Here is a 144,179-nt window from a genome sequence, read left to right as displayed (position 1 = left end):
GAAAATGTATTAATCTTTAAAAATTTTATTGCTTCTTAGTAAGGAATACTTAATGGCCTAATGACTTTACAGTATCTGCATTGGTAAGATAAATTAGCCATGCATGAATGATGTTCACTCTAGGATTTAGGTTGCAGATGATTGTCAGGGGGTTGTTTCTCTCTTTTAATCTTACATCAAGATTTGTATCAACAGTGAGTGGTTTAATGTAGAAGCAAACAAGGAAGAAGAAGTTCATATCTGTGGAAGTCTTAAGAAAGATTAAAAAGAAGAAAAAAGACAATGCATTTTATAAAACAGAATAAGTATTTCTAGGTAAGAATCTGAGAAAATGTAATCCAAGGTAGAAAACTTACCAAAAGTAGCTCAAAAGTCTTGGGAAGACTTTGGATAAAAAATATTAGCACCCCAAAGCACAAAGTCCTATGGTTGGACAATATCTTATAAAATCAAGCCTAAGCATATACCCAATACAGGAATCAGTGTAGAAGGAGCGGTGGGCCGCTTCCCGCTGCCCGCCTCCCAGCTAGCTTTACCCCTGAAATAATTACACGGAAACTGTATTTATTTAAGCACTGCCTGGCCCATTATCTGTAGCCTCTTTTTGGCTAACTCTTGCATGTTGATCTAACCCATTTTTAATAATGTATGTAGTACCACGAGGTGGTAGTTTATCAGGAGGATTCTAATCTGTGTCTGTCTCAGAGAAGAGAGTCATGGCGACTGCCTCATTGTCTTCTTCCCAGCATTCTGTTCTGTCTACTCCACCTATCTAAACTGCTGTCCTATCAAAAGCCAAGACAGTTTCTTTATTAACCAATGAAAGTAACACATAGACAGTTAACCCTCCTCCATCAAATCAGGTCCGAAGTTCGACCACTTTCCTGTGGTGTTCACACCTTTTTAAACAAATGCCAGCTATGACCAAAGATAGAATGGATAAAGAATACTTCCCTCTGTCCATTATAACTCTGGATGTCTCGAGCTTTATGCTGTATTTTGAGTTAAATAATTTTTTGAGTAATTTACATCTATTAATTTATTACTAACTTTGATATAAAGTTTGTGAAATTTTATGACTAAAAGGGACATAAGATGACTTTCTATTCCACCATAGTTCCTAGAAAGAGAAATATTTCCCTCAATACTAGTGACAAAGAAATTGTTCCAGTATCTATTTTATGTTGGACAATCTGGCAGATACTCCATAATTTTCTTTTTCCAGATTAATAAGCCAATCTTTGCAGTCATCTCGAAAATATGTTTGTAGTGGAACCATTCTTTTAGAGCTGACTGACATTAAGGTTAGGTGATTGTTTCTAGACACGTCTTTTCCCATTAAAGAAGGCAATGGGAGTTGTGCTAGTCTATGATGTGTTATGTTTACTCTTAAGTCTAGACAGCATTTCTCCAAAGATAAGGACCATGTATGTAAAAACACCCTGTATATGTTCTATTCTTATCTCTGTCTTAATGGAGATGGAGGTAGATTTTTATTTTATTTTAGAGGAAATGCTAATTTAATGGCTGAACATTTGTAATGATAAAGATAGAAAGCATTATATCTTTTTATTATTGAGAAACGTAGATATTGTTTAGTCCATTCAAATTTTTCAAATGTTTTTGCTTCATCCAGCCAAACACATGCCACTGGCACGCATACTCTTGTCATCCTGAAGCCCCTCTCACTGATGGATCTCATCCTTATGATTTTTTTTATCCTTACTTCTGTTTCTCTTCATCCTTTGAGTATTTCTGGTCCTTCTTTGGATCGTTTGGTCCTTGTCATTCAATAAATTTTTGTTTGTTCATGCTGGGGTTTGAAGTCAGTGCCTGCAACATGATAAATCCATGCTCTAGCATAGAGTTACTCTCCTAGGCTCTTTTATTTGCTTTTAGAAACTTGTCTGCATTACCATTCTGTCTCTGAGATCACTTTGAAACGTCTGAGTCTCTGGACAGAAGTCTGGTATAAAGCACCTGACTACTTGCTGCATCTTTCTGAATGAAGAATTTCACAGACTGACTAGTTGTTCTTCATCTTGGAATTTTTTGAGAGGACTAGTATATTCGTATAACACGTCAAGGTTTTGCCTTTATCTACTATATGATATACAAGTTTCTTTGGTTTTCCTGAGTTCCTTACAGATCTATCCACTTGAAGTATACACTTGCTTGTGCACTTTTCTTCTCATAGGGATAATTTGAGTGAGTTGTGATATAACGTTGTGTCCCCAGCTTTGATTGAAGGTTCACAATAAGAAACAACTTCTATGAGGTCTCTTTTGTAAGAATGGTATTGAGAAAAATATTCATTATACCACTCATTATCTCATGTACAAGGCTTTAGAAACATATATACCTTTGAGAGTTTAACTGAGAAAAAAATCTATCTCTTTTCATAAATGTTGTCTTCATTCCATAATGAGAAATTCACATTTTCAATAACGTAACTCATTATATTTCCATTTGTTTTGCTCTGGTTGCCAGGAAGCTCAGGGCAAAACATAGCAGTTAAATATAGCAGCAAACATTTTAGTTAGTATAAATCTATTTCCCATTTTGCTTGAGTTTCCCATTATGTATTTTATTAGGTTGTTTTATATTTGTTTGTATACCAATGATCTCAAATCTACTCCTGAAAGAATAGAGGTCTGATCCACACTTATAATACCCATATTGAGCAGTCTTCTTTCTGCTTGGGTAATATGTTTTAAGACCTGATGGATTATTCAGACCACCCTTGAGATAGTCCCTAAAATCATCCCCATTCTCCCGTTTTGGAGATTGTCAGTGCACATCATATCTAATCAGATGCCATGTTATGTCCCAACTCATTCAATGTAATGTAAAAAAAAATATAAGAATAAAACAAAAAGTTTGGTCACATCGATGATTCTCATGCTGCACGTTAAAGACCCTTTTACAGAATTAGTGAGTCATTAAGGACAAACATGAAGTCTGTACTGACTAACAGACTTTAGGGGAATACAAATTTGCTTTCCAGGCTTTATGAAGCTGAAACTTAGTTTGAGATTAAAAACTAGGGGGCAGATAAGAGTGTGTGTTACAGAGAGGATGGCCTGTTTATATGTGACAGTTCCCTGCTCCCACTCAGTTTTTTCAACCTACTTCCACCCCTTATTTTGTCCATTCCTGATTTTTAGTTTTTTTTTCTTTTTCCCTGATGTAAATATTTTGCCCTGGCAATGTCAAGATACCAGTGATCGACCTGGAAGCTTACAGAATTCCAAATATTAAAAAAAAATGCTGATCTGATCTGTTTGAATCAAGTCTAGCATGCCATGAAATTAAAAAAAATCTTTATAAGGATGGATGCCCTATTATGAACAAAAATTCAGATTTGTGGCATGAAAAGTTGTAGAAGGACATCATGGTCAGAGATGTTGACAATATGTCAGTTAATTTGGGATACGGTTTCGAGGTCTTTGCTATTCAGCTGTACTTTTTTCATTAGTCTGTATAAAGTTCTTCAGAACTTTTAATAGTAGAATGACAGAATAAATGCAATAACTTAGAACCCAACTTGTTGGACACAACTTCTTTGGGTGTCACATAGCAGATATCCTACACATCAGATATTTGCATCATAATTCATAAAAGTAGCAAAAATTGAAGTTATGAAGTGGGACTGAAATAATTTTATGGCCAGGGTCAACACAAAATGAGGAGTTCTCTTAAAGGGGTGCAGCGTTAGGAAGGTTGAGAACCACTGGCTTGGAAAAACTGACCTGTTATTGATTATAGTTTGAATGAAGGAAACAATAGTTTGAATAAAGGAAAAAAATGTGGCTCATAGAAGTGAGACTTTTTTTTTTTGGTGGGCCATACTGTTAAGTAATTGACCCAAATTCAGATCTTGGTCTGTGCTTTATTCCCTTGCTGTGAGATCTGTTATTTGTTCATGATGCAGAGAAAGAATTGGACTAGAAACAGCTTTAATTTTGACTGTATAGAAAAGTGTCTAGGGGTGGGATTGTTGGTTTGACATGACGCATAGAATGTGGGAGTGTGTAGGAATTCAGGACATAATGAAATTGTGCAAGTACCCTAGAAACATTGTAGATCTTTGGATGAAAAATGTAGGTTTCAAGTTAGAAAATGGTGTACGGTAAGGCCAGACAGTCTTGAAATCATATTTTTAGAAGAGTACAACTGCTTTAGCACTGCCTGTATTAGGTCTTAAAAAATGCTCATCTGTCTGCTTCTCCCAGGAGGCTCTTAGCTCTTACAGAAAGTGGAGCACGTAGTAGATAAGTCAATACACGTCTGTAAAACTAAATAAGAAGATACTGCGTCTTATATGTCTATGATTTTTGTTTATTTCCATTTAGTTTTCAAGTACAAAATTTCCTCAAAGTTTTAGTGATTCTAAGTTGAACAAAAATATCAACTCTCACTCTGTTTTAGTCTTAGTTTGGTGAGTGAAGAGCAGTGTGATGTTTGACATTGATTGCTACTTTGATGATGTCTAGGATCACCAAGGAGACAAGCCTCTGACGTGTCTGTGTGAGATTGTCTAGACTGTGTTCCTTGAGATGGTGTAGGCAACTCCTTTCCATGGGCTAGGGTTCTCGACTGTCTAAAGAGGAAAAAGTGAGCTGAGCCCCAACACTCATCTCTCTGCTTCTGACTATGGATGCACTGTGACCAGCTGCCTTATGCTCCTGCTGCCATTCCCCTCTGCCATAATTATCTATATCCTAAAACTGTGAGCCAAAAGAAAGTTACCTTCATGAAGCTGATTTTGTCAATCATGCTGTTATAAACACAAGATAAGTAACTAAGCCAAAGGTGAAATAACCCTCAAATACCCATCTCTTGGTTGTCAGAGTCCTGATAGAAAGGCTAGAGGAGGAAGGCAAAGGGCAGGCCATGGTATCTTCTCACAGCCCTCAGAGAGGTCTAGTGTCTGTCGACAGATAGGCTACATAGGGACATTGTGATTTCATGTTCTTTAAGGTACCCACTTTATTATATTGTTGCAACATTTTACATGTTCTTGCATGATAGCTTTTGTGTGGTTAGCATTTTAATGATGGTTGAGATTAAGCAAAGACTGAAATGGCCAGGCAAAATGTTCCTGGAGTCTAGTTCCCCCATTTCAATCGTATAAAAGTTAGTCTTTTCTTAGCTCAATATTTGACCCCAAGCACTTCCCTAAGTTCTAATTTGTGATGAGAATTAAAATATCAGTCCCACCCCCATTTATCACTTCTGACAAAGGACATCTCTTCCCCAGGCTACTTCAGAATTCCTTTTTTTAGAGAAAGCAGCAGGGAAAGGTGTCTGTTTCTCAGCTAATGGTCTTCCAAGAAAAGAATTATATTCAGGAAAATATTTGAGATTAAGCACATTAGAAAAGAGGCACCACAGCAAATGATAATACTATTCAAATGAACTACTCCCTGTCCAATTTAAAAATGTTAAATCCTGGCATTTCATGTTTCAAGATTGGAGTGATAATACCTCATGCTCCTTGTAAAGGACTTAAGCCTTCACTCAAGCAGAGTTCTTTGAGAAAAGCAAAAGCATTGGAATTTTAATCATCATTTATCAAACTGAGTGTTTGGTGGACTGTTTGTGCTGCTTTTTAAAACATTACACATCTTTGATATAAACATTATCAAATATGTTTTATAGAGAAGAAAACTGGCTCTAAGGTTCAATACTTTGTTTAAGGTTATATAATATATAAAGAGAATAGTATCCTAACCCACTGCTTCCAAATATTTTCTTTATTCTTAAATCCAAGAGAGTCCAGTTACCTCAGATCTACATCTCTTTACTTGATTATTTATGAAAAAGTTGTTTTTTATTTCTACCATACTATAACACATACCCATAACATCATTTTTAATGTCTTTCATCTATTCTTTTAAATTTCAAATTTATATTATCATTTGCTCATAGTCTATCACATTTATAACACCACTGGCCAGGAGGTATGCCAATGGATTATGTTATAGTGGGAAAAATAAGTGCTATTAAATTGTGATGCAATGCCTTAATGATAGAGCTATATTACACATGGATCAGTCAGATAAATATTCATATAGTCTCTAGCATTTCTGGGAACTTGGCAGTTTCTGTTCTCAGGTTGTTTGAATGTGATAGGTGAGTCTTTTGTATACTTTGTTTTGTTCTCAAAATAATTTTTCCAAATATAAATTTATTATATAAATCAAATAAATCAAAACATCACACGCAAAATTAACCATTTTATTAACCAAAATTAACTCAGTGAACGTCTACACAGTTAGGAGAGGCATTTGGAATGGAAGTGTGGGGTGTCACATTGAGCTTGCAGCCTCAAATAACGGATTCTAGCATGGCTTGTTCTGTTTCTGAATTTTATCTTTCCTTAGATTCTGTAAAACAAATGGATGTTTTGTAAGAAATTATGTGGATGTCATCATTCTTGAAATGATAAACATTTGCCTCACTGAAATCTAATTTCTTCCTCATCAGTCCACTTATGTATATTTCCATATGTATAATGACTTCTGCCTCAATGTTGAATCCTTTAAAGGGCAATCCTTTAAAAGACAACACAAATGGCAATTAAACTCAATAGTTGTATATGAAAAATATTTAAAATTCAGCAGAAGTGATGATAATGTCAGTATTTATTGAGACAGTGATAATCATAGCAAAACGATCAAATGGCCGGCAGCAATTGCAGCAAAGCAATGAATCTGAGATTCGTTCCAACTTCAGAGGTATCAAAATGTGATGCACCATACATCTTCCAATCAAGGAAATAAAAGAACATTAAATACACATTTTTATAGCTTCTGTCTTCTGCTTCTTAGATTATGATCAAGTCCAGACTCTTGTTCTAGAGCCCTCCCTTAGCACCTCCCACATCCCCACAGAGGAATACTGTTGGACACTGCCTCCAACCCCTAACGTACCTTTCTTCCTCTATTCTAGGCTCCAGTTCAGCATCTACCTCAGGGACAAGGTACAAATGAACAGTAAATTGAATATTTCTTTTCCTGTTAGGGAGATAAAATTGAACAATATTGACAACTCGTGATAGTGTGTGCTCTTCATTTCCACTGTACTGTGTCTAAATGCATAGCCCTTTTCTAATAGGCAGGGCAAGAACAGAGGTTTTGATTCATGTTGATTTAATTTAGCACATTAAAAAAACTTCAAAGAACTTGAAAACTCATGTAAGAAAGAATTATTTTCCATCGATAGAAAAGTTTTAGGAGCATTTTCATATGTAACTGATGAATACTATTTTTACATCCTGAGAAAATTATACATAAAGTAGTTGCTTTTAGAGTTTCATATCAGTTTCATTTGTTACTTCCCCCATCATTTTCTATATTTGTAAAATTGGAATGTAATAATAATAGCAGCATGCTGGACCTTTGGACCAAGACATAAGAAGATGTGAAATACACTTTGGTTGCACTTCCTAATGCAGTGGCTACTATCTGCTATTTATTTTCCTAAAAATCAAATTCAAGAGAACTACAATTTTAAAAGCTTAATAAATATGCTCAAGACCACACAGACAACAAGTGGTAGAGACGACATTCAAACTAAGACCATTGGAACAAAATTTAACTGGTTGGGGAAACTTGGATGAGGGAATGATGGACACCGAGATACCAGTGTTCTGGGCATGGTGGTTTGTGGCAGGCATTGTTTTTTTTCAGGGTTTATTGGAAGGTAAGCATTTGAAGCATTCATAAGGGTTTGAAGTCTGACAGAAATGATTGTGATTTACAACAACAATCAAAATAATAACAACAAAGAACACTGTTTCAAAGTCTATTTTTGAAGATGAAGGTTGCTGAAAGTAAACTGTGGAGGACACAGAACGTTGATGAGGTAAAAAGTGAACACTGCAATCTGAGAGCACATGGAATTTCCCTTCATCCCACAAGGTGTCGGGATTCCAAAGGTGTTTTAATGGAGAGAGCCTAAATTCGGGTCATAGTCAACCTATTTGGACTTTTGTGTTTGTAATTTTTAAAATAAGCTAGTATTAATAACTTAATAATTTTCATATATTTACCAGATAAATAAGACTGATGTACTATCACCACTGTATTTATTAAAGATTACTGTAGAAAAATAGATTCATGACTTTCAAATTTAGATTTGCACAAATACAATTTGTTTTGTTAAAATCTTCATTTAGTTTCCTTTGAGAGACCCCAGATTTTCCAGTTGAAAGACTAATTTTTTAACAGTTCAAGGTAAACTCAGCTATTTGTTTTAAGCTTATTTAGCTTAGGATTTTCCTCTACACACCATTCATTCCCTTTTCTATTTAAGTTGTAGGGGCTTTTTCATCATGAGGAGTAATCTAGCTGAGACATTTTTCTTTCCAATAGATATTCATTAGACAATATAGTCTTATCTGGTTCCTGGGCTTAGCCAAACAGCCTTATGGAGTTATGGGGCATCTGTTAAGCTTTATTCCTTTGAACCACATTTGAAACCTATCATTATACACTGAAGAAATACAGTGAAAGTCCCCATGATAACTCAGGATATAGTCTTATTTGGAAATGAAGTCATGTAACTAGTTAAGTAAAATATGTCTCATATTCCATTATGACCAGTGTCATATTGGGAGAAGATGACAGGAATCTCATACTTGGGAGTAGAGTGATGCAGTTGCAAATCAAGGACTACTAAGGATCACTGGTGATGCCAGAAGCTGAGTGAAAGCCTTAGAACAGGGTCCCCTCTGATGTTGAGAGAGTGTAGCTCTATTGAAATGAGCACTGTGGGCTTCCAGCATTCTTAAGTATGAAAGAACAAATCTGTCTTGTATTCGGTCAAATATTGTGGTGCTTTTCATAGCTGCACTTAGGAAATGAGTCTGACATTTAGAGTTATCCATTTCTGGGGTATCCTCCGAGCCGACAGATTCACTTATAGAGTCACAACAGTGATAGGCCTCAAAATGTATCAGAAAGAAAAATGTTCGACTTCTCCCAAAGTCCCATCAAATTGTTTATCTGCAGGGCTCTTCAAAGAACGGGTTTACTCAAGGACTGGGAGAATCAGGTCAGTGGTGCGGGAGAATTGTCTGTATTCTGTCAATCATGTTTTAAATAAATGCTGATTGGCCAGGCAGGAAGTAGAAATGATGCAAGGAGAGCAGGAGAATTCTGGGGAGGAGGAAATTGATTCCCCTGACTCCTGCCCAGACCACCGAAGCAGCAGGATGTGAGCTGCCCCACTGAAAAAGGTACTGAGCCACATGGATAAATAGATCAGAATAATGGGTTAATATAAGCTACAAGAATTAACAAAAAGCCAGAGCTAATGGGCCAATCAGCTTCTAACATACAGAGATCTCTGTGTGATTTTATTTGGGGCTAAACAGCTGTGGGAACTGGACAGGACAGAAAACACAAACAAGCCAGCCCCTCATACTACAGGTTAGTCCCAGTGCTTTCCAGTTCTCCAGCAGCAGGCTTGCAAACCAGGCTTGTATATTGTTTCTTCTTGGACTCTTCTTCTGGGTCCTAGAATTGCCTCATGTCTTATAATTCACCTAAGGGTGAGGATCCAGAACCAAGTCTCCTGCAGGAGTCCTCTACTTTGTGATGTTTTAATCCAACTCTTCTCACCCTTTCCTTCCCCATTTCTACAACTGCCACATCCTGTACCCCCAGCTCATTGGATTTTCATCTGGTCGGAGTAAAAAGAAAACAGTTATCCCCTCTGGCCAGCTTATGTTAATTATTTTCTGAATTTTATATCTGGCACCTGATAGGTATAGTCATCTTTGTCTTGCCATCTTTGTTCTCTATGTCTCTCATAATAATACACTTGTGGGGCTGTAGAGCACTTGTTGGTCCTTGTTTTGAATTTTACAGAGTCACTATTAAGAGACTAATAAAGAGAAATAAAAATGTAACTGTAACTCAAGCAAAAATTGATGTTAAATCCTATCAGTCTGAGTGGCGTAGGTACCCAATTCACATCCCTGAGAGGCTGCTACCATGTAAGAATTAGACATGTCTACTTAAGGTGCCATTTGGTGAAGATGAGGATAAGGAACAACCAGATGCTGGAACTAGAATTTGGTGCCCAAATACATCATCACATGATAATGTTTGTGTAAATTTTATTTATTTGTTGGAAAATATACAACCCTTTTTCTTGGATTTTTGTACATTTACTAATTCTGATATTTAACCATTGTGTTTTGCCTAATCTCATCCCAACCCCAGGAAGAGCTGTTCCTAATTGACTTGTCTCAATATGACGTGGAAATCAACAAGGTTCAGATATTAACAGAGTGATTTTAAGGGAAGAATTCATACTGAATATAACTGTTCATAAAGCCTCCGTAAAAAGCTGGCTATTTCAACAACAGATAAAAGGTTATGCACTGCCATATTCATGGCATAGAGGTTTGTGGTATGGATAGGGGGCATTCGGGCTAAATATGCCTTGCCACAGCATTTACCATCTAGCCAAGAAAGACATATATTTCTTAGAGATAATAGCTCCAAACACTAAGCCCAAACTTCAGTATTCAGAGGACTGTCTAATAAAATGGCATATAAAATACGGTTAATCAGGAAGCATTTAAAGGTGAGGGACTAACTTAAGCAGATTGAAATATGTCTGCCTTATAGTAATTTCTAAGTAAAAGTGACCAGTTGAATCTTGAGTTGTCTAGACTTTATCTAGAGAAAGAATAATTCCAGACAAAGCTATAAACTACTCCTTAATATGAGAAATTTAACAATTAGAAAAAAAATTCTAATTCAGGTACACAGTATGAAGTTCTTTCATACAAATACCTTACTAAATGCATTTCCAAGATTTGTGCTAGCTTGGGTCTGAATCTCATTCATGTCAATGCACCAACTCAAGGGTCCTAGCCCAGGATGGGCCTGTAGATCTTAATGAATGTACACTAAGCAGCCAAACAGTGTTTCTCCTCATGAAATTTCTGCCTCTCTACTGCTCTCTTTGTGTGTGCAGCCCAATCAGCTAATGAGTAAAAAGTCTTCCCAAATACTAGGAAGCCTTTCAAATCCATCTTCTGTAGGAAGTTAGCACTGCAAGCAAATGTCACAGAAAGACCTCAGGAAGCCAACATGTAAGCTCTCTCAAGCACAAACCAGCACACAGCACAGTTCCAGCCTCCACTGTTCAAGTTCCTCCAAGTACAAACCACAGCACAGCAGCCCCTTGCCACAGTCCCCCTTTGTCATGCTGAAAGCTGAACTTCCGACCTACAAAGCCTTCCAGAAGGTTTTTATACCAAAGCACCTGTTCTGTGTAGAACAAAATTTGGTTACCTTAAAACCTCATATTATTATTTTTTTTCTTTGGCTCTTATTGGGTTTTCGAAAAGTCAATTTACATTAAATCAAAAAGGACTCAAATTCATTAAGATGCATAAATGTGTAATTTCACCTTGCTTTTTGAAGTGTTCAATTTAGAATAATTCAATCTAGAAGGAATCTAATTGGAAATATAAATGTTTACATTAAAGAGATACTTTGAAACTCTATTGTCTCAAGAAGCATAAACACAGCACTTTAAATATTCAGTCTGGTATTTAGCTCATTTATCCATTTTCTTCAAAATACAAATGGTTTAACACAAGTTGCAAATGTAGAGAAACAAATTAACTTTACATCAAAAGGCAAACATCTCCCAAACAGCAACCAGAGACTAGCAGTGTTTAAGAAGTGTGATATTGCTTTATGTTTATGTTAATAATGGAATATTTTTCGGCAGCATTTTCCTGGTGGAAAACTCTGCTTTCTATCTTCACATACAAATCGAGCTGGAGAGGGATCTAGATACCTCTGTGCCTCCCCAAAGCTTCTTCTGCATCTGATTTGATGAGAACATTTATACTTTCTAGAAAGCCATTTTAAAAAATATAGATAGATAGATATGAGCATCACTAGTACTATCCCTAGAGCCCTGGGTATTTTGGTGGTTTTGATAGAATAGATCAGACACACATGTTGGCTGCAGAGCATTTAAACATGCATTATCGATTTCATCGTTTGAAGGTAAAAATGCTTTCAGGAGAAACTTGGAAAACAAATCTGAATCAATTGAATGTGAAGACCAATAGAAATCCAGAGATATGGTTTCCACAGCAACGATTTGAATGTTGAATATTTCTTTGCACTCCACAGGTAATTAATTGCTTCATTGACTCAATAAAAAAAAATTTGGAAGCTCCTATGTGTTAAGCAACGGAGCAGCAAAAAGCGTAAGCCTAACTGGACGCCATTCCTTGTCGCCTTTTCTTATCCTACCTTTGTGCCTCCTGAGAGCTCACAGTATACTCAGGGCACTAGAAAAGTAAGTTAAAAAATGATTTGATATGTGGCACAATAAAGGTGGGAAAATGTACTTTGAGCATAAAAAGAAGCAGCTAAAATTGTCACTTGGGACTAGAGACAGACAGGAGAGATTTGCTGTTAAAACAGCAGCAAAAAGACATTTGTGTTGTACCTTTAAAGATGAAAATGGTTTTCAGGAGGGAATGGAAAGGAAGATGCAGCATGAGGCTGAGTGGTTGAGAGAAAGGGAACTTACCTTGCAGGAGGAAGCAGTGTGGGAAAGCACAGATCCAGGGAAGAGCTTTGTGGGTTAGGAGAAGTGCTGGATGTACTGTGGAAACAGAATGTTACCACGCTGACAGGGTATGTGGAGACCCCACTAAAGATGCTTATGACATCATGAGGGATTTATACTTTACACTACAGTCAAAGGGGAGCGCTGAATGGCTGCTGGCTCACATATGACACAACAGGAACTCAGCAACCCATCACAGTGCTTGTCATTGTTCCTTTCGCTGTGCCTTCCAGGAAAGCCATGGTCAAATGAGATATTGTAGACCACCTTCCTGAGCATCTAGGGTATGTTCCCAAGATGCTGGGTATGTCCTGGGTGTTTAATAATCTTAACCATTGTGACTTTTACGCATTTGAGAAACATCACAATTTGTTGCTTTGCCTGCCTCTCCAGTTTTATGCCTAGATCTGACTCACCCAAGATAGTTTCAAAATTATCTTATTTGACTTCCACCTTTACACTAAATCATTCTGTTTCATTTATTCTTTCCCCCATTAGTTATATATTATAACAATTTAAGATAATTTCAATTGCTGTTTTCTGGATTATTTTGTAGGTTTTTCTTTCTTTGTGTCTCTTTTATATATGGTAAAATAAAAAAAAAAAACAACATAGCACTTTAAAAAAGATTCTTAGTAATGTTAGACCCTATATAAAGGATCATTCCCACCAATTCATATCATACCACAAGTAGGATATGTCTGGCATCCTGTTGGGAAGTTTTAAAGGCAAATCTTTGATAAATGATATAATTTCTTTTGTGTTTTGATCACCCGGTTTTCATTCCTATGAATTAAGCTTAAGGCATTTTAAAAGCAGGTATATTTAGTTCTTTCTTAATGTTCATACACTATTTCTCAGACAGTCTTCAAGTTCTATTCTTATCCCAATCAGCAAGATAAAATAGAAGGGGGATCGGTTGGGGGAAATATGGGTTCAAACCATTTCTCTGCCTACTAGTAAGAAAGTCAGTAAATTAAGATGTAAAAATTGTCCTGGGATAATTGTAGAATATTCTCAAAGTGTGGATGGTAACCTGAACAATCATTCCGGGCTTGTCAATTATTAGTCTGTGCATTTTTGACTAAGCTCTTCACTAAAAGGAACAATGACATCCAGACAATACAATTGTTGAGAGACTTAAATATTCAAGTTTCTGGAATAAAATTTGATACACAGAAGGAGTTTCATCAACTAGTTCCTTTCTTTTTTTGTTCCTTTTAAAAATAAAAATGACAGCCTTTCAAATCAGGCAGAATTAGTATATATAAATTTTCTAAATATTTGGTATAGAAATATATTCAGTTGAATTATGTGCTTATGAAATTCAGCCTGAACTATTAGCAGGATATGATAAGAATCATTGCGCTGTCCACAGCCTAAGTCATCACTAGATATATTGCAAATGCAGTTCTACTTGTACAAAGTGCACTGCCCTTTATACGAGCAGTACTAATATACACAGTATGCCTCCAGTTTTTAAAGCAAGTCCTCTTAGAATAGAATTACACCAACTGCATTATGAGGATGATATTTCCTGTTTGTGGAGATTATGAATGAGGAAATGGTGTTGTGGAGGGTAAATTATGGAAATGGCAAATGCTGGAATAAACAACGATGAAGATATTTTTTTACCTTGTAATATTTTCTTTATGTCCTCATCTCTGCTGTGAATCAAAGGCTCCTGTACTACCCTGTGGTATACAGGTTTGCAAATTAGCTAATTGAACTTATCCTCCTTTTTTCCATGAAGCTTCCCAAGTTCTAGTACTCAGTAGAAAGCACTTGGGAAATGATAATTTACACAAAGCTCATTTAACCTGAAAGTTTTCCATTGATTTTCCCATCAGTCATTCAACAAGTATATATTTGCTTAAATCATTGTATGTTTTGTGTCTAAGTTATATTCCAAGTCAGATTGATAAAAACTATAGTTTAATATTTTAGAAAATAATTGGCATTTATAAACAAAGAATATATTACAGGACAAAAATTAAACCAATAATTCTGTTATTGTGACTTGGTAGGAAGAATTAACTATCTTAGGTATTTAATATCATGGTCTCATGATCATACTCATGTGTTGATAGGCCAGTTTGTCATAAAAACATGAAAATATTACAATATTTAAAAAGGATGGAAAATAATGAGAAATAGAAGCTTCACTATTTCCTTGCTGGATTTCAAGAGAGCACACCACCAAGCCCAGCAGTGACCTTTCTCTCCTTGGAATCACTTCTCTGTGGTAAAAGGACAAAGAAGAAAGTAGAGACTACTATGCTGCAGGTTTGGAGGATGCAGTCTTCCCCTCTATATCATACTGTCATCTTTTATAAGAATTAAATTTAAATGTGCTAAGATATTTATAAAAATATTTATTTCCACAGTATCATTCAAAAAGAACAATTGAGAATGGTAAGATAGGAGTATCTAATTCATGTCCCCACATCAAAGATCAACTTGAACAATATCAATGTGAAAAAACTCCTTTATAGGAGTTGAGGAAACTAGGTTAGAGTTATGCCTGGGTAAAGCACAGGATAAGAAAATATGCATTCTAATAATCCCGGTGCCCTGCCTGACCCCACAGCTCATAGCTTTGGATTTACCTCAGTGCCAGGCTGGTTCACATAGTTCCAGGCTCCAGACCTTGCCTATGGACTCCCATGCTCTAGAGTAGTTAGTACCCATGCCCTGACACGGCAGGAGGGACAATGTGGTCCAGTGTACCAGGACTGCTGACTCACTGATCCAGGCAGCAGTCCAGTCTGCCAGAAAACTCCAGGAGGAAGCCTGGATGTGAAATGATGTCTTCTAGACTCCATAGAAGAATCATTTGTTGTTGCAATTATTAACCCACAAGAATTGCAGGTACTGCACTTGGTCAGCATAAGACTGGTCCTATCTGCAATGAGTCATGGCAGACGGAGGAATTTAAGGGGACCTAAAATTTATAGATCAACTTTTGTTTATTGATAGACTCAGAGAGACAAAGAATCAATGTCTTCAGTATGTAGATGTGATCCCTGCACGTACTAACCAATAACTCCAAACCTGTGTTTGTAGAGATGGCTCTGGGCAACTCAGTGGCCAGAAAATGAAATGAATAGATTATAAAAATAAGAAAAAAAATTGTTGTAAGGGTGGGGTGGGACCAATGTTCGTGGTAGTAGAGAGGTGGAAGGGTAAGGGGTGAGCACTGTTAGTATGTATGATGTATATGTATAAAATTATAAATGAACAAATTTAATTAATAGAAAGTGATCATAAATAACTAGAGACAAATGGTAAGGGAACAAAATAAGGTATCAGTACCTAGACATGAAGACAAAGCACTGAACTTTAAAAATTAAAATTTCAAAATCATCCTTTTGCAAAAGCTCAGTGAACTGCAAGAAAGCACACAAAAATAATTAAACTAAATAAGGTTAAAAACACATGATAAAATGGGGAGTTTACTAGAGAAATAGCTACCATGTAAAGGAGCCAAACAGAAACACTTGAACCAAAGAACATATTACTAAACTAAAACTTTCCATAGAAAGTTCCAACAGACGATCCAATGAAAAGAAGATAAAAAACGTGAGTTCAAAGATAAACTATTTAATTTACCCTCTGATCAGAGGAACAGTAAGAAGTGGAGAGACATCAGGGCTTACCATACACTATTAAATGAACCTATATTGTTATGGAATTTTGAGAAAGAACTGAGAAAATGAAAAGAAAAGCTACAGTGCGTGGTGTGGCAATGAACATGGAGGCACAGACATCTTGTTGGCACACTTACTCTAAACTGTTTGGACACACATCCTACAGTGAAGCTTCTAGGTCACATGGCTTAGTTTTTGGAGAAACCTCCATCCACAGGGATCCAAGAGAGCTCCTTTTTGGAGCCTTCCTCTGCCTTGTTACTGGGAATTGTGAAACTTTGAGGGTGAAACCACTGTGCTTGTCTCCCATCGTGCGCCCTCTGCACTCGGTGGCTCAGCCTTCACACTGTCCTGCCGTCTGCTGTCGGTGGTGCTCCCTCTCCAGTCTTCTAGTTCTTTCTGTTTCGTCATCCCACTCATGCAGCTAAACATGCTTTATCTCACCCCAGCCCTAAGTTCCAGCAAATGTCCACTGCCTTTTCAATCACAAAAAATCGTCTTCTTTAGAATTTTTCTTTAGGATTTTTCGAAGGGTGTGTGACACCTTAGCTTTGTCATGTGTGCGCGTTGTATACGTATAAAAGCCTGCCTACTGAAGAGCAGGGAATAAGCCAGGGCAGGATCTCTCTGGTTTCTAGTGCACTTTTTTCCCTTCTGAAACATTTCACTTCAAATAGAGTTTTAATTGTATTGGCTCTAAGTGAACGTAAACCAAGTTAATATTGAACCAGCAGATGGAAAAATCCTTATCATTGAAGAATGAAACAACTTGAATTCTTTCCCCCTCTTTTGCCATCTGGTATCTGAGCTCATATCTGAAGCATTAGCCATTCAGAAACGAGTTGTTTTCTTTTCTTTTCTTTCTTTCTTTCTTTCTTCCTCTATTTTTTTTTTGTATTCAGTAGGCAGAAGGTTTTTTTTTTTTTTCCTGAAGACCTGGTGCTTATCTATTTTCAGAAAAACATTCTATAAATGCAAACGGAGCCCTGAACTAATATTTAAAGTCACATAAAAGCTTAAGAAAATGCAGAGTACAAAGTCAGTCTAAGGAGATGCCATTTCCAATTTATTTTCATAATCTAATTCTGCCTTGCCTGTAAAGGTTAATCTAAATCCAGCAGAACCAAGCCTGTCCACTGCTTGCTTGTTACAGCCCTGTTACATCATTTGAAACACAGTAAAATGAACATAGCCCTTGTTCACAATCTAGTTGTTATTTTTTCCAGTTGTAGCAGATAATATTTTTTTCATGTAACCCTCAAATTATCAGCAGTCATAGTGTTTGCAGTGGTAAAAAGATTCTCAGAAAACATCTAGAGAAGAATTTGTAGTAGTATTTGTTTGGAAAATAACAACACAGAACATTTTACCTCCACTCATCTAAGTAACTGGGTGCATCACCATTTTTTGGATATCCATGTACGTGAGGAATGAGAAGTTTATAACTTAAAATAGTTTATATATTAATTTAAAAATTACTCTAAGGGAAAAAATTCTATTCAACATTCAAAACGTGAGCTCTTCAAGCCAAACACCACAACAATATCCAATGGCAGTGACTAATGTTCCTGCATCACGTGAAATAATTGCTGTTGCTTAGCAACTGACTTGCCTTTGAGTAGACTTCATAGACTTCTGTAGCTTTCATTTGGGGCATTTATAGCCTTTCTCGGTTTGTGGTTGGGTGAGTTCCAGCCAGATTTCTCCTCTATGTGGGTACAGAGGAGAATCTTACCGACGATATTTTGATTTGGAAGTAATGTGTTCACTAAACAGTCTTCAAGTGACAAGCGTAAGGAGATTACGGATCACACTCATTAGGTAAGAGATAAGTGCCCTTTTGCACAAGCTTGCAACTTTATCCATCAGCTTAATCTGACTCTGATCTACTTACTCGCTTCACGATAGGACAGAGCTTTTGTCTTTCTGACCTAATTGGCATTTCAAGTGTTAAGGCATTCTGGGTCTTTTTAGGTTTTGTGATGTGCTCAGTTTAATCAGGCAAGGAGCTGAGAACTGAGAGCTTTCTTAGAAGCTACATGGGACCTCCCAACCCCATGCTGGGCCTGCTTTCATGCCTGTCCCTTAGCATCCTGCCTTTTCCACCTGGGCTTGGACTAGTGCGAGAATATTAACTTCTGCCATGGTGTCTGTTGCATGCTGCTTTGTGATCTGCTACCCTAGTCATCTTTGTTTCTTGTTGTTTCTTGCTCAATGCAGTCAACAAAGCTTTCTGTTTTCTTCTCTCCTTCAAGGATTTTGTCTGTGGGCTCCTATTGCTTTAGGGACTCCTTATCCTTTTGGGAGACCTTAAACCTCTGTTCTCACTGACTTTCACGTCTTTACCCTCACCCGTGCATACCCTGTGGTGGGATAGAGTTATTTCACGGGTGCTAAACAAAACAAAACAGAAACAACAAGCAAATGACATCAAGAGTATTACTTGTCATTCAGTTCAATGTCAAGAGCTAGATCACTGTTCATCTCAGCTTTGGGAGGCAGTTAAACTTCAATTTCTGTGTTACAGATGTAAAATGAAGACCTGCATCAGTTAAACGCTGATAATGATAGGCTCGAACTCACCTGTGTCTAACTCCAAACCTGTATGTTCACTGCTCTAGAGGCCAGGGTTTAACATCGTGGTGTTCTCAGTCTCAAGACCTCTGGAGATGGGCGTCCTTAGGAGGGGCTTTCAGAAATGGGAGAGGCCACAGCCTGTTTAGGAGCATGCTGTCGCCAATGATCCCTTCCTAGCCCATATGTCTTTTGGTAACAGAAGGAGATTGACATTTCTCTTCCAGTATATAATTTTTTGGTGAACTGAAAATATGAACCAAATAATTTATTTATTTATTTATTTATTTATTTATTATCCCAAACTGTGTTTATTGGGAAGGTCCCCACTCACTTTGAACCAGGGTGCTATTAGTGCTGCTTTCTACTGAAGGAACCTCCTCCTCCTGTCAGCTTTGCTTTTCAGCCTGTAGGCTGGCAAGGGGATAGCCAGGCAGCCAGCACACAAAACTTTGTGCATGGCTAAAGAGCACGGTGATTTTTATAGCATTGTTAGTGTTTCACATCCATGAAGTCGGAAAGGGAGCTCAGCACCAGCCACTTTGTTTCGTCTTCTCTTCTAGAGAGGGAAGAAGGAGATCCGTTGTAAGAGGCATGTTCTTGTGGGAGGGAATCACCACTGGAGAGACCAAATAATAATAATTATTATTTTTAAATGCAAATCACTTATATAACAACAGGAATAGTAGTAGGCTTCCTAGAGTAGTTCCTGGACCCTGCAAGTCAGCCCCACAACTGACGTTTCCATTCAGGGCAGATCATTTAGTCTCTTACTTTACTCGTCTGTAATGTGTTTGGTCTTAATTCTAAAGAACAAGCTTGCAAACTTAATAACAACACAATCACCATGCCATTTATTTTAGTTAATTTTGATAAAAGACTTAGGATTTAATCAGAATTGAATATATTAATGGTATATTTTTTAGTTTTGTTATTTATTTATTTATTTATTAAAAATTTCTACCTCTTCCCCACCTCCCTTTTCCCTCCCCGTCTCCACCTCCCCCTCCCTCTCTAGTTCTAAGAGCAGTCAGGGCTCCCTGCCCTGTGGGAAGTAAAAGGTCCTCAACCCTCCATCCAGTTCCATAAAGGTGAGCATCCAAACAAACCAGGCTCCCACAAAGTCAGTCCATGCAGTAGAATCAAAACCCAGTGCCGTTGTCCTTGGCTTCTCAGTCAGCCTTCATTGACAGCCACGTTCAGAGTGTCAAGTCTGATCACATGCTCCATCACTCCCAGTCCAGCTGGCCTTGGTGAGCTCCCATTAGATCAGCCCCACCATCTCAGTGGGTGAATGGACCACTCGTGGTCATATTTTTAATGTTACTATTTTGCTTTATTTTTCTTTTATTGGATAAAATGCTGTGTCTTGCCCCACAGAAAGGAAAAGAATAAATGATATATGGCCATGCAGAAAATATACAGGCAGAGAAGTGCAATTAGTTAAATCTCAAATGAAACTGTTGTAAAGCCACCGCTACCCAAGCAGTAAGACCTCAGCTCACGGCGGTATCTCTCCACCTCTGCCCCCTGCCATTCACCTGCAGCAGGGCATGCGTTGGTTTCTTTTTCTGACGGTATTTTGCACACCCGTCAACGTTTTCATAAAAGTCATGTAGAATGCATTTTCTTAGTCAAACTTTCTCATGTTGTGTTCATGATATTCATTTTCATTATCCAGATGGGTATGACATGTTCATTTTGATATCTATAGTTGGTTCCTCCCTAAAAGCAAACCAAATTGATTTCTTTAATGATTTTTTTGGGGGGAATGAAGGGGTATGTACTTAGTTTCTATCAAATTCAAGTAATGTCTCTGTGAATGCTGTTGAGGATCTCTTTTGACTAATGGATGTTTTAGTGTTTATCTAGCTGTGACTTGGGTTTATAACCTTCCTTTGGATTATGTGTTGCAACTATTTTCTCTTAGTCTGTGAATTTTTCTGCTATTCTTTTTTTCATGAAAATAAGCTTTCAAATTTTGTGTCGTCCAATTTATAACTTTTATTTGGCTTGTGTCTTTTGACCTTGGGTTGATATTTTAAAAAGTTAATTTGTTTGTAGTTAGCATATGTATACATACATTACTTTGTTCTTATTTGCATCCTTCATAGCACCTAATCTCAACACTGATGCTTCTTTTCCTCCCTGGAAATAAAGTTTTAAATTTTGAAATCAATTCAAAGAAAAGCACATTCTCCATTTACGCCCCTCCTCCCAACGCCCTCCCACTCCCCCCCTCCCTCTCCTCCTCCCTCTTTGTCCCCAAGGGCAGTCAGGGTCTCCTGCCCTGTGGGAAGTCCAAGTTCCTCCCCCCTCCCTCCAGGTCCAGGAAGGTGAGCATCCAAACAGACTGGATCCCAAAAATCCAGTATATGCAGAAGAAACCAGTCCCAGTGTCATTGTCAATGGCTTCTCAGAAAGACTGCAGGCCAGCCACATTCAGAAAATCCGGCCACATTCAGAGAATCTGGTTGGATCACATGCTCCTTCAGTCACGGTCCATCTGGCCTTGGTAAACTCTCATTAGATCCGACCCCTTGTATCAGTGGGTGATAGCATCCCTCGCAGTCCTTCGTCATTTTCTTCCTCCTTCTGCTCCTCATTTGGATCTTGGGGGGCTCAGTTCGGTGCTCCAACGCGGGCCTCCATCTGTATCGCCATCCAACGCCAGATGAAGGATCTATTTAATAAAATTACTTTCAAAAAAAAAAAAGAAGAAAAAAAATCAGAGGACAAAAATATCCACTGGAAGAATAAAATGAGATCATGAAGAAAAGACTGAGTGAGCATGTAACAAAGGAATTCAATAAAGATAAAGATAAATACCAAAAATAATTCAAACTAAAATATGTAAAGAAACAGTAAATCCAAATGAATACAAATATCAGTGAAAAGTCTCACCTGAAAGATTCTTTCAGGTTGAACACAGGATGACAAAACGTAGTAACAGGAATAAGAATTAGGAAATACAAATTATGACAAAGGTAAAATGTTGGGACCAATTGGACTCCTGGCCTTCAGCTGCTCTTCCCTGTTAGAGCCTTCTGATTGGAGTTACTAAAAGCGGTGCCTTGCCTAGAGGATCAGAGGAAGGGGTTTTCACCTGTTGGCCCACTTGACTCCTGGGTTTTTAAGCCTCCATGGTGTTACGAAATAAAGGACTTCTTACCAGTGATAAGGAAAAAAAAAAAAGCACATTCTCTTTAAGAAGCTTTATTGTTTTACTTACACATTTAAAATTACACTCTTTATGGAATGGATTTTTGCATGTGGTGTGAATTGATATTCCATCTATGATACAGTACCTACCCTTTAGATCTATGTGTTCTTTGTACTTCATGAAAGGCAGTTGATGGCATAAAAAAAAAGACACTATTCTTCGTATGCCTGAGTTTTCTACAACTGTTTTTCATACAATGCTATACTTCAAAACACTTTTTTTTTTTTTGCCAGAGATAAGATTCATTTCTTATGTTGTGCTTCAGCAGTTTATTAAGGAGATTGGAGAGACAACATCACAATGCATCCTTGAAGAGCACTGGCAATCAAAGCTAATGAATGATTGTTAGACACATCACAGAAAATTCTGCCCTTTCAACGCTCCTTACCATTTTACCTTATGTCATGGCAAGAGAACTCTGACCCGGCAACAACCTCAGTACCCACACTTGGACTTTCTCATCAGTGACAGCTCTTCCATTTGGTAGCAAATGCTTTCTTTGAAAGGCTTCCCTGAAAGAAAGGGATTCCTTCACTGAAAGAAAGGCTGGATTGTCTTTAAGGTTTGACAAGCATGCATAAAACCAAGCTTATTTTTGGTTGGATGGGAAAGAATGTCTTCTTCTGTGCTTATTGGCAACATTGTTTGTGGAGACCTCAAAAAGGCTTGCTACAACACAATAACATACCTTATTGGCAGACAGCCGTCATAGAATAGTGATCCTTTAGATTTCTGTCATACTGCCCCTTTCTCAAACCAACCGCTGTTACACATGCGAAGTTTCAGTTCATCAGTGAAAAACTTGTGTTAGAAAATGTGTAAAGGATGATCTACAACAAGACTTGCACACACATCTCAAAGCTAATTAACATTTCTGCCTTGATATGATGCCCTTGCTGTGATGATTTTGATGCTATATTATATTTTGCAGGAATGGGAATTGGAACTTGAACCCAGGACCTTAAGCATGTTTGTTAAGTATTCTGCTAATGAACTACATTCTAGCTCTACATGTTAATATTTTTATTTATCCTCAAAGTGTGACATATATTCCTTTTAAAAAAACATTTTATGTTATTTTAAGTCAAAATTTCGAATATATTTTTCTACTTTCTAGAATTGACTACTGGAAGGGAAGAGCTATCCATGGTTTGCACCCCCTTTTCTCTTTGGGAGAGCATTGTTTTCACATCTTAGTGCACTTTTTGACTTTCAAAGGGTGCGCCAATAAAGATGTGCTTCTTCCAATGACACGAAAAGGTCAGCTAGTGCTTCTTAACTAGTTTCGAAAAACTTCTGACTTCTATGGTGATATGGGTAAATGCGAGGACATAATTGCTAAGGGCTCACCCTACAACTTAGTCAAAAATTGTGTGCCTTTTCTCTTGCATATGGCCTTTTAAAATGTCAGTAACTGTTAATTCCAAGCCAATTATTTTTATTTTTCAAAGTACGAACTCACACTGGTCGTATCTATTTCTATACTGGGATTAATAACACACACAGACATACTCAAACAGTACTTTAATTTTCAAGAAAGATACTTATTTTTCTTGCTTTTTAAAAACTGTGTTTGCAAGATTGGGCAGTGTTAAATGACAGTGGTAAAGACAGAAATAAAACACAGATCCTTATTTTTTATATTTGGTAGAATAGGTGTACCTTAGAGTTTGACCTGAGGTCTGAAGTCTTTTTACCTTTAATATTCTCACAATACTACCTAGGACCTAGAAATTTTGTCTAGATCATTTTGAAAATTTCCCAGAATCTGGTTGGAAATTTACATTAAAGCGAAGAGAAGATCTCAGCTTTCAAGGTATAGCGAGCAACTTATTGCACTTTTCCTCCCATCTTTCATTGCACCACAATGTCTTTAGGTGGAACAAATATTTATTATTCTCTTACTCTGCTTGTTTTCACCATGTTGATTTATTCCTTTCCTTCATAAATTCATAGCTTTCAGATGGCATTTATCTATGACTCTAAGTAGCTTTCTATTCTGCCGGCGAGGAAATAGATGACCTTTATAGTGACTAAGAGTAAAGTGCTTATCATTCCTTTAGAGGGAGAATAAAAGGGCTGGTGAAACGGTTCAATGGGTACAGGTATTTGTCTCCCAGGCTGATGGCTTGAGTTCAGTTCCCAGGACCTTTACGATGGAATGAAAGAACTGAGTCCTTTAACAGGTGTCTTCTTCCTTTAACCTACATGTGCACACCATGGTAAGTGTGTGCATTTAAATTCCCTCTACTTCCTATTAAATAAACAAATAAAGGAAATAAAAAACTTAAAATGATTAAGTGACAGGTCTTACTTCCTCTGAATTTTATGTAAATATAGTTTTCTATAGTCTAAAACTGTTAAACTCTTTGACACCATTACACATCAGATATAGATGTTTTAATATAAATAGACAATTTTGAATGTGTCTGTTATTTTAATGTTCAGTGATTCAGTTGAGTTTTGGTTAGGAAATAATCCAGGAGACCACTTTTTCAGGTACACAATTTATAATATCTGCAGATTTCAGTAAATGAAAGTGAGTGAATAGCAAAATGTTGATTACCAAGAATGATCACCAAGTCATAGGAGTTACCATAGATGTTAAAGATGTCACTCATTCACAAACTTTGGTTCAAAATCAACATGATTATCTAGAATCTGAAGGGATGACGGACATATCTACTTAGTTGTTAAAAACAGAATACTTCAATCATTAGAGCTGTGTTGTATTCTTAAAACTAATTTATGTACTAGCATATAAATCTATAAAATCATACCTAAATACAATATTGAAATTTATATGTACCTATTTAAATACTATTGAACATATTTATTATCCATTTGTTCATCTCTCATATCTCTCTCTCTCCCTCTCTCTCTCTCTCTCTCTCTCTCTCTCTCTCTCTCTCCTATGTATCTATCACCTATCTGTTATAAATGTACATGTGGAACGTTTACCAAGAAACAATGGAGGAACCATATAAAGACATATAAAGAGATATATACAGAATTATGTTAAGTGGTATAAAACATCATTAAAATATGTCTCCAGGTAGTAAAGGACTTATAGAACACTGAATAATGCAGTATCCTACAATATACAGTCCACTCCATAAAGGAAGTATTTAATGACTTTTGAAATGAATGTACAGAAAAAAGTAGGCAATACTTTGTAATCAGTTATTACTGTAGTTGTGGGGATCATGTTGTTCTAGTTATCTGGAAAGAATGTGCAGAAATGAAATAGATTGAACAGGTTTAACAGAGAAATAGAACGAGTAATATATACATATAATCTACTGTAGAAAGTTAGGTTATCTTGTTATTAGAGCTGAGAAGCCTCACAACTTGCTGTCTTCAAGCCTGAGATTCAGGAAGTCTGACAGCAGAGTACTAAGGGCTGGAGCACCTGCTAATCGGAAAATACCAGGAAGGGGAGAGGAAGACTTAGCTTAAACCACCTGAGATCAATACTTCATTCTCTATATTTTAATTCTCTTGACACCCTTAGAGGATCATATGATTGCCCATCCACAATAGAAAGGACAATCAGTTTTACTGAGTTGTGGATTCAAAATTTGTCTGAAATTATCTTTATATAGATAGTCAGAGAGAATAGGTCGTCTAGGAACCTGGGACAAGTAGACTCAATATTGGTCATGGTAGTAAAATAACACTGCTGACATCAACTTTGAAGTTTACCAGATCCCATGTTGCTGAAACAGAGAATGATCAAAAAAGGTATTTATTAGAAAGTAGAAATTTCTGGAAAGAGAAAATACCATTAATGTTAAGGTTCTACATTAGGTATTTTTTTTGTGTTCTTGTTTTTTAGACAGGCTATGTTAGTTGTGGAATATTTGTCTTATGGCATACTATAGGTCAAAGAATATTGGGAAGACTTGTGTTTTCTGAGAGAGAGAGAGAGAGAGAGAGAGAGAGAGAGAGAGAGAGAGAGAGAGAGAGAGGTCTGAGATTTCTGTCTCACCTGGTCCTGCAGCTGTTCCATCCCAAAGAAACACACAAAGGTCTGCATTAATCATAAACTGATTGACCTATTAACTCATGCTTTCTTCTTAATTAACTCTTACATCCTACATTAACCCATAATTCTTGTTAGCCACATGGCTTGGTACCTTTTATCAGCGAGACATTATGATCTTGCTTTCTCTGTGTCTGGGTGACTGCAGACTGTGTCTTTCCTCTTTTCAGAATTCTCCTGTTCTCATCTCCTTGCCTCTACTTCCTATCTGGGCACCCCTCCTATACTTCCTGCCAGGCTACTGGCCAATCAGCATTTTATTAAAACAATACAAGTGACAGGATACAAAGCTATTGTCCCACAGAGAGAGCAAGTGTGTGTGTGTGTGTGTGTGTGTGTGTGTGTGTGTATGTGTGTGTATGTGTGTGTGTATGTGTGTGTGTGTGTGTGTGTGTGTGTGTGTGTGTGTGTGAGAGAGAGAGAGAGAGAGAGAGAGAGAGAGAGAGAGAGAGAGAGAGAGAGAGAGAGGTGCTACTGCTTTAATGGAAAATACGACTACCCTTGTCTCTTGAAGAGAGAGAATGAGGAACATTACGGGAGCATATTTTGGAAAATCCAGAGAATCCAATGTAAGAAATAGGGCAGTAAGTTTAATGTAAATTGTAAGGTGAGCTCAGTTCAATGTAAATATACAAAAAGTTGAGACAAGTCCTACGGGAAACATAACACTTCTTTAAGTTTTAAACAACAGAAGTGCATGGATACATTTGTATTTTAGAAATGACGCTTTATATGGATAGAGGTTTAAAGCTGGGAGATCAATGGAGTTGGCTTTACTAAATTAACATTCTACACAAAAGTATACAGTACTTTGAATGAAAAATTATATATAAGGCTTCAGAAGAGACCTTGAGGCTCATGAATTTTATTTAGATTTAGCTGCAGATCCAAAGAAGTAGTTTTGGTGTTCCTAACAATGGTGGTGCAATGGAGATTAAAAAAAATAAAAGAATAAAATCTTATAAGCTTGGAGAAGGGATTACAAAATGAAAGAAGAGAGCTATCAAGGGTGACCCCCAGATTTCTGCCTTGAGAAATCATTTGAGTGATTGGTGGGTAGGTGCATGCGGATGGGAACCGCAAGAGGAGTCAATGGTCACGGCACTTGGTAATTGACTGAAGTTTTGCATGAATACCAGGGTGGATGAAATACTTATTTCTGAATCTCAGAAAAGTCGTGAAACTATTCCAGTTTTATTTCAGCTCCATAACATTGGCTGCTTTGCTCAGCACCCTGAGGAGAAGCCGTATAATGTGGAGACCAAAAGTAGATGAGGATGGAGACCTGCATAGCAAGCAGGTAAGTGACCTTTTCCTTGTAACCCTGCTTTTGGGTGTCTCAAATCTAGTGCTGGGACGTGTATGACTGCCGCTTTTTCTTACCCCTAATGTGTTTTTTTCAGATTACTTTTTTCCCTGGTCCCCAGCATATGTTGCTTAGCTAGCAGGTTATCTGGAAGCTCTCTGTTCTCTGAGGAGGGTGAACTTTTGGTTGCATGTGTAGGGTTTCTCTAATGTAGGTCAGTGTCTGTGCTCTCTTTGATTGTTAATCCAGTCTTGAAGTGATTATGCAATCCACCAAGGACCTGCTAAATATACTGTTTTAAAGTTGAACAGCAAATTTCTTCCCCCACTGCCCTTTAATTTGAAAAGGACTGGACAAATTTTTCTTATTTTTCATAAAAATAAGAAAGACATTACTTCCAAAGGATATACGAATTTTCTTACCAGAAAAGTTTTAGAGAGTTATCAAATGACTTAAAACAGGAGGTAATAATAGAGGCTTTTTAAACATAAAATACAGCATTTCCTACTCAGAAACACTGTAATTACTATTTACAGTTAGATTATAGGGAGATCTGTGGGTGTCGTGGAATTCAGTTTCAGAATTATGGAAACTCTGTTTGCATAATTAAAGGGGTAGTTAGTAAATTCCCTCCCATTTTCTAACCTATTTAAGCAGACCATATATGCACTAATATTTCTTTTCTAACTATGGTAAAAGAGACAACCAACTTTAAATCTTCTATTGCTGAGTAATAGCCATAATAACTGTGGATAATGTTGGGTTCATAATTAGTGAATTTGCTGAGGTATTTCTAGCAATGCATTAAATATGGCATAGATACAAATTTCTGCTTCATTAAATGACTTTATAGACTATATTTTGCTGCTTTTGCGTATGTGATTTTCCCCCTGTTTGATAGCAGGGTTATTTTACAGCTTCTTAATGAGAATACCTTTTTTATTGGAACCTTTTCTGAAGTTTTATTGAAGCGCTCAGTGACCTATTTCTAATGATTTTAGAGCTCTGAAATGTTCTCTTCCTTATTTAAGGAGCTTTAACTTATGTTTGATTACTGGCTTTGGAAGTAGACTCACTATCTAATTTTAGGAAGGAAACCTTTTCTTGCAGGAGAAACAAAATTCAAAAATAACCTTGCACATCACAGGATGCCCATGAATTATGGAAGTGGCTTACTTTCCTGCGATGTTTATTAGGTAAAAAGAAGGCAAACAAAGTGATGTTCTCCCTTCACTGTTCTTCACTGCATTCTTTGGGAAAACTTCCCTTTTGTATTCTCTTGAATAAAAAGATAAATCTGTAAGTTCACTACTCTCCCAAAATCTGTGGTGCTATGATTTCACAGTCCTGGAGAAACACGATGCATTTCTGACACTGGGTGTCTATAGAATGTGTGGGAGTTTGTGAGGCATCCATATGTCAAATATCTCCTACTCAAGCAAGGTGAATATTAAGTATCAGATTGTGGAGTAGATTTAAATCAACCACCAAAAAAAAATGTTATGATGTGTGATAACCTCCCAGAAGCCATAGGTTGCCAAGAAAACAAATAAACAATCAAACAAGCAAGTAAACAAACTCCTCTTACAGGTGTGGGATACATGCATTGATTTCTTTCCTGCTGGTTAGCTTATACAGCTATACATTCTGTGACCTACAGTCATGACAGATAATGACCAGAATGACTAGATGTGACCATAGATATAATAGTGGGACAGATATTACTGAAGTAACCAACCACTTTTTGATTTTATTTGAAACCTTTTACTGTAAATCTTGGCCAAACCGCATCATTGGGGAGCTCATATGCCCCAGGGGTAAACCTACTACTATTTTCCTGCTAAATGATTATATTATCAAACTACCTTCTAAATTTGTATTTCTATACCCATAGATTACTGCAAATCACAGAGCTCATCAAAGTCATTTCTTTGTGTAGTTGGTTGATTAATGCAGAAACTCACAATTCATCCAACCACAGAGAACAGTGTCTAAATCATAAATGAAACAGCTATATCATACCCTGTTTCCTCAGGGATCAGGAACCATTATGGAAGAGGGGGTGGAGAAATTGAGAAATCTGGGGGCTGGGAAGAACTAGACTAAAGTAACGACCTATGGATATGATAGACTGACTGCACTCGTGAGGTCACAGCAGCTGTGGTCGTCAGCACTAGGTCAAGACAGTCAACATTCCAGGATAGAACAGGGAGGAGCCCATGAACCTCCAGTTGAGTAGCTATTGATTGTTGCCAACTTCTAGGAGAGGGAGTACTGCTTCTCTTTAAAGATATGGCTCTGGATAGGTCCACTTGCTTTAGTGGATGGCTCCACATCAGTGAGTGTATGAGGAGTACAAAGGGAACTCAGGGTGCTATAAAAATGAAAGAGAACATGAAGTTGGGGGTGCATCTGAGAGAAGTTGGGGATAAATGTGAGTAAAATATATTGTGTACATGTGTGAATTCTCAAAGAATTAATAAAACAGTAAATTAAGAAAGAAATACTGTGATGAAGGTGCTTCTGGCAACCCTGAACTATCTAGACTATAGTGTATAGGAGGCCAAGGCAGGGAGATTGCCCCAAGTTTCAAGCCATTCTGTTCTATATCCTTTGTCTCAAAAATTACATGAAAAAGACAAGAAGAAATACTGTGATCATTGAAACTGATCTTGAAAATTGACCAGAAATTTACCTACTACACAGAGTAAATGAGGGCCATTTAGTCTCCATAGAAACCCCCAGGGTTCCCAATATGGTGGTGTATGTGTATAGCCTAGAACTTTGAGAAAGAGGCAGGAACTTCTCTTAAAGTTTGAGTCCAGTCTGGTATTCAAAGTATACCAGTTCCATGCAGCCCAGGTCAACCTTGGTTATATAGTTAGATTCTGTCTTTAAAACCAAGGAGGCAATCTAGCAAGCAACCATACAAACAGCCTTAGACATTGATACACATTTTTTTCTTTTGTAGATGGAGTAGATTATTACTTTAACTACAGAAGAAATCTATATACCTTAAAGCATGAAATGGCATATAAATGTATTATATGAAAAGAAACACATACTATATATAGTTTTCTATATCTGTACCTTTTTTCATGCTTTACTCTGCATGTATTATGATTTCCGTAGTCTGTGTTTCTTTCTGTCAGGCATTTGTATGTTGAAATAATGAGCTTTAAGGCGGGCCATTTGGGAGGAGATCCTGTCATGAAGGTGAACTCATAACTGACTCCCGATGAAAGAGGCCCAAGGGAACTCTTTTGATTCTGTAATATAGAGGCAAACAAAAATGCCTGACATCAGTAAATCAGGGACCCTCACCAGATACTCAGTCTGCTGGTGTCTTAATCTTGTGTTCAATGAGCCTCTAAAATAGTGAGAAATGTATTTGAGTTGAACAGGTGTTCTCATATATAGTGCTTTGTCAGAATATTTTCCTATATTGCAAATATTGCCGCAACTAACTTTTATGTACATATTTATCTCTGGTATTTCTCAGATAATTTCCTTTCCATTTTATTACAAATTAACTAAGTTATAGTCTTCCATATTATATTTCTAAGGTGCATATTATATTTCTAGAAGTGCATCTTTATATATTGACAGATAATCTTGTATTTATCTTCTTTAATTGAACTAACTTACTTGTCACCAAGAATTTACTAGTGTATGTTTCATCCTTAGTCACTAGTATGATATTTCTATTTTGATGAGCAATAATAGAAAACCATCTTCAATTAATTTTCTCTTACTTTTGCTTACTTGACCTAGTGAACTAAAACATCTTCCTATACTTTTAGTCCCATGACTTCTTTTATTTTTCTTGGTTGGATGGATAGTTCCTTTTATCCCCAAACAAAATTTCTAGAATTCTATTATTCATATTAGCATGTTTTGGTTTGTTACATATTAAAAAATTAATGGGGAAAACTTATTCTGTATCACAATTTATTTAACTTTTGATGTAGTCAAATCTGCAATTCTTTTTAATCTTATATATATCTAATCATAATACATATTGTTTAAGAAGCCTTTGCAATATCAATATGAGATTTTTGTTGTTGTTTTTTACTTTGTTTTGTTTTTTCAAGGCAGGGTTTCTCTGTAGCTTTGGATCCTGTCCTGAAATTTGCTGGCCACGAAATCATAGAGATTCACTTGCCTGTGCCTCCTGAGTGCTGGGATTAAAGGTATGTGCCACCCACCACTGTCTGGCTAATAATTTTTTGTTTAAATATCAAATGATAAAGTTTTAAATATCTTTTGATACATTCATAGTTGATTTTAATACATAGAAAATCTAATGTGGTGTATAATGTTGCTGACTTTGAATAAGTCACCACACCCTATCTATCTTTTTTCGCATGTAAATACATAGTTATAAATATTTCCCAGAATTCTGGGCAGTGGGGTTAAAAATCACAAGACTAAACTATAGCCAACACAATGAAAGTGGATGTTGCATTTTGATTTCAGTATTTGTCTACTGGGGGTGAAGGAGGAAAATATATTCCAATAGAGACCCTCCAAAATAACTCTACAGGTCATTTGCTGAGAATGGTGGCATGGAATCTGGGAAGATTTTCAGTTCTGGAATGTCTCTGAGTGGAGAACTGCATATTGATCAGCATCCATACTGAGCTTGTGTGCAGAGATGGGACTCTTTCTGCACAGGTATGTCTTTTGTGATCAATATGCAAAGTAAGACCCTGACTTAACTCTTTCCCCACTGTGAGCTTGAGGGTCCTGCTGTGAATAAAGATCAAACTAGAAAATGGAGTGAGTATCCTATCAGGGAATTTTCACAAGTGTGGTTCAGGAATCCCAAAGAATAACCACCAGAATGCTACAACCTGATAAGACATACTGCAAGCTGTGCAAGACCCCAGACTTCGACCAGATCTAAGCTGTCATTCAACCAGACTGTTTTTCCCCCACTGCAAACACTGATTAACATGATTCTTACTTGATTGACAGAGATTGCACAACAGAAATTTTTGGGCACAATAGCGCTGTGGGATATTGCTCTTGTACACTCCAAAGATTTGACACTCATATTGATTTAATAAAATGCTTATTGGCCAGTAGCCAGACAGGGAGTATAGGTGGGCAACCGGACTAGGAGAATTCTGGGAAGAGGAAAGGAAGACATGCAGTCACAAGCCAGACACAAAGGAAGCAAGATGAGAATGCTTTGCTGAGAAAAGATCCCAAGCCACATGGCTAAAGATAGATAAGAATTACGGATTAATTTAAGTTGTAAGAGCTAGTTAGCAATAAGCCTGAGAAATAGGCTAAACAGTTTATAATTAAGATAAGCCTGTTTGTGTTGCTTTGGGACTGAATGGCTGCAGGACCAGGTGGAACAGAAACTTACATCTACACAACAACTTATGCTAGCCACCCAGAACTGTTCACAAACTGTCCACTGTCTAGTCTGGACTTTCAGCAGTGTGTATATATATATACACACACATATATATGTATGTATGTATTCCACCCTAATTTTAAAAGTATGTCTCCCAGATGGAGATACCTGTAATTCACTGTCACAGGTTTTGGGTGATAGACTGGCTACTGTCCAGATTAATCTCGTGAATATATTCATCGATTTTTACTATTTTGGTAAAGTGAATTCTATAAATATCAGCTAATCTTTTTTGCTTACTTCATGACACTGTTTAAACATTTAAATGATTCTGAATGGAATCAAGAACGTTCTTCTACACAGAGCAGAGTTTAATTATTCCACTGACTGAACTACTTAATTTAAAATGGAAAATCATATGTTTTCATTGTCATTAAAAGTTTCATCTTGGTTATTTATTATGGATAGTACGGTTACATGAACTTTTATACACTATAGGTTGAACTTAGTACCTCATCCTTCTTACTATACTTTTCCTGTTTTATACTCTTGTTCTGTTTCCTGTGAATTACTGTAACAACAAAATATTTTAATCATTGCAGTTTTTAATTTTCTGGCGTCTAGTAGCATTAGTCAACCAAGTCATATCAGACAAAGATCTAGTCTCTTCCTTGAAAACTCCAAACTCTTTTTTGAGGAGGTTAGTGTCAGTCTGAATTGTCCTTAAGGTTTTAATCTCTGCCCTCAGCATTGCTGATTCAATCTTGAAGGACTGTATCATTCTTATAACATATCCAAACACCAGAAAAGTGACAAGTCCCAGAAATAACCAAGTAAGAGGAGTATCAGAAACCTCATGGAGGATATCCTCCATGGCACAATTAAAAAGGCCATTGAATTTTTGGATAGTAATATTTTCTGACATGTTCAATCAAAAGAAATTGTATTTATTTATTTGTTTTCAACTGAAAAGAAAAATCTTACCTGTAATGACCCTTGTCTGCCAGTAAGCTGCAGGGGCACACCTGAATCCACGTGGCAATGGCGCCAACCCGGAAAGCAAATTCTAAAATATATACTCTCAAATCCAGAGATTAAATTCACAGATCCAGTGCTGGGGGAAGACAGTGCACAATGGGGGTAGCAAAAGCCAAGGAAGTTAGTTGCGTGGCCCCGCGAATGCGTCTAGGAACTGGCTAGACCCCAGGTGCGGTGTGCGCTCAAGCTGCTAGGCCCGTGCCACGAGGGGGAAAAAGGCCCACGTTCGGGCGCCAGATGAAGCTGCAGGGCGATTGGTAAAGAAAAGTCCCCAGACTATCTTGATACAAAATATACAGCTTTAATAAACAGAAGTAAGACTTACAACAGCTTACACCAGAATCCAACCAATCAGCCCGGACGCAGGAGCCAGGCGAAAAGAGAGCTAGCGGAGCGCGTTTGCTAGGTTTATAGGCAGGCTTTTACCTGAGGGCGGCATGCCCCGAAAACAGAATATGATTGACTGAACTCCCCTATCAACTTCCAAGACCTAGACATTGTTAAATTTTCATCCAATAAAGAATAAAGGTTTGCTGGCTAGATTAAAAAATTCAACAATTTACTGGAATATATATATATATATATACATATATTTTTAAAAGTATATATATATATATATATATATATATATATATATATATACTTTAAAAGAGCAGAATTAAACAATATTTATTTCGGTTACAAGCCAAAGATATTAATACTGTCTAAGTAAGAAATGACTGGGTTACACACAAAATATCATGACAAATGGATCTCACATAAATAGCCAGTACATTACTTCATTTGATCTTAATAAATTGATCATCTAAAAAATTCTCAGTGGATGATATAAGAGTAAAGATCTGTGGAATCAAATAAATTGGAGCCTAGATACTAGGTGCCTCATTGTGTCTGGTACTCTCCCTGAGTTATAGGTCAAGAAGATACAGATACTACATGCCCCGTGCTTTTACAGTGCTCTGAACTGCTCAGTGCAAAGCTCCCCTTCACACACTTGGCATCATATTAAATTATGTTTGTTATTAATCTTGAAAAATGAGCTAAGAGTTACACCATTTACAGGTAACTATTTCTTTTAGAGCATCTTTCCAGTATCCTACCCGTTTCCTGTGGTTTACTTAAGATTTCGGGAGAATAGTGACATTGTGAGGTAATCATTACCATCACCATTAATGTCACCTGAAGCCAATACATATTTAAGTTGCTTCGTGAAAGAATTTTCCTAAATCATTTTTCTGGGTTTCATTATTTATGGCACACAATATAGTAGTATTTATAAATATTTCTAATTTTGAATACATAATACAGATAATTTTTAAGTTTTTTGAGGGAATTACATCTTTTATCTTGAATCTCTGTATCTAGCACAGAGAATGGTGATTACCCGTATGTTGGCATTCAGTAATTGCACTAGTCCGCCCTTGGGTCCTCAACTGCAGCCATTAAGACCAGTCCCAGTGGTTAATGTCTAGGAACTAGCACTGGCCTGCTCTTGAGGACCTGGAAGGAAACATCATGAGCTACTACCATTCCCCGTGTGCATGTGCTACATCCCCCGTGTGAAAGGCAAGACCTGCTCCCCATCTTTTTGCTGTGCCCAACTCCAGAGGCTGGCCGCTCTGTCTTCCCCTCCCCCCAAAAACCTCCCACTGAGTTCTGTTTTATGGTGTAACTTTCCTTCTTGCTGCTGTGCTGCAAAAGAACAACACTGTACACAAATTTGCGTGAATCTTGGTTTTGATTATGTTGATCTGGGCTTTAGCCTTAGCTTTGATATGATCATTACAAAATACAATGCGGCTTTGGCTCTTAACATGCAAAGCAAGGATATAACTGGAACAAAACTTTGTTTTATGAAATCCACTAAAATATTTGTCAAATGAGAAGCCTTTGATGATTTGATTTCTCTTTCCTGTCTGTGTGTTTAATTCAAATTGGATGAAAGACTGTCATGGATTTCTGCTACATAAGGAAATGTGATAAAAGACTTCTTGGCAAAATAGTCACAATTTTTCAACTTGCAAATTAAATTAGAGTGGAGATTTGCTATCTTGCCCCCATTAACTTCTTGCCCTCGCTGGCTTCCTGAGCCACTGGGGATCAAATTTCTTGTGGTCCATTTAAAAAGACTATTGATCATCCCTCCCGCTTTGCCACCCTCACCTCTCATGGCAGACTGGCTGTGTCAAGGGGAAAGGGACCATGAAGGAAAGAGAACTGTCCCTACTTGTATTTACAGTAGATATATTGTAAAGGGAGACAGTCAACTGGGCTTGGATGTATGAAGACTTGCTGATATTTGGGTTATAAACTTCTGAGAATACTTATTCTAAAGTATTAGAAGACTAGGTAAATAGTTTCGTTTTGGGTTCATCTATGTGTCCTAGGGTGAAATGGAGTAAAAGATGGATAAAATTAAATAGGTAATGACCTTTCTAACATTTTTCTCAACTTCAATCATATTGCCTCTCAAATTTAAAATTGTGTAGTTGATTTTTAAAATTTACATCTCTCTGTGTATAATTATATACTCAAAATATTATACACCATGAAACCACAGAAACGTTATATGAAATATGAGCTGGTTAGCCACCAAATTACATTTTTTCCCTTTTATGTCTATGTATTATGTTTTTCCTGTCAATGTATTATGTTTTTCTTGCCAATCCCTAAACGTTTACTCCAAAATCACTTCTAGTTGTAAGCTGTGGAAGCCATTAAACGATTACAGTCTCAAACAAGTCTTTCCTTCTAACACTTATAGCATTGAACCAATGACCTTTTTGAGCATTAATGGCAGGAACTTCCAACCATTTGCAAATCCATTCCACTGTTCTGTTTGCAGTCCACTTACTTGATGTTTAGCAAAATCAGATAAATTAACATTAAATGAAGCTCTGAGCAGTGATAGAGATAGTACATTAAATAATTGTAAGTCTAGCTTAGTTTTAACTCATCCCATTAAAACAGTAGAGGTGTGGTTTACCTCACTTAGGATGATATTTTCTAGTTCCATCCATCTGCATGCAAAATTCAAGATGTCATTGCTTTTCCCCCACTAAGTACTACTCTAATTAGTAAATGTGCCACATTTTCTTTATCCACTCTTCGGTTGTGGGGCATCTAGGTTGTTTACAGGTTTTGGCTATTATCCCAGACCCAAAAAGATGAATATGGTATGTACTCACTCATGAGTGGATACTAGCCATAAACAAAGGATATTGAGCCCATAGTTCATGATCTTAGAGAAGCTAAGTAACAAGGTGAACCCTAAGAAAAACATAAATAGATCCACCTGGAAAGTCAAAGATCACCTGACAAGATTGAGAATATAAGGGTGGGGGGAGAAGGGAGGGTGGGAGGGGAAGAGTTGGGGAGAAGGGGAGGGGTGAGGAGAACTTGAGGAAATGGGATAGTCAAGATGGAGGAAGGACAGAGATGAGAACAAAGAAAGATATCTTGATTGAGGGAACCATTATGGGGTTATAAGAAAGCTGGCTCTAGAGAAATTCCCTGGAATCCACAAGGATCACCCCAGCTCAGATCCTAAGAAATAGAGGAGAGGGTGCCTGAACTGACCTTGCCCTGTAGTCAGACTTATGAATATCTCAAATATCACCATAGAACCTTCATCCAGCAACTGATGGAAACAGAGGCAGCTATCTGCATCGGAGCACTGGGCTGAGCTCCCAAATACCAGTTGAAAAGTGGGAGGAATGAAAATATGAGCAAAGAGGTCAAGACCATGATGGGTACACCCACAAAAACAGTCTACCTGAGCTAATGGAAGTTCACCAACACCAGATGAACTGGAAAGGAACAAGCATAGAACCAAACTAGTCCCTCTGAATGTGGTTGGCATTTGCATGACTGGGGCAGACTGAGGTGCCAGTGTCAGTGGCACTAGGATTTCTTTCTACTGCTTGTACTGGCTGCTTGGGAACCTATTCTCTTTGGATGGATATTTTGCTCAGCCTAGATATAATAGAGAGGGCTGTGGACCTTCCCCAAAGCAATGTGCCTCATCCTCTCTGAAGTGTAGATAGGGGTGGGGTGGGAGGTATGTGGAGGGAATGGGAGGAAGGAAGGGAGTGAGACTTGGAATGGTATGTATAATGAAAGAGATTGTTTTCTTTTTTGAAAAAGTAAGAAAAAACAATAGATGTGTTTCTTGGGAGTAGCAGACATCATTCCTGAGAATATGGTAATTGTCGTCTCAACCTTTGTGCTCCGGTGAATATGGAAGGTATAAGTGCTCATAGGAAGACATGGGCAGTGGGGAGGGTCTGGATACACTTTATGAAAGCATGACTGATGTATCAGGAGTCCCTATTGTTTGATCTTATGTTTCTTTTAGTGCCTTCTCTTTATTTTTGTCTATGTGGTATCTGCATTCTTTATATAACATGGGTAGTAGTATATCAGTCAATTATGTTTAAGGAAAATGAAATAGATAGTCATATTTATTTTAGTTGGGAGGCTTATAAGAGCAACAAATTAAAAGATACATCCCAAAAGTGTGGAACTCTTCTTCCTTGTTGATGCACAGAGATTTCTAAAATGGTGTTCAGAATCGTTTTTCACATGAAGCAACTTGCATTAGTATCTAAATGGGTTCAGATGGCCTTCAAGAATCAATCACTTTCAGTTGAGTTTCTCTTTTACTCAAAGCTGTGCATGATATGATGAGATAATTTAGTCAGTGACACAGGCATGTTTCACTGTCTTCATCAATTCCACACATAGTCTTGAGCATGGCTGTATCAAGGACATTGTAAGTAACCAACATAAAGTTTGCACCTGACTTTGGCGTTACTATTTAAATACTGGCTAAATCTTACTTAAAAGAATTTTAAGAGTGTCTTTTTGCCTTTTAAATTGAGGATTCAAGAACTAAGGAAAGCTTATGGGTAAATAGACTGCTTTTGGCTACAGGGTTGCCGGGAAGGAGAACAGGTAATGAGTGTGCAATGCTCTCTTGATATTAGTTGGGTTTGGTGGAATATTGTATGTGAGTTAGTCTGCTGAGGTATGCTGAGTGTAGACTCTTATCAATTCAGCTATTAGCAGGATTACAAGATGGTCTTTTGGCTCCAAGTGATGTTTTAAGTTTTAAAAATCTATTAACTTCTCTAGGGTCAAAATGTCTGTCAGGGTCAGAAGAAATCACCTTTTGCTTGTATTTTCTTTTTAATTTTATTTTTTTATTTCATTTTACATACCAATCACAGTTCCTCCTTCCTTCCCCCCTCCACCACTCTTCCCCACACCTCCCTCCTCCAACCCATCCTTCATCAACTCCTCTCAAATGGTAAAGCTTCTCATTGGGAGTTAACAAAGCTTGGCATATTAAGTTGAGGCAGGAGCATGCCTCTGGCTTGCATCAAGGCTGAACAAGGCATCCCACCATAGAAAAAGGACTCTAAAAAACTGACGCATGCACCCTTACTTCCGACTGTATCTCCTTGTGAGCATGAAGAAAACTTGCCCAAAATAATGATGGAAAAGTGATTGTTTCTAGTTTCTGTTGAAAGGAGTCAGTTTACAAGTAGAAAATAGTAAATCTTTTGAGACAGTCTCTTAAAATTATTTATATCTTATGTTTATAGAGGTTATGCCTGCATACACGTGCATGCTTGGTGCCCTCAGCAACCAGAGGACACTGAATCTCTTGAAATTGGAGGTACAGTTTTGGGCCACCATGTGGGTAATACAAATAGAACAACCACTTCTCTTACACGTTGAGCCATTTTTCTATCCCTGAGATAGTTTTTTGATTTGTGGATTCTGTCATGCTTTAGAAAAATCATATTAAATAATATGCCACCTTCCCAGCGACCTGGATACTGAAATGAAAAGGAAAGTGACTTTGTCATAACTCTGCACATCGCCAGCACTCTACAGAGTGTGTGACTCGTAGATGTACTCAGCACTAAATGATTCAACAAACGAATGAATGCGCAGAGTGAAGACTGCTTGATGTTAAGTTCCTCTAAATTCCACACATGATTAAGATTAGCTTTTTGTCCTATAAGAGGGAAGAGCAATGAATGTACTCGCTAACTGAAGTTCTCTTTATTGCCAACTTTTTAATTAATTGAAATCAGCATGACGCCTTGTTCCCTAATACCTTGCACAATTGTTGGCACATTATAGTGCTAATTACTTGTATGACTGGCTGGACACCTGTACGTTTCTATTCCCTATACTCCACATCTTGCCTCATCATGTCTATTGAAGTTCCACATTTTCTGTGACTCTTACCCTGTCGCATTCTTTAACTCAAGAGCCTCCTTTCCCTTAAACCTTGGTGCTGATCACTTTTCACCACTTATTTGATTCTACATTTTTTATTAGCTTCTAGAAGTGACAGTGATTTCTCTTTATCTGCTTCTGGGATTTATCAGAAAGGAAGAATTAAAAAGATACTGTGTGAACTCTTTTTGGAATATATTCATTACATTGAAAAGAGGGAAGGTGCTGTACACTGTTTCAACAGTGTGAGTGCAATTAGACCAAACTTCCCTCAGACTGGCATGTCAGGGAATTGGAGCTGCCATTCTGAGCCCTGACTTTCCAGAGCTCCTCTCCCATGTTCAATTTAAGATCTCCAGATACATTTATTGACTTCAAATAATTTGGTAATATAGCTTCATTGAAATAGATCTGTAAAGTCTATTACTACATCACATCAAAGGATCAGATTTCTCTGAATATTACTGCTGGTGCTGATATTAGAATTACTTTAAAAAGATGCAAAGTTCAATGTCAGGGTCTTTGATCATCCTTAAAATTACCATGGCAAACAGAAAACATGGCCATCACTGATTTCAGAATTGTTTTTCTTATGTAGAGAGAGAAGACACATTTTTCCTCCACATGACCATGTAGTGCATTTGCTTTACACCAAAGTGAAGAATTTACTTTCAAACATAGTAATAGAGACGGACTCAGTGTACACATCTAGCTGTTTGCCCCATGGGACACCAAGGTGACTGTATCTAGAGTCGCCACCATCTGATGTTTTGTAACCATTTCTCTGTATAATATTCCAGATTTCGAGTTTGTATCTTAATTATCAAATACATTGCAGTTTTTTTCTTTTTCTTTTTCTCTGGTACTACATGGTTTTCCCTTTATGTTGCTTCAGATGGATTCAAGTTAACATCTAAGAGCTCATGGGGACATTTTTTTTTCTTTTAGAAAGCTCCATGGACCTCCATAAGTTTATAGAGTAGCTGGATTTGTGGGACAGGAGTGCTGCCTAGTTACCCTAACTACATATGCTTTAAGGTTTAGACATAGATCTTAAAAAAATAAAACCTGCAGTGTTTTGTGTGGCTTCTGGTTGCTTTGTGTTGTGTACTATGTGGTCGTTTATTTTGCTATTCTGATATCATGATTCTCTACATAAAAACCAATATTGTCACGAGAAACATACTGAAAGCTTAAAATGATAACGTGCTTTATTGAGCACATAGCTACCCTGGCACTGAAAATGAAAACAATTTCAAAGTCCAAAAATAACTAATATGTTTGGTATACACATTCACTTGTATATTATATTGACGTTACAATTAAGATTATCGGAGCTGTTGAGATGGCTCAGCATTTATAGGCGCTGGTGATATGAAATGATCCCTGGAAGCCAATGAAGGTGGTAGATTATGAAAGCTATACAATTACATTAAAATACATATAAATTACTAAGTAATAGAAATGGAGCATCATAAATTTATGTGTTCCACTACATATTCTAAAACACATTGTATAGTCACTTGCGTTTTGGAAGGGCATATAGTCCATTACTGGAAAGTCTTAGATAATCAAATGCTGTGTCCAGAGAACGGTGCAATACAGTTTTTTGCTTTTCACCTCAAGTCGCCGTTAGGTCCATTATGAGTCCATTTGGATGCAATTCAGAAAGTATTTTCTGTCTGGGGCTTTCTCTTGTCTCTCTCCTTTAATGTCCCTTTGTCTTTATTTTCAGATATTCTTACAGGGTTATATTTCTCTTTCCTCCTGGCTCTGGTCCTTAGGTTCCATTTAGTTTCCCTCCTAAAAGCTGATATACCTCTCTCTATGTGTCTGTCTGGAAGTCTCTCTCTCTCTCCCCCCACCTCTCTCTCTCTCTGTATGTATGTATGTATGTGTGAATGTGTATGTATATGTTACATTTCAGACATGCTTCATGAATAAGCATCTGGAAGGTGAACAAGCTTTTCAAATACCTAAGATGATCCTGAGAAAGTGTATTAAATTTTTTTTTATCTCCCTTCCGCTTTGCTTATGTGGCAAGGATCTTTAGTGGTGAGTTGTTTGATTTCTCCAAGACTGACTAAAACAAAAAGGAGGTTCTATCGCCCCACATTTACTAAGATTGGACCAGAAAGGAAACTTACTGATGGATTTATGGTATATTTGCTAGAATAGCAAATTGTACTTAATTTTAATTTCTCAAATAATTTGTGAAATACATCACATTTATTTGATAGAAAAATATGCAATAAGAAAAATACTTAAAATCCAAAGGTTGAAAGAATTCTTACTGAGATGTGAGTTGAATCCACTTTGGTGAAATGAGGCCTTCAAGAACAAAGAACTTGTGTTTGGCAGAACCAGGCCATCATCCACATTTTGAAGGGAGAGGGCCTGGAGCAGTGGCTTTGTCATTAGGGCACCTGTTGCTCCTACAGAAGAGCCTGGTTTGGGTTCGAGCACACACATGGCAGCTCCGAACCATCTACTATTCCACTTTCAGGGGATCTGATGGCATTCAGGTACCTATGGACAACAGACATACATTAGTATAGAGACATTCATCCAGGAAAATATTAATACACATAAAAAATATTTAACAGGTAACCACTTGAGGAAGACAGGAAGTACAGACTCATCTCTGCTTCTTAAACAGCTCCACCATTTTCTAGTTCAGTACACGGAACTAGTCTTTTGCTCCTGTCACCTCAGTTATCCTTTCTAAAAGGGAAGCATCTGATGGCAGTGGTGCACAGATGCCACATGTAAAGTATGAAGAACAGATGCTGTCCAACAACATGTTACCAGTGAATGCCATTCCCCTTTCTTCTCAGTCCCTCGAATTCTGCTTCAGAGCCCTGACACATCATCTCTTGGGTTAGAGTACTATGCTTTATTATGGTTATATATTTTCCTAGTGTTAGAGTCTGAATTATTTTCCAAAAAGTATATGTTAAAACCATCCTAGAACCATGACCTTTGGACTTTGACATTGGGGACAGAACCCTTAAATAGATGATAAAATTAAAACAGGGACACTGAGATGTTCCCAGGCCTGTCTGATTACTGTCCGTAAGGAAGGAGGGAAGAGTTTGTACAGAGAAGAGGCTCTGTGACGACACAGGGAGCAGGCTTGTGTTAGTTCTTACTAAAGGGCCAAAGGAAGAACAGTGACTATTGAAGAGAGTTAGGGAAGTTCTCGAGTAACACAAGGAGGAGGTCACTGTTGCAAAGTCAATTGATTTAAAGGATAAGTAAAAAGACATCAGAGCTAAGTTTGTTCAAGATATTGCCTGTAATATGAGGGCCGGCTTGTTGGGGTTTCTATTCCCGCCCAGTACCCCACAGCCAACAAATCCCAAAGAAAATCACACATAGGACTCTATAAGATTATAAACTGATTGGCCCATTAGGTTAGGCTACTTATTAGCTCTTATAACTTTTGTTATCCCATTATCCTTATCTACGTTAGCCACACGGCTCAGTACCTTTCTCAGTGTGACAGCTCAATGTTGCCTCTTCGGTGGTCTGGGCAGGAATGGCAGAGGAAGCTTCCTGCTTCCCAGAATTCTCCTGTTCTCATTGCATCACCTCTACTTCCTGTCTGGTTTTCCCCCACCTATACTTCCTGCCTGTATCTGTATTGACAGAATACAGATAATTCTCCCGCACCAATTGCCAATAACACAAACAAAGAGGCTTAAGTGGTACCATCACTGCTACTGTTTTAGCATATTCTGTCTCCAAGGAGGGCTCTGAGAAAATCAGAAAAGAGGCTAATCCAGTGGAAATCAGGAGAGGTATGATGTTGACTGTTGATGACCTAATTGCTAAACTTAAAAAAAGTCTAAATCTGTCACATTCCTTGAAGAAATGGCTCAGGTTGCTACAATTTCTGCAAACAGAGACAGACATTGGAAACATCATTTCTGATGCAATGAAAAGGTTTAAAGAAAGGGCATCATCACAGTGAAGGGTGGAAAAACAATTAAAAGTTATTGATGAATATTCAAAGGCTGAAGTTGCATAAGGGATGCATTTCCCCATATTGTATCAACACTTAAAAAGGTCAAGCATGTGAATTCTGAGATACCTATGTTCTGTTGAATAAAAAAAGTAAAAGGTCTAGTGTCCAGTCCGTTGAACCTGCTCCTGAAATTGTCTGTGCTCATCAGCAGCCCTTGGTCATAACTGCTCAAGATGTTGAAGGAGAATCTCTAAGCACACCGATTTTGACCAGGCTAAGCATTGGTCCTCAGTCAAAGCTCCATGGTTTGGTGACAATAAGAAGACCCAGCTTAAACAGGGCTATTACTACTGTGGTACAGCATTTGGAGAAGAGGGGTTGAACCTTAATCTTCAAGATGCTCAAACTAATAACTCAGAAAAAGTTGGAGTTATTACTAAAAATGACCTGCTTTTGAATGGAAAAGGTGACAAAGTTTAAACTGAAAAATGTATTCAACTGTTGGAGTCAAAGGGATTGAGGACAGTAGGAGAACAAAGCTCACCGAATCAAATAAGCAGGGCTCATAGGGGCCTATAGAGGCTGAAGTGGCAATCATGGTGCTTGGAGAGGTCTGAGCTAGGTCCTGGGCATATATGTCATAGTTGTGCAGCTTGTTGTTCTTATGGGACACCTAACAGTCGGAGTAGAGCTGTCTCTGACTTTTCACTTGCTCTTGGGACCCTTTTCCTCCTACTGGGTTGCCTCACCTACCCTTGATATGAGGGTTTGTGCCTAGTCTACTGTATCTTATTATGCCAGGTTCTGTTGATATCCCTGAGAGTCCTGCTCTTTTTTGAAGGGAAACTGAAGAGAATTGGATTATGGGGAGGTGTGAAGGGGGAGATTGGGAGGAGTGGAGGGAGGAAGAACTATGGTCAGGATATATTGAGAACAAAAGACTAAGAAAATAAAATAAAAAATTGAAAACAGAAGGATGTTTTCCAGTTAGACACAAGTAGTGACTATGAAAAGGGAGAAGTGAATAAGTGGCTGGCTGAACGTTCAGACAGAACTGTGGGGAAGGGTGGAGAAGCAAGTGATGCTAAAGCGAATGAGAAGAAAGCCAGAGTCATGTATGCTCTCCATGATATAAGAGCAGCTTTGAAGAGGGCATTGCTCCTGGAGCGGGCTGCACTCCACTTCAGTGCATCCCAGCCTTGGCTTCGTTAAAGCCAGCTAATGAAGATCAGAAAGTAAGTACAGAAATTATTGAAGGAGCATTCAAAATTTCTGCAACAATTATTGTTAACAATAACAATAATCAAAGGGTCGTTGATAGCTGAGTAAATTCCACAAAGTTCCTTAGAAATTGGTTATGATGCTCTGCTGGAGACTTTGTGAATATGGTGGGAAAAAGGATCATTGATCCAATGAAGGCTGTAAGAACTGCTTTACTGGATGCTGTTGGGGAGGCCTTCTTGTTAACTACCACACAAGGTTTAGTGACAGAAATTCCTACAGAAGAGAAGAACCCCAAGATGGAAGTAATGGGTGGAATGGAAGGAAGTATGGGAGAAAACGTGTTCTAACTCCTAGAACAGTAATTTCAGTGAACTGTGATGGAATGCCAATCCAGGTTCCTCATTGATAACTTCAGAGAATTCACCAGAAGAAAAAGACCTAAGAAAAGGCTGGCTGATTAATCAGTTATAACCATCAGTTACTTGTTCTCGTTGACAATATATAATAGTTTATTGTTTTCATTCTCCATGACTTCAAATAATAATTCTGTATTTTCGGGTTAAGACATTTGTACATTCCTGATACTGGGAGCAAGAGCGCTATACCAGGTCCTGCTTTCTGCTTATGTCACTGAGGTGTTTCTACTATTCTGTTTTAGTTAGGATTGTAGTGCTTGCATCCCCAAACGAGATGTCCAGAAGCACTCTTTCTGTGGAAATACAGAGTAATTGTATAGAAAGTAGAGAAACATCCAATTATGTGACAACCTGTGTGTAATAAAGTTTTCTTTAAAGTTAAAAATAAAAATATGATAGCTTGATTAAATGAGTCCAATTCTAAATAAAATCTTCATTCGTCAGCAGACCTAATCCACTTGAAGGGAAGCATTGTGGCATTAACCTCGGCTGTGGGAGCAGGTGAATATGGGCTTTGGTGAATTTCAGAGTTCCCCAAATATGTCACATTTGCGTTTCATCTCTCACAGAAGTTCAGCTGTTGAGGCTACAGACAAGAATATGGTGATAATGAGCATTATCAACGTCACTTTTTTTTCTCTCTGCAAATAGTGTCTAGAGCTGTCTTTTTTGTGAAGTCATAGAAATAAACACAATTAAGAGCCCAAAGATTATTTCTTATTGCTTGTCCAGACATAGGAAGAGAAAATTAAATCTTGAAATGTAATTTTTGAAATTAAGATTAATGATGATGAATATCTGAGTCCCTCGTATACTGATGACCTCACGTTGTTTGAGACTATGTGCGGGGGCTTCTAGCTATCTTTGCCATTAATGGATATGATTGAGTTAGTTTAAATGTAGTCAGGCTACAAGACCCACTTGTCTGTGTTGAAAGTTTGCCTTCTATTTGTCAGAAGATCAAAAGCGGGCATTTGTGAAGGAAAAAGTCAGCTAATTTTTTCTCCTGACTGAAAGATTGCATTAGATCCTCATTTCTGGATTATGGACATATGGGATAAAATGAGTTATCCTAGTTAATTTATGGAAGGGACATCAAGAGATGAAAACATTTCACAAGGTTTTCAGTATTTCCCAAGTCCAAAATCTTAAAGGCAAATTCAGTGATGAAGGAGAAATGTGTCGAGCAGTTAAGGATATGTTTATTACTGGGGAAAATACAGAAAGATGCTTAAGGAATTGGCACAGCTGCTTCTTTGTGAGCAGCCATGGTCTTCTCAAGTCCCCTCAGCAATGTGCGCACACACACATCTGCCAATAAACAGGGATGTTTCTTACCATCTCATTATCAGAACTTCTTGAATAGTTTTTGGGTGTTAATTAAATCCCATGAGCCTTACTTACACCGCTATAAGTAACAGGCACTAAATAATTTTCTACATATCATCCAGTGTCAACAACCTATAATTCTTCTGCGCCTGTCAATACAAAAATCATTTGGAGGCAAATATGAAGACTTTCAGGGAGGCTGTTGTTCATGCTGGGCCTGCAGGACTCCTAAGCTAACTTCTTCATAAAGGGCAGCGATTGTCTCATCAGTCCAAACTCCAAGGTGAGTCTGAGCTCCAAGAGACCAGGAGTCTCCAGGATGAGGAGACATGGGATAAAGCTCCTGCATCGAGAAACTGATGAATATTTCCAGGGCTGCCTTTGATTTATAGACTCCATTGTGGTATAACCTGCCCATAATTTTTGAAATCCCTGACTAGAGATTTGGAGCCACCACCACATCTCCCTGCTGGATCAGAAACAGTGAAGTGGAACAACAGCAGTCTCTTTAAGTAAGTTTGTTACCTTCCCTTTGAGCACAAAAGTAATATGCTTGCTTTATTTCACCCCCTTTCCCCTTCCTTTATGTTATTTCTTCTCTTCTCATCAGAATCCACTGCCCATAGGGAAAGTGAGCACTAAAAATGTAAATATCACAAGGGTGAGCCACTATGCCTCTTTTGTGTCCCTGAGACCTCACTTAGCAATAACACCCTTGAAAAAAATTTGTTTAATGAGCGAATAAGTGAATGATTGAACTTGTAAATGCTGAGATTTATAACCACAGCTATAATGGTATGTGTCTCAGTTCTCATTAGTCAAGGTAAAAGAGCTCAAGAAGAAGGGAATGATGTGTATATTTATGCATATTTATAATTCATCAAGAGAGACAGAGTTATTTTTACTTTATCCCAAAATAAAAGCTTTGCATATCTCATTATTTTCTTGATCAGGTTCAAGGTAGGATAGCTAAGAGAGAGACAAAATTAAAAATGTTTAAATTTATAGGCATTCCTTTAAAACTGTTTGGTTAGTTTTTGCAGAAAGACTCTTTTAACCATTACTGGTGTAGAGAATTGAAATTGGAGTTACCATGGAGTGTGGTTTGCTTTGGACATGGCGGTTTCAGCTAGTGTTTTAACTTTGCTTTTCCCCTTGTCCCCCAGGTAATGATCCCAGCATTTATCTGAGCTTGGCATACCCTTTCTATCACTTTGAAATCCGAGGCAACCAAAAAGCTATGCAATAAGCATCACCAGAATGGGAGCCAGCCCCGTCTTCTGCCTCCACAGAGATATAGAGAAAATCAGCTCCCTAATGAGGTTCTTTCTCTACCTCCTGCCCTTCTTAAACATAGAAGTTGCCGAATTTCATTATGAATCAGCATGCTTCACTCCTCACCTTTCTGTGGTCTGAGAAATCAAAGGCCATTCTTTCAGCATTCACTCTTGGGGTTCCCATCTGTACTCACGTCGTCAACTGCCACCTCTATGTAGCAATCTCCCCAAATCTATATTTCAGTTCAACCTTCTCTGCCCTTGCCAGCATCTTGAATACTAATTGAAGAATGTTTAGTTTAAACATTTGTTTATTTTGATCCTTTCCATTGTATATTTTTTATAGCAGAAAATCACATAACATATATAATCCTGCTAGTCTCAAATAAGACATTTAAATATTTAGTGGATTCTTATATTTTCTCCCTAGCAGCTGTTGCAGTAGACTGAGTTTTCTTTCTTTCTTTCTTTTTTGTTTTGTTTTTTGTTTCCCTGAGAGTAATATAGAGTGATAGAGTGTTAGAATAATTTTCTGGCTGCCAATTTTATTTTCTAAATAAAAATACAGTGTAAGGATGGCATGCCCATCATTTTCATGAGTCCACAGAGTGAGTTTTAAGAGATTTCTTCCTCTTTGAACGAGACTCCAAAGAGAACTGGTAGTAGCATGAAGATATCTGCATCTTCAAGGCTCTAATTACAGGGTTCCAACTGTCAGCTGTAAGACAGAGAAGGTGCATGGGAAAGGATAATATCAAACACAAGGGCTAGTTCTTTAGTGAAACTCTTCCATAATACATTCAAAGATTTTATCTAAAGAGCATGTTTTTGATCAAGGATATAAAGACGCCATTTATACATCTCAGAAATTCTTAAATTTTTAAGTATATCTCAGAAATTCTAAACTTCTATGGCCTACAACTTAGCCAATTCCAGTTCTACACCAGAGTTTATGGACATTTTCTTTGACTTAAGCAGATCTCAGTTTGAAATGAAATTGAAGTATATATGATGTATCTCATAGCCACTCATCAGTCTATGTTATAAAACATTTGAAAGATATATGATTCTTGGAGTAAGAGATTTACTTGTACAGGAAATAGTTCTCTGGAAAACCTTTCTAATTCACAAGGTGCTTGCCTACTATACGACTATCAATCCCAATCGCCCTGGTAGTAACTGTGGCAAAGATGGAGCATGGATTCATGGATTTCCCTTTTAGCCTGACTGATCATAGAAGCACACTTCTTCTCCCATAGCTATAGTGAGGAAATTATCACCCACCTTTTCACACACTAGGAATTTCAAACCTTGAGCTTACTTTTGCCTAACTGCCTGGACTTTATGTCACTGTAGTTGATCACAGGCTCTCTCTCTCTCTCTCTCTCTCTCTCTCTCTCTCTCTCTCTCTCTCTCTGTGTGTGTGTGTGTGTGTGCATACGTGTGGTGGTGGTGGTTATCTAGTCCCAATGCATCTTTCACAAGGTGTTTGCTTTTTATCTACACAGAATTTCCTCTTGTCATGTGGGTTGACTACAGTAACTATTAGAAGCTTAGCTTGCTTGTGGTTTAACTGAAAAAAAAAAACCCATGTTTTAATCAAAAAGCATTTTGAAAATATTATTTAAAAAATAGAATAAAAATATAAAAATATACTGTGAGATTTTAGAACAATTTGTTTTGGACATGTCTGATAAAGACTGTTTAGCAATATACGCTGTAAGAGAGCACATGCTTTCCTCTGGAGCTCAGTTTTCCTCTCTTGTCCTCTATTTAGATGAATGACATCCTTCAGTTTTCCTTCCATGCTCCATTGTGTTTCTAGTGTCTTAACTCAACCACAGTTTAAGGACAAAGTGGAGGAGAATGCCCTGTTCTAAGAAAGCCAACTCTCAGCTCTTTGAAGACTGCTGGCTTCCTCCTCTCCTGCTGGTCATACATTCTGAACAGAATGTAAACAGAAATCAAGATAAAGGTCTTATTTTTTGGAAAGTCGTTTTACAAATTTAAAGTAATGAATTAAGTTAGTAAGACTTGAAGTGACTGGAATATTGATGATGGAACTACACTGATCAGATGGTAACAACTGTCAATTAAAATGAAAAATTTAAGTTGGGTTCATGTTAGGTCAACTCAATTCAATTCATTTCATTTGGCACAAACCTACTGAGCACCTGCATTAGTCAGGATTCTCGAGAGAAACAGAACTAATGGGTTGCACACACACAGACACACACACGCACACGCATACACACACACCACATGTAAACACATATATGCGCACACACACACATGCACACACAAACTTATTGAGCTAGCTTTAAACTAGTAACAACAGCAAAATCACTGCTGAGAACCAAGAACCAAGAGGTTCTTTCCTCATTCCTTGAGGCAAGGTGCCTCAACACTTGCAGTGTTCCCATAATGGCTGTCTCTCACTGGGTAGGTATGAGAGACAAGTTGTAGTTTGTCAGTTCACAAGACAGGGTGTGTTAATAGTCCCAGTATGGTGCTGGAAGCCAGTAAGCCTCCTGGTGAGTTGCTGCTCCTTAGTCCATGATGAAAGCTCGGGAGCTTTGGTGATATCAAAGCAGGAAACATCATCATACACAACAGAGCAAATTATTTTGGAGGCAGGGAAGACCATGGGGGAAGAAGCTGGATGATATTCCTTCTGATGTCCAGAACCTATCAAAAGGATCCCTTTTAAAACAAAAGGCTTCTGAGCACTACCAAAAGATGCCACACACACACTCAAGGTAGGGCTTTTCACATCAATCAAGACAATCAGAACATGTCTTCAGGTGAGGCCCCCTACTGAGATGATTATAAACTGCAGCAAGCTGACAGTTAAACCAACCTTAATGCTACCTATATGTTATAAATTCTGTTAGGTTCTGAATTTTCAGATAAGAACTTGATTTATATAATGTAATAATCATGGTATGCATACAAATTAAATTCAAATGTAATTTCTTAAGGAAGACGACAGAATTATGTACACAATGCTGAACTAACTAGCATATGAGTTATTAATTATTTTTATATATACACGAGGGTGTGGTCTATGGTGAAGGGATTATAAAGATATGCTACCTGGATAAAAGTTACACATTTAAGATTTTCAATAGTTTGGTGAGTTTATGGGCTGGAGTTGAGTTTGGACAGAGAAAATATTGCTGGACACTTTGATGTAACTGCCATTGGCTTCTATACAGTCACACTACTGGTCTTGGTTGTTTTAGTACAAATACTCTTTCAATTAACTATTTTTAGTGAGAATGAGTAATGTGGGATTCCCCTCTGTATGTTGTGACTACCATTAGTTAATAAAGAAACTGCCTTGGCCTGTGACAGGGCAAAAGAGTAGAACTAGGTGGGGAAAACTAAACTGAATGCTGGGAAAAAGGAGGTGGAGTCAGACAAATGCCATGTAGCTGCCACTGGGTACAGACATGCTGGAACTTGCCAGTAAGCCACAGTTACATGATGATACACAGATTAATAGAAATGGGTTAAAGTAGATGTAAGAGTTAGTCAGTAAAAAGCTAGAGCTAATGGGCCAAGCACTGATTTAATTAATACAGTTTCTGTGCGGTTATTTCAGGGCTGAGCAGCCAGGAACAAACAAGCAGCCAGTTTTATTTTAAAATAGAGAATAAACTAGGAGATATGCATGTGAAACCTGGCATTTTGGGTCCTTCCATATACAGGACATCTTTTGGATTCCTGGAATGAAGCAACGTATTTGAAGCATATCAAAAGTTGCAAGTCTAGCAAGGAAAACACTGAGAAATGGCAGAAAGATAGAGAGCATGGACCAAGACACCTGAGTTGAATTCCTCATTCAGACACAGGAATACTTTTGATTCACGGTGTTCTCAGTCCTGTATGGACAGAGTCTTCTCATGCATAACCTTCAGGCTTAAGAGAGAGATCTTATAGCTTCCATGTGTGTAAAATATTCTATGCTCAAACAGAAAGACCAGGACTTGGAAGTAACACCAGGATCACGGAGTGTGACCTGGAATGAACACATGCTTTGGAGTCAGCATATCTGTGTGGAGTTTGGTTGAATTTCATATAAATTCAAGTGAGTAGGGTATCACTTCAATTGGACCTCTCATTTGCAGAATACCTGTTTGGTGAAGCTTGAGTATGAATACAGTCCTGTGGTCAGATATTTATAGAATCCCTGGAATCTAGTAGGTCCTCGATGTCAGTTTTTGATCTCTTTTTGTTTTATTCTAATTAGTAGAAGCAAATCAGTCTCTTTTATACAGAGTCTCAGATGATGATTTGTTAGCTTCCGATTACTCTTAGATCCGTATATTGTCTTGTCCCTCCATAGCAAAGACATACAAGACCAAGAGATATTTGATGACTACTTCTCTTAAAGACAAAGTCCTTGAACAAATGCTTGTCATTGGAGCCTTGGCTGCATTTCTATCGGTCCTGATATCTGACTTCAGCTTAACTATTACACAGAAGACACACCTGTGTCAGCACACTTGCTGCTAAGGGAGCATTGCTAGCACACAGAATTTCTCTTGCATTTCACTTCAGAGCTGATTTATGAACTGCAGTCTGTAGGCAGGGGTCTTCATATGAAGTCTTCAGTGCTTTCATACATGTATAAAGTAGTGCCATAAATAATGTTACCAGAGGCAGTGTAGCACAGCACGCTCTCAATGAGCTGAGAGTGAAAGTCTCTAACGTTTAATGAGTGTGTATTTCATTCTATTGCAACTCAAAGCATATTGGGAATTTTCTGATCTTTTTATTTTCCTTTTTTTCTTTGATCAGCAATGCTTTTTTTCCTTGTCCTTTTATCCATCAACTTGTGCCTAATTTCATACACTGTCAAACTCTTTGCTTTTTTGGGAGAGGATACAAGGAAAGGTTCTGGTGGCTAAAATTGGAAAGGGCCTTCTTTATGCTTTACTAACATGAGATTACTTTTTTATTAAGAAGTTCTGGGTCTGGGGATGAAGCTCAGTCGGTAGGCTGCTTACCTAACATGTAGGAAAGCCCTGATCTTGGTCGGCAGTACAGTATAAAACCAGGTGTGGTAATTAGAAGCTCAAATTTATCCTGAGCTATTTTGTGAGTTCAAGGCCAGCCTGGGCTATATGGCATTTTACCTTTAATAAAGTTGCAACAAGATACAGTTGTTATCAATGGCTTCAAAGATGTATGGTTGCCATCCTGAGAAGTCTGGGGAGGTTAAAACCAGAAATGAGCAGGTGTAAGCTCAGTTTGTACCTCAACAATGGTGATTTTGGGTGAAAAACTTACTTGTGTTTCTTCACCTATAGACTAGTAAGAGTCATGGTATAGGATGTGAAGATAGATTGAAATAACATGTCTAAACTCTGGAGCAATGTTTTTTGTATAAGGTAGGCGCATTAAAGGGAAGTCACCATAAGAATCAAAAGTGAGCTGGGCAGTAGAGATGCACACTTTTAATTCCAACACTTGGAAGGGAGAGGTTGACAGATCTCTATGAGTTCAAAGCCAGCCTGGTCTACGTAGTGAGTTCCAAGACAGGCTCCAAAGCTACACAGAGAAACCATGTCTCAAAAAAATCAAAGGAAAGAAATCAAAAGTGAGTATAATGTAACAAGGGGAGTCAGTCACCCCAGTGATGGTTCTGTTTTTCCAGCATATTATGTAGTGTGCCTTTCATGCAGCCAAATTCTCATTTTTGATTTAGAGACATTTTTTCCTTATTTATTTATTTAAAGAATTTCCACTTCCTCCCCTCCTCCCAATACCCTCCCGCTCCCCCCACTCCCTCTTCTCCTCCCTCACCATCCCCAAGAGCAGTCAGGGTTTCCTGCCCTGTGGGAAATCCAAGTTCCTCCCCCCTCCCTCCAGGTCCAGGAAGGTGAGCATCCAGACAGGCCAGGATCCCAGAAAGCCAGTCCATGCAGACGAAACAAGACCCAGTGCCATTGTCAATGGCTTCTCAGTCAGCCCCCATGTCAGCCACATTCAGAGAATCCGGTTTGATCACCTGCTCGTTCAGTCCCAGTCCAGCTGGCCTTGGTGAGCTCTCAATAGATCAGTCCTCTTGTATCAGTGGGTGAACGCACCCCTCGCGGTACTGACTTCCTTTTTGATGTTCTCCCTCCTTCTGCTCTTCATTTGGACCTTGGGGGCTCAGTCCAGTGCTCCAATGTGGATGTCCGTCTCTATCTCCATCGATCGTCGAATGAAGGTTCCCTCTGGTTCTGCTTTCCTTGCTCACGATCTCCCTCCCTCTGCTTCTCATTTGGACCTAGGGAGTTAAGTCCAGTGTTCCAATATGTGTCTCTGTCTCTATCTCCATCCTTCGCCATATGAAGGTTCTGTGGTGATATGCAAAATATTCATCAGTATGGTTATGGACCAAGGCCAGTTCAGGCACCCTCTCCTCTGCTGCCCAGGGAACAATCTGGGGACCTCTCCTTGGGCCTGGGAACCCCTCCAGAATCATGTCTGTTGCAAACCCTAAAATGGCTCCCTTAGTTGAGATATAAACTTCCCTGCTCCCATAGCCATCCTTCCTCCCTCCCCCCTCCCATTCCCCCAAGCCATCCCCAATCCTCCCCCCTCTCCCCTCTCCCTAACCATCTCCCCTTACTTCCATCCCCCACTCCCCCTCCCACCCCCAGTGCACCCAAGTTTGCCTGGCAATCCTGTCTACTTCTAATATCCAAGAGGATAACTATATGATTTTCTTCAGGTTCACCTTCTTATTTAGCTTCTCTAGGATCACGAATTATAGACTCTTATCTCTCATTCTTGTTTGAGAAACAGTGAGAAATAAAGCAAAATTAGACTTCTTTTAGGAAGAAAATCTTCAAAAAATTTTCCCCCAATCAAAAAAAAAAACTTGGGAAGAATTAGGTAATTATATGAAAGACTACTCCTGAGAGTAGGCAGAGAGATTCATGGGATGTAAATAATACTATTTCAACTCTGTAATTATATGTTGTGAACACAAATAAGAGAAGCCAGTATAATGATGGGAGTGGAAGCTATGTTTCATGTCCTAAGGCCCATTTCATGTTGGTATAAATGGTCAGCACTGGTGTCCAGGATGACACAAACATGCTCCGATTGCCAGATTGCTGTCGGCCTGGTAATGTGGCAGACAGGTTAGAGAGTGCTTGTGCAGAACGATGGGAATGAAATTGCAGCCACTGAGACAGAACGTTTTTATCCCATTGTATATTTCCTATAAAGTCAAATAGCAGGTCATGTTGGTCTTTGGAGAAACAGTCAGTGATTTTCAGTGCTAACAGTCTCTATTCTGATTGTTACACATATTCATTGCAACATTAGTCAAAGTCATTTCATTGGGAAAGAAAAAGGTGTTGCATTGTCAAATGATCTTGACAGTGCTAACTATTACATCCTCACTAATGACCTTCGGAATACACATTAGCATATCCAAATCTTAGAGGGGGGGACGTTCGAGTTACAAAATAACTCAAACAATAGTTTCTTGATTCCCAAATTTAAAACAAATATCCTCTGTTTTTAATTGAATATTATTGTATTTTTGTGTTTTGCCTGCATGTAGGTGTCCATCAACCACATGTGTGCCTGATATCTGAGGCAGCCAGAAGAAGGTGTCAGATCCTCTGGAACTGGAGTTACAGATGACAGTGAGCTAATACGAGGCTGTTGGAAACCTAACCTAGGTTCTCTGCAAAAGGGACTAATGCTGTAAACAGTTGAGCCATCTGTCAAGACCCTTAATATATTTTTATAAACATCCTTTGTAGCTAGTGACCTGGGAAACAAACCTGGAAAACCCTGTAATTAGTTGTCTGTGAGAAGAAGTTTAGGTGTTTGGTAGGTAGGCAGCAGGTATCTGTGAGCTGTTTGGGTCAATGAGTTCTAACCTTGTCTCCTGAGATTCAGACATTGTGTTTTCCCATTGTTAATCCTTTAAACACACATAGGAAGAATATCTGAAATCTTTTGCTCTTGTTCATTACTAATTCAGGTAACTTGCTTGTATTGTGCTAGTAAGCAGAAAACCAGTTGTTTCACCGTTTTATTTTATATATCAGGTGCCAAAGACAGATCTTTGTCTGACAAAATCCTTTTAAACCTTTGTTCCATAGTCTTCTAGCCCCGAAGCATTTTTCTTTTTTAACTAAAACTATTTTCTTAATTTGAGCAATTCTCCAGGTTGAAGAAAAGTTGTAAGCACTGTTAGTACTTGTCAGGAGCAAATGGGACTCCAGGGAGTTCTTTGAGACGGGAAACATTTGAACAGGATATCATCTTGCTTTCAGCTGTTTGTATAGATGCAATTTCTGCAATTCTATACCTCACAACTCTAATTTCTCTTCATCTGTGTCTCAGGCTTCCATCAATAATCCTTCTACTGAAACACATTTGACAAGAGAGGTAGAGTGGACGCCCTTGCAATATCTCCTGAATGTCATTCAGCAGTGATTTGTAATCAGGCTTATACATTTCAGGAAGAAAAATGTGAAACCAAATAGAAGATTCAATCCATACCAGTCCAGATTGGACAAGGGCGATGTTAGAAGCATTCTATAAAATTACCTTTTGATTAGACGATGGAGATTTTGTAAAATATAAAAAGTTCTAGTGATTCTTTAGATTCACATTGTTTGTATGTATCTATAAAATAAAACCATCCTGTCATGTTCCTGGGTATGGAAAAAAAATTGACTCTTTTCTGGATCTAATTACATCTGTCTGAAGCACCATGATTTCTAACCACATCTTTCTAATCTAGAAACTGCATGAGACATTTATTCTTCATTCCTATCTTATCAGTATTAGAAAAATGATCCTATATTGTGTATATATTAAGCAAAGAACTAGGCTACTTCTGGGTCCTCCTGAGTTTCAGCTGATTATGAAATATAATCTGTACTTATTGAAGAAAAACCTTATGAAAATAAAAAAGATTTTTTTCGGATGTTGAAAAATGTGTTAACTATTATGCATTTTTATCTTTCTGTTTCATTAACAAGAGGTTTTGAAAACTATCAATTATTTTGAAAAAATTCTTAATGACCAAACACATCAAAAAATAAAAAGCCTTATGATACATTTTTTCTCAATTTAAAATGCCCTATATGTTGTGTATAGTGTTCTTTCATGGAGAGTATCAGGGCACTATGGGAAAGTACTTATCTGTGACCCTTCCCAACAATTTCAATACATCCTGGTGTCTCACAGTGCTCACAAAACATTCCAATGAGAACATGTGCTAGGGCCTGTTTGGAAGGAGGAGCAATGAGTAAAGCCTTGCAGTCAGTGTATGAATTAGATGAGTTGAGGGAGGTGACCATACAGGTAATTCTGCTCTCGTGAGAGCGATTGCATTGTCTGAGGAATTCTTATATACCTCCGACTCTAATAGATGAGCCTTATGCAATTTCTGATGAGGTTGTAGAAGACTCTTTGAAAGAGGTTACTCTAAAAAAGGAGAAATCAAGGCCTTTTTGTCCTGTTAAGTTCAAATTTCCCTCTGTTGAATTAATAGTCACTTTTCATCTGTTTAAAATGTTCATTAATACAACTGTACATATCTGAGGGGTGGAAAGTGATGTAAGCTTCTTGAGAACAATGACCAATCCAAGCTATCCCACCCATTGCCTCAAACACACGCCATCACATGCAAGGAGAATGGTCAAAGTTCACCTCTAAGTGACAGCAAACATACAAAACTTAACTATTTGTTTTTCTCAGATAAGAGGAATACATTTTTAAAGTAGTCTCCACTGTCTGGGGAATTCAAGCCAGTAGCCAAGTGTGGTAGAAGACTTCCGCTCACCTCCTCAGGAGTGAGAGTACACTATCCAGTCTGTTCTAGAAGAAGCCATCTTGGATCAAAAGGCTTCTCTGCTCTGTGCCCATTTGCAATGACTCTTGCTCCAAAAAACCAACCAGGTGTCAGTCAGGCCTGACTCGAAACCTGCACCTTGCAAACAAGATGGAGGAACTCATGTCTCACTGCACAGCACATCCTCACCACCGAAAAGAGTACCTTACATGGAAGCTGCTGGCGATGCAAACTGCTGAAGTTTGCCTCTTAATACTCCTTCTCCCCAAGCCACCAGTGATCACAGACTGGACTGCTTCCTGTCACACTTCTCATGATCATATGCATGAAGTCTTCTACTAAAGATGTCTCATTCATCACATGTGACTCACTGAACTACTGAAGCAGAAATGAAAGTTAGATGCCATTTGGAAGAAAACAATATTTGACTTTTCCCATCCACACGTGGAAAAGATTTAGGACATAATTGTTGTACATTCTGAAGAGACTGTTATAAATTAATAAAAAGGAGAAGTACGTGTTTCAGATCACTATGTCTTAAAATTCAGCAAGTGATGAGAAAAATTATGCAAACTCATGCATCTGACAGTGTTAAAATTGTATTTTATTAACCTCAGTTGACAGTATCCTTGCCATCTTACTTTAAATCTACCTCTTGGTTATAAACATATTCTAAAACTGACTCAGTTAATTTCTTTTTCTTTCTGGCATTCCTCATTAGTCTGATCTAACTACTGTACTTTAAAAAAATGTTCTTTGCTTTTTCCAAGACTGTATTTTCAAATTTTTGTCAACTGAAGATTTCTTTTTTCTTAAATTGATTTTTATTGAGGTCTACATTTTTCTCTGCTCCCCTCCCTGCCTCTCTTCTCCCCCTCAACCCTCTCCCAAGGTCCCTCTGGTCCCAATTTACTCAGGAGATCTTGTCTTTTTCTACTACCCATGTAGATTAGATCTATGTATATGAAGATTTCTTTCTGTAATATTTGTAACCATAGTCAACTCTTAGGACTAAGAAGATGCTAATCACAGAGAGTAAGACCTGCTGCTTCTTTTATTGCTGTAATATAAAGGTCTTAGTTAGGATAGATATTGCCAAGGTATGAATAAGTAGCACTGAGCTCATGAAGAGTGCTGTGCTTTCTACAAACCGAATCAGTGTAACAAAAAAAAGTCTAGCAGAAGTCTGTGGCTATCTTTGATCCACGTTGCTTAGATGGAAGCATAAACTCTTAGTAGTGTCTGAGAATGTTTCTGAGATTTCACCAAACAACAGATGCTGATTATAAATATGTAGAAATGGTAAATATTTGGATGTTTGCTTTTCAATGCCCTGTAGATCATTTGTTTGGCTGTGTTGTTTTTCAATGGATTACATTAGGTCATTTAGTGAATGTGTCATCATGGAACCTATTTTCTATAAAAATGAGAACTCCCACTCTTTGCTCAAATTAACTGGATCAGACTCTGACTGTGAATATTTGAGCCTTGTGGACTTAGCCTTTATTGTGTATCAGGTGGACAAAATCAAAGGACACAGAAGAAACAGATGTGAGTCACATGAGCTGTGCAAAGTAGAGTCTGGCTGATTATTGTAGTTGGGCGCTGTGCTTTGAAAGTCTAATCTTTTTCAAAAATTCCTGACAGCAGAGGCTTATGGTGAAGTCTATATAAGAAAATTTGTAGATGTGTAATTGTAAAGGGATCACCAACTTTTACTTTGGAAATTATGAAAATAATTTGAGTTGAGTCTCAGTAAATTTAGTTCATTATCTGATACTTCTTTTGTTTATCATTCATTTTTTAACAATCATATGTAGGGCTTTCTCTGGCTGCTCTTAAGAATGGTATATCAGAGACAGGTATAGATTTAAAATCTACACTGAATTTGATAGAAAAGGTTATACCAAATTATAGTTTAAGATGCACTAAAATTTCATCCCATTGGCAGATATTTGGATATTAAATATTCTCTAAACACGGCTTGATTTTTTTCTTAGTTTTATGCTTTCCCGTTGGGTTAAAGTCACATAATTATGGCTTCAGAGACAGATGACCATGCACTTTAATTTGAATTATTACAGCTGAAACATTTACTTGGGAAATGAAAATACAGTCGAAATTTTAAAACTTTAAAAGAAATATACAGATAATCTGAGTTTTTATTTAAATCAACTTTGATATATAGACATCATGAAAAATGTATATTTTTTAAGTTTTAATTTCATATGGAAAGGAAAGTAAACCTTTAGGAATACTAAAAATATACAATATGGAAAATGATCATTCATTTAACAGATGATGTAAATTCTGGGACACACACATTTGATTGCAATCTGGAGTAACAAATCTGATAATTACACAGGAGGCTGGTTATACCATTAAAACTCTGAAAAGGTCCCTATATTCAGAGGGTATAATAGTCTTAGCAAGCCTAAGAATTAAGAACACACTTGGAAGAGCTGTGGCATGGAAAAGTGGAAATTTACCACAGATGAGGATGAAAAGGGGTGTGGGGAAGAGTCTTAGCCAGTTGACTAACAAAGATGACTTCTTAAGGAACACTTAATGCAGTGGAAAGGAACTTGGAATGTTGATAACTATGGATCTACTTCATTTAAGAGTTTTAGTCTAGTCTTCCACTAATCTTTCAGGATTCTATATGCTCTGGATGAGACAGCAGAGTTCAGAAAGACTAGAAATTTCCCTCAGTTAACACAGTAAGGATGTAATAGTGGTGGGCTAGGATCCAGGCTTACCTATGATATGTAAAATAACACAAAACTTTTAAAGATGTATTTTAAAAAGTGTTCAACATCCTTGTCAACCAATGAAGTTCAAATTCAATTTACTTTGATATTATATATCACTCCAGTTAGAACAGCTATGATCAAGAAAACAAGTGACAAGTGACCTAAGGATGTAGGGAAAGGTGACCCATTATTCACTGCTAGAGGAAGTGCAAACTGATACAGCCCTATGCAAGTAAGTGTGGGATTGTTCAATAGCTAGACATAGAACCATTTGACATCTCAGGATTATGCTCAAAGGGCTCTGTATCCTGCTACAGATATACTTGCTCATCTGTGTTCATTGCTACTCCATTCATAATATCTAGAAAATGGAAACAGCTTGCATACCTGTCTGTTAACTCATCAATCAATGACGAAAATGTGATGCATTTATATAAAGAAAATATATTAAGCTCTGAAAAATGTAAAATTTTAGGGACATAAATGGAACTGGAAATAATAGTGAAATCGATCCAGTCCCAGAAAGATAAACACAACATGACCTCTCTTGTACATGGATCCTTGGTTTCAGTCTTCAGATTTTGTGTTTAAAATGGAGTACCTATACAGGCCAAGAAACATAATTAATTTTTTTAATGTACCGATTTTGACAGGCTTTGTAAAAATGAGCTCATTCATTTAGATGTGATCAAGTTATTCTTAAATGTATTCAAAGTTTCTGCTTAAAAAAATCTTTTGTAATAATTATCTTCTCCTTTAATAGTCTTTTCTCATTCCTCCTTAGATTGGCAAAGAATGATCAACAGTAAGTTTGTCAGTTCATAATTTCTGCAGTCTACTTTTTTGCTACTTTAGAACTAAAATATCATTTTAAATACAAGGATCAAAATTAAAAGAAGGTAGAATCAAAAACTTCAGATATAGCTATAAAAAGTACTTCTTTTTTGTTTTTTGTTTTTAAAAGTTTTTCATGATTTTTATTGAGCTCTACATTTTTCTCTACTCCCCTCCCCCAATGTCCAAATGCTCCCAATTTACTCAGGAGATCTTGTCCTTTTATAATTTCTACTTCCCATGTAGATTAGATCTATGTAAGTCTCTGTTAGATTCCTCATTGTTGTCTAAGCTCTCTGGGATTATTATTTGTAGGTTGGCTTTCTTTACTTTATGTTTAAAAACCACCTATGAGTGAGTACATGTGATAATTGTCTTTCTGTGTCTGGGTTACCTCACTCAAAATAATATTTTTTAGCTCCATCCATTTTCCTGCAAAATTCAAACTGTTGTTTTTTTCTGCTGTGTAGTAGTCCATTGTGTAAATATACCACATTTTTTTTTATCCATTCTTCTATCAAGGGGCATTTAGATTGTTTCCATGTTCTGGCGATGGCAAACAAAGGTGCTATGAACATAGTTGAGCACATGTCCTTGTGGCACAATTGAGCATCCTTTGTATATATATCCAAAAGTGGTATTATTGGGTCTTGAGGAAGGTTGTTTCCTAATTTTCTGAGAAATTGCCACACTGACATCCAAAGGGGTTGTACTAGCTAGCATTCCCACCAGCAATGCAGAAGTGTTCGCTTTTCCCCACAACCTCTCCAGCTTAAGTTGTCATCAGTGGTTTTGATCTTAGCCATTCTTTCATGTGTAAGATGGAATCTCAGAGTTGTTTTGATTTGCATTTCTCTGATGACTAAGGATGTTGAACATTTCCTAAATTGTCTTTCAGCCATTTTAGATTCCTCTATTGAGAGTTCTCTTTTTTATTGGATTATGTGATCTCTTGGTGTACAATTTCTTGAGTTCTTTGTATATTTTGGAGCTCAGACCTCTGCCTAATGTGGGGTTAGTGAAGATCTTTTCCCATTCTGTAGGCTGTCATTTTGTCTTGTTGACCATGTCCTTTGCTTTACAGAAGCTTTTTAGTTTTAGGAGGTCCCATTTATTAATTGTTTCTCTCAGTGTCTGTGCTGCTGGGGTTCTGTTTAGGAAGTGGTTCCTTGTGCCAATGAAATCAAGTGTACTTCCCACTTTCTCTTCTATAAGGTTCAGTGTGGCTGGCTTTATGTTGTGGTGTTTGATCCATTTGGACTTGAGTTTTGTGCACGGTGATAAATATGGGTCTATTTTTATTTTTCTACATGTTGATATCCAGTTATGCCAGAACCGCTTGTTAAATATACTTTCATTTTTCCATTTGATATTTTTTTGCTTCTTTATCAAATATCAGGTGTTTGAAGATGTGTGGATTGATATCCGGGTCTTCTATTCAGTTCCATAGGTCCTCCTGTCTGTTCTTATGCCATAATGAAACTCAAGTTCTCTTGGAAAAGCAGAAAACTCAGGATAGCCAAAACAATCTTGGTTATAAAAGAACTTCCGGAGGCATCATAATCCCTGACTTCAAACTCTACTACAGAGCTACAGTACTGAAAATGTCCTTTTAATTGAAAAGTGTGCAGGTGAGATTACTTCTGGCTAACCAAATTCCTAAAAAGAAAATTAAGACAAAATTTTCAGTATCTACTGACAGTTCCAGTTTGACTAAAACAAGGAAAGAGTTATAAAAAGTCTTTAGCAAATGAGAAATAAATTCGATATGCCATCTGTCAGGGACGGAAACAAGACAGACTTCTAGTGTCTAGGAAGCACTAAATGAAAGAAGAACATGGAACAAATGGAACCACTTGCTGAGACAAGGGGTAACTGCACAGAGACCCTTATTCCATCGCTGTGATCCACTGGAGAAGGCAACAAGAAGCTATTATTAAACGAACAAAGAATAAAAATGTATTATTCAAGTACGCTTTAAAAATACATGATAGGGTCACACACTCTATTATAAAGAATCCTACCAAAGAACTCATTCCCTTTGGACATATATTCAACAGTGCACTGGACAGACAATGGTGGTTCTGTTTTTAATTATCTGAAGAACCTTCTATGCTGTGTTCAGTAGTAGCTGCGCCAGCTTTCAGTGCCAACAACAATGTACAATCCCACCTTCTCCATAGCCTCTGTGATATTTGTTACCTTTTTTCCTTTTGAGGATAGCCATTCTCAAAGATACAATGTAGCATCTCATTGAGCTTTGTCTTTCTCTTTCCCTGGTGACTATGATTCTGAACATTTTTTGATTAGTTTATTTTGCGCAAAAATATTTGTTTGTGATTTTTGTTGCTTGAAAAACTATTTATTTGTATTGTCAAGTAATATTATGTTGTCAGTAGGTACCAGTTATATCTTAGTTGCATTCCAATATTGAATTTATGAATCAAATATGAATAATGGCATTATTAAATATCTACGTGTTCTATTTTGTGTGGACTTTAGCTCTGGATTCCCTTAGTAAAAAACAAAGAGCACAAGTTCTGGATCATAAGTTTAGAATGTGAATGATTTTTTAAAAAAATGACCAAGCTGTCTCGCATAGCGGTTATGTGACTTGAAATTCCACTAGAAGAGAATAAGAGTTCCAGGTGTTCTGCATTCCTGCCAGCACTGGACTCCTTGTCAGCATTCTGGATTTGGGCCACTTTAGTAGGTGTGTGATACATTTCATTATTGTTTTAATTTTGGAACTCCCTGATGACACAGAACACAAGGCATCTTTTCATTTGTTTACTTGTCACCCGTCTAACTTTGGTGAGGTATCTATTAAGGTCCATCTTATAATTTTTTTCTATCCTAGTTAGAGGATTTTAAGAGTTTTTTGTATATAATTTGGACCACAATCCTTTTCCAAAATGACTTTTCAGATAATTTCACTCAGTTGTGGCTGCCTTTGCATTGTGATGATATTATTTATTTTTACAAAGCAATGAATTTTTGGTTTATTTTGATAAAATTTCACATATCATTTTTGTATGGCTTTTATGATGGCTGGATGACAGCAGCAACTTAAAATTTAATAACAGCATATCTTCCTGCAAACAAAAGCGAGAATAACATTATACATAAAAATTGCCAATATTTTAGGCTGTATCACTATTGTTTAAACATAGGAACCATTATTATTTAAGAATATTAATCCATTCCTAAATATAACAAATTAAATCTTTATGTCTAGATCAATGTGTTATTCATATGATTACTTTACAGAAGACTTAGTATTATTCATTGCTTCATGAACCCTTCAAAATATTAATTAGGGACCTACTACAGACAAGAAATCCTTTTTAATTAATTGGACAAAAGGATATCAAATAATCTATGTCAATAAAACTACTTGCTAGTGAGGGTTGTTACCATATTTCCAAAATGACTGTAATACTAGGCTTGTAAGTGTCTAGTTCATGAAACAAGATAGAGGCATGAAAGATTTGCTCTTGTGCTCTGTACAAGGGCGTGATTATTTCTAGCTGTGGGAGTCAGAGCGAACCTTGTCAAGGATGAAGCATCTTATCTACTGTCAAATGTTTTCCTGGTGGGCAAAGTTATGGCTGTCAGGATACTCAGGGTCAATGAGAAGAGCATATTCCTTAGAGTCAGTCAGAAAGATGCCCTGTTTCATTTTGGCTCCCTCTAACTAGCTTGGAGTCAGTGTTGGACTCAACTTGTAATATATATTATATTACCACCATCTAATTCTATTTTATCATCATCATCATCTCTCTCTCTCTCTTTTTAACTTTTAAAATCAGTACGAATACTTCAATGACAAAGCCTTTAATCTCTGATATTTGCTTTTAAGAAATTGTGAAGGGCAGTCACGTTTAGGTTTGATCCAATGACCAGCTTGCTTTCTGTTTGAAAAGGTAGAAACATCTATATCTTTTTACTTGACAGCAGTGACAAATTTCTGTGGTTAAAATGGCCAAATAGGTGCCTTAATTTGGGGAAGGAATCAAGATAATTAGCACATCCATAAAGCTATCAAACTCTTGCAGTAAGAGCCTCTCCATGTTTTTTATGTCTCTGATATTATTAAAGATGATCATATATTTTATTGGGGACTAGAGAAATGATTATTTTCTGCACTATTAATCCTACATAGTTATAGGTAATAATAATAAATATGTTAAAGGAGGGTGTCCCCGTTTTCATTCCTATAAAGTTATTTTCATTGCAAACACTCTTTGGCCTTTCCATGGCTTTTGTTTTCTAATCTGACTGTATTCCTCCCATGGGCTCAATGCTGAATTCCCATAGCAAAATCTCAGCATCTTTGGCTTTGGATGTCTGCAATAAGCAGCTATACATTAAACTCGGTTATAAGGATAGAAAGTATTTTAAACTATGGAGCCTATTTTTTGTTCTACTTTATAAATTTGAATTAGTGATGGCTTAGAAATACATTTGCTCTGGCTTAAAGAGGGAGGAGGAAGTAGCGAGAGGGCAAAACTCTTCGCTGTCCATGCATGAAATTGCCTTTGGTAATTGGCTTTGGCGGTCCTAAGGTACTAAACTGTAGAGCTTCACTAAATGTGAGGTTGGAATGAGAAGGGTAAGCAGTAATTAGTCAGTCACTTTGACTTTTTAGACACAGCTTAGCATTTATTACTGTTTCTCTCACTGCTCTGACCTAAATCAATGACCTTTAAACTGGAATGTATTTCCTTGTACTTATTATACCCTCCTCTTTAACACTTCCATCGTACATTAAAAAAAATTAAAAACGAAAAGGATCAAGTGATTCAATGTACAGAGGACATCTAACCATCCATGAAGAAGGGACTTTTTTTTTTTAACTTCATTGAAACATCAAGAAGCAATCACTATGAGAAAAGAATTGACTCATTTAGTGTTAGAGGTGCTAATGGACCTTTATGATCAAGGTGAGAATAGCAATACAAATACACAGAGCAACTTGCAGAACAGGGAGATGGGTTAGCTGCCTAGCCTGATGACCTGAGATTAATTTCTAGGACCCACATGGTGGAGGAAGAAAACGGACTCCCACAGTTGTCCTCTGTGTCCATATGTGCAGTGTGAAGCCTGCTTGAGGAGTATTTATGTGTAATAAAAATAAATAAATCTAATAACAAAAGAAGAGCTTGTACTCAATGTATTTTAAAAACTTTTAGGTCAGAAAATTCCATCTTGGGTGGAATTTGAATCACAGCTGATTACCTATGTGTGGTAGATGAAATAATGGTCTCTTAGGTATAATCTCACTTTATCACCAAGAATATGTTATCTACAAGAAAAAGAGGAATGGATTTCTGTAAGTGAAACTAAAATGGCTCATAAACTAACTTAAAATAGAAATATTCTTTTGGTATATTTGCATGCGCACAATGCAATCACTAATGGTGGGAGAGGGAGGTAGAAGTGTCTATATTCCACTGGTGTGATGGGATGAGGAACTGAGCATTGATGTTTGGGAATGGAAGCAGTACATGATCGAGGGATGTAGGCATCCCATGTCAGCCGGTGAGGACATGGAGACAGACTATCCACCAGAGCCTTCCAAAGAGCATGGTCATGTCAACATCTAGACTTTGGCTTAGACAGACTGATGTCAAACTTTTGTGTAGCTTTCAGTCATGCATTTTTGAAACAATTTTATTATTCTTGTAGAAGAAATAAGTCCTGAGATGAATTCATTTTTGTAAAAACTTACTTTTTAAAGATAGAACCAAAATGTACAAACTTTCTATTTTCTGTTTTACTGCAATTGGATTTTTTCATTGAGGTTTTCTTATGTTTTTAATCCCTTGATTGAAGGGATGTCACAGTGACAGCTAGATGTGGTATGAGATGGCCAACTGCTGTAGGCAACACATGGTCTTGGAGGTGATGCTTCAGAGTTCCCTAAAAACACAGAGATTCCTGTCTTACAAAGTGTCCTCTTACTATAAAACTATTAGTGCCACAGCATGTTTTGATGATTGAAGCATTGATATGTACTTAGAAGGGCGAGCTATTTTGGAGTGTCTCTACAACTGCAGTTGGCCTTAAAACTCCATTCACTGGCAACAGACAATGTTACTTCAAAGGTATGAGGAAACATCAAAATGCCAAATGTTTTAATTGTGGTAGAATAGAACATATGATAAGGGATTGTAGACATTGAATTCCTAGATATGTCTCCTCAGGGAATTGCAAAAATTAAAAGTATCAATCTTCTGGATTATGTAGAAGGTGTGACAAAGGCTGTCGTTGGATGAATGAACGCAGATTAACAAAAGAGAGACAAAGCAACCTGAAACCATTGGGAAACTCCTTGGGGGGCCTCTCACTGCCCCCAAGTCAAAAGTGGCCCAGTCATTCCCAGTTACTGTGGAGGACATGTCTCACTAGGAAATTTAAAAAATCCTGAGCCTTCTATAAATGATCAAAGACCAAAGCTAAGAGTGTGTATAAATGGCTCTGTAATTGTGGGTTTGATAGACACAGGTGTGGATGTGTGTATCATTAATATAGAATCTTGACATTTAAATAGCCTTTTCAAGAGGCAGATGTTCAGTTCCTAGAAATTGGAACCTAATCTCAAGTGAAACAAAGCACGAGATGGGTAGAATGCGTAGAGACAGAAGGACAGAGAGGAAGGCCAAGTCCATATGTGGCTAATATTACAGTGAATTTATAGGGCCATGACCCGCTGCAGGAATGGAATACTCAGATTTACATTCCTGCAGTCCTAAAAACTCATATTTCTGGGAATGATATTATAAGTTTCCATACACAAAGGTTATCAGTCATTCTGGCTGAACAAGAACAGAAAGCAACTAGCATACCTTTAGAGGTACCAACGGCCCTGCCTTTAAAATGGTTAACTGAGAAACCAATATGGGATAAAGAGTGACCTTTAATAGAAGACAAACAACAGGATTTAGAACAACTGGTAGAGGAGCAAATAGATGTTCACCATATTGACGAATCAACCAGCCCTTGGAATTCTCCTGTATTTGTTGTTAAAAAAGAAATATGGTAAATGAAGAATAGTGACAGATCTAAGAGCTGTCAATAAGGTAATTCAACCTCTACAGTCTGAAATTCCTCTGTCTTCTATATTACCAAAAAAATTGCCTCTTACAGTTATTTATTTTAAAGATTGTTTCTTCACTATACCTTTACAAGAAAAGGACAGAAACAAAGTTGCCTTCATGGTGCCTTCTACCAGTGGTCGATGCTCCCACAGAGAACGCTCAGTAGCCTCACCTTATGCCAATACTTTGCAAGTCAGCCATTGGAAATAATATGTAAAAAAATTTAAATCTGTAATTTACCATTAAAATTTAAATCTATAATTTACCATGGCATTTTGTTATCTGATTCAAACATAGATACTTTAGAAAGAATGTTTGAAGAAGTAAATAAAGTATTGCCAAAATGGGGATTACAAATTGCTCCTGTAAAAATACAGAGGGAAAATTCTGTCAATTCCCTAGGTTATAAAATAGGTTTACAGAAAATTAGAACACAAAAAGCAAGAATTCGGAAAGATTAATTGCAGACTCTTAATGACCTTAAAAGATTGTTAGGAGACATTTCCAGTCTACAATTAGCTGCTGGCATAACACCTGATCTTATAGTTCATTTAAACAAAACCTTAGTTGATGACGACGACCGAAATCGTTCCAGGGAATTAACAGCTGAAGCAAAAAAGAAATTGATTTTTTTAAGAAAAATTACAGGAAACACATGTGGATAAGGTGAATCCAAATCTTAATTGCGTTCTAGTCATACTGCCTTCCAGAATTTCCCCTACAAGAATTTTAATGCTAAGGGAAGATATTATCTTAGAATGGATCTTTTTACCACACAAACCAAATAAAAAATGAAAACCTTATGTGGAAAAAGTCTCTGAATTAATTATAAAAGGAAAATTGAGACTGTCAACTAGCAGGTATAGACCCATCAGAGAGTATAGTGTTTTTTACTACTGATTAAATTAAAAATTTATGGGAAGACAATGAACCTTGACAAAGAGCTTATGCTAACTTTTTTTTAGAAAAGATTAATAGCAATTATACCAAAAGTAATAGAATTAGCCTGATAAAGAGAACTGCTTGTATTCTTCCCCACATTGTACGGAACACACCAATAACTGGAGCCTGTGCATTCTATATTGATGCAAATAAATAAGGAAAAGCAGGTTACAAATCAGAAGATTTAAGGTGGAACAAAGCCCTTATAATTCTGTCTAGAAGGCAGAATTATATGATGTCCTCATGGTAATAAGGGATTTTAGAGAACCTTTCAATATAATTACTGATTCACAATATGCAGAAAAGGTTGTCTTGCATATTGAAACAACTGAATTTATACCAGATGATACAGAACTGACTTCATTATTCTTACAGGTTAAGAATAGGTTTTGTCTATTATACATAACATACATCTGATCCTGTGTGGGTCTGCCTGGTCTTCTAATACAAGGTAATGCAAAAATTGAACAATTATTGATTAGAAGTGTGTTGAAGGCCTCAGAATTTCATAAGAAACATGTCAATAGCAAAGGTTTAATGAAAGAGTTTTATATTACAGGGCAACAAGCTAAGATTATAAAGAGATGTTCTACTTGCTCTTTCTATAACCAAACACCACTACCTGCAGGGAGTAACCCAAAGGGTACTCAAAGGAATGAAATCTATCAGATGGATGTCTTCCACTGTGCAGATTTTAGAAATTTAAATATGTACACTTATTAAGGTTTTCAATGGGCAACTGCTTTGAGCTCAGAAAAGGCTGATTCAGTAATCACACATTTATTAGAAGTTATGGCCATCATGGATATATCTGCACAAATAAAGACAGATAATGGTCCAGAATATGTCTCAAAGATAGTGAAACAGTTTTTTGCTCATAATATAAAGTATATTACAGGTGTACCAAACAATTCTATAGGTCAGGTAGTTATAGAAAGATCAAATAGAACTATAAAGGATATGTTAAACAAACAGAAAGGTACGGAAAATACTCATCAGAAATAAATTACATAATGCTTTATTAACCTTGACTTTTCCTAACACTAATGAGAAAGGAAAAACAGCAGCAGAGAGACATTGAATAATAAAGAAATCTTCTGAATAAAATCAGCCAGTGTATTATAAGTATGTGTTGACATGACAATGGAAACCAGGAGATGTGCTACTTTGGGAAAGTGGGTGGTTTGCTCTTGTTTCCATAGAAGAAGAAAAGCTATGGATACCATCAAAATTAATAAAGATTCGGTTTGAAAAAGAGAAACCTCTTGAGAAAGAAATGAAGTTTTATCCACAGAGTTGACAACCATACATGTGGTAAGGAAACCTTATAAGGGTTGTGGCAGGGTTCTGATAGTATCTTTATAGGAAAGTACTTATCATTAAAAAATCAAGAGACCCTGGACATCTAGATGCCTAAAGAGAAAAAGATAATTATCCAGATAGCATCACAAAGCAAAAAGAATTATGACTTATGAATACAGGTCATCTGAGGGTAAGAATCTCCGAACATAAATTTGAATAATAATCATGATTCACTTAAAACTCAAAGCTAACTTTGGAGTTAGACAATGGTATTTTCTCTAAATACAATCATGATGATAAAATCAAAATTCAAAGTGCCCGTCTCTTGTCAGGAGACATGATATGGAACAGAAAGAAGAAAGAATATAGAAAAAAAAAATTACTATTCCTCTTACCTATTTTTGTCTCTACCATACATTTCATTGAATATTCATCAGTATAAATAATGTTTAAGTTTTCCACAATGAACCATTAATTTTCCTACGGTAATCTTTGAAGTTTCCAGGAAGAAGATGGGGTCCCATAACAATGACTCCAGATGGTTGATATGATGTCCTAATGCTGATACTGCTACTATAAGACCTGTCTTGGGTACCAGCTGCTCAAAATGCTTCCAACTTGATTAGCTGAAATGGTGCACCTTTTTACAACATTCTGGCCAGAACTCCAAATAGGAACCTCAAAAAAACCCTACCGAATACCCAGAGACTATTTGCAATTATATCAGAAAAATTGTTTACTATTCTAATATGAGGTCTTAGGCTTTAAGTTATATAGTTATATAGGTATTAAGACTTATAGTTCAATAGTCATCCATGTTTGTCATGTTAGACTAATTAGGTTCTTTAGATATATAGAGATTATATTCTGCATAAATAGGTAATCTTCAACCACTTCAAAGAATTGTAGAATATGACATTTAAATAACTTAGGATTCTGTTAATGTGAAACACGATTGTTTCTAGTAACACCAATCTATTCACAAGAGAATGTTAGGCACCGAAGACACTACACTTGGAGCTTGTTTTCTTCTTGGCAAAACTGGCCTTTGGCAACGAACTTGCATTGATCACTGATAAAATGAATGATATCTAAACAAGACAAGCAGGATACAAAAAAAAGACTTTCAAATCTTCCCAAGACAGAATAAGAAGATTCTGAAAAATTTTCTGTCTCTGAAAATGGTTTGTTAGTTACTCTAGGCCTTAGCCAAAGTTGTTTGCTCCAACATTGCAAATGAGTTTTTGTGTGATTTTCCCAGGCAGCCAGTTGTCTCTGTTACTTGTTGCACATTTTGGAAGTTGCTTTATTGCCCTTCCTGCTTACTCAAGTAATATTATTTCTCTTCTTGGGTCTTCAAGGGGGTTGAAGACTAGCTAGTCATAACTACTTTCCTCTTATGACTTGGCCAAGTTATTTATAAGACTTAGATTCCTTAGGAAAGACTAATTATATAAATATTTATTACATGCTTATGCTGGTTGTAATTCTAATTTTTCTACTTGATATTTGTTCTTATTGCATATAATTTTGTATTAGGCTTAGAACTCTATTATTTAAACAAAAGGGAGAGGTGCTGTAGGAAATACTTCATCCAGTAGCCTTTAAGTTACCTGACCATGTGGATGTGGCTTTTAAACTATAAATGCCATGCTCCCTTTCTCTACTGTCCTTTGAGCAGAGGACTGTGATGTATGAGTCTACCACAAATTAAATAACCCTTTATTATATTCAACTCTGAGATAGTATGGGATTTCTTTTTAGTGCTCCTCTTTATCCCTGCATCTGAAGGATGAAGTCTACTTGATCATGGTGGATGATTGTTTTGGATAGTTCTTGGATTGGTTTGCTGGTATTTTATTGAGTATTTTTACATCAATGTTCATGAGAGAAATTGGTTTGTAATTCTTCTCTTTCTTTGTTCCATTGTTGTGTGTTTGGGTGTCAGGATAAGTGTGGCATTCTAAACAAATTTCACAATGTCCCTTCTGTTTTTATTGTATGGAATAATTTGAGGAATGTTGGTATTAGCTCTTTTTTGAAAGTCTGGTAGAATTCTGAGCTGAAACCATCTGGTCTTGGCTTTTATTTTATTTATTTATTTATTTATTTATTTATTTTGGTTGGGAGACTTTTAATGACTATTTTCCTTGGAATTATAACTGTATTTAAATTGCTTATCTAGTCTTGATTTTATGTTGGTATCTGTTACCTATCAAGAAAATTGTCCATTTCTTTTAGATTTTACACTTTTGTAGAATATAGATTTTGGAAGTATGACCTAATGATTCTCTGGATTTCCTCAGTGTCTGTTTTTATGTCCCCATTTGTCTCTGATTTTGTTAATTTGAATAATCTCTCTCTGTCTTTTAGTGAGTTTGGGTAAGGCTTTGTCTATATGGTTGATTTTCTCAAAGAACCAACCCTTTGTCTCATTGACTCTTTGTATTGTTCTCTTTGTTCTATTTTATTAATTTCTGCCCTGAGTTTGATTATTTTCTGCCATCTATTCCTCCTGACTAAGTTTTCTTCTTTTTGTCCTACAACTGTCAGGCATGCTGTTAAGTTGCTAGTGTAACATGAAGGGGCCGACTTGTTGGGGTTTCTGTCCCACCTGGTACCCCATTGCCGGCAAACCCCAAAGAAAATCAATCACACAGACATCTCTGTAAGTTATAAAGCTGATTGGCCCATTTGGTCAGGCTTCTTATTAGTCCTTGTAACTTATATTAATGCATTATCATTATCTATGTTAGCCATAATTGCTCAGTACCTTTTCCAGCAGGGGCAGCTTACATGTTGCTTCTTCGGTGGTCTGTGCAGGAGTGGCGGAGGGACCTTCTTGTTCTATTCTCATTGCCCTGCCTCTACTTCCTGTCTGGTTGGCCCATCTCTACTTCCTGCCTGGCCAATCAGCGTTTTATTAAAATATGATTGACAGAATACAGACAATTCTCCCATACCATTCTAGTGTGAGATTTCACCACATTCTTTATGTAGGCATTTAGTGCTATGAACTTTCCACTTAGCTGCTTTCATAGTATCCCATAAGTTTGGATATGTTGGACATTCCTTTTCATTGAATTCTAGGAAGTCTTTAATTTCTTTCTTATTTCTTCCTTGAATGGGTTATAATATAGTTGAGAGTTATTCAGTTTTCATAAATTTGGAGGATTTCTGTAGTTTATGTTATTGTTTAACCCCTGGTGATTCAATAACATACAAGAGGTTGTTCCAATATTTGATATCTGTTGAGAAATTATTTGTGACTATGTGGTCAGTTTTAGAGAAGGTTCCTTGAGGTTCTGAGAAGAAGGTATATTCCTTTGTGTTGATGTCTGTTAAGTCTATTTAAGTCATAACATCTTTTAGTTATCTTATTGCTCTATCTAGCTTTTGCCTGGCAGACTTGCTCATTAGTGAGAATAGGACATAGAAGTCTCCCAATATGAATGTGTGGGGTTTGATGTGTGATTTAAGCTTTAGTAATGTTTCTTTTAAAAATGTGCATGCCCTTGTATTTGAGGTATAGATGTTCAGAATTGAGAGTTCATCTTGATGGATTTTTTCCTTTGATGAATATGAAATATCTTTCCTACCTCTTCTGATTAAGTTTAGTTTGAAGTCTATTTTATTAGATATTAGGACAGTCACATCAGCTTGCTTCTTAAGTTAATCTGATTCGAAAATCTTGTCCCAACCCTTTACTCTGAGGTAATATCTGTCTTTTAAGTTGAAGTGTGTTTCTTGTATACAAAAGAAGGATAGATCCTGTTTTTGTATCCATTCTCTTAGTCTGTGTCTTTTTATTGGAAAACTGAGTCAATTGATATTAAGAGCTATCAATGACCATTAAGTGCTAATTTCTGCTATTTTGGGGGTTGGTGGTGGTAGTGGTAGTGAGTGTGTGCCTGCATGCATGTATGTGTGTGTGAATGTATGTGTGTGTGTGTTTCCATTCTTTGGTTTTAGCTGGTGTGAGATTATCTATTGCCTTTATTTTTGTGTGTACAGTTAACTGCTTTGGGTTAGAGTTTTCCTTCTAGTACTTTCAGTGGGATTTGTGAGTAGATGTTACTAAAATCTGTTTTTTTCATGGAATATCTTCTTTTCTCTGTCTGTGGTAATTGAAAGTTTTGTTGGGTATAGCAGTCTGGGCTGGCATCTATTGTCTCTTAGTATCTGTAAAATGACTGTCCACGACCTTCTGGGTTTCAGAGTCTGCTTATTTAGGGAATCTAGGAAGCTGGGAACCAACAAGTGGCCTCCTACAACAAATTGGCACCCATGTGGCCAACTATGATCCACTTAAAAGCCCAAGAGAACTTGGAAAGGAACTCTACACACACACACAAAACAAAGTTTAGTTGCATTTTTTTCAACTGGTGACTTGCCACAGCTCCTTTAAGAGAGGTTTTCCTGATTCAGTGGTAACAGGAAAAAAGCCAAGCCATTTTGAAATGCTAGCTTTCTGGGCCATGCTGGCAGCACAAACTGACTCTTTCAGGCAGGAGGTAGAGCTACAGAGCATTTGAGTGGGGGTTTGTGAGCAGACAGCTGCAGCTTGCTTAATGGTGGCATGGACTGGCTATGTGCCTGACAATGGAGCTGTGGGCATGGCTCTCAAAGGCAGCAAACAGCTCTACCATTCTGAGATGGCGGGGCAAGCAGTGAGTACCATATATAACCTAGTAATGCCGCAGTTAAGATTTTAAGAAGTGCTCTTTAACAGTAAAGAATTACAGATACACAATAGCACCGATTCAGACTTAAAAGACCTCTAAATGAAGCACAATGTTGGATAAATGTATGTAGACTTGAAAGAGAGAAGAAATGGAGTATAGAGATTTATAAAAGAAATAAATGGTTTAAAAAACAAAACAAAGCCTTTAAAGTCTTTAAAAAGACAGACTACAGAAGTAATAAAGTAAAAATAAATAAGCCACATAAAGGTGAAATATACACACAGGGTGTGGTTTATGTATATTATTGTGTCTTCTTTGAATTTTTTTTGGCTGTGAAGGAGCTAAGTACAAAGAGACATTTCATTGTATGGGGTGCTAAGCTTAACCAGCATGTATATTATAAACGTATCTTGACTTCAAAGTTTGAGTCTACGGATATGTTGCTTTGGAATAGAGATTCTTCTTTTGTTTCCACAGAATATGAGAACATGTGAATTGCTTCCAGACTAATAAGGTTTGATGGACCAAGATCCTCCTGAAAGATTGCCTTGAACACCCCTCAAAATTACTTTGTGTGCCTTTGATCTAGATTTTTCTCTTCCAGCTATAACTATTATTCTTAAGGTTTGCCTTTTCATGATGTCCCAGATTTCCTGGATGCTTTTGGTTAGGAATGTTTTGAATTTAACAATCTTTAAACTGATGAATCTATTTCCTCTATCATATCTTCAATGCCTGAGATTCTATCTTTTATTTCTTGTATTTTGTTGGTGTTGCTTGCATTTATATTTTCTGTTCTCTTACCCACATTTTCCATTTCCAAAACTTTCTAGGTTTGTGTTTTCTTTACTTCCTCCATTTCAGTTTTCAAATCTTAAGCTGTTTCCTTCACCTGTTCATTTTTTTATTTTAGCTTTCTTGGCTTTCTTTAAGGGCTTTATTGATTTCCTCCAATTTTTGCTTGTCTTTTTCTTCATTTCTTTAAAAGAATTTTTAATTCTCTCTTTAAACCTCTCTACCATCCTCATAAAGTTATTTTTTTGAAAGCAATTTTATTAAATTATAAAAGTTTCCATTTACGCCCCTCTTCCCAACACCCTCCCACTTCCCCCACTCCCTCTCCTCCTCCCTCTTAGTCCCTAAGGGGAGTCAGGGTTTCCTGCCCTGTGGGAAGTTCAAGTTCCTTCCCCCTCCCTCCAGGTCCAGGAAGGTGAGTATCCAAACAGACTGGATCCCCAAAATCCAGTATGTGCAGAGGAAACAAGTCCCAGTGTCATTGTCAATGGCTTTTCAGAAAGACTCCGGGCCAGCCACATTCAGAGAATCCTGCCACATTCAGAGAATCTGGTTGGATCACTTCCTCGTTCAGTAGCAGTCCAACTGGCCTTGGTAAACTCTCATTAGATCTGTCCCCTTGTATCAGTGGGTGATAGCATCCCTCGCAGTCCTTATTTCCTTTTTCATTTTCTTCGTCCTTCTGCTCCTCATTTGGACCATGGGGTGCTCAGTCCGGTGCTCCAATGTGGGTCTCCGTCTGTATTGCCATCCATCGTCGGATGAAGGATCTATGGTGATAAGCAAAATATTCATCAGTATGGTTATGGGCCAAGGCCGGTTCAGGCACCCTCTCCTCTGTCCAGAGAACAATCTGGGGATCTCTCCTTGGACCTGGGATCCCATATATAATCAACTCTCCTGTAAACCCTAAAATGACTCCCTTAGTTGAAATATATTCTTCCCTGATCCCATATTCATCCTTCTTCCATTCCCCCCCCCCATCCTGGTCAGCCGAGCTTTCCCCATTCCTCCCCTACTCCCTTCTCTCTAACCCTCTCCCCTTCCAACAACCCTCCCAACCCGCCGTGCACCAGAGGGTACCTGGGACTCTTGACTATTTCCTGCCTCCTGACGGATAGCTAAATAATCTTCATCAGGTTCATCTTCTTATTTAGCTTCTCTAGGATCACGAATAATAGGCTCAAAGACCTTTAATTATGGTTAGAATCCACTTATGAGTGAATACATACCGTGTTCCTCTTTTTGGGTCTGGCTTACCTCACTCAGTAAAGCGTTTTCTATTTCCATCCATTTGCATGCAAAATTCAAGATGTCATTGTTTTTTACCGCTGAGTAAAACTCTAATGTGTATATGTTCCACACCTTTTTTAACCATTCTTCTATTGAGGGGCACCTAGGCTGTTTCCAGGTTCTGGCTATTACAAATAGTGCTGCTATGAACATAGTTGAACAAATGCTTTTGTAGTATGTTAGGGAATCTCTAGGGTATATTCCCAAGAGTGGAATTGCTGGGTCCTGAGGGAGGTTGACTCCCAGTTTCCTGAGAAACCGCCACACTGATTTCCAAAGTGGCTGCACAAGTTTGCATTCCCACCAACAATGGATGAGTGTTCCCCTCACTCCACATCCTCTCCAGCATAGGCTATCATTGGTGTTTTTGACTTTAGCTATTCTGACAGATGAAAGATGATATCTCAAAGTGGTTTTGATTTGCATTTCCCTGATCGCTAAAGAGGTTGAGTACGACCTTAAGTGTCTTCTGGCCATTCGAAGTTCATCTGTTGTGAATTCTCTGTTCAGTTCAGTACCCCATTTTTTAATTGGGTTAATTAGAGTTTTAGTGTCTAGTTTCTTGAGTTCTTTGTATGTTTTGGAGATCAGACCTTTGTCTGAAGAGGGGTTGGTGAAGATCTTCTTCCAGTCAGAAGGCAGCCTTTTTGTCTTACTGACAGTGTCCTTTGCTTTACAGAAGCTTCTCAGTTTCAGTAGGTCCCATTTATTCATTGTTTCTCTTATTGTCTGTGCTATTGGGGTCCTACTTAGGAAGTGGTCTCCTGTGCCTATATCTTGTAGACTACTTCCCACTTTCTCTTCTATCAGGTTCAAAGTGGACAGATTAATGTTGATGTCTTTAATCCAATTGGACTTGAGTTTTGTGCATGGTGATAGATATGGATCTACTTTCATTCTTCTACAGGTTGACATCCAGTTATGCCAGTACCATTTGTTAAAGATGCTTTCCTTCTTCCATTGTATACCTTTAGCTCCCTTGTCGAAAATTAGGTGTTCATAGGTGTGAGGGTCAATATCTGGGTCTTCTATTCGATTCCATAGGTCGACCTCTCTGTTCTTATGCCAATACCAAGCTGTTTTCAATACTGTAGCTCTGTAATAGAGTTTGAAGTCAGGGGTGGTAATGCCTCCAGAAGTTCTTTTATTGTATAAGATTGTTTTGGCTATCCTGGGTTTTTTGTTTTGCCATATAAACTTGATTATTGTTCTGTCAAGGTCTGTGAAGAAGTTTGATGGGATTTTGATGGGGATTGCATTGAATCTATAGATTGCTTTTGGTAGAACCCCTATCCAAATTAATCAAACGGCAGAGAGAGATCATGCAAATTAATAAGATCAGAAATGAAAAGGGTTGACATAACCACAGACACAGAGGAAATTCAGAGAATCATTAGATCTTACTACGAAAGTTTATATGCCACAAAGTTGGAAAATGTAAAAGAAATGGACATTTTTTTAGATAAGTACCATATACCAAAGTTGAACCAAGAACAGGTGAACAAGCTAAATAGACCTGTTAGTCGCGAAGAATTAGAAGCTGTTATCAAAAATCTCCCTACCAAAAAAAGCCCAGGACCAGATGGTTTCAATGCAGAATTCTACCAGAACTTCCAGGAAGAGCTAATACCTATACTCCTTAACGTACTCCACAATATAGAAACAGAAGAGTCATTGCCAAACTCCTTTTATGAAGCTACAGTTACCCTAATACCAAAACCACACAAAGACACAACCAAGAAAGAGAATTACAGGCCAATCTCGCTCATGAACATCGATGCGAAAATTCTCAATAAAATACTGGCAAACCGAATCCAAGAACACATTAGAAAAATTATCCATTATGATCAAGTCGGCTTCATCCCAGAGATGCAGGGCTGGTTCAACATACGCAAATCTAACAATGTAATCCATTATATTAATAAACTGAAAGAAAAAAAAACCATATGATCATCTCACTAGATGCTGAAAAAGCATTTGACAAAATTCAACACCCATTTATGATAAAGGTATTGGAGAGACTGGGGATACAAGGATCATACCTAAATATAATAAAAGCAATATACAGCAAGCCGACAGCTAACATCAAACTAAATGGAGAGAAACTCAAAGCCTTTCCACTAAAATCCGGAACACGACAAGGCTGTCCTCTCTCTCCATACCTCTTCAATATAGTGCTTGAAGTTCTAGCAATAGCAATAAGACAACATAAGGAGATCAAGGGGATTCGAATTGGAAAGGATGAAGTTAAACTTTCGTTATTTGCTGACGATATGATAGTATACATAAGTGATCCCAAAAACTCTACCAAAGAACTCCTACAGCTGATAAACACCTTTAGTAACGTGGCAGGATACAAGATCAACTCCAAAAAAATCAGTGGCCTTCCTATACACAAAGGATAAAGAAGCAGAGAGGGAAATCAGAGAAACATCACCTTTCATGATAGCCACAAATAGCATAAAATATCTTGGGTTTGCTCTAACCAAGGAAGTGAAAGACCTATTTGACAAGAACTTTAAGTCTTTGAAGAAAGAAATTGAGGAGGATACCAGAAAATGGAAAGACCTCCCCTGCTCTTGGATTGGGAGAATCAACATAATTGCTATTTTTAAGATCTTGTCTTGTGCTTCAGCTAAATTGCTTTTCTCAGGGTCTATTATAATAGGCTTCTGGAGAAGACATGCTATCTTGTTTGATCATACTTGTGCTTTTGCACTGGAGTTAAGATATTTGAAGTGGTTCTTAGTGTAGACAACTTGTTTTGAATTTGTTAGTGGGTGTACTCTTCTTTGGTTGCTGTTTCCCCATCTCAGCACTATCCCAGGTGACTTCTTAAATGTTCCGGATTTCCATTCAAGGATGGTGGCTCTGATGTCATGGTAGGGTGTGCTTCTGCAAGTTCACAAAGGAATGCAGATGGGTGTAAGTAATAAATGAAGAGAGAAGCAAGGAAGAACTAAGGAGAATTGGCAGTGGGTCCTTGGTTCTTCACCTAGGGTTCCAAGGGTGAATGGGGTGAATGGAGGTTAAGGTTGGCAGGTGGCAGCAGGTTTCAGGGTAAGTCTGGAGACAGATGACTGGAGGACAGGAAGAAGCCCAAAGGTCACCTACTTGAACCCCAGCCCCATTGTTCAACAGCCCAGCTTTGTTTTGTTTCCCTCTCCATCTCACCATCCATCTCTCCAGTCAAAGGCCAAAGAACAAAGTTTGACCTTTTACCAGAAAAGGAATGATGGAAGTATTTGTGGTTCAAGTAATAATTCTTTGTTCAGTATATCTAGGATTTTGGGTAGTAGAGGGCCTTCACATCCTCTGCCCAGTCTTCTAGGAGCTGACCAAAGAGTATCCACTAACTCAGACACTAGTGTTATAATTATTCCCGTGCTGAAAGTGATTTCAGTGGAGAAAAAAATTACTTGCCAGTTGTGACAGTTGACAGCTAGAGTAGACCAGCAATTTACTGTATCTCTAGACAGGTCTCCTTCAACCATGTAATACACCAAATATGTATTTTACTTAGTTTAAATGATGGACATACATATGTCTTTATGGTAGAGCTGAATTGTATGCATTCATATTAGCTCTTTTGTTTTATATCTACATATCTATGTCTCTGTATACTTGTATTTTATTTTGTATTTGTTTATTTAATTAACTGTATTTTGTGATGGTGATCTGTTTTTGCCCATAACTCACTGTTGTTCTCAAGTATTTTTTTGCCTTCCTCTCTCCTCTTTTCCTTCTTCCTTTCTTCGTTGTTCTTCTCACTTGGATGATAAGAGTATCAAAACGAGGGTCTTTGGCATACTTTGTAAATGTTCTACAACTAAATGTATACACCTTGTCTATAATCTATTATTTTCTAGCTCTAACTATTCTTTCTATTTCACTTAGCCCAAATATAGTTTTATTATCATACTATTTTATTAAATTCATTTATATTTTATTTTAAAAACATGAATTTATATTTTTTAAAATGTCACAATTTAAAATTAAATTCATTTCCCTCAGGGAATCCAATGGAAGAGGCGAAAAGTATGTAAATCAGAAGAGATGGAGGACAACAAGAAAACAAAACCCTCTAAATCAACATGAGCAACGCTCATGCGCAGATCCTGCATAGGTCTGCTCTAGGTCCTCAGTGTACATATTATTTCTTATATTTTAGTGTTCTTATGGAATTGCTGAGCATGTGAATGAGTGAGTCTCTGACTTGTGTCTTCTCTTGGGCTTTTTTTGTTCTGTTGGTCTGTCATGTTCTACTTTGATGTAATAGTTTGTTCAACTAGATGCGATGGTTTCTGTTTTATTATATTTTATTTCATCATGCTCAAATGCATTTTTGAATTAGTAGTTTTTAATAACTTCCTCTATATATTCAATTTCTATTTTTATTTTAATGTTCGGACAGTGAATATATTTATTAATAAAACAAAATATAGTAAGAAAAAACAACTATCACATCCAAGTTTGACAAGGCAAACCAACAGAAGAAACAGCCCAAAGTGAAGATACAAGAATGAGGGTCTCACTTCTTTACATACTCAGGAGTTCTATAAAAATACTATGAAGTTATAATATATTTGCAGAGGACTTGGTACAGACCAGTATAGGCCCTGTACTTGTTGTTTCCTTCTCTGTGAGTTCATATGAGCTTTGCTCAGTTAAGATGGCCATGTTTTCCTGGCATCCTCCGCTTCCTGTTCTGTTTCTTCTTCCACAGGGTTCCCTGAGCCATGAGGGGATAGATTTGATGAAACAGTCTCATTTAGAGCTGGGGTATCTATATCTGCTGCAGGAGGAAGCATCTTCTTTGATGGCTGAATAAGGCACTGATCTATGAATATAGTATAATATCATTAGGGATCATTTTAATACTACTTTTTATTTCTTTTAAGATCGGTAGTATTTGGTTTTACCCTATATCTCTGGGCTATCTAGTCTCTGATTCTTGGTAATCCAAGCAGTGTTACGTATGGGTTCTATATCACGGAGTGGATCTTAGTTCAAATTAGACATTGGTTGATTACTCCCACAAGCTTTGCGTCACCATTGCCTTAGCATATTTTGCAGGTAGGACAGATTTTAGATCAAAAGTTTTGTGGCTACATTGGTGTTTATGTTTCTCTTTTGGTAGCTGTATGAGTATCTTCCCATACCAAAGGCCCTGAAAATTGAGGTGAAAGTTCTTTTTTTGGCACCAGCTCTACCTTTCAATGTTCAAGAGTTGTGTGGATATTGTCTTCAGCAATGGGACATTACTGTCAGTTGGTGGGGAGCAACATATTCTCATTAATAGCCTGTGTTATTTGGGGATTTCCATGGGACCCTTTTGCCCAACAACTCAATTGAATGTAACCCAGTCCTAATACTGGAAGTTTTCCTGGGTGACAAGAGATGGCCAGTAGGGGTTCCTTCTCTCTCATTATTCAGAGATTTCAATAGAATTGCCTTCATATAAGTTAGGAAGTTTCCTCTGCACTAAGTTTTCCTAAAACTACTGAAATGTCCCTCAATTTTAGCTGCCTCTCTCCAAGGGCCTTCCTTCAACCTCATCTCCCCTCTCACCTTCTGGTCTTCCTGCTCCTCTCTCCGTTTAGTCCTCAAAGCATTCTTTTTCATCATACCTATGTTTAATCAGGTAGCATACTCTTTTGTGTAGTTTCCCTTGATCGTTGTGAAAGTGGCATCTTTTCACATGCAGCCCCAATGCCTGTGCAGAAATTTCTACAACCAGATAATTAGCCCCCTACCCGCCCCGCTGGAAAACATGCATGGTGCCTCTTTTTCTAGTACAGCACTGAAATATTTTTAAATTTTGTTTTGTTTGCTTATCTTTACGTGACAAGAAAGCCTATTTATATCTAGTGTTTTCTGACAGAAAGGGAATAGCACCTGCCCATTCCTTTTGTAGCCCCACTTTTCTGTTGTCGAAGTTGCCTTCACATGATTGCTTTATCAGATTTTTATTTAAGATATAAAAAGCATACCTTTTAGCTAACTCAGATGAAATTCTCTCATTCCATTTGTTTTAAAAGCTTAAATAGCACTATGAAAGTTATTAAAATTGTCTTAACTTTTTTACTTCATTTCCTTTCATTCGTGCATAAGTCATATGATGTAGCATGAACAGCAGAAATCCAGAGACAGAAATTGGGGTTAAACCCAAAAACCAAAAAAGCAAAGCAGTCCACCACTAGAGAAGTCTTACCTCTACCAAGGCTGGATGACTGTAAACTAAACAGATAGACTCTCTCTCTCTCCTCTCATTTTATATTCCCTCCAGTGATGAGATTAAGGGTATATGACCCTCTAGTACTGGGATTAAAGATACAGGACATCACCACCTGGATTTATTTATGCAATGATCTTGTGTAGTCCATGGTGACCTTGAACTCACAGAGTTCAATCTTACTCTGTCTCCCACATCCTGGGATTAAAAGTGTGTGTCACCATTGCCTGACCTTCAGTGGCTTTAGCTTTGCCTCTGGTCTTCAGGTAAAATTTATTTATCAAAATACAAATATAAAATACAAATAATAAACCACGACAGTATGGTCTAGAAATTTAAATTTATAGCTTGACAACTGTATATTTGTTATTACTTATATAACGATCTCCAACATTGAAACAGAAAGCATGTTCTGCACCACAGAAACTCCTTTAGATTCTTTCTCAGTAACATCTCTGCTCTCCTGCAGAGAGAACCACTAGTGACCTCTATCTCTATCACTGAATTTTATCATTCATAAACTTCCTATAGACAAAATCATGAATAACAATTTCTTTCATATCTGGCTTGTTGTATGGGATGGCTTGTTTATTTTCATTTGTTTAGTGTGTGTATGATGAATGTGTGTATTGCTTTCATGTGTGGTACATATGTAATGCCTACAGAAGCTATATGAAGATATTAGATTTTCTGCTTCATCAGTTCTTGCCCTGTACTCTAATGAAAAAGTTTCTCATAGAATCTGGAGCTCACTGTTTTAGGGCTAGGCAGGCAGCAAGAAAACTGTAGGGCTCCTTCTCTGGTGTGGGAGAATTGCCTGTATTCTGTCAATCATATTTTAAATAAATGCTGATTGGCCAGGCAGGACGTATAGGCTGGAAAACCAGACAGGAAGTAGAGGTGGAGCAAAGAGAACTTGAGTATTCTGGGAAACAGGAAGCTTCCTCCGCCAGTCCAGCCCAGATCACCAAAGAAGCAACATGTGAGTTGCCCAGCTAGAAAAGGTACTGAGCCATGTGGCTAATGATGATAAGGATAATGGGGTAATATGTGTTATAAGAGCTAATAAGTAGCCAGAGCTAAGGGCCAATCAGTTTATAATCTTATGAAGTCCTGTGTATGATTTTCTTTGGGACTTACCGGTTGTGGGGTACCAGGCAGGACAGAAACCCCAACAAGCCGGCCCTTCATGTTACACTTCTCTGTCTGTCACTGGAGATCTGAGGTTGCAAACACATGACACTTTGTCCAGCTGGGGATTTGAAGTCAGGAAGTCTTCTTGCTTTTGCAGCAAGTGCCTTTGCCCAGGAAGCCACCTCCCCAAGCCTTTAATAGCATTCTGGAACATCCCCTCCCCCGTCTTACCAGAGTTTATTCTTTTATTCTACTGTTGATAATTGTTATGATTATTTCTAGTTTATTTATTTATTTATTTATTTATTTATTTATTTATTTATTTATTTCATTTTTCTGACATTGAGTTGTTGTCCTAGACATTTGTTGACAGAGGTTTCTGTCCTGTCTGGTCCTGCAGCTGTTCAGTCCCCAAAAAATATACAGAGGTCTACATTAGTTATAAACTGATTGGTCCATTAGCTCAGGCTTTTTATTAACTCTTATAACTTATATTATCCCATAATTCTTGTCTGTGTTAGCCATGTGGCTTGGTCCCTTTTTCAGCGAGGCAGTCACATCTTGCTTGCTCTGTGTCTGGTTTCCTCTGTGTCTAGATGAGGACTGTAGACTGTGTCTTTCTCCTTCCCAGAATTCTCCTGTTCTCACCTCTACTTCCTGCTTGGTTGCCCTGCCTATACTTCCTGTCTGAATACTGGCCAATCAGTATTTCATTAAACAAGTACAAGAAACAAATCTTTACAGGTTAAAACCATTGTCCCACAGCACAGGATTTCTCTGTGTAGCCCTGTCTGTACAACAACTCACTCTGTAGACCAGGCTAGCTTTGAACTCACAGAGATTTTCCTGCCTCTGTGTCCTGAGTGCTGGGATTAAATACATGCACCATCATACCAGGTTATTTCAGGAATTTTTAGGGACAAGAAAAGATATGTGTTTGTAACCTCAGATCTCCAGTTGCTGAGCTTTTACTCTGAAAATATTTAATTTTAAAAATATTTTCTTCACATATTGAAGTATTATTTTTTCTTCTCTATTGCTAACCTATTTGGTCAATCTCATAAATCTGTGCATGTCGAACCATCCTTGCATCTTAAGGATGAATCTCCTTGATCATGGAACTGGGTGATATGATTTAGTTTGCTACTACTTTGTTGAAGTTTTTAAACTTGATACTCATCAGGGAATTATCCTATATTGTTCATTTCTTTCTTTATAAAAGAAACCCATAAAAGTCTAGTAACATGAGAAGTATTAAAGAATTTGTATTAATTGTTTTATTTTAGTGGCTTTCTTTTCTTCTATGTTCTTCTGGACTTATTCTCTATTTAATCTCTTAGAAGGATTTATGAAGGTATTATGAGTGGTATTAGTTTCCTAAATTTTTAATAAAACTCAGATTCTGGAATTTGTGTTATTGTATTACTTATTAAATTTTGAGACACTGTGTTATATAGCACAGTCTGAATTGAACTCAGCCATCCTCCTATTCCATGTCATCTCTAACTCTAGGACCGTAGACATTATGCCATGTGTCTGGCTTTTGAATATTTCCTGATGAGAGCTTTTGTTTTCTGCTTAAGTCTGCTTACTCACAACTTATTTTAGCAGATTTTTCTATGTACTCACATTTCAGGCTTAATAAGTTTTATATATTCTGAAAATTTATATTCTGTATGTCAGTATGAATTTATTTATCTATTTATTTGTTTGTTTTTGTTTTTTGAGACATACTTTCTCTGTGTAACAATCCTGGAACTCACTTTGTGTATAAGGTTGGCCTGGAAATCCCTGAGATCTGCCTGCTTGTGCCATCAATGTGTAGTCTTTTTCATAAAATTATTTCTTGGTCCTTTGTCATGTATGTTGAGATAGCTTCTCATTTATTACTGATTTTCCTTTTAAATTAAATTTTAAATTCTTATTACTTTCTTTTGTCTAGCTAGTGGTTTATCAGTTTATATTTTCTATAAAATATTTTTATCGCAATTGATTGTTTCTATTATATTTCTAGCTTTTATTTCAGCCTTTTACATTATGTTGATATTTATTGTTTCCATCTGTCAGCTAAATCTGAACCTGGTTTGCACTTTGCCACCCCTTTTATGCTCTGTGTATAACTTTAAGTAGTTTGTTTGAAATCACCCCTTTTATGGGAATATTTATTGCTACAAATTTTCTTCTATAATTGTTTTACTATATCCTATAAATCTTGAAATATTATTTATCTTTGTTAATTCATTTCAATGTATTTATGTTTTTCTTTTTTTGTTTCTTCTACTGATGTTTGGTGCATGCTCTGTAATTTTTGTGTAAAAGTTAAAATCTTGATATCTATTGAGTTGTTATTGTCTGTTTCACACATAACATCTTCCAATTTCACTGCCATATGCTAAAAGGAGAAAAATGAGTACCTACAAGGATTTTATTTTTTTTAAATAGGAGCAGTAATGACATTTATGAAGTCTTTGTAACTATGATTCTATTTTTCTGAACACTGGTTTTACCATTTAAATTTTTGAAATTCACAACATTTTACACAACTGAAAAACAGAAGTATTCTAGGTGATAAATGACTCAGGAGACTTGGCTGAAAATGCTGGGTCTGATTCTTATGATGTGGGTGAAATATACAGTTTATGAAGAGAGCATATGCATATATTTTTGAACCACCAACAAAGTACGATAACAGAATTAATTATATTTAATGTTTTGTCAGATAAAAATGTTTTTGAAAGTTTAATTATCTTTATTTTCTTATTATAAGGAACTATCAATTAATCCATTTATTTTAGATTTTTTTTATTATTTTATGTGTATGAGTGTTTTGTCTGTTTGTTTGTTTATGCAGTACATGAGTGCTTGGTGCCTACAGACATCAGGGAAGGAACTGGATCTTCTGGAACCAAGATTACACTTGGTTGTGAGAGGCCACGTGGGTGTTGGGAATTGAACCTGGTCCTCTGCGAGAGCATCAAGTGCCCTTAACTGTTGAGCCAACTCTTAAGCATGGGGTTATTGTTTTAAAATTTTATTAGTTTGTTGTGAGTTTCATACCTATTTTGATCATACTCTGCCTCTACCCCCAGGTCTCCTGAACCACTTTGCTATCCATCTAATTTTTTATCCTTGAATTAAAGCAACAACAAACCCATGAAGACAAATTTCTGGTGCTGAAATGTTATAGCATATGTGGCCTTCCAGTAGAACATGGTTGACTTACCAGAGGTTACACACCTAAAGAAACTTGACTCTCCCTCGCCCAGCTACCAATTGCCAATAGCTCCATGGCTAGGGATGGAACTTCTTGCTCAGTTCCTGTCTCCATGATGAGATTTGGCCTGGCTAGGGTTTACATAGGTTTTATGCATCCTGTTTCATATATGAAGCTTTTCTGCTGTGGTCAGAAGATACTACTTTCTTCTAGCCATCCACTACCTTTAGGGCTTATACCCTTTTGATCCCTCTTCCACATTTATCTATGAGACTTGAGGTGGAGGTGACGTGTTATATATATTCCACTTCTAGCTGAGCATTCGGAAGTATTTTATCCTTTTAACCTTGTCTAGATGTGGGCCTCTTTGCCAGTCATCATCTACTTGGATAAGAGCTGATAGATGCATTGATCTGTGGGTAAAACAATAAATTGTTAGGAGTAATTTAGTACTATGACCATCTAGCAAAATAGTGGCAAGTTCTCTCTTAACATGCAAAACCTGTCCAGCAAAATATTCTTAGCTAGATATTGTGGACAGATAGATAGAGGTTTCATCTTGTTGAATGACACTTAAATCAGGAAGTAGTTGGTCACTCCTACAACATTCATGCCATTGTTGCAACTAGTGGGCTTTCTTGGCAGGCTAGTCATCACCATGGTTCACAGGTTTCATTGCTAGTTATGAATGTTGATTACTTTTCTCCTCTGGTAATTTGTGGAGAATACTTAAATACTATGATTGCTAGATAGTAGAGATGAAACTTCCAGATCAGTATTAGTTTGGTTTTTCCATGATCTGGTACTTAACTTTTAGTTTTTTTTTATTATGGAGGCAACCAAATGCAATGACAACAGCCTACTGTGTTTTGGGGTCCATGGGACCTCAGTGATCAGTAACTCGAAATGAAGTAACTGAACACTGGTCCTTTTATCTATTGACCTTTGGTAGCGGCATTGCTGTTCTGTTATAGGCTGTTTAGATTACTTCCTCTTATGCATGTATATAAATGTATTTTATGAAAGTTCTCCAGTGTGTTTCCATATGATTTTCTCCTCCTACTTCTTTCTCTACCATGCATTTTGTTCTCCATCCCAATTTAACCTTCTATTTCCATTATTCCCAATTAACTTTTTATATCAGGATGATCTATTTCCCTCCCTTTACAAGTCCTTGCCATGATCCTGACCTCTGTGGGCATTCCAAATGAAATACACATGATTGAATATTCAAAGTTAACATCCACAGATGAGAGAAAACATGCGATGTTTATCATTCTGGGTCTAGGTTACATCACTCATAATTGTTATTTTCAGCTCTACACATTTATTATTCATAATATTAATTATTATGAATTTCATAATTTTATTTATTTATTTATCTGTTAGTTTACATTTTTGAGACACGATTTCTCTGTGTGAATCTCTGTAGACCAGGCTGGCCTTGAACTCACAGAGATCCATGTGCCTCTTTTCCCCAGTGCTGGTATTAAAGCTGTGCACCATTATTGCCTGGCTCATAATTTATTTTGTATATCTGAATATCATTGCATAACTATGCCACATTTTATCTTCTGATTGCATAACTATGAAGGTATTATTACTTACATAGATAAGTAAGATTATTGGTATTGATACCAGACAGTTGATGTTAAGTTAGTTCCGTTTTCTAACATACTGCCATTGACTCAATGGTGAGCAACAGATGAAGAAAGGGTGAATGTGTTAACAATATTTCTACTATTCAAGGGGTGCATAGATCAAGAATACACATAATAAAATTCACATTTACAAAATGGTGAATAGAGATAGTGGATGTATATATATGTGCATATATATTAACATCAAGAAACATCAAGCATTTATTGATTGATTGTTTATAAATGTTTATTTTCATTTTTGATTTAATTATATTTTATTTTTTCCTCATTTTTTTATTTCATTTTTTTAAAAAGAAAACAAACTACCTTTTTTCATTTTTCATAACAATCCCAGTTCCTACCCTCTCTCCTCTTCCAATACCCTCCTCTTATTTATAAAGTACATTCTTGATCATTTTTATTTTTCCTTTTAAAAATCATTTTGTTCTCTTTAACATTATCACATGCCTTAATGTTTTTATTTTTAAAATTATGATCTACATTTTATACTTTTCTTTTTATTCTACATATTCTTACTTTTTCTATTTCTAATTTTCTTCTCTTTTTTGGATTTAAATTTTACTTTTATTCACTACCTGGTTTATTGACATTAGTTGAAACCAAAAGAGTTGAAGAAAGTCATTACATATTACTGAAAGTAACACTCTATCAAAAAATTTTCTGTATATATGTTCCATACCTTCTTTAACCATTTTTCTATTGAGGGGCACCTAGGTTGTTTCCATGTTCTGGCTATTACAAATAGTGCAGCTATGAACATAGTTGAACAAATACTTTTGTAGTATGATAGGGCATCTCTAGGGTATATTCCCAAGAGAGGAATTGCTGGGTCCTGAGGGAGGTTGACTCCCAGTTTCCTGAGAAACCTCCACACTGATTTCCAAAGTGGCTGCACAAGTTTGCATTCCCACCAACAATGGATGAGTGTTCCCCTCACTCCACATCCTCTCCAGCACAGGCTATCATTGGTGTTTTTGACTTTAGCTATTCTGACAGGTGTAAGATGGTATCTCAAAGTGGTTTTGATTTGCATTTCCCTGATCACTAAGGAGGTTGAGCATGACCTTAAGTGTCTTCTGGCCATTCGAAGTTCATCTGTTGTGAATTCTCTGTTCAGTTCAGTACCCCATTTTTAAATTGGGTTAATTAGAGTTTTAGTGTCTAGCTTCTTGAGTTCTTTGTATATTTTGGAGATCAGACCTTTGTCTGATGAGGGGTTGGTGAAGATCTTCTCCCAGTCAGAAGGCAGCCTTTTTGTCTTACTGACAGTGTCCTTTGCCAATAAAACTAGATGAGGATTTTTTTAATGTTTTTTCTTTTTTTAAAATTTATTTTATTTTATTTATTATTTTTCAAAAAAGAAAACAAACTACCTTTTTTTTTGTTATACATACCAATTCAAGTTCCCACTCCATCCCCACTGAGATGAGAAGAATGAATATTGGATATCATATTTTAGGATTAATTACATTTGTTACATGGCATGTACCACATCATAGTATTTCCACAAACATCTCTACACATTAGCTTTATGCCACCATGCCTTTCAGGGGTCTTTACGATTCTTTGAGTGTGGTGCTTCCACACATTTATTTTCTCCCTCCATGAGGCATAAGAATAAGAAAGAATACAATACCTCTTCAGCTGCATTTATTAGGAACCTCCTTAGTCAAGCATGGACCAAGAGCTAGAAGCACCAAATTAACTGAAGGATATTATTTTTGTTTGCTAAATCTGTTTGCACTGAAATCTGCCCATTAGGCACATGTCTGTCTTGTGCAGGTAATTCATCCTTTCTGACTCTCCATTTTCTTGCGTTTAAAATGAAGACACATTCTATTTTTCAAAATTGTGGAAACTCAGATTAAAGATGCAACTCTTTTGGAACAGTTCAACTTACTCCTTGCAATAAATAGTAGACATTGACTTAATTATTGCCTGTTTCCGTCATATGTTTAACGGTTATTGTGATTACATAATAGGATAATGGATATGAAATTGCTTTAGTATTTTTAAACAGGAATTTGTGATAAAGTAGGAGTCAACATGCCACTGTTCTTTCCTTTGCAAGTTTAAGCTCAAGAGCCAGACACTTTGACATCAAAGTAGCAATTTAATTACTGATAAAAGCTTAGAAATGTCATTTTGATGTGCTTCTCAATGTTTTATTCTAAAATTAAACTTACCTCCTTAGGCACAGGTACATTTCAAATGTTCAAATCTTACCCACTGGGACAGACAACTTGCTATCAGGTAGAGAGCAAAGAGGGTGAATGCTTCCCTCAGCAAGAAAGAGACCTTGATAGGAGTGTTGCTACAATTGTGTTTTAAAATTCATCCGTCAGGTAAGGCAGTCCACTCACCTATAGGAAATAAGACAGTGGCATTTCTTTAGTTTCTACAGATCAGGAAGGGAGATATGGATTTGAGAAATAGTGTTCTAAACAGGCATATGTGCACAATTCTTTTCATAAATTCAAATTAACCTCCTCCCAGTCTACCATCCTCATATATGGTTGGAACTTCTCTTTCACATTCATACAGTATGTGTGTGTTTCCTTGAAGGCTCCTTAGAGCCTTACCCTCAGATATAATAATATGTCTAGAGAAAACCTCAGTGCAGAGAAACCTGTATTTACAGAATTACACTTTTCTATGATATATTTGTATATAAAATGCACTCTCTATGTGTGGTTTCCGTCAGTGACTGTATAAATAAATAGAAATGTAAAGAGAAAATAATTTTGCAATGCTAGGTATAATCATTTTTAGGTATGAGTATGTGTGATCATTATTATGCTTTTTGTACTTTACAGTAATTGCTAATAATTTGCTTTTTAAAAAAGTTGACACCCCTTCCCCATTGTTTGTGAGTAATAATAAGGTGGGTGAACAGCATGTGGATGCTTTTTGTACACTAAAGAAATTACCACCTTGTAACCTGAATTGTGTATTTTCTTGCTGTTGCTTTGCTGAGAGCCTTGCTATAGCATTTTGTGTTGAATTTTATTTTGCCACAGAGATTTTAGTGTTTGAAATATTTGGATCAACTGTCTCTTCCTCCCTCTCTCCCATCCCTCTCTCTTCTTTTCTTCCTCTTCCTTCTCTTGCTTTTTTCCCATCTTATTTTCCTTTTTTGAAAAAGCTTAGGCTGGCTTTTTTCACTCCATTCTTTCTCTGAACTCTAATAGTTTCTATTTTAAGTTTAAATATTTATAATTTAGAATGTTCATAGATATATAATATTACTTCCCAAAGCCATTATCTGAATTTATCCCACACTTTCTGGAATAATCAATCATTACATCTCATTTACCATACACTAAATTTGCACATAAATTTTTATTTGTTTCTTAACTCTTTGCTTCATTTCTGCCTTTTCCTTAAAAATCATCATACTTTAAACCATGTAGCTTTGTATATTTTGTAGTGTGGTTAGTTAGATCTCACCTTTCGCTTCTAGAATGTAGTTTAAAATTGAAACGATGGGCAATTACTCTGTGGAAAGAATCACACATACGTTTGTCAGCCTTCATTAGAGCATCTTCAGCAGTTTCTTTGTCTCTGTCAATATGATAGTATTTGCTATCTTAGAGAGGTACCACTTGAAATGACATCTAGTCAAGTCTATGATACAATTGATCTTTCAATTATTAACAGTCTGGGATGCAGCTGAATTTCAAGTAGGAAAAGCCTTGGATTGACTTCCCTATGTAAAACTGACTGTTTTTGTGAACAGATGGGAAAACAAGGTTTTTAGGAGAAACATATCATTGATGCTTTGTTGAGATATCCTTCCAGTATGTCCTTGATTCAGAAATGCTGCCTTTTTCTTGAAATACATAGATTCTTTGAGTATATGTATATGCCATGGCAGATGCAAAAAATATATAATTCCTGATATCGTGGGAACTTACAATTAATTCTATAAGGTAAATACTCTTACATTCTAGAAGTAACTCTTTGTATTTTAATATAATGATAATATGCAACATGTTAAAACTTTCTGTCAATTGCTAATTTTAGTAGTATTTACACAGTTTCTTCACGAGTGTTACAATTGAACAAGAATATAGTATCTCTGAAGTATGAGTATTCAGAGTCATTGTGTTTTCTTTGGCTAAGTTATATGATTGGCAACAACTAATAATTCACCTTGTAGGATTATATGCTAACAAAGAGCACACTGGAAAAGAAGAAACATATTTTGTCTTTCTTATTATTTTCGTGATACATAAAATAGAGACATAGGCATCACATCTATTATAATTATATTATAAAGTCGTACTTTGAAGAATACTGGGAATTTGGTAGATGACTTTCTCCATTTTTTGTGTTTTTAAATGAACTTTTACAAGGCAAAACTGAACTCTCCTTACAACAGATGTACAGCGTTCCTCTTGACTTCAATTTTAAATTTCAAAAAAACCTTTAAACTGTATTTAAAATATGTTTTTATGGAGGTAGAAATCAAATATCAGAATATATAGTTGTAAGATTTCATATAGGACACCGATTCATATCATTACTACTATCATGAGTGTCTAGGACTACCACAGTTATCTCTCACACCTCAATTCAAATCATTCTTTGTTTTTAGCAGTCACATTGTCTTTTAATTATGGTTTTCAAAATACATTTCGCTTTATAGTCATGCTGGTCTTGAACTTACCTACCCTCTGGAGTTCTGGGATAAACAAGCTTGTACTACTAGGCCCACATTACTGAGCAATGTTTTAATTTAGTTCTTTTCATAGATTATGTATGTCCATTGACTTGTTTATGAGTAACTAGACAGGTTTTCTATTGTTTCTTATTCCTTTTATTCATAATTACGTTTACCTGTCATTATTATTGTTTCACATAATTACACTTTTCCACTTGATGTGCATTCACGATCTTTCAGAGTAAACTATAACTTATTATAACTTTGTTGTTACTGGGAATGTGGATTCTTTCAAGCTGTTGATTATTATGATCAAAATTACTTTTAAACATTCTTGTATGAACGTTTTGTTAGAGATAAATGCTAATTTTGTTGTTGTGTGGTCATTGGTGATAAGAATATTTAGCTTCAATAGACACTTCTCAATACCTTTTCAAAGTGCCCCATCTACTTACCTCTCTGTCAGAAATCTAGGCAAATTCGGCAGCTCTACCTCATTGATTTGTACTTGCTCCCCTTCTATCAATATCCTAGCGCCTATATTAGTCTATGTGCAATACGCATGCAGTGCCCGAAGATACCAGAAGAGGGTATCAAATCATCTAGACCTGGAATTATGAACGGTTGTCAGTTATCAGGGGTTAGGAATTGAACTTGGGCTCTCTGGGAAAGCAACACATACTCTTAAATGTTGCTTCATCTCTCTAGTTCCTGGCTTTAGTTTATAGATTGAGGTTCTGTTCTGTTGTTGGTCTGTTCCTGGTCTCTTTGGTGTTCCTTGACATGATGTTCATGCATGCTTATTATTTTCTCTTTGTTAGTGCGGAATGTATTATTTCCTTGACTGTGCCCTCCATTCATGGTGTTCTTTCTGCTTCCTGGTCAAGTCTATTGTGACACTTGCAACTGTGCTTGTTTCCTATTATTTGATTTTTGAAATTTCCAAAACCTCTATTTGGTTTAAGGTAAGTTTCAGTTTTCTCACTGAGGTGTTTGTTTGCTTTTGTTTTGTTTTGTAACTGATTCTGTTCTACATTCTGATTTTATACAGCTCTGTCTTCTGACCTTTCCATGCTGCCGGCTTTACTCTTCAGATTCTAGATCGAATCTGTCTACTTGTCTTTATTTAAAATCTGCATCTGGCATGTCATGCATTCTAGTATCTCTGAAGGAAGTAGTGGAGTCATGTCGTCTCATGGTTTTCTGTTTCTTTAAGTGTTGCAATGTGTGCCCTTGATAGTTTAGTTTCACTTCTCGTTTTATTTTGGGATCTCATTGAACAGCATAGTCTTTAGGGGCCTAACCCGTGATATCAATGAGAGAAGAGCAAGCAAGCTGCTGTAAAAGCAGCGACACTAAAGCATATGGAATATAGAAGTAGACTTAACAGTATTAAAGCTCACTAAGAGCATAGAAGAAGAAATTGAAGAACTAATCCAGAACATGCTGGGAAGTTAAGATGATTTGGAGTAAATGAACCAATACTAAAAAAAAAAGAAAAGAAAAGAAAAGAAAAGAAAAGAACCAATACTAAAAGAACCAAAAAAGGAAAGAAGGACAGAAAGGGGCAAATGGAAGAGAACTGAGTTTACTTTCTAAAATAAAAAAAAAAAAAGAAAATGAAGGAGAGATGTGAACACGATGTTTGTAAGGAAAAAGGAACTGACAAGAGATGAGAAAAAGAAAATAAGTAAAGAAAAGAAACAAAAGTGAAAAAAGATTGCTGATAGTGAGAAAGGTCAAACACAAAACTAATTTTAAATTAATTTTTTATTGAGAGGAGAAATAACAGTATAAGCAGTTAATGTACTTTCCTTCCTTCCTTCCTTCCTTCCTTCCTTCCTTCCTTCCTTCCTTCCTTCCTTCCTTCCTTCCTTCCTTTCTTTCTTCCTTTTGTCTTTGTGTCTTTCACAACAGGCATCTCGATTCCACTCATTTCCCTGTCCCTTTGTATCTGCTCTCTGGCCCCTGTCCTCAGACCTTGCAACCTCCACACACGAATTAAAATTAAAAACTTTAAGAGAAACAAAAAATAAAAGGGGGGGAACTATCTCATCTTGGAGGCTGTAGCATGACCCTGTGAGTCACACGGTGTACCCTTTTGTCTATATATCTTTACTTTCAAGTGGTCAATGTAGAGTCATTGGTCTGCTTCTAGGCCTCTGGTTTCCACTACACCACCGATCCTGGGCTCTCACTTGTACTCCTCTTGAATATTCTGCTGCTGTCCTGTGTCATGGAAATTCTGCAGCCTTGAGTATGCAGGACCAGCATCGTCACATGCTCCAACAGATTACAGATGAGGTGACTATTGTGGTGAACCAACCCATAGCCCTGGTTTTGAACCTGGGTAGTTGTAGGGTGCCTCTGCCTGCCAGCTCTCCCCTTCCTGCACCACCAGATGAGCTTTCTAGTGTTGCCTTGGCTAGTTCACCCTATGTAGCAGGGAGCAAGTGGCTGGACTATTTCTCCTGCTTTCATGCCTTCAGGGTCAGCCCACTCACACCTACACCACCAGGGCCAGCTCTAATGTGATGCTCAGTATTAGGGACACTCTCCTGACTGTGACAGTTGGTGAGGAGCAGGGGGTAGCTTTCTAGCTCTTATGACCTTAGGCCAGCTCTCCTAATTGCCAGTGGCGAGGGGTGGGACTAGCGGTGAGGAAGGCATCTCTTTGCCCATACCACCATGTGGCAGATGGGGACAGGGCCAGATCTCACATACTATCCACTGGCCGACTCGCCTGTGACCTTGTCAGCAGGGTCAGCTCTACCGTGCTGCCCAGGCTAGGTGTAGCACCTGCTCTTCCGAGTGCTGGAGTTGGTAAGGATGAGGGTAAAGGTAAAGGTGCAGATGGCAGGGACGAACTGGGATGGGGGCATCTTTCCCTCACCCACATCACCATGTGGCAGATGACCGTAGTGGGACCTGGTTTCCCATTCTCATGCCCTCAGGGACAGCTTGCACGCACACTCCTGTGGACAGAGTCAGCTCTATTCTGCTGTCCAGGCAAGGTGTGGGGCCAGTTTTAGAAGGTGTTTCAGCAGGTGTTACAGTCAATGAGGGGCAGGGTCAGCTCTGTGCGGTCCTATCATCTTGATTTTGCTGATATCAGTAGCTAAGGAGGTCAACATGGAAAGTGGTTGTAGCAAGGTCTTGGACCCAGACGTGGGCCTTGGCAGTAGCCCAGGCATGGTAATCACTATGGCCACAGGTGACAAGGAAGCCTCCCACCTCATCCTTTACCTCACTACTTTCATTTCTTCAGATCTGCCTCTTTCAACAGGACATCAGCCACTCTGTTTGTCTGTCTTCCTCTCTCCCATACCACCTATACATTTGCTCACCATAATAGTTACGAACTTCCCTGAGCTGCAGTGTTCCAGGTGAACAGGCCTGTGTTTTCTCCTTGGTGTCTAAGGCAGGGTGTTCCAAACATGCCTGCGGTCTCCTTATCCCACTCAGTTGTATTTAGAAGCAGCAATATTTTCAAACTATGAAATAAAGTAACTATGCTAATGTCTGGTAGATAGAGGCAATGGAATGAAAGGAAAACACAGGCCAAGGAAGAAATGAGAAGAAAAAGGGAAAACAACAGAAAAGTAAAAGATTGCTAAATAATGGGAAAAACTCAAAGTTGCATGGCCATATGGACCAAGTAAAAGTACAAAAAACTTATGTAACTAAACATTCTTAACTAGCCTACGGGAGACAGCTTCTAGTCCACCATCTTACCTATTCTATAGCATTTACTTCTTCAGTTGCTAATTTTAATGTGTGTATCCATGAGTTTTGTTTCTATTGGCTGTGTTTTCTTTGGATTGAGGTGATATCATCTGATCCCTATTTATTCCCAGTTTGGCATCATGTACAAATGAACATAAAAGCTGAGCTGTGACTTCTGCTTTACATCTTAGGGTGCATCGTCCTGTCTGGTGATTAGGGTGAGGGGCTAGTCTTTCCCATCTCTCTCAGAATTGGCTTGTGGTTAAACTGTATTGTGGCAGGACTTTAATGAAGTTGAGTTCACCTGTCCCTGGCCCACCTTGATGTCTTGCCACTGTCTTTACATCTTGTTAGTATCTGAAATCAAATGGGTTGTGCCGGCATTTCGGGTCAGGGAGTTCATGGGTGTATTCAGTTCTAGCAAAGCCTCAAGATCGAAGTCCCATTTTATAAACTGATCCATTGAACTCTCTATTTAAGAAGACTTCTAACAAAACCAACATTGTGATTGGAAGGTAACTGCCAAGGTACATAATTAACTTTTGTGTTTAGAGTCTTTTATGTAATTTTTATTTCTTTTAATAATTTTTTACACACGTGCTGTATTTATATCATTGTCACCCTGCTTCTCCCCTTTCCAAGTCGCTTATGTCTTTCAACTCCCTCTAAAGTTCATGACTCTTCTGTAATTATTATTATTACAATGCACACACACACCCTACAAAGTCTAGTAACTGTTGTTCTTACATATACAGGTTTATGCCTGAGCAATTGCAATTGGATAACCCAAGAAGGGCCTCATTTCTGGGGAAGACAGATTCTCTGTGTTTTTTAGGACATTGATTACCAGCAACTCTACATCTAGGGACAATGCTTTTTCAATTTCTGTCCCTGTTTATTAGCATGCTGACTGGTGGTATCATTATGTAGGTGTTGTTTAGGTGACTGTACTGTTGTGGTGCCATGGCTACTATATTCCTGTCACGTCCAGAAGACACTATGTAGCTGCAGGTATCCTGGTACCCTGTACAATCTTTCCAGCTCCTCTTCCGTGGTGTTTATTGGGCCTTCACGCTGGGGTTGTTACAGATGTATGGCTATGGGGGAGTGCTTCACAGATCCTCATTCTTTGCATTTGGACCAATTGTAGGTCTCTAATGGTTCCCATCTTCTGATAAGAGAAAGCTTCTTTGATGAGAGGTAAGAGCTACACTTACTTGTGGGTATAAGGATCAAGGCTTTTTCCTCCTTTTGCATGTATTTGTATTTATGTTAATGTGTGTGTCTCCATGAGTGAATAGCATGTATGTGTGCGTACCCATGGAGGTTAGAACAGGGCATTGGCTGCCCTGGATGTGAAGGTACAGATAGTTGTATGTTGCTGATTTGGGTGTTTGGAACCAAAGCCGAGCAAATATTCAATCCTAGGCCATCTTTCCAGCCGCATTAGAGTCTTCTTGATTTCCATGTATTTTATGCATCCATACTGCTTCATAAATTCTACCTGATTTTTCAGGAACCCTGTAAAGTTCATTTTTCTATGTTCTATCTCTATACCAATTAGGTATAAACCCATGAAACATGCAATCTGTTTGGTTTATTTCTGATTATGCAAGAAACCCCTTTTTTATTTAGTTACTATTTGTGCAAGATATATTTTCCATGTTTTGAATTTTTGCTTTTTCTATACAATTATATTTTAGATTTAGCTTTTTAAAATTAACTGAAAAAATTATTTAAATATCCTGTGTGATATTCTTTGTTAATTAACCTGCAATTTAGAACAATTGCTGTAAGCACAGAAACTCCTAGGTCTACATCATCTGTCTTATTTACTTTTGCTGATAGTCCTGCATACATTTTATTTGCTGTTTATTCCTTTTATGCCTCTCTTCGCATTGATTAAATGCATGTTATGTTCAGTTGTATCTTTTTTAGCTTGAAATTCATGCTTTTTGCTTTTATTCATTTGGTGGTTAATAATCCTCATCAAAAAATAATATCTTTTGCTCTTCCCAGATAATAAAAAAGACAGATATTTAAGTCAATTCAGCCCATTTTCTTCGGGTTTTTATGGCAATGTATTCTCAGCACTACAAAGTAATTTTACTTGAATTTTGCTAGGGCTGTTGTGACAAAGTAGGGTAGCTTAACAAACAGAAATCTACTCAAGGTGCTGCCATGGCCAAGTTCTATCTGAACTGTGTAAAGGAGCATCCTTCCTGCCCCTCCAGCTTTTGAGAGCCATAGCAGTTCTCAGAAATATGTCTGTTGAAATCCACTCTGTCCTCTGCCTCCATTTTAATAGCACCACTCTCTTTGTGTGCATCTCCATCTCTCCCCTCCCTTTGCATCTTCATAAGTCATATTGATTATGAGCTCACTTCCTTCCATTTGATCTCTAAACAGATTGCATCAACCTAGATTGCATTACTGGACCTAAGATTTTTGGTATATTTTAGGGAAAACATAGATCAGCATAATAATCACTTAATGTTTATTAAAGTTCACATGTTAATTTAATGTTTATTATTATTTATTATTTTAATTTTTGCATTTCCAGGTTTGCACCTGAGATAATTTTCTTCAGATTAAAGTGTTTTCCCAAAATTGTTATATATAGTATTTTCATTCTCAAATGATTCTTTTTTCTGTATGAACAGAAAGGTAATCTTGTCAGTTATTACCTTTGGGGTAGTGATATTATCATTCTAGGCTTCCATGGTTATGAATGATATAGTAGCTGTAAATCTGAACTCTTTGGAATATTTTATTTTTCTGACTTCCTTTAAGATTGCCCCATTAAGTGTTGCTATTTAATAAAACAGTTTTAACACTTCCGAATATGATGTTTTCCACACTTACACATATACACATTGATTCATTAATTCATTAATCTTTATGCTTCAGAATCTTTGGGCTTTTAAATCTGTTGATGTCCCGCGCTACCGTCTCGCCAGCAAGAACCACACGGAACACTAGGATCCTTCTGCAGAATAGCTTTATGTCTCTTGGGAGCAGAGCATAAGCCAACACGGCCGTGGGGACCCAGATAAGATGGAACCCATCCCTTATAAAGGAAACAGACCCTGCCCTGGACGTGTCATTCCCGGATTGGCTGACTGCTCCCAGTCCCAGGTGAAACCTCGGGAGTAGGCAGGGACGCAGCGGTAGAGAGTTACAAAGCACGTGCGCTGAGATTAAAGGCGTGTGCCGCCACACCTTGGGGTCACAGAGGTCAATCTCTACCTTTGTTCCTAGAAGCAATGGAGAATGTGGTCCGGCCCTCCACATGTTGACCAGGAGTCTATAATAGATTTTCAAACTTTCCAATGTTTCCAAGTACTGACTTTGTTCATCTGTTCCTGTTTTTTTTTTTTTTTACAGAGTTCAGCACATATATGTTAAATAGTCTTCTTGTATGTTCCATGTATTTTCTTCTCTCTTATGTTTTTGTTTATACCTTATCAGTTTGACTTTGTCTAATAAGTTGGTTAACCTTTGTTTGTTTATTTTATGAGGCAGAGGTCTTTTTCTGCAACTGTATTGGAACTCGATCTATAGACCAGGCTGGCATTGAACTCAGAAATGCATCTGCCTCTGACTTCCAAGTGCTGAGATTAAAGGCACCTCCATCCTTCTTAACCCTAGTAGGTGATCAACAAATACCTAAGTGTTTGAGAACACAGCATTTCAACCATGAAAGGCATTTAATTCAGATCAGTGTTGAATCACGGGAAGAATTGTCACAGATAGTAGAATTGCCCCAACTGTGGTAAAGGTAGAGTTTGTAAATTCAGGAAGACCTCTTCCTAAAACTAGATGAATTCCTAAGGCCAGACAACAAAGGCCAATACAACTCAAGGAATGAGCTGTTGTATGAAACTCTAGCTACAGTGTGTCTCAAAAAAGCTTAGACTGCTTTCTCTCCACAGCAGTGGTATTGGAGGTGGTGATACCTTGGGAAGGCAGAATCAAGTGAGATATCTTTAGATTATTAGGGGATTTTCCTCACATGGCTTGCAGATTTCATGACTTATCTTCTTTCTCTGTTATGCTCCATGGCTTATGATTGGACACTTTTTCTTCAAAATATGTTTCTGTCATGATATATGCAAAACAAATATGCCAAATGACCATATATTACAACAGGCAGAACTGAGAAAAAATTATAAGTTAATTATCTTTTATTTTGTAATAATAACAGAAAAAATGACTAGCACACACCTGTACCCTCTGTCCATGTGAAAGATAATGTGGTAGAATACTATGTGTTTTTCATCAGTTATCATGTTAATCAACTAAGATATAAGAAAAAAATGTTCTTTTAGAAGAATGAGTACATAGTAAATAATGGAATAGTACATAGGAAATAATGTTTCCTTGTTTTGAAAATGATACTGATTTGAAAAATACTCAGTGGTGAGAATAAGACTGATTATATGTTTTAGCAAAAAGTTAAATGATAATAACTAACATTAGGTGTAATAGTAATGATAGTTAAATATGCAGCACTTTTGGTTATGTCTTATATACCTTAGGATTGTTTGGGATGTTTTGGGGACATGTAAAATAATTTTATATTATAATTATAATTTGTTTTCTAAAAATTTATGAATAATTTATATAAAATTTCTTTATAGAAGTTATAGTTAAGTTTTATTAAAATATGGTATCAATATCTTTATATGTATTTTATATTTTATAGATTATGGCTTACATAGAAATATGCCAGGCTTTTTCAATAATTCACTTGCTTTGTTCAGAAATGAAAGAGCCATGTAGAAAGAATTTGCAGCGTTTTCTTAGGTTCCTCACAATGATCCATTAATTTTTAGCTTCTACAGCATTTTCTTTTGGAATTATACCCAGTTCATCCACTCAACATTTTTTCAGTAAATTAAAATCAAGTCACATCATCTATAGGCAAAGCATGCAACACAATCAGTTGGTTGAATCAATCTGAAGGACAGAATTATTTGGCAGTATTCTGTCGCTCCAGTGACTACTACCTAGATTATATTTTAAAAATAATGAAAAGAGTTTGTGCCACTTAATACTCCACCGCCAGGATAGCCAGCATTCGCCATAACTTAGACAAGCTCCTAGACTATATCTTTATTGAATACTACCGTATAGTGGATATGAGAAACCCCAGAGATCATGACGTTAGGTATTCAAACTTTAGGATGATGTCATATCCATTCTTCAGTTTTGGGAACTATTTCATGCTCTTCAAAACCAGCTTGTATAAGAGGAAGCTTACTACAGTTTAACCCTTCTCCCCTTCTTGTTTAATAAATAAAATAAGGTATCTCTTTGGAGTACTCCTGTACCACCTATTCTAGAGTGAATGGTCATGAAAGCAGGGTGATAATGCTATGTCACAAATTCAACCATAATCCATGCCTCCAGCTTGGGCATCTCTGTGCAAAGTGTACATATATCATACATGTATCAGCCTTTTGGATGGCATATAAATGTTTCGTTCTTTTTTAAAATTGTTTTATAAATAATACCATTAAAAATTTCCACCTCCTCCCCTCCTCCAATTTCCGTCCTGCACCCCCACTCCCTGTCTCCCTCCAGTCCTAAGAAAGGGCAGGGTATCCTGCTCTGTGGGAAGTCCAAGGCACTCCTCTCTGCTCCATCCAGGCCTAGGAAGGTGTTCACCCAAGCAGACTAGGATCCCCAAAAGCCAGACATGCAGTAGAATCAAATCCCAGTGCCATTATCATTGGCTTCTCAATCAGCCCCCACTGTCAGCCATATTCAGAGAGTCCGGTTTGATCACATGCTCGCTCAGTCCCAGTTCAGCTGGCCTTGGTTCTTGATATCTCCTGAAAGAGCAGAGCTAGGCCCCTGAGGGACTGGATCCAACTTTAATAGAATTAATTTTCAATCTGAATCCTGCATCCTTTCAGGAATCCAGCACCAAGAAGAATCTCGTCCTTCTGCAAATACTGTTTCCCAGAGATATTAGACTACAGCCTAACAAACCCAGGACAGTTCTTGGTGAATTTGAGACTCACAGTGAAATTTTATCCTACACCAGTTCTTCATATTTTAAAGAGAAATGTTGTATTTCATTTTGTTGTTCGCAAAACTATGATGCTTATAAGAATCTGAGAGATAAATTGTGCTGGTAGTTGCAAAATAATATGATTGTAATTAGCCACACTGGATTGCACACTTAAAATGGTTTGCATAAAAATTTTATGTTATATGTATTTTCTCACAATAAAAATATTGAAGAAATAAATTTTAGATTTATTGCTTATAGGCCTCCTTGAAGGAAATAGAAATCTACATTCTTCATTGATAAGGAAAATGATATAAGTAAAAAACTCAGAAATACTTAAAGAAAAGAAGGCAATTAAAAAATGAATAAGTATAGATAAAATAAAACCATTTTCCTTGTGGGATTAAACTCAGAGTTTTTTGCATATTAAGCACTATATTTCTGAGACATATTTTCAACATCTAAAATAAAATTTTTCCCTTTTATTATTCTTAATTGAACAAAAAGCTGCAATTTATTTGAAATAACAATAAGACCAGAAGGGAGTGGTTTATGCCTTTAATCACAGCACCCAGGAAGCAGATGCAAGTGAATCTCTGTGAGTTCAAGGCCAGCCTGGTCTAAAGAGCTAGTTCCAGGACAGACTCCAAAGATACATAAGGTAAGCAAGCCAGTGTCAAAAATTCAAAACCAAAACCAACAATAGTAGGAATTATTTATTTGATAACTACATTTGTGTATAAGCAAAATGAATGTTAACTTAAAAAAGAGATAAACATGAAGAAGTAGAAAGTTTTGTTAAATTACATGACAGAAGTGTTTGACCTCCACTTGTGGGCTGCATGTCTGTAGCTTAAACCAATGTTCAGTATTACTTTAAGACTGGACCTGTTGGCTCATTGAGATGGATTAATGGGTGGAAGGGCTTTCAAGTAGGCCCAAGGCCTAAAAGTGCTCAATGAGTCTTTCTAAGTGACAAGATAGAATTTACTTTTGAGAGTTGTCCTCAAAATTCTGAAAAATACTATAGTATTCATGTGTCTTCACACACACACACACACACACACACACACACACACACAAATTTAAAAACTGCATTTGTTTCAAACATGTAGAGTTCGGTAGTTGCTTCATAAGTGAAATCATTTATCATCCTTAAACATGACACTTACATTAAGTTAGTTAGAAGTATTCTAGAGATGATATACAGGATATGGGGGGTTGTGCATGTGTAATAGACAAACAGTATATCAATTTATACAAGAAACTTGAGTATCTGTTGATTTTGTTACATGCTAGGTACTTAGCATCCATCCATTACAGATCCTGAGAAAGGGCTATACATTCTTATTTGTAAGTTACCATGCATTAGCTACAGTTTTGTACTGTGAACTGGAGTGTATCAAGTAAAACAAAAGCATGCTCTATCAGATGTGTTAAGGAAGGAGAGAAAAATAATCATATGAAATGCTTGCCTGTAGTGTTTGATTATATCCTCCAAAAACTTAGTAGAAGAAACATAAGAGCAATGAACAAAAGCAAAAAATAGGCAAAAGTCAAAACCTTGATAGATTTTTATGTAACCCAACAGTTCCTAAAATTATGTTTAGATCAGTGGCCCAAATATGCATCATCAAAGAGACTAACACGTGGGTCTAAAAGAAGACTCAACTATACATTGTCTACAAGAAACCCAATTGGCTTCATTACATTATTATTCATGCCACTCACTACACTATACATTAAACACGTAGAACTTAATTATCGAGTGCAGACAACATGTATAGCCCTAAAACAGTATCTCTCAGCTGCTCCCTTGTCTCTAAAACTGAAACCACCATTTTCCTAATTTTATGAGTTTGGAAATTTAGATTTCTCAGAAGTACGAGTATTTCCTTCTGTGTTTTCAAAATGAAAGTAACATGACCTCCTGTGTTCAAAGGATGAATGATAATCTTCTGTGTGCATGGTTTGCATTATTGCTCTCTTGTCTTCAATTCTTAAATCAATGGAAAATCAAATTCATTTCATAGATTTCATATTCTGCTCAATGCTTCAATGAATCACAATGTACAGACATCTTTTGATCTGGATTTCATTTCTTTGGGATCCATGCAAAGAAGTGGGATTGCTGGATCAAATGGAGTTCTGGCTTTAATTTTATGAGTAACTTTCCTTACTATCTTCAGGAAAAGGTGCATAAGTTTAAATTCTGATCAACTGTATGCTAATATTCTTTTTTTTCACTTTCTCGTCAATGTTTGTTATTATTAGTCATGCAATAAGTCATTGCATACAAAAGTCATGTTGTTTGATGATGGTTTCATCTCTTACTTTGTGACCATGACTCATACTGACTGTTTTCTCATAAGCCTGTTGACTATTTGAGCTTTTGAGAAATGTCTATTTAGATTCTGTATCATTTTTAAGTTGTGTTAATGTTCTTAGCAGTTTCTGGTTTTTACATACTTTGCATCTTTTTGTTTTCCAGGATAGAGTTTCTCTGTAGCTTTGGAGCCTGTCCTGTAACTAGTTCTTGTAGAGCTGCCCTGGAACTTACAGAGATCTGCTTTCTTCTGCCTCCCAAGTGCTGGGATTAAAGGTGTCCACCACCACCACCTGGCTGTCATACGTTGTATCTTAATTCATTATTAGATCTATTAATAGCAAATATACTGCTCCTCTGTGTATTGTCTCTCCAGTCTGCTGGACCTTTTCCTAGAAATGTAGAAGTTTTGTAGCATGGTATGACCTGATTTGCTTAGTTTTGCTTATACTTTGGGGTCTTATACAAAAAGTAATACTCAGACAAAGGAGAAGAAGGTTTTTGCTATTTCTACTCTAATAGTTCTGTGTCCTGTGCGCAAATCTGTAACATTAGGATATTCACTTTAAATAACAGAAATTATTGAAAACTGTCTTTCCTCCTTGAGTAAAATAAGCTTCTTTATAAACTAAGTTGGTTATACATCACATAAACTAACCATAAACATATGAACTTATTTCTGGACATTCTATTGTATTTTGTTGGTCTATTTCTGCTTAATCCCAGTACTTGAGTACTGTTACAGCAACCTAGTATTTTTTTAAATGAAGTGATATGAATATTTCAGGTAAAGCTGAGGAATATTTTAGTTGTTACAAAAAAATCAGCTTCTCTGGCATATTTATATTTCTGTCTCTCTCAAGACAGGGTTTTTCTGTAGCTTTGGAGCCTGTCCTGGAATCACTCTGTAGACTAGGCTACCCTCAAACTCAAAAAGACCCGCTTGTCTCTGCCTCCTGAGTGCAATATTTATCTTTAACGATGTTTGGCAATAAGCTTCCACCAATTTATTAATTCCAGATCAAGCTACCTAGTCTAGTATCTGTGAAAGTAGACATTTTCTTTGGTGTATTGTAATTTTTCTGTTTTCTCCAAATTTGAAGATAGTTGTTTGGATCATAATGGGACTTCTCTGACAGACTTAATAAGACCTATTCATTATAAAAGTTTACAATTTTTTTCTCATGGATATTAGGATGGACTGTTGCATCTGTATTCCTTATATGCTGATTGGAAACTGGAAATCTCTCCAGTATTTTTTAAAATATGCTTTCAGGCCAGTATTTCTGATAAAAACTTCTTTTATGTTTCTTCTTAGATTTTAGGAGCCTGGTGCCCAAGAATTTGTGAAATACATAATGGTTGAAAAGTCATAGAGTTGATCATGCACTTCCCACTCGATTTCCCTGCTTCCACACCAGATAGAGGTGGGCTTTCCCAGCGTGGGGAAGCTCGGGATTCACTCTCTCCCGGGGGTGGAGCAGTTGTTTGCCATTGTCAGGGTTTGGAAAGTTTCGGCTTCTGATCAGGCAAGCTGGGATCCTTTCTGTTGCTGACCCTCCTTCACTTCATTTTTTCTGCTGGTTCTTGATCTCTTAGTAAATTTCTTTGAGACTTTGTAAGATTTTTATCCTTCTTAATTTTTCTGAGTATTGCCTGATTGACACTAAGTTTTCTCAGCTATCTGCTTTCTATGTTTTAAGTTTTATTGCTTTGTCCCTTTGGTGTAGTTTTCAATAAAGTTTATGAAGTATACAATTTACTCTGGTCGTATCCACCTGCCACGACCTCAACTCTTCTCACATCCTTCCTCCACATAGTTCTTCCAGTTCATTTTCTGCCCCATTACTGCTGCTCATATATACATGGTCCAGTGCCAACCATTGGCAAGCACATGGGCACCCTTGCACCAGGCAAAACACCCGGGAAAGATACTGACCCTGCCTTCCCAGGAGCTGGTAGTAGCTCCCCACTGTCAATAGTGTCCCAGCTCCTGAGGTCTTTCTCCGTTCATACTGGAGTACTGACTCGATTAATCTGCCCAGTTCTTACCCGGGAAGCCACAGCTGCTGTGAATGCAGAAGCGCGACAGGCCTATCATGTCTAGGAGACACCACTTCCCCCGTAATCTCTCACCTGCTTTCTGGCTCTTTCAATCTTTCTGACCTCTTCCGTGATATTCCCGAGCTTTATGGGGAGAAGAACCGAGGCAGCTGTCTCACTGGCGTGGAGAACTTCATAGTCGCACAGTGTCTTCACTTTGACCAGTTGCTTATTAACCTCTACTCACTGCAAGGGGCTTTTCTGGCACATCCGTCTCTTAGCTGCCCTCTGCCACTTCAAACAGTACACTCTTCTTGCGGACTGATCAACCATATGCTGTCTCTTTTCTCTCTCTGCTTCTCTTCAGCTGTTTCTAAAATGTCCTTTGGTTTAGGGCTGATGAGGTGGCTCAGCAGGTAAGGGAACTTGTTATCAAGCCTGTCAACCTGGGTTGAATACCAGAACCAGCATGTATAACACATGAACATACACACAGACAAAATAAATAAATGCAATAAAATATGTTTTTATATTATAGAACAAATCTTTTTTGTCAGTAAATTCTTGATACTTGTGTATTAATCTAAGTAGGTTGAAGGTATAAGCTAAATTAATACTAACTAAATTAATATTTAATATTTACATCTTCGATTTCTGCATGGAAGCAAACTAAACCTCTTTCCGTGTGGTCATTTATGAATTCACTCTCTAAGTATGTGGTTGGCCTATCACCTCCTTAACAGTGAGAAAGAACTTAGGATGCTAACCCAGACACAATTAAGGCCAAGCCTGAAAGTCTAACGTTCCTCCCATCACATTTCAGAATTCTTTCGCATGTTAGTGGTAGGAAGGGCAGAACTTATTTGGTTGATAACCCCAAATCCCTTTAAACTGAAAAGAATCTATAAAGTTTGCTTCTTTACTTCGTACTGTTTAATGACTTAACAGTCCTGTTTCTGATTGAGTATTGAATTGAGTTTCCATGTATACATATGTAATTTGATCATTTAAATTATTTTACTGACAATCCTTAATGGATTGGAGTTATCTCGTAGACTTTGAGATCATACCAACTGTCATTAATTATGATGTTAGCGCTTGGGCTCAATGTCAGTATCTCTGCAGCTTTTTTTTTTTTTTTTTTTTTTTTTTTTTTTAGTAAATTTTATTAAATTATAAAAGTTTCCATTTCCACCCCCCCTCCCAACACCCTCCCACTCCCCCTACTCCCCCTCCTCCTCCCTCTTCGTCCCCCAGGGCGGTCAGGGTTTCCTGCCCTGTGGGAAGTTCCAGTTCCTTCCCCCTCCCTCCAGGTCCAGGAAGGTGAGTGTCCAAACAGACTGGATCCCCAAAATCCATTATATGTAGAGGAAACAGGTCCCAGTGTCATAGTCAATGGCTTTTCAGAAAGACTTCGGGTCAGCCACAGTCAGAGAATCCGGCCAAATTCGGAGAGTCTGGTTAGATCACGTCCTCTTTCAGTCCCAGTCCAACTGGCCTTGGTAAACTCTCATCAGATCCGTTCCCTTGTATCAGTGGGTGATGGCATCCCTCGCAGTACTGACTTCGTTTTTCATGTTCTTCCTCCTTCTGCTCCTCATTTGGACCTCGGGGGGCTCAGTCCCGTGCTGCAATGTGGGTTTCCGACTGTATCGCCATCCTTCGTCAGATGCAGGATCTATGGTGATAAGCAAAATATACATCAGTATGGACATGGGCCACGGCCGATTCAGGCACCCACTCCTCTGTCCAGAGAGCAATCTGGGGGATCTCTCCTTGGACCTGGGATCCCATATATACTCAAGTCTCCTGTAAACCCTAAAATGGGTCCCTTAGTTGAAATATAATCTTCCCTGATCCCTTGTTCATCCTTCCTCCCTCCCCCCCCATCCCAGGCCACCAAGCTTTCCCCTTTCTTCCCCTACTCCCTTCTCTCTAACCTTCTCCCCTTCCATCGACCCTCCCTCCCCCCCATGCACCCGAGGTTACCTGGGACTCTTGTCTATTTCCTACCTCCTGGTGGATAGCTAAATAATCTTCATCAGGTTCATCTTCTTATTTAGCTTCTCTAGGATCACGAATAATAGGCTCAAAGACCTTTAATTATGGTTAGAATCCACTTATGAGTGAATACATACCGTGTTCCTCTTTTTGGGTCTGGCTTACCTCACTCAGTAAAGCGTTTTCTATTTCCATCCATTTGCATGCAAAATTCAAGATGTCATTGTTTTTTACCGCTGAGTAAAACTCTAATGTGTATATGTTCCACACCTTTTTTAACCATTCTTCTATTGAGGGGCACCTAGGCTGTTTCCAGGTTCTGGCTATTACAAATAGTGCTGCTATGAACATAGTAGAACAAATGCTTTTGTAGTATGATCGGGAATCTTTAGGGTATATTCCTAAGAGTGGAATTGCTGGGTCCTGAGGGAGGTTGACTCCCAGTTTCCTGAGAAACCGCCACACTGATTTCCACAGTGGCTGCACGAGTTTGCATTCCCACCAACAATGGATGAGTGTTCCCCTCACCCCACATCCTCTCCAGCATAGGATATCATTGGTGTTTTTGACTTTAGCTATTCTGACAGGTGTAAGATGGTATCTCAAAGTGGTTTTGATTTGCATTTCCCTGATCGCTAAGGAGGTTGAGCATGACCTTAAGTGTCTTCTGGCCATTCGAAGTTCATCTGTTGTGAATTCTCTGTTAAGTTCAGTACCCCATTTTTTAATTGGGTTAATTAGAGTTTTAGTGCCTAGTTTCTTGAGTTCTTTGTATATTTTGGAGATCAGACCTTTGTCTGATGAGGGGTTGGTGAAGATCTTCTCCCAGTCAGAAGGCAGCCTTTTTGTCCTACTGACAGTGTCCTTTGCTTTACAGAAGCTTCCCAGTTTCAGTAGATCCCATTTATTCATTGTTTCTCTTATTGTCTGTGCTGCTGGGGTCCTGCTTAGGAAGAGGCCTCCTGTGCCTAAATCTTGTAGACTACTTCCCACTTTCTCTTCTATCAGGTTCAAAGTGGACGGATTAATGTTGATGTCTTTAATCCATTTGGACTTGATTTTTGTGCATGGTGATAGATATGGATCTACTTGCATTTTTTTACAGGTTGACATCCAGTTATGCCAGCAAAATTTGTTAAAGATGCTGTCCTTCTTCCATTGTATACCTTTAGCTCCCTTGTCGAAAATTAGGTGTTCATAAGTTTGTGGGTTAATATCTGGGTCTTCTATTCGATTCCATAGGTCGACTTCTCTGTTCTTATGCCAATACCAAGCTGTTTTCAATACTGTAGCTCTATAATAGAGTTTGAAGTCAGGGATGGTAATGCCTCCAGAAGTTCTTTTATTATATAAGATTGTTTTGGCTATCCTGGGTTTTTTGTTTTGCCATATAAACTTGATTATTGTTCTCTCAAGGTCTGTGAAGAAGTTTGATGGGATTTTGATGGGGATTGCATTGAATCTGTAGATTGCTTTTGGTAGAATTGCCATTTTTACTATGTTGATTCTCCCAATCCAAGAGCAGGGGAGGTCTTTCCATTTTCTGGTATCCTCCTCAATTTCTTTCTTCAAAGACTTAAAGTTTTTGTCAAATAGGTCTTTCACTTCCTTGGTTAGAGTAACCCCAAGATATTTTATGCTATTTGTGGCTATCATGAAAGGTGATGCTTCTCTGATTTCCCTCTCTGCTTCTTTATCCTTTGTGTATAGGAGGGCCACTGATTTTTTGGAGTTGATCTTGTATCCTGCCACGTTACTAAAGGTGTTTATCAGCTGTAGGAGTTCTTTGGTAGAGTTTTTGGGGTCACTTATGTAAACTATCATATCGTCAGCAAATAACGAAAGTTTAACTTCATCCTTTCCAATTCGAATCCCCTTGATCTCCTTATGTTGTCTTATTGCTATTGCTAGAACTTCAAGCACTATATTGAAGAGGTATGGAGAGAGTGGACAGCCTTGTCGCGTTCCTGATTTTAGTGGAAAGGCTTTGAGTTTCTCTCCATTCAGTTTGATGTTAGCTGTCGGCTTGCAGTATATTGCTTTTATTATATTTAGGTATGATCCTTGTATCCCCAGTCTCTCCAACACCTTTATCATAAATGGGTGTTGAATTTTGTCAAATGCTTTTTCAGCATCTAGTGAGATGATCATATGGTTTTTTTCTTTCAGTTTATTTATATGATGGATTACATTGATAGATTTGCGTATGTTGAACCAGCCCTGCATCTCTGGAATGAAGCCGACTTGATCATAATGGATAATTTTTCTAATGTGCTCTTGGATTCGGTTTGCCAGTATTTTATTGAGAATTTTCGCGTCGATGTTCATGAGTGAGATTGGCCTGTAATTCTCTTTCTTGGTTGTGTCTTTGTGTGGTTTTGGTATTAGGGTAACTGTAGCTTCATAAAAGGAGTTAGGCAATGACTCTTCTGTTTCTATATTGTGGAATACGTTAAGGAGTATAGGTATTAGCTCTTCCTGGAAGTTCTGGTAGAATTCTGCATTGAAACCATCTGGTCCTGGGCTTTTTTTGGTAGGGAGATTTTTGATAACAGCTTCTAATTCTTCGCGACTAACAGGTCTATTTAGGTTGTTCACCTGTTCTTGGTTCAACTTTGGTATATGGTACTTATCTAAAAAAATGTCCATTTCTTTTACATTTTCCAACTTTGTGGCATATAAACTTTCATAGTAAGATCTAATGATTCTCTGAATTTCCTCTGTGTCTGTGGTTATGTCCCCCTTTTCATTTCTGATCTTATTAATTTGCATGTTCTCTCTCTGCCGTTTGATTAACTTGGCTAGGGGTTTGTCAATCTTGTTGATTTTCTCCAAGAACCAGCTTTTTGATTCATTGATTCTTTGGATTGTTTTCTCTGTTTCTATTTTGTTGATTTCAGCCCTCAGTTTGATTATTTCCAGTCTTCTAGACCTCCTGGGTGAATCAGCTTCTTTTTTTTCTAGATCTTTCAATTGTGCTGTTAATTCTCCAATGTGTGCTTTCTCCGCTTTCTTTAATTGGGCACTTAGTGCTATGAACTTTCCTCTTAGCACTGCTTTCATAGTGTCCCATAGGTTTGAGTATGTTGTGTCTTTGTTTTCATTAAATTCAAGGAAGAGTTTAATTTCTTTCTTTATTTCTTCCTTGACCCAGGGGTGATTTAGTAGTTGACTGTTCAGTTTCCATGAGTTTGTTGGCTTCCTGGGGGGAGCACTGTTGTTGAATTCTAATTTTAGTCCATGGTGATCTGACAAGACACAGGTAGTTACTAATATTTTTTTGTATCTGTGGAAGTTTACTTTGTTACCGAGTATGTGGTCAATTTTCGAGAAGGTTCCATGAGCTGCAGAGAAAAAGGTATATTCTTTCCTATTTGGGTGGAGTGTTCTATAGATGTCTGTTAAGTCCATTTGATTCAATACCTCCAATAGGTCTCTCAATTCTCTGTTTGGTTTCTGTCTGATTGACCTGTCCATTGGTGAGAGAGGAGTGTTGAAGTCTCCTACTATTAGTGTGTGTGGTTTGATGACCGCCTTGAGTTCTAGAAGAGTTTCTTTTACATATGTGGGTGCCTTTATATTAGGAGCATAGATATTCAGGATTGAGACTTCCTCCTGATGAATTGTTCCAGTTATGAGTATGAAATGTCCATCTCCATTTCTTCTGATTGATTTTAGTTTGAAGTCGATTTTGTTAGATATTAGAATGGCCACGCCTGCTTGTTTCTTAGGCCCATTTGCTTGGAAAACCTTTTCCCAACCCTTTACTCTGAGTAGGTGTCTGTCTTTGTGGTTGAGGTGTGTTTCTTGTAAACAGCAGAATGTTGGATCCTGTTTTCGTATCCAATCTCTAAGTCTGTGCCTCTTTATAGGTGAATTGAGTCCATTGATATTAAGTGATATTAATGACCAGTGGTTGTTGACTCCGGTCATTTTTTTTTTTGGTTAGGTAGTAGAGTATATGTGTTTTTCTTCTTTAATTTGTGCTTGTGAATGGTCGCTAGATGTTCGAGTTATTGTAGGCCGTGTTGGGAATGTTGGATTCCTGCGGTAGTGATTTTCCTTCTAATATTCTCTGTAAGGCTGGATTAGTAGCTACGTATTGCTTAAATTTGTTTTTATCCTGGAATATTTTGTTTTCTCCGTTGATAGTGAACAGTAGCTTGGCAGGGTATATTAGTCTGGGTTTGCATCCATGGTCTCTTAGTTTCTGCAGTACCTCTATCCAGGATCTTCTGGCTTTCATGGTTTCCATAGAGAAATCCGGTGTAAGCCTGATAGGTTTACCTTTATAAGTTACTTGACCTTTTTCCTTTGCAGCTCTTAAAATTTTTTCTTTAATATTTATGTTTTGTGTTTTGATTATTATATGACGCGGGGATGTTTTTTTCTGATCCAATCTATTCGGTGTTCTGTATGCTTCTTGAACCTTCATAGGAATATCGTTCTTTAGGTTGGGAAAGTTTTCTTCTATAATTTTGTTGAATATATTTTCTGGTCCTTTGATCTGCAGTTCTTCTCCTTCTTCAATCCCTATTATTCTTAGATTTGGTTTTTTTATTGTGTCCCAGATTTCCTGAATGTTTTGTGAAGAGAATTTGTTGGATTTGCCGTTTTCTCTGACCAGAGCATTTATTTTCTCTATGGTATCTTCAGAATCTGAGATTCGTTCTTCTATCTCTTGTATTCTATTGGTTATGCTTGATTCTGTAGTCTCCGCTCGTTTACCTAGGTTTTCCATATCCAGCCGGTTCTCGTTTTGTGTTTTCTTCATTGCCTCCATTTCAGTTTTCAATTCTTGGACTGTTTCCTTTACTTGTTTGATTGTTTTTTCTTGGTTTCTCAGGGTATCACTCACGGATTTACTTATTTCTTCAAACTTTTTGTTATATTTCTCATCCATTTCTATACTCATTTCTTCAAACTTTTTGTTATACTTCTCGACCAGTTCCTTAAGGGAGTTATTCATATCCTGTTTAAGGGACTCTATTGCTTTCATAATGGCACTTTTTTCCACTTCATCTGGGTTAGAGTGTTCAAATCCTTCTGTTGTAGGGTCATTGGGATCTGATATTTTCATGTTGTTTTTCAGATTGTTGGAGGAGGTCTTGCCTTGGCGTCTGCCCATCTCTTCGATCCAATGCTCTCTATTGGAGCTTCTGGTATCGGGTCAGGTTCCCTTGTTGGGCAGGGAGTTCACTGATAGAATGCCTACCTTTCCCCAGGCAGGGTATTGAAGCACAGGCACTCCCTCTTTCCGGGATGCCCCTACAGAGCAGGCCCAGTGTGCAAGGCAGCTGAACTGGGGAAATTTTATGGCCTCAGTGGGAGGGGAGAAATATAGAAATTTGTACCTGGATGGAAGCTGGGATGGCAGGCGGGAGAGCCTAGCAGTGTGGACACAGCACTGCAGGCTGACCTGGGAGTCTATGGGGTCGGGGAAAGTCCTAGCTCCTCCTCGCCGGGGCCCCTGCCGTGGCCCGAATCAACTCACCACTCGGAAGGCCCTCTGGATGGAAGCAGGAATGGCTGGCGGGAAGCTAGCAGGGTGGAGCCAGCAGGGCAGGCTGACCTGGGAGTCTATGGGGTCGGGGAAAGTCCTAGCTCCCCCTCGCCGGGGCCCCTGCCGTGGCCCGAATCAACTCACCACTCGGAAGGCCCTCTGGATGGAAGCAGGAATGGCTGGCGGGAAGCTAGCAGGGTGGAGCCAGCAGGGCAGGCTGACCTGGGAGTCTATGGGGTCGGGGAAAGTCCTAGCTCCCCCTCGCCGGGGCCGCTGCCGTGGCCCGAATCAACTCACCACTCGGAAGGCCCTCTGGATGGACGCAGGGATGGCTGGCGGGAAGCTAGCAGGGTGGAGCCAGCAGGGCAGGCTGACCTGGGAGTCTATGGGGTCGGGGAAAGTCCTAGCTCCCCCTCGCCGGGGCCGCTGCCGTGGCCCGAATCAACTTACCACTCGGAAGGCCCTCTGGATGGAAGCAGGGATGGCTGGCTCTGCAGCTTTTAATTGTAGCTGGAAACCTGTTCTTTCGCAGTGTCAAAACCAGCTCTCCTCGGATGGCCCTTAAGCATTCCCATGTCACCTTTTCAGCTTGTCAGCAGCTTTTAGCTCCCTTATGTGCTTCAAAGTGATTCCCTTTATCTACTTTAATTTCTTGCACATAGCTTTTTTTTAAACTTTAATTGCTCTCCATATTTTCATCATCTTCTGAAGGGCTGCACTTCACTATGTTCATCCTCCCCAAATAAGACAAATTAATGAGTATTTCAGTTACTTCTGCATGCTCCCCATTCCCTGACCTTCCCATTAATTGTCTTTCAAAGTCTTATGTACATTAAAGGCACATTTTGTATGGTTTTGCTTTTGGGTTTCTAATTTGTGATTCAGTCTGCCTTTAAATTGTATTATTTCTTATTTTATAACACTTCATTAAACGTGTGTTACCAGTCGATGCTATTCAAGTAAAGATTGTTCAATATAAAATTGGGGAGAAAGATTTTTCTGACTGTGATTTGGGTTGAAGGGACTATAATCCAACAAATAATCTAGAAGAAATAATAAAATACTTTTGTTCAAAATTGGATTTTTTCATAAAAGTCTTAAGTGCATTCATTGTAATGCACACATCAAATTTGAGGAGAGTTGGCACTCTGCTGCTTCTTCTGGTGGGATTTTCTCTTTTGCAAGCTAATGAGTTGAAAAGATAGTGAGTTTTACCCAAATTATAGCATTGCCAAAGCAATTAAATAAGTCAACCTTCTCAGTTTTAGTTAGGAGGGAGTTTTTTTTTTAATTTATAAAATTTTTAATTTTTTTGTTGTTTCCAGGTGATATGATCATTGTTTGTGGAGGAATCTTTTTCAAGATATGAGTGGAACACATTCCTCTTCTGTGAGTTTATAGGACAGTGAACACATCACAAATATACACGTGAACTTCTGTGTTCTATAGAAACTTCCTCTTAAGCCCACCTTCACCTCAAGATGAGAGATGAACAACAATGTCACAAAGGTATGGCCAACAACTTTACTGTCATGAGTATTATGCAACAAGAACTTGACCCAAACAAGTCAATTGAAGCTCATCCATGTATTTTGCACTTCAGAGAAAAAGCAATATTTTTCCATTGGGACTACATGTCTAAGATGTTGAGAAGTGTTGCTGCCATCACATAGAAAGGGCTCTGCCTAAGAGAAAACCAGATTGAGAAGAGCAAATGAAGAAGGCAAGCCTGATAATTTCCCAATGCTATTTGTGAAATCTTATACCCAACATTCTCAAATGACTGACCTCTTTGACTTTTGGGGAACATATATCAAGTTATATTTTCTCTTAAACTAATTTGTGCTGGCTTCCTTTTTTAAAAAAATGAAATTATAACTTTATTTCAAAGTTTAATGAAATGAAACATTCTTTTCTTTAATTAATTAAATTTTAAAAATTTCATTTTACTTTCTAACCACACTTCTCCCTCCTACCCTTCAACCCTCCACTTTATCCATCCCCCAGCCCACCTCCCACCCATTCTTCCTAATGGATAAGGGCTTCAATGGGAAGTCAACAAAGTCTGGTACATTAAACTGGGTCAAGACCAAGCCCGTCTCCTCTGCATTAAGGCTGAGCATGGTATCCCACTATAGGAATTGGGCTCCAACAAGATAACTCATGTACCAGGTACACATCCTGGTCCTACTGCGAGGGATGTGTTAGCTTTCTTCTACTGACAATTCAAGGTGTTACAATTAGATCACTTGACAATCTATTTACATATTACATATTTACATACCATATACACATACATGAGAGAGATGGGGAAGACAGAGGGAGAGAGAGAAAGAGAGAGGAAAGAGAGTCCACTTGAGAAGGAGGCTATGACTGTTTTTCCAAAGGTTCACACATGAGAAGCATGTTCCACATCATGAAAGTGTGGGAAGGGTGATGCTTTTCATATATTGGACCTTGTGAGAGGTCCTGAGTTCAACTGAGGACTTAGGACATGAACTCAGAAGAGACTGTGGGACTCCAGCCTTTCAGTCTTCATATTTCAGGTTAGGATGGCTTCTTTACACATGGATTTCTTCCATAATGGTGACAGTAGAAGGGACCCTCATCATAGCAATATGAAGTGCATATCATTTTTTCTTGGTACCATAAAATTACTTTATACTGGGTCATCTAAGGTCATTTTCATGAAACTCTTTAATGTACGTTGAGCATATTCACCCATCTCCCTCTGCCCTTCCTTATCTTATTTCTCCCACTGGACAGTTACACTTTCTCTTTCATTTCTTCTAAACATATAAGAATTTGTGTGTCTATGAAACTTCAGACCTACAAATGAGAGAAATGCTTGATATTTGTCTAATACTTATTTAATTCTTTAATATGATCATCTCCAGTTGCAACATTTTCCTTCAAATGACATAACATATTAATACACCAGGTAGACATTCTTTTCCAGATAAAGTTACTCTCCATCAGGAACTTTGTTGTGGTAATGACAAATGGGCCAGGGACAGTCTTTTCTGTTACCGTCAACTCTTACATTCCAAAATGACCAGTACAGACACACCTATTCTGTTTCTCCCCATCTGGTCTTTTCTGGAGAATTAACTTTGTTCTCATGGAGATTGGGGGTGAGATATAGATATGAACACATTGTATCTTTTGTGGGATCCTTTCTTGTAAGAGAGAGCAAGTTGTCAGGAACTCAATTTATTGTTCTTTTTACTGAATGTTGGATTATTCTGTCAGATATCCTTGTCAATCTCTGTGCCATGTCTAGTTTGTGTCTGCAATCTCTATAGGATACCATTAACTGAGAGGAAGTTACACCCAGGTACGTTGACTACCTGAACTACATGAGACCTTGTAACAGAAATGCATTAGTATCAGCAGCAGTTTACTTTTACAGGTCCAAGAGAGAATGTAACATGTGTGCCGGCTTGTTGGGGTTTCCGTCCTGCCCAGTACCCCACAGCTGGCAAGCCCCAAAGAAAATCATACAGGACTCCATAGGATTATAAACTGATTGACCTTTAGCTCTGGCTACTTATTAGCTCTTATAACACATATTACCCCATTATCCTTATCTACGTTAGTCATACGACTCAGTACCTTTCTCATCTGGGTAGGTTACATCCTGCCTCTTTGGTGGTCTGCGCAGGAGTGTCAGAGGAAGCTTCTTGCTTCCCAGAATATTCCCAGTCTTTTTGCTCCACCTCTACTTTCCTGCCTATACTGCCTGCCTGGCCAATCAGTGTTTTATTAAAATATGATTGACAGAATACAGACAATTCTCCTGCATCAAAAGAAGATGGGCACCAGTGAGGGCCAAGAAAGAATACAAGGTAATAACCAAGGCAGAAGCATTTACTGTGGTCTAGAACATTATACAAACAAATTTCCAGCAGGACATTCTAATTGTCTTTAGAATGAACAAGTGCATGTTTTGTGGAGTGTACAGAGTAGTACCCTCTTAAACATGGCAAAACTAATTACTGCAATGCATCCATGTACGTAGTCATGAAGGGCAGGTGAATCAATTCACTCAGTTTTGTAGACTGTACCTGTGAGTCTCCTGGGAATAGGGTCACGAGGAAATAGATATCTAGAAGAATTGAGCAGAGATGAAGAACTAGAAATTGTGTCCAGTGTGATCGCACTCTAACTTGGGTATGAGATAGAGCCCAGATTCAAAATGATGCCATACCAGTAAACAATTTTAATAATTTACCACAATGTGATTAATAGAAATTTATAAAAATTAAATAAATAAATAATTAATTCACCTTTATAAATTAGCTAAATTGATTGAACATTTGTACAAATCTGTACAAGGATCTAATGAGGTAAGAGTTAGACTCTGTTTGAGTTTTTGGTGTTATGCAGAAAATGAGGTGATAATATTTTATTATGGAAGGAGGGATATGTCTACAGGGAGTGAAAGTTGTGTATTGAGGTCTAGGAAGTCTCTAAAAGGATCTCGAGTTGATACATGTAGGTTTGAATAAATGCTGTACCTCCTTTGGTAGTTTGATTTTGAAAATATAATTTATATCCAATATTCTTACCTATACAGATAGGCACAGCACTTGTTTTTGTACTTTTCTTAAGAAGCCAATAATTGAAATGCCTACCGCCAATCCATAATCTATGTTTTAGTGCTTACAGTTTCAGAAAATAGAGGAATCTGACAGATGATTTAAATAGTGAAGAAGGGAACATGGAAGTGAAGTTCCTTTGGAAGCTGAATACTTTTGATATTGAAAGTCAGCATCATTTATAATAAAATCCTCACAAATATACTTTGAAATACAAAGTAATACAACAAAAATATTCATTTATTTTCACATGGGGAATATGTACATTGTGGTTAGTTTATCCTAAAGATAACGTGTCATTAGTAAACAAAATCAATATGATTGTAATAGTCTTAATACAAGGTTTAGTTTTTCAAACTTTAAGTTACAATTATAGTATTGTTGTCTTAATAGATATTTCCCAGGAAGAAAGAAAAATACGTTAAAATGACTGCTTCATTGCTTGTCTGAGATAGATACAGATGAGGAAGCTCTTCACATCCAAATGGAGATGAGTTTCTCTTTCATGACGATAAGATGTACACAGTTTATAAAACTTGATGATATTTACAAACTACCATTTATACATAAATATACCTTTGTCTTACAAAATGCTTTTTATAATTATTTAAAAAGCTGTTAGGCTGCAGCTCACCATAAAATGGCAGTTTCTCAAGGGTCTCTGGGCATAAAGGAGTGTCATTCATGGAAGAAATGTACTTTTTCATGTTTAGTACTGATGGATCATCCATTAAGAAAGCATGGGAACATTTCTCTCTGATTCAAAGGCTAAAGAAATGCTAGAAGAGAGTAGCAGAGGGATGAATGTGTAGTTTGAAATAGATTAGAACTGTGTGATCTTAGGTGACAAAAGGTATTTTGAACCTATGTTTCCTTTACTATTTTTAAAAACAATCTTCTCATTGTATATGCCAATCCCAGTTCCTACTCCCTTCCCTCCGCCTGCTTTCCCCACCTCACCCCCACCTCACCACCATCTACTACTAAGGGAGGGTAAGGCTTCCCACGGGGAGTTAACAAAAGCTAGCATGTCACTTTGAGACAAGACCAAGGGCCTCCTCCCATATCTAGATTTTGTAAGGTTTCCTTTCATAGAGAATGGGCTCCAAGAAGCCAACTCAAGCAGTAGGGATAAATGAGTGACCCCACAGACTGTCCAAGCCACACAAATGTCACTCACATTCAGAAGGCTTAGCTTGGTCCTGTGTAGGTTCTCCTACTGTTAGTTCAGAGTCAGTGAGCTCCCTCTAGCTCAGGTCAGCTGTTTCTGTGGCTATCCCTATCATGGTCTTGACCCCTTTGCTCACATGATCACTTCTCCCTCTCTTCAGCTGGACTCTGGGAGCTCAGCCCAGGGCTTAGCTGTGGATCTCTGCATCTGCTTCCCTCAGTCACCAGATGAATGAATCTATGTTTTCTATATGAAGAAGGGAGATAATAATATTAGTTTTATAGTTCTTTAGTTAGGATTAAAATCACATTGCTAATACAGAAGGGCTTCTGGGCATGTAGAAGGCAACAAATGAAGACTATTTTTCTTATAAATTATGTGTTACTTTAAGTAATTTGTAATAAGGCTATATCAAGGAAATTCTATTTCAGAGTCTATGCACTGATGGAAACTAGTATGATCAGTCAAAATGAAAGTGAAAGAATGGAGGACCGATGGAAATTCTACGCCATGGATACAACCTTGGGCTGGGTGGTATTGGAAAGAAGACAATAGAAGGAGGAATAAGAGCAATCAGAATACATTATATACACATATAAAACTGTCATAGAATAATGGAATACATTTAATTTAAAAGAACTTCAGACACAAACTATTAAATAGCAACCTATATGTGTTTGATTATTAAATAACAGTTGTGCCTTAATTGGTATCAGAGCTGAAGGATGGCTATATCCAACACTTTAGATCAAAGTTCTCACTGTTCTATAATAAATGACGAAAGTCTTCCTTATAGAGAGCAAATGTGCTGGCTGGTTTTAAGTCTGCTTGACACAAGCCGGAATCACCTGAAAGGAGAGAACCTCAATTGAGAAAGTGCCTCTATTAGATTGGGTTGTAAATATGTCTGTAGGGCATTTTCTTAATTAGTGACTAATGTGAGAGAGCCCAACACATTATGGGTGGTTGGGGTGATGTCTCTGGGTGCTATAAGAAAACAGGTTGAGCAAACCATGAGGAGAAAGCCAGTAAGCAGCATTCCTCCATGGACTCTGTGTCAGCTCCTTCTTCCAGTTTCCTGCCCTTTTTGAATTCTTTTCCTGACTCTCTTAGATGATGAATAGTGAAGGGGAAGTATAAGCCAAATAAACCTTTTCCTGCCTAAATTAGTCTTGGTAATGGTGTTTCATCACAGCAGTAGTAACCCTAACAAAACAGCATGGAATTCACCATCCTAGCCACTCTTTTTCTTAGGCTCAGTGTTGGAAGCAAGCATGTGTCTAGTTTCTATCAAGGTTCAGAGTTGTCATTCTCAATTAACATTGTCTATCCAATCTTCCTTTCCTTCCTTCCTCTGTATGAACTTCTCCGGCTTTCTATCCTAACTCATTCAATTTTTCTTTCTTGTCATTTCACTGAAAAGTGTTCTTACTTCTCATAGCTAAGGCCCTAAGTTCATTCTCAGCCTACTGTACTTCATGGAAGGATACAATCACCTGAAGAATGACAAAACGAGCCTTGGCATGATATGAGAAAAGCAGAGGAGCTTTTAGTATCTTAACCTAATTGATACCCCTAATTTACATTACATAGTAAATAAGCAAGGTTGGTGTTTTCCTTTTAACAGTCAGAGTTTGTCATTCCATTAAAAAACCTGTCTTTAGTATGTGTATGTGTGTTTGTGTGAATCCCTGTCTTGTGTATGCATGCACACAGGGATCACATGAAGGCATCAGATCCCCTGCAGAGGAACTGGAGTTACAGCTGGTTATGAACTACTTGACATGGGGGATAGAACCTCAGGTCTTGAGGACGAACATTAAACACTCTTAATGCTGAGTCCTCCCTCCCTTCATTCACCAAGTCAAGAGATTTCCAACTTTTGGCCTTTTTTTTTTTATTTCAGAAGGGAATATATTGCTCTCTGAACAATCAGTTTTCAATAGATTAAAATTTCTTTCACCTGTAAGTCAGATTTTCTTTTGTGTTGTCTATTTGGTTTTTGTTTTTGGAATTGATAAATAGGAGCTGCTATAATAATGAATAAGGGGGTCCAGCCTTTTCTTTTTTCATGACCTCTATTCTTTAGGTATTTACTCTTATATACACACACGTGTATGTATGTATATGTATACACACACACACACACACACACACACACACACATATATATATATATGTAAATTTATAAATGTAACTTGTTGAGTTTATTTCTTACTACTCACATGGATATTTTTAGGGCTGACCTTTTCAAACTGGACCACGTAAGTCTCCCTGGAGCAGACTAAGTGTTCCTTTTTTTTTAGCAATCATTAATTGCTTGTAGTTCTCCATCCTTTCTTGAAGCCTTGTGAGTATTCCCTTATCCACACTGGCGTGCCAACTCTTACTGACATTTTTACATCTTTCTTAGGTGACAGTATTGTTGAGATTTTCCTGGGTGAAGCTTCTTTGTCATATAGAGGACACTATCTTGCAGCAGATGCCATGGTACTCTGGCTCTTACAAACTTTACCTCCCTCTTCTGAAATGTTCCCTGAGTCTTGCTGTGTTGGGTACCACATGGTCCATTGTTTTTTGCATTTAAACTACTTGTGTCTTTCTGTAATGGTAATCATCTGTTGCTGCTACTGCTGCAAACAAAAACAAACAAAAACACCAAAAACAACAACAACAAAACCCAAGAAAACAAAACAAAACAAAACAAAAAACAAACTACCTTCATGAGAAGTGAGGGCTACAGTTACCTGTGAGCCTCAGGATAAGCATTTAGAAGGAAATTAGAAATTATACTGGTGCAGTAATGAGTTTTTCTCCGTGGTCCTTGGGCCTCTCCAGACACAAGTGGTTGGCTAGTTTTACCATGTTCCAGCATGAATTTCCTCCTGTTGAGCAGACCTCAAATCCAATTAGATGGCTGCTGGTTATACAAGACATAAGTACTGCTATCACACTTTTCAGAATATCTTGCTGTTCTGGTCATAGTAGTGCTTCATTGTCATTGTAGCTAGGTAGGACTATTGGTTGCTTATTTCCCTTGGCAGTTTCCATAGCTCCTTCTGTTAATATAAGCTAGTCCTTAGTCCTTAGGGTGGGGCCTTCCAGATTAGTTCCAGTTCAGTTTCTCCAAGTCTTTCGTCCACACTGTGGTGTCTTCAGCAATAGAGGTAGGTATTGCTTTCAGTTTCTGGTAGGCAAGAATCATTACAATAGCCTTAATTTGTTTTTTTGGAAGGGGGCAACCTCTTGGTTTACCTTACTAAGAACTTGAAAAGAGGTCTTCATGTCTTCTATTGGGGATTTTGTTAGTGTATGACTGGAAGTGGAAGCACTGCAATCCCAAGGGACATCATTTTATACTGTGTGTATATGAAAATGTAAGTAATCATAAAATAATATTATTTCTGATGGCTTTAAAAGAACATTCTTAGTATCTGTAGGCATTAGGGAAGTCATAATGTACTTGTAATAAAGCATTCTCTATTAAAAAATATACTAAAAAAGCATTTTAGCTGTTTTTTTTCCCCTCTTCCTCCTCGGGACAGTCCTCCCCTGTGCTCAGTTGTTCCATTTCTCCTTTCTTTCACACACTTTGTGATGCTGTTTCTCTCTCTCAAGTTCCTCCCCTCCATGTCTCATTTTTCTCACTCCATCAACTCCACACTCCTTGAATACTTTGAAGAAATGTCTGGGAAAACACAGTGGAAAACCTCTGGTTTGGTGTAAAGAAACTGGGATCCTCAAGACTAATTTTAGTGTCCTGACATGGAGTTTGTGCGCATCGTTGATAGGATTCATCGTTTCATATGTAAATCAAGTGGTTTAGAACAGCGGTTCTTAATTTTGGTTGCATATTAAAACCACCTGGGGAGCTTTTAAAAGTCCTGGTGCTTAGGCCAATTAAATTAGAATCTCTGGGGTGTGACCTGGACAGCCATATTTTTTAAAGCTCCCCCAGATACTTGCAGCGTGCAGCGGAGTTTTAAAACCACAGAATTATTTTAGCAATGATAATCTGCCCGTCCACGGGTCTCTGCGCCTTATTTTGGTGAACACAGTTAATATGTGAGGGATTTAGTCATCTGTGGGAAGTATTCAGAAGGTGGGAGATGAAGGGAGATGCAAAAATTGGAACCTTGGATAAAAGTTTTAAAAATTGTATGGTATCTAAATGTTTTGGGAAAAATACTTAGTTTTGTTATATTTCTGATGAGAGTGGTTTTAACTTCCTGCAGAATAGACCGCCTACTGGGAATTCACATTTAAATGCAATGTTATTATTTTTATATCAAAAATGATATTATTTTTAACATGATCAGTCAAGAATTACAACTAGATGTTATATTAGCAAGACAAATAGGAAAAGTCAGCTTAACTACTGGAATGTAAGATGTGGTTAGAGTTTCTCAGTTGGTGGTGTGAATTGCAAACATTCAAGCAAAATGTTGGCGAGAATGGAAATCTCTGGTATTAAAACACCGCCAGTTAAACATGTTCCACTGAAAGGCAAACAAATGCATAAATAAGCAACATATAAGTTCTACCCAGATACATTTCTTGGCCAATTTGGAAATTATGGTTTCAGTAATTTTAATTTATTTTTTGGTTTTTCGAGACAGGGTTTCTCTGAGTAGCCTTGGTTGACCTGTAGCTCACTCTGATCCAACTGACCTCAGACTCTTAGAAATCCACCTGCCTCTGCCTCACACTTCCCAACCTTTATGCTTTGGCATCCTAATCTTTTTGCGCCAGAGAAAAGTTTGTACCAGGCATTCTTTGTGGAAATATCCTGAGATGTTGGAACAGAAGCCTTGAGATGGGCAGGAGCGAGTCCATAGAGACTGTGTGAAATCCATGCAACACTTGCACTGACTGGTTCTTATAAATCTTGAAAATATTGCTTTTTTTTCTTTTTTTTTTGCTTTCTAACCATGAGTTGGCTAAGAAGAACTCCTCCTCTTCCTAAAGATACTTATTACTTGGAAGCTGTGGGATTAATAACTGAGACAGAGGATGGAGCAGAAAAGAGAAAAATCAGGGAGAGTGGAGAGAAGGAAGGGATACATGCAAACAAAACGATATACTGAAGCAAAACACTAGCATTTTCCCAAACTTGGCCAGTGGTACTTCGGAGGTAAATACCATTTGATTTTGATAGATCCAACTATGTAACATTTTCTGTACTTTTATATGTTGCGGCATCATCCTTAGTTATTATAAACCTTTGAAAACATGCTTCTTCCAAATTGAGTCCAATACTTGGTCACCAGTAAGTGAAGTCTTAAGAGGAGATGCATCTGTGAGGGCCTCATAGATTCTGGGCATCCACAGGGATCTCTCCTGTCTCTCAAATCGCTCTGTACCACCTGTTTCATGGCTCATTAGTACAGTGCTTTGAGACTACCTCTGTAGTGCTGCCTCCAATCACTCAGCACACATATTTTATGAACAGATGTAGATTTTGACCTTCTACTGGGCTAGGAAGTGCCTTAAAAAGTTTCACTCGTGAATGTATGAATAGTTCTTTACAGTGAATTGTCTAAAGAAGGGGACTAATAATGTGTGTTAGCCCTATGCTGTATCTAGGATGTGAATTGAGTGCACCTCACATATCCATGTGTTAGAAACTTGGTCCTCGACTCGCAGCTGACCAGGCTCTACCGGCTTCTTTCCCAGCGCCACAGGAACTTGCTGTCACCGGCGCTATCTACCCATACTCGACACTGACCCGAGCAGAAGTTTGAGCTTTCTGACACCACTCATCGAACTGTGTCTCCAGAGAAGGGCATCCTGGCTGCAATGAGTCTACTGGAAGCATTGCCAAGCGGCTGCAGTACATTGGCACGGAGAACATGGGAAAGAATAGGCACTTCTCCGGACAGATGCTGCTGACTGCTGATGACCCTGTGAATCCCTGCAATGAGGGTGGGGGTCGGAGTGATCCTCCTCCATGAAGCACTGCACCAGCAGGCAGATGATGGGCATCCCTTTCCCCAAGATGTCAAGTTCAAGTGCGGTGTCGTGGGCTTTAAGGTAGGAAAAGGGGTGGTGCCCCTGGCAGAAACCAATGGAGAAACTACCACCCAAGGACTGGATAGGCTGTCTGAACACTGTGCCCAGTATAAGAAGGATGGAGTTGACGTTGCTAAATGGCGTTGTGTGCTAAAGAATGAAGACATACTCCTTCAGGCTTTGCCATCATGGAAAATGTTAGTGTTCTGACCCATTATGCCTACATCTGCCGGGAGAATGGCATTTCACCCATTGCAGGGCCTAAAATCCTTCCTGATGAAGACCGTGGCTTAAAGCGCTGTCCGAATGTAACTGAGAAGGCACTGGCTGCTCTTTACAAGACTCTGAATGACTACCATGTCTATCTGGAAGGCACATTGCTGAAGCCTATCCTGGTCACCCCAGGCCATGATTGTACCCAGAAATTTTCTATTGAGGAAGACTGCCATGACAATTGCCACAGCACTTCATCGCACAGTGTCCCCTGTTGTCCCTGGAGTCACTTTCCTGTCTGGTGTGAGGAAGAGGCATCCATCAACCTCAGTGCTATCAACAAGTGCCCGCTGCTGAAGCCATGGGTCTTAACTTTGTCTTCTGGCCGAATGCTGCAGGCCTCGGCTCTGAAGGCCTGGGGTGGGAAGAAGGAGAACCTGAAAACTGCCCAGGGCAAATACATCAAGGGAGCTCTGGCCAACAGCTTTGCTTGCCAAGGAAAATACATCCCAAGTGGTCAGTCTGGAGACACCGTCAGAGAATCTCTATTCATTTCTAACCACACTACTAACCAGAGGTGATCTAAGGCTGCCCCTTCAACAGTCCAGACCCCTGCCTACCCACTTGGTATTAAAGTGGGGTCCTTCAGGCTCCTTCCCGTCACTCTTGCTGTCCTTGTGACTGGTGTGGTGTTGTCTGTGAGTGCTAATTCTGCCATCTCTTCCAGTCCACTGTCAGTAAAGAACTAGATAAGGAGCAAGGAGAGAGAAATTTGGCTGTCAGTTATACAATGTTGAGAGGCAGTGAAATTTTAATAGGAAGAGTTAGTGGAAAATTAGGTCATTGATGGTTACTACCCCTGGAAAGAAGTTATACTGGTCTTACAAAGTATTAGCTATTAGCACTCAGAGCAGAATAGATACCTTCCTACTCCTTGGCTTCCAGTCTTGGCACTTGCACCATTGTCTTGAACATCTAGAACTATGACCTAAATGAATTTTCTTGGTTTATACATTACTCACTCTAAGGTGTTCTATTATAACAATACAAAATGCAGAAAGCACATGCTGTACTTGTCCCAGTTGTACAATAGACACACAAAGACTATGCTAAGTACTTGCTTTTGGAGAACTACACTACACTACACACACACACACACACACACACACACAAATACAAAATAAAGCACAAACATATTTATCGAGTTGCAAAAATTTTTTTTCATATATCTATTGAGAGTTTAGTTCATTATACATCAACATGAATTTCTAATATATAGTATGTGATTTTTATTAACATACTGAGGCAGCCTATTAATCTTGTGATTAATCTCAAAAGTATAGAGAACTTGGGTAAGAACTAATGTAGATTATAAAGTCTTTTAGTTTTCAACTGTCTTGTATTTTATATTCATTTATATTATTTATTGTGAAAAGAAAAAAATTCTCAATCTAATGCTCACACATGACTTTCTACCAAATTCCACCTTTCAATCACTCACCAGTTTCTTCCTAGATTTCATATTCTTGCTGGACCAACACTGTACTCCAATATCAGGAGGGTTTGAGCAATATAATCCAGATATTCTCCTGATGAGAAAATGTCAAGAACTTCTTATATAGTATTTCTATGACAGATTAAATACATTTTAAAATAATTTTACTATGGTGATAAAGTAATTAAGTAGGATCATTCTCCTAGGATCCAGAAGAGCTTGCATTAGATAAAATCAAGAGAATAGAATAAAATCAGTGGAGCTGATGGAATCATGGAAAAATGGAATCATGAGTCTTCCATTTTGCTTAGAATACACTGGGCTATGATGTAAAAAGCCAGAATCAGCTACTCATTGGTTGCTGGCAAATTTAGGTGTGTATGGGCCTTACTCACTATTTTACCTAACAGAATCCTGCTTGCAAAAATTCCTCATAGATCCGGAGGTCCTAGGTGCTATGACCAAATTACTTCATGAACATTAAGAAGAAATGCTGGGAAATAATATTTCTGTACACTGTGAATATATATTGCTCTCATTGATTAATAAAGAATTGACTGACTGGTAGCCAGGCAGGAAGTATAGGCAAGACATCCAAACTAGGAATGCTGGGAGGAAGAAGTCGGTGGAGAGTCAATGGAGACACCAGGAGTCACAGAGGGAGCAGGACATGCTGGAGGACTGGTCAAATCATGATGTCACATGGCAGAATGTAGATTGATAGAAATGGGCTAAATTAAGTTGTAATAAGCCTGAGCTATTGACCTAGCATTTATAATTAATATAAGCCTCAGTGTGTTTAGTTGAGAGTGACTGCGAGATGAGAAAACTCTGCCTACAAAGAAATAGTACATTCGATCTAAATTCCTGACCTGTGTGCCGCATTTGTAAATGCTAGATGAGCATTTGAAGTACAGCCCTAAGTTTGGGGGTCATTTTTAATGCAGGAAGATTAGCAGGAATAGTTTCAAAATTCAATTTATACCCCAAAGATGTTAGTTGTTAAACATTAAAATCAAATGACATTTTCACTTTGCCATTCACCATTTGTAAGTAAATTTAATTGAACCTGGAAACCACATTCGCTTTTGTTTTCCTACTTTTGAACATTGGGAAATACTGAAAAGCTCATTGACTCGTTTCTAAGTATTTTCAGTTCCTTGTATAGATTTCTTAATTTGGTCTTAACTATTTTATCTTTATAGTGAATATAAGTTCTCCCTTTTGCAGCCAGGTTGACCATTGTGGTACTGAGGCCGCCTGATATAGCCTAAGTCACACCATTCTTGTCTTAGGACACTTCTTCACTGGACTGTCTAATCAAGTCTGCTAATAATATTAAAATGATGGCATTAGTGAAAAATCCAGATTTTATATATTAATAACAAGAAATTACAATTAACACTATCATTTAATAACCTTTCTATTAGATAAATAAACCTTTGCCTCTATTCAACTCACTGACCACATAACACTTCTACAGAATGTAACTCTAGCATCCATGTTTACTTTGCCAATTAGGAACGATGGCTCACCTAGGTCAAGTAGTAACTAGTAAATCTGAGGAATTTGTGAGCATCAAATTGCTTTCTTCATTTTCTCCCTTTTATTTGTCTAAAATGTTGAATGTTGAATTTGTGAAGAATACAAGAATGTAAGTAGCCTGACATAAGGACTCTAAAGAATGATACATCATAGAGATGAACAGAAATTGCGGGGAATGAAAACAGAAAATGCAAGTAGCAATTAAAGGCCATCATAAAGATTGGTGTCAGTGACTATCAACCAGTGTCTTCTTCCTCAGTTCCGTTCCCCACATGGTTCCAGCAGAACACATGACAGTGCTTAAAACACTCACAGATAACTGTTTTTTTTTAAAATTTGCTTTTAATACATAATTGAACTCTTTGGTATTTCAGAGAGGAGTTGAGGAAAATGAGTGAGAACGAACTGAGAGCCCCAGGTCTGGTTAGAAAAACAAAATCTTCTGTTACTTTCGTTAGTGCAGTAAAATCTTTGAGATCCACATCAAGTTGGAGGATTGTGTAATCTTCTCAGGAAAGCTTCCATAGCCTTCTTTTTTAATTACTTTATTGAAACAATTTTTTTCATATAGTATATTCTGATTATGGTTTCCCCATTTCCAACTCCTCCGGGATATCCCCACCTTCCCTCCCATTGAAATCCACACCCTTTTTTTCTCTTGTTAGAAATTAGGTAATTAAATAATAATAAAATAAAGTGAGACAAAACCAAACCAAAAAAAAAACAACAACTGGACAATGGCAAAAGAAGCAAGCAAACACACAGACAAACAGAAAAAAAGCCAAAGAAAAGGTACAAGATACACACACACACACACACACACACACACACACACACATGCACATAGGCACAGGTACACATGCAATAGGACACATAAGAACCACCAAACTCCACAAAATTAGAAGCATCATATATACACAGAAAATCTGTAGTGTAAAAATAAATAAATAAACCTCCATCTAAACCTTATGAAACAGACAACCATAAAAGATACCATTGAATTTGTTTTCTTATCACCTATTGCTGGTCATGGGGCCTGGCCTTAAGAATGGTTTGTATTCCCCGTGATGCTCCATTGGAGAAAGTTGATTTTTATTAGTGAACTTTTGAACATAACTTCTGAGTTAGGAATGGGAGATTGTGCCTCCTCCTCCTCTCAGCACTGGAGCACATCTAGCTAAGAACAGACCCATGCAAGCCCTGTGCACATTGCTTTGTCTCTATGTATTCATAAGTGCATGGTCGCACTAGTTTAGAAAGCCTTGCTTCTTGGCCTCAGTTCCTTCAGGTTGTACAATTTTTCTGTGTCTTCTTCCACGTGATTCCATGAGCCTTGAGGGGAGAGATTTGATGAAGATATCCCATTTAGGAATGAGTGTCCCATGGTCTATCATTTTCTGCATATCGTCTACTTATGGTTCTCTATATTTATTCCTATCTATTGCCAGAGGAAGCTTCTCTAATGATGGCTGAACAAAAAAAAACAAATCAAACCAAAACAAACAAACAAACAAACAAACAAAAAAACCCACAAACAAAACAAAGCAAATTAGAACACCAAATTTATGAATGCAACATTTTGCTGTTAGGAGTCATTTTATGGTTATGCTCCTTTAGAGGTAGCATTAGTATTTTGTTTTCCCTCAGATTCTTATCCTATCTGATCTCTAAATATTGACATGGAATGTATCTTAAATCAAATATGGTAGTAGTTGGTTAGTGGCACGACTTTATGCCACTACTGCAGTAGAACATTTGGTAGGCAGGTTATCATTGTAGATTGAAAATTTTGTGTTTGGGTTGGTGTTTAGCTTTCTATTTTGGTACCAAGCAGAGTATCTTCAAGTACCATGAATAATAGTCCATAGAGATGAAGGCTCTTGGGATGCATCATTTCAGCTTCTTCATGATCAGTTTTGACAGTGAAACTGATATTAGAGCACAGACTTGAAGGCTCAACCAGAGAACACTTTGATATTTGAAGTACAAATATCACTAGGAAAGGAGCACTTTCCACAGCTTCATGTCTTTAGTAGAGTTGCAATACCGTGGGCTGATGTACCAACATACCTTGAAAGAAGGCTCATCAAATGCAAAGGTAAATTCTACCAGATGCTTTAGCAAAGCAAAATAAACCCAGAGGGATATGGAAGTTGTTCATTTAAATACCCTAGGGTCTTAAATCCCTGAGAAGGTATTTCAGATTTGATTCTGGCTAAAATATAAGAAACCAAAAGGGCAAGAAAGTAACTGTGCGTTTCAAAAGAATTAAACTAGAGAATGATAAATATGTGAACAGGGAGCTTGATTTGTTGGTGAATGAGAAAACAACTCTACAGTTAACTGTTTGTCTTTGCAGTTATCCATGAGGCGAAAGCAAGACAAGTGTGGTCCTCCATTACAGGCTTAGGGCTGTGGAAGATATATTATTAATGCTTACATTAGGCCCTAGGCTACGTTAGTTTGTAACAGAAAATAGTTTAGGTCAAAGCAGCTCAGGAGAATTTGGTCACAATCACCTCTATACCATCTTCCTACTAAATGTCTGGGCTTCAGGATTTGAGTACACGTGACAAATAACCTATCTACTGCACGGGAGTTCCAAATTCACTTAAATATGGAATCTCTTTGATGTTTCTCAAGAGTTGTGCTGTTTTTTGGACTCAGAACAAAGAAACAAACTTTAGAAAATACTGAACAAGCCCATCTGTTTGAGGAAGGTGTTAAACAGCCTCCTTGTGAGATTAGACTAGATGATTGGCAGTCACTCCATGTGCACTGCTAGGGGCTTATCAACCTAATAACCACACAAAGCTTTGGTAGTGATGGTCTTAGAGAGTCTCCCATCTTGACACATTTTGTATGTTCCATTACTTGGAGTCTGCCTGGGGATTGGTGTAGATATTTAACTTAAAAATGAGTCAAAAAGAACATTTAAATAATGATGGTTGGGAAATTATTATTTATATTACATCATAGCTGTTGATGTCCTAAAACATCCAAATTTTCTGTTAAGTAAGAGATACAAATGAAATAGAGGTCAAGTTTTGAAGATAACACCTAGAGCCTAGTTACTTGCTGCTGAAATGAATGGCAAGTATATGGATTCATGAATGAATGATGTTCAGAAAGATGGAAAATGTGCAAACGACTTTTTAAGTTGAAGAAAATTGTGTCCTTAAGAGTAAGGCAACTACCTGAATTGTGGAAGGTTAAGGCATATAGCCAATAGCAGGAATACAGAAGATTTTACATAGTAGGTCAAGTGCATGAAGAGTTTAGAAAGATAAAATTAGGATGTATTTCAGAAGGTGGCATCTGAAGTGAATATAGAAATAGTTTAACACATCATGGGAGTTTCTTTTTTTATGGTTCATTGCTCACATTTCTATTAGAATAGCAAATCTTTCTTAGTTGGGACATCATTTTTTTTTTAACAAATTGTGCTACAAAAAGGATCCCTTCTTAGCAGAGGTAGTATTTTCTAATCAAATATTATTTTTCCCTGTAAGACTTTTACTTCATACAAAATGGTGATTGACAAATACGAAGAGTTCAAAGAGTATTATGTGGCTAATGCTACATCATATGATAGTCATAAAAAGCTATGCGCCAAGGGTTCCTTCTGCCATTTTCTTTTACCAAGTTCACCGAAGATACAATTCTTGAGTTTCAGTTATTTTCTGAACATAATTAGTACTCACTCCTCTGCCACTTTGCTTTGTAAATGGTGCTCTCCTCTATTTAGTTTTCTTTATCATCTACATAGTGACTATTCTCAATTGTACACATCTAACCCCAAGTCCCACTCTTTCCCTCAACTCCAGAACCTAATACTCACCATTTAAATGATAATTTCAGTTAGAAATCTAGAAGTAATTTCCAACCTAAGGTGTTATAAACTAATTTTCTCAACTAACTCTTAATAAAGGCTCTTCATATCATTTAATATCTTCTGGATCACTCTCCTGCTTAACCAAAGACCTGGGCATCATCAGATGTAATCATTTTGTTACTGCTAACATCAGATTTATTAGAAAAATTATTGCCTCTATATTCAAGCTTTACTCAAAATCTAACAGTTTCTCTGACTGCTCCCTATTACTCTTTTGGTTCCTTCTCTACTCTCTCTCCCCCTAGCTCTTTGGTTTATGTAATACCATTATACACTGTCTCTGTCTTCACACAGTGAATCTCATATAAGTATAGCTCATTATCTACAGTGTGTTTCTATTAAAATATGTATTACATTATGTCTCCTTGTTGCTGAAAACTGCAAGACTTTGATATTTACCTGCCGAGACAATGGGAATGAGAAAACAACAGGTACATGTACAGAAAAGCTGGGGCTGGGCGGGCCATGCCATGTGATACTATGGAGATGCATATACAGCATCTGGAAAGCACAGCACATTCTGTAGGGAATCTTTTTAGCGGGGGATGAGACCATGCTATTTTCAGGAAGCTGGGGTTGGAGTATTCTGCACACATTATTTAGTTGTAAAAGATAGCTGCTTCTTGCAAACATCCTAGTCTCAGCCAGCAAAGGAAAAGGCTATGATGTTCTCTCCTGGCCTTAATCCTCCCTTGGCTCCTATCTCACAGTAAATTGCCTACAGAGACTAATGCAATCTGTCTTTCCACCATCCTCTCTCGTCATCACCATATTTACCTAGCACCAGAGCTTGTTGCTTTTCCTTAGCATACCATATGCCTTCTACCCGTTGAACTTTTACACTTACTAATTTTTTCCCATGGTCAATTCTTTTTTCCTTTCCTTTAGACCTTTAACTCTCAGTGAAATCTTTGTGATCATATTTGAATAGTGATAAGAGATTGTATTTATTTTCTAACTTCTTTCATTTTTTTCTCCATTTCATTCACCACCATCTATGTAGCATAAATTTGATCGATGTTTATTGGAAAGATGGGTTGTATAACTTGACTATGCTAACCTGAGGTTTTATTGACTTATCTTCTCATATTTGCTATAATTTTATATGTTCATTTGGATAGTTCTGTACTTGTATATTGACTGAGGTATGGGATAGGGTTTGGATTACTATGAGCTTCTGGCAGGATTAGGCTGTAACTTATTCATACAGTTATGAAAATCTTTTGTTACTCTTTGAACGCATGTTGATGGCTCAAGATGTATCTTAGAATCTGGAAAATACTACAATCAGGGATGTTCTGAGACAATATGTTATTAACTGTTTCTGCACTTTGCATATGATTGAGTCATGTGTGAAAGAATGAAAAGAGTGCTCATTGATTTTTCAGGATATCTTTTATTAATTATTTAGCTATTTCATGCATATTTACAATCCCCGTTCCCCATCTTTCCCTTCCATTCTCTGTGACATTTTTCCCAATACATCTTCCCATCTTCTTGCTCGTGTGCACGCTCTCTCTCTGTCTCTCTGTCTCTCTCTCTCTCTCCACTGATTTTAGTCAGTGTTGCCTGATATGTCCTCCCTTGTTGGCTTGTTTCTAAAGGTAATTGTAGTTTCACAGAGTTCCTAAGTACTTTGACCATGTTATGTCTAGACGATGGCATTTTACAGCATACCTTACCCTCTGGCTCTTAGAATTTTTCTGCCCATTCCTCCTGAACCTTGGGGTGGCTGATGTTGATGTTCTATTTTAGACTGATCACACAAATCAATTAATTTTATCACTTTGATCATTTTTGATTCCCTGCACTAACTACTGTTTATTGCAGAAAGAAATTTCTTTAGCTGGCTAAGAAGAGTAATTTAATAGTTAAGATAACTTGCACATTTGATTTAGGCTATAGACTCATATGAGGTTCTTTATTCATGATCATGAAGGAAAACCCCCTCTCAAAGCTCCTACCTCATTATGGGCTCACAATAATGACTACTAATGTTTGGGAGACACAAGGAGTTATACTGTAAAGATGGACTATAAGTTGGAGTGTTGAGAAGGGTACTCAAGTGTTTTTGTTTGTGAGCCAGGTCATAAGAAAAGCAACTCTTTCACAATAAAATCAATAGGTTTTGTGTTACCGAAGAATAAAATTGTCTGAAAAATGTTTTGAGAAATTTTCAAAAACTATGTCCAAACCTAATGTCTCTATATTGACTTTATAGTTTACTTAATTGTTTTAATATAAAAATTTCATACAGATTCATCATTAAGTATGAAATCAAAAAGGAACATTATGATATACTGATTTTGCCAGAAGGAATCCTTAGATATTTTTATATTGATTTGTACATTTCATTAGATAGTTACATCAGTAGATTTTTAATGACTAGAATTGGGTTCCATATTGCTAAGCACAGTACTGAATATTCAAATTTCATAGTAGAATGCTTGACCATTGATGGATACAGACTTCCCTTATCATTTCTTTGTCTTTAGTGTCTAGTAGCAGCTTTAAAGAATTTCAGGCATAGCTTGTATTTATCATCCTTGTTTATTTGAACTTACACATCACATTCATTATGTTAGTAGTACATTCCTCACTGTGGGCCATTATTAAACGTAGAAGTGACATTGACTTTCCCACAGAGAATTGTCAACACAGAAAAGCTGACAACACGGGAAAGCCTGATCTTCTAATATGAAATCATAGGATTGAAAGGTGAAGAAAGTGACCTTGAAATCTTCCCTTTGCTGACTCTTGTATTCCAAGAAGTCAAAGCAATTCTTACTGTAGGGCAAGCGAGGCCACTTGCTCTTCGCCTTTTTCTGTTGCAGATCAAACTTCCATTAGAAGAGTATTGAAAATTGCCACAAGCATAGCTGCAAGAAGGCTGTCTTTGTGCTCGGGCACTAGTGTGTAGCTTCCAGGCTTATTTGAGTGTTATGGTGAGTGCTTTTATAAACAACCTCATATATTCAGAACAGACGTGATGGTGTCTGCATTTGAACTTGAAGTCATTGATTCCCCAGTCGATGATTAGATCAGCAAGCCCCACTAATACCTGGCTCTAGAATACAAATAGCAAATAATTTGGCCAAATAGCAAAGAAACAGAGCATAAACTATCAAAGAACATGATTGGTTCATTAAGTATTTTTAATGACTTGTGGGTCAGGGGCTTAGTACTGCAGCCAGTGACAAATGAACAAAAGGAGAATCATAAGTAGTTATATTACTAAGCACTCCAATGAAGAACATAAATGTAGCAAAAACAATAGAATACTTACACATGTTTTATCTAGAAACAAATAGCAGGGAAAGAGAGATTTCCAAAGCTGTTATTGAGAACCTTAGAGAATATTGCACATGGAGACTCTAAAGCAATCTCTCAAGAGACTGTTTGTGGAGCTTATCCTATGGGCATACACCCTTTTAAATATCTGTAGAAATATCAGACATTTTGGATTTAGTTGCACCTAAATAATCTCTACACATGCTGCAAGTATACCTAAAGATACCACTATCTACATACAAGTACACAGAAACTAAACAGTTGTTATTTATATGCTTGGGGATGTATATCCTTATGTAGTGTGTACGTGTGTGTGTGTGTGAGAGAGAGAGAGAGAGAGAGAGAGAGAGAGAGAGAGAGAGAGAGAGAGAACAGTTAAAGGAAAAACTGCATGAGTTTGAGAGTGAGCAAGGGCATATGGAAAAGTCTGGAGGGAGTAAAGAAAAGGGGGAGAATGAAGTAATAATTTACTGAAAGATGATTAAAAAGAGATAATTAACTCAGAGAAACATTCAACAAATTCAAGTATTGTGTGAACTGTACCTCCCCACCATGCATAATCTTCAGCTAGCCCATCAGTGCTAAGAGTCCATTTGGACAGTTGTTACAACTCTACTTCCATAAAACATGATGGCAATTCAATCATGAACATCAGAATATTTAAAGTTTATTTTTTCGAGATTTTGGTTAAAGTCTTTACTTATTAATGTTTTCTATAACTAAACATGAACTCAGTGTCTCACCACCCTCAAAGGGGTATAGGAGATCAAGTTTTCTGTTCCTTACTTTTTATTTTTCTGGAATCAGTTCCAGAGGATTTGATGGTTTCTTGGATGTTGCCTATACTTTCTACCAATTTGTCCTTGACATGTTTCACCCCACTCACATGTCCAGCTGTTTTTGAAATCTTTTTGTGCTGTTTCTGGATGAAGGAATTCTATGAAGTAATATGTTTTCTACATGTAAAAATACAGACATTGATACTTTGAAATATCTTCTTGGAGTGTCATAGAACTGTATCATTTACACAGAAATTGAATAAATATTATAGATATTGTAAGATCAATGAAAACTTCCATGTTACATATCTAGATCTCATTGTACCCTGTTGATTCTTGATGAATGCATACATACTTTACATCTCTCTATATAATATAATTCTAGTTTCTACATATTAATATTTTATTCAGGAACCATTCCTGAGACAGATTTTACACATAATGGGTATTGCCCTTTGAAGAATAGAAGAGCTTCAAATTCTAAATGAGCTGTTAAGAGCTCCTCCACAAACTGACATCTTAAGGTCCTGTTGCTCTGTAGGGAAGAGATGTATCTTCAGTGTCAAGTTAACACAGTTTGATTGGCGTTATGTATTTCTAACATGATTTCACACACTTGTTCTAAAGCATCTTAGAGTCATAGAATATGAAGGTAGAAATCATTCTAGAGTACTTATAGTGGAAACTTGCACACATGACACCCAGAAAACCAAATGTTCTGTTTTAAAGCACCATGAGAATTTTCAAAGCGTCTAATTCAGGCTTGGTTGTGTCATGCCCTCCTTCTTTAAAATATATGTGCAAGTCTCTATTGTTGACTTATAAGGCAAAAACACTCCAAAATAAATCTATTGCTAAATTTAAACCCAGTACATTAATAAGGAAATCCACAAATAATGTTCTGTTTCTCTCTCATTTTTTCCCCCTCCTTTGACATTTTACCCTTGTTACCTTGTATTGGATTTTCTCTGATGATACCTTGTATTGGATTTACACTGAGTTTACACTTAGTTCTTCAGAAATTTTGACTATAGTTTTAGGTGTAAGTTTACAATTTTGGCTCTGTCTCAAATGAATAACTTCCTTTCCAATCTTGATTTTCAATAGTAGCTTTTGAAAGTCATGCTAGGATCTTGTTCTTTTTTTTTTTCAGAATAGTGTAAAAATATCCTATTGTTAGATAAAATAAATGTTTAATAAATTACTTCCAGGGAAGCAAATAATAGAGCAATGAGTCTATGTTTTGATGTGCAGTCATTCACCAAAATATCTGATTAAAATTCTGAATCTGAATCGCTGAGTCCTGATGGGGCCTGAGATTGTGCATTTCTGTTTTTTCTCGGATGCTGTTGTTGTTGCTGGTACTTTGATCATAACCTGAGCAACAGGGTGACAATTGTAATAGTTAAAATGCATTTTATTAGAAGACATAAATATTTTAACATGAAAAAATGAAAAACTGAGACTTTCAGGCAGGGGTTTCTTGATAGTCACAGCAGGTAATAATCTGGCTGCCATGTCTGTGAATCAGGTTTATCTTGTAAGCTCCTTTGAGCTCACTCTGTGAGACTTGAAGTTCAAACACGCTGAGCTTTGTATTACAAATTTCAGAATAATCACATGATTTCCAATTGCTTCTCTTTTGCCACCTGGCCACAAAGTATGTATTTAGTTTTCTTTTGCACAGAATGCTCATTTTATGTGTCTTAAAGATATCAAAATATTTATAATTACAAATTGTCTGTAGTTCTTAGTTGTTTAGAACCATAGATTCTGATCAGAGAGTTGGGTTTTCTTTGTTTTTTTTCCCCTCAGCCTCACTTTCTCATACTTATTGCATACATAACTTGTGATGTGTTTTTTAATTCTCTGTAAATCAATTCTTCAAAAACAGAGTCAGAAATGTTCTTTCTCTGTGTGTGTTGTGGACTGTATCTCGTAGTGAAGTTTAATTCTGCACTTCTATAGGTGTTTTGTGTATCAGTTCTGTAAGAACATTGATGTCTCAGTGAATGGATGTTTACTTAATAAGTATTTATGTGTTTTAATTGTCCTGCTCCTTTAAGGTAACTCTCCTCCATGATGTTTTTTCATGATATAAAGTTAACATAGAGAACTTTGGTAACTTTTCTCTTCTAGCATTGAAAATCCATGTATTATTTCCTTAGAAAGCAGTTATCCTTTTTGAAATTAGAACAGCAACACTTTTTTTTTTTTTTAAATTTTGCCAACAATATACAGTCTTAGTTAGGGTTACTATTGCTATGAAGAGACATCATGATCACAACAGCTCTTTTACAGAAAAAATATTTTTTATTGACTTTTAATTAGCTCTACAGTTTTTCTCTGCTCCCCTCCCTGCCTCTTCTCTCCCCGCTTCATCCCTCCCACAAGGTCCCCTATGCTCCCAATTTATACAGGAGAATCTACACGGGAAGTAGAAAAAGACAGAAAAAACATTTACTCGAGGAGGCACACTTAACAATTTTAGAAGTTCAGTCCATTATCATCATGATGAGAAGAATAGCAACATACAGGCAGACTTGGTGCAACAGAAAGTTGACTGACAGTCACACTGAGGGAAACTTGAGCAAAAGACACCCCAAAGCCTGCCCCCACAGTGACATTCTTCCTCTAACAAGGCCACACCTCCTAATAATGCTATTCCCTTTGGGCTCCATTTTCTCTCAAATCACCACGTATATTCTTTATCCTGCCAGTACTGCATGTGAAATCCTAATTATTCTTTTTCTCCTTATTTAATATACATTAATTTTATAAGCACATAAATCCTCACATTTAAATTTTTTCCAGTTCTGCTAGGAGAAGTAAGTAGTCAGTTGTGGTAGACAGTTCTTTTGAAATTTGAGACACATTTGCTTGGATAAAATTGTGGAGAGAATAAGCATATTAAAAATGCTAGGTCAAAATACAAATCTTTTGTGTGCTTGTTATCTAAGTGATGGAATTCATTCTTTAATCATCCACTTATTTTCTCAACACTTACTGATTTGTGCTTAGTTAGCTATAAAGGCCTTGCTTCTATAAGTCGGAGTTCAATCTCTCTTTTTCTATCTCTCTGTAAATGTGTTTTATATAGTTAACAAATAGCAAAAACAACCAAGTAACAACAACAGCAAAATCCTTATAAATTAGTTTGAGAAGATAAGGAATGGATAGTGGAGGTCTTAAGTTCGGGTCTTTAGGAAAGATAATGAAAAGACATTGAGTAGACGAATGAGATGAAGTGAGGGCTGACATGCATGGGTGTTGACCAGTATGATTCTTAGTAGGGGAGAAGCAAGAGCAGAGGCTGTGCAGGAGGACATCCTGGCTTGCTGGAGAGAAAGCATCCATAGCTTTCTCAGCTTACTTTCTTACAGTATCTAGGACTGGTAACCCAGGTGTGGGATTGCCCACAGTGAGGTGAGACCTCCTATACCAATCATCAATCAAGAAAATGCACCACAGACTTGCCAATAGACTAATGTAGTGAGTGCATTTCCTCAACTGGGGTTCCCTCTTTCAAAATGACACTGTCTCATTCCCAGTTGATGTAGCCAGCACAACCCCTGATGTTATTTTGCTCAAGATGGTTACTGCTGAGTTCATGATTCTATATGGAAGTGGTTATTTCCTAGTAACTAAAGGAAGATGTTAGAAAATGGTTAGTGTTTAATTGTATGCTGTTATTCTTTCTGAGGTCATGCATCCCATCCCTAGCAGAGTATAGCATGTGTATTGCATGTGCTTTTAAATAATGGTCTGTATCAAACACTGCAGCAAGGTTTGGTATTTTTCCATTTCATTCCTTTTGTTCTGTTTGGGACTTTGCTGAGCTGATCCATCATTAACATGTATAATTTAGTATTGTCTTGTGGCACAGTGCGATGCTATCTGTGTTGCTGACAGATTTGTCTTAGTCTTAGTTTTGGGTCTTTAAGCTGTCTGCTCTCCTGGATTTTGCTTATCCAAGCATTTCATTTGTCACACTGCCTGCCACCTTCACGGTGTTTGTCTTTATCCTCAGTCATTAGTTTCCTATGCTCTATCTTAATCCCATTACTGGGCTTGTTGGTTCTATTTTTATTTGTCACAGTATCTATTTTAGTAACAGATGTAGTTGTCAGGATGTCTCCTTTACTCTCGTGCTTGGTGTCACTTGTGCATGGAGTGTGAGATTTAGTCTTGGATGCTATTCTGGACATGTCTGGACAGTTGTGAGCCACCTTCATGGTTCTAATAGTATCGAATCTCTTTTCCACCTTCCTAGTGAAGAATAATCACAACTCATTCATATCATCTTGTCCTTTATGATGTTGCTGTCTTGCTTTGTTTCGGGAGGTCACAGATTTAGAAGGTCAGATCGGTGGCACAAAGTGAGTGAAAGCAAATTTACAAATGTTTGTTCTGAGCATGTGTATTTAGAGAGCTAAGCGGCAGTTTGTGCTCAAGATCATGTGCAGACAGAATGGTATTTATTGAGGCTTGATTATGCTCCATCATGTACATTTTAGTAGCATATTCTAAATGATGAGAACGTTATTTCTATTCAAAGTTAGTATATTCCTATTGTGAGCAAATATAGGTGGTGTATTTTATTATTCTTACTCATCAGTGGTAGAATGATATAGCAAAGAAAAAGAAGTCTATTCAAAAATGGATTGATGGTCTGCAAAACCTTACTAAGCAGTGTGTGTATCTGGGGGGGGGGGGTAGGGGAAACTGAGGTTATTGGAAACAGAGGAGTGCATGCTGCAAAAACAGTATTTGCCTTCACGGTGCTTTCTCAGATGTAATCATCAGACATT

General features: G+C 37.5%; 2 pseudogenes; both read left to right on the top strand.

Annotated features, from left to right (window-relative positions):
• The first annotated feature begins 42,410 nt into the window (after window positions 1–42,410).
• LOC125412660 (60 kDa heat shock protein, mitochondrial-like) lies at window positions 42,411–45,627 on the top strand (annotated as a pseudogene).
• Window positions 45,628–55,367: 9,740 nt separating this feature from the next.
• LOC125412661 (fructose-bisphosphate aldolase A pseudogene) lies at window positions 55,368–128,944 on the top strand (annotated as a pseudogene).
• Window positions 128,945–144,179: the final 15,235 nt, after the last annotated feature.

The sequence above is a fragment of the Myodes glareolus genome, chromosome 3 (assembly GCF_982192425.1).
Source record: "Myodes glareolus chromosome 3, mMyoGla1.1, whole genome shotgun sequence".
Classification (NCBI taxonomy): Eukaryota; Metazoa; Chordata; class Mammalia; order Rodentia; family Cricetidae; genus Myodes; species Myodes glareolus.
Note: the sequence above shows the minus strand (reverse complement) of the source record. Positions and strands in the feature narration are given on the sequence as shown.